This window comes from Bos grunniens, chromosome 5, assembly GCF_055505025.1.
Source record: "Bos grunniens cultivar Pamir isolate PY7600 chromosome 5, Bosgru_T2T1.0, whole genome shotgun sequence".
In the NCBI taxonomy this organism is placed as follows: Eukaryota; Metazoa; Chordata; class Mammalia; order Artiodactyla; family Bovidae; genus Bos; species Bos grunniens.
This window is the reverse complement of record NC_141169.1, coordinates 33,060,490-33,193,251: the sequence shown is the minus strand read 5'-3', so window position 1 is coordinate 33,193,251 and position 132,762 is coordinate 33,060,490. Positions and strand designations below refer to the sequence as shown.

General features: G+C 48.8%; 1 protein-coding gene and 1 pseudogene across 4 annotated transcripts; both read right to left on the bottom strand.

Moving 5' to 3' along the window:
* Nucleotides 1-20,853: 20,853 nt before the first annotated feature.
* VDR (vitamin D receptor) lies at nt 20,854-113,334 on the bottom strand. Of its 4 annotated transcripts, XM_086399753.1 has the most exons (11): nt 113,168-113,334; nt 85,412-85,597; nt 57,614-57,695; nt 54,076-54,223; nt 44,602-44,732; nt 37,180-37,364; nt 36,894-37,008; nt 33,954-34,125; nt 25,935-26,086; nt 25,631-25,747; nt 20,854-24,137 (listed from the first exon to the last, which is right to left on the bottom strand). In XM_086399753.1, exons 4-11 carry the CDS (start codon nt 54,219-54,221, stop codon nt 23,878-23,880), a joined length of 1,278 nt encoding a protein of 425 aa, XP_086255879.1. In that variant the 5' UTR covers nt 54,222-54,223; nt 57,614-57,695; nt 85,412-85,597; nt 113,168-113,334; the 3' UTR covers nt 20,854-23,877. The 4 variants fall into 4 exon arrangements, with proteins under 4 accessions (XP_086255879.1, XP_086255878.1, XP_086255881.1 ...); XM_086399752.1 differs by lacking the exons at nt 85,412-85,597; nt 113,168-113,334 and adding an exon at nt 79,415-79,509; XM_086399755.1 differs by lacking the exons at nt 54,076-54,223; nt 57,614-57,695; nt 85,412-85,597; nt 113,168-113,334 and adding an exon at nt 46,907-47,043.
* On the bottom strand, nt 100,017-100,558 carry LOC147371735 (ribosomal protein eL22-like pseudogene; annotated as a pseudogene).
* Nucleotides 113,335-132,762: the final 19,428 nt, after the last annotated feature.

Sequence of the window (132,762 nt, the reverse complement as noted above, 5' to 3'; positions counted from 1 at the left end):
TCCCAGTGCATTACAGCGGATCATAGAAATGTTCCAGTCTGTGAGTCGGAATGTAGCCGCCTCCAGCCCTCCCTCAGCTAATAAACTCAGCTCCGGGCTGGCTTTGCACAGCAGCCCTCCCTGCCGGGCTCCCTGTTTGCAAGACTAGAAGGTCAGGGTCAGGGGTCAGGGGCTGAGGACCTCCCCATTGTGCTTCCCGGCCTGGTCTGTCAGCCCTGTGCCTCTGGCAGTCTGCTGGGTCAGAGACACACCGGCTCCGTCGAAGTGGAGAAGTCTACAGGAAGCGCTGGTCTCTCCCTGATGGTGGGGGGCTCACCCCTGGAAGGCAGAGGGCAGCTTCCCTTTGACTCCATCCTGCTTCCCTCAATCCTGGGAAGCCTGGAGTCCCACGATGCTACAGAAAAAGAAGAAATTGACTCTGAGCCAGAGACATGTCAGATTAGAAGCAAGAGTCCCAGTGGCCTAGGAGAACTTGGCCATGCTGAGGTCCAACATCTGACCATAGCTACCCTGTTCCTGCAAACCTGGCTCAGGTCCCACCACCTGTTGCTCCTGCTTCCTACCTCAGGCCGTTTTGTGGTCCCAGCGCTCACAAAGCAGACAGATCTAACCGCTTTGCACTTGTTCACTTATCCTCACAGACCCCTTTCCCAGCATGAAGGCCTCCTACAGCATGGCGCCACACACACCTCTCTCTCTTCCCTCCCCTTCCGCTGTTCTGCTCAGGGCCTGGAGGTACTTAGTGCTCAGTACTTAGATGTTAGTTGCTGTTATTACTATTATTATTTAAGCCAAACCGGGCAACTGGCTGTCCCCCTCATGTCCTTGTGCTGTCCCATTCCCCTACTTTGGCTCATGCCATTCCCTCCAAAAATGAATGTCCTCCCCCTCCGCCCCTGCTAAGATCTGTCTAATCCTCAAGGTCTATCCCACTTCTCCAGGAGGCTTTCCCTGATTCCCATAGCCAGAGGGATTCTTTCTTCTCCTTGAAGGACTCCACTCCAGCATCTTGTCAGTCTTCCTCTGTACTTTGACCTTCACCCACTTGTATACTTGTCTCAGCTCTCTCCTGCTTCGCAAGAATGTTCCAGAGTGGACGTCCCCTGAGCCCAGCTACTGCCTTAGTCAGGGGTGCATTCCTTGTAGTGTCTTGCTGAGCGCCTTCCACAGAATTCAGACTCCCTCTGGGTCATTTTTGGAATTGAAACAGATTCATGGACTTCAAGGACCATCCCCCAGTGGAACAACATCAATTATACCTTTTTTCTCATGACTCTTAAAGACACATGTTCTTCCGCCTCAGGTGTGTTTTTCCCAGTCCTTGCTTCCAAACCAAATCCCTCTCTGTGCCCACGGCCTCCATATCCACAGCCTCCAGAAAAATCGCTTGGTTGCTTCAGACGCTCAGCCTCTCCCCTGGTGTCTGTCTCCTTTAGCCTCACAATGCTCCCTCCTGATACCCCCCCAGGACTCCTGTAGCTATTTCTGGACTGAAATCAGGCATTTGTTTGCTCATTTCTACCATGTGCATCATTCATGTATTTGTTTGTGAGTTTTCTTGTTCTTTTTGATCTAATCACTGAGTTCTAAGAGATTTGTGCACAAAGTTTATCTCCTCTCAACCCCTACCTGTCCCCTCGGTACTCCACACATGGCTTTCTACACACACCAGAATTCCCTACCTGAAGTCAAGGCAGAGAGAAAGAGAGCAGGTGAGTCCTACATCCAGAAGCTGGACTGTGCCCCTTCTTATCTTGCCCCTTTACTTACCACCACCCCACCTGCATCTCATGGTCCAATCTTAATCCAGTTTCTAAGTCACACCTCCCTTGCTGAGGTGTGTTAGGGAGTCTCCAGAAAAGAGACCTGAGGCAGAAAAGTGCAGGCTACCTTTTTCTTCTCTACCCTGGTTACCATGTGGAGAGCTTTGTTTTGTTTTGTTTTTGCATAGACCGCTCAGTTAAGCGCTCTGCAGAAGAGATGAGTCTCATAGAACCTGCCTTGGCTCCTTGGTATCTTCCTTGAGGCTCTGGCCATACAAAGGCTGAGGGCACTGCCTTCTGCTTTCTTTGGGGCTCTGGGGCTACCTGACATTCTCTTTCCCTTCTTTCCTTCCCTCGCTTAGCTACCTTTTACTGTTTACCGTGTAGCAGCCCTATGCCATCCCCCTGGCAAATATTAGATCATTTTATTCATAACAGTAATCCTTGTTATGCTTGTGATTACGTACGGATGACGGCTCATAAAGGCTGAGAAACCTGACCAAAGTTACACAACTGGAAATTGAGGAGGGTATTCATCTATTCAACAAATGTTATTGGGTGCCCACCTTGTGCCAGGGTTTAAAGCTCCATCCGGAGTCATCTGGTCTAAACCTCAGGCCTCTGAGACCACTCTTGACCCAGCTTTCTAGATGTGGTAGCTGAAGCCACAATCCCTCCCCTAACCCACACTTCCCCCACACTCTCCACAAGGCCAATCAGAAAGTGTTCATCCCTGGCTTGGGTAGATCTCAGAGGGACAGCCACTTCCTTGGGTGGGTTGGGCCTTGGATTCCAGTTTCTCAACCTGGAATCAGATGCCAATGCCTAGGGTTTGGACTAGAAATATAAATAAGGGAGATAGATCCCCATCTTCAAATAAAGTGTTTCATGGAGCCAGATATAACAAGTGGAAGGAAGGAGAGGGAGGGTAATTAGGATTTATCGAGAGGCTCCTTTGTATCACATGCTGTTCAAGGCCCTTTCACTTATACCTCAGTATTATCCCCACTGTTTTAGTTAACGAACTAAAGCTCAGTAAGACAAAGTGTTTTGTCCAAGGTCAGAGCTTCCCACATGGCTCAGTGGTAAAGAATCTGCCTACAATGCGGAAGACCTGGGTTCGATCCCTGGGTTGGGAAGATCCCCTGGAGAAAGGAAAGGCTACCCACTCCAGTATTCTGACCTAGATAATTCCATGGACTGAATAGGCCATGGGGTGACAAAGAGTCAGACACAACTTAGCGACTGGGCACGCACGCAGGCATAGAACCAGTAAGTGATTCAATTGCAAATGTGCCTGATTCAGAGCCTGTGCAGTTTCTTCTAACAGATCAAAACAATGCAGAAGTTGTGGCCAGGTCTCCTTCTCTGGTGCAGCCTGGTTACTAGAGATCCCCGCTGATCAAGGAATGCCATTCTAGATGCCAAGTTTCCTTCATCACCAACCCCAGTCATATTGTCTCATCCCCGGTCCCCACCTTTGTCTGTTGCGTTGCTCTGGAGGGATCAGAGGAGCTATGTAAGTATTCTGGCTAGGATGGAGGGGTACGACTTTGGGGTGCAGCTAGGCAGACTCCCACTCAGGATTTTAGGATCTGAGAGAAGAAGCCATACATCCTCCTGGATCAGAGTTAAATTAAGAAGAGGCTGGGTCATGGCCACCAGTTCAGATAGCCCGAGCTGGGAGGTGAAATGACTGTGGGGACAGAGGCAGGTGGAGCAAACTCAGCAAGTTCCTTCCTGGTCCTCCTACCTCCCTCATCCCCCTACCTCCCTCCATTGTCAACAAAGGTGATGTGGTTTCCCCTGTGGTCTGTTGCCCTAGACACCTGCAGTTCTGGGTATGTATGTGTATGTGTGTATGTGCCAACCATGCCCTAGGGGGACACAGGGAGAAAGCAGTGGGACAGGAAGCCAAAGATGAAGCCCCCTCACCCCAAGGTGAGGAAGGCACAATGACTGGGGAGGATGGCAGAGGCCACCCCCTTGGCCACTCCAGGTCCCAGCCAGAAGCCCAGGAGAGCATCGTGGCTGTCAGGACCCCGGGCTACGCTGGGAGCCACGGAACTTGAGTTCTAGGCCCAGTTCTGCCATTAACTTCCTGGGTCACACCTTCCTAAGTCTCAGTTTCCTGCTTTGTAAAATAGTAAGGCCTTGGTTATCTACCTCACAGGACTAGTCTGAGATTGTACGAATAATATATGCAGAAGTCTGTACCACTGTGAGATTTAGAAATGTTATAGTTGCCCCCTCCACACACACACACACACACACACACACACACACACACCCCATAGTGCAGATAAAGAACAAAAATAAAAGCAAAAGCACAGTTTCTGCCCTCATTTTGCTCACACTGTGTTGAGGAAATAAACACATAAAATACTTGAAAGCCTCTTGTGCAGCCAACTATTTTAAAAATCTCACCACTGTGTGATCTTGGCTAAATCAAGACCTCTCTGGGCCTCAGGCTGGTTTCTCATCTATTAAACGTGAGAGCGGGTCTAAGTCATCTCTACTTTTCTGAGTCTGAGGCAGTTTTCTGATTCTGTTATTTCAAATGCTCATGGCAAAGAGGAAAGACCTGAGCAGATCATAGCCTAAATGAAGTCAGTGAGCTTTAAACTGGATTTTGAAGGAGCCCAGAAATGCGAATCGGTGTGGGGGAAGGGGGTGACATTCCAGGTAGAGAGAATGGCATGTGCAAGGGCGAGGCAAGGAAGCAGAGGGTGGCAAACAGATTAGTGAGGCTCAGGAATGAGGTTGGTGAGGACTGAGGTGGGAGGAAGTGGGACCGGAGGAGGAGAAGGGTCAGTCCCCAGGGGTGAGGCTGCTGAGACTGAAAGTGGGGCAGGAATATGGATGGGAAGACACTCTCCCAGCTCCTGAGGCTGGTGCCAAAGCCCATCCAGCCAAACTCCACCCAGGAGGGAGAGAAAGAAAGGTCCCCTGGCTAAGAGGCCCCACCTACAGGGACGGCCCATTCCTCCCTTCCTTTCTCTCCCAATTCTGCTCCAGCTGGGAGGTAAGTGAGCCCTGCCACCTCCCCCAAGCCAGAGCCCTGTTAGTGACACAAACAGAAGAGGGCACTGCCATGTCCCTCCCTAACAATAATGCCAGCCATGAAGTAATAGAAAGAGTAATGATGATGATCAAAATACTGAAATACCAGTCACTGTGTTTTGTAACAGAAACCAACAGAATGTCGGAGGTCAATTATGCTTCAAAACAAACACACAAACAAGTTCCTCAAGAAAGAGATGAGATTTGTGGTCACCAGAGGCTTAGAGGCAGGGAGAATTGGAGAAAGGTAGTCAAACAGCAACCCACTCCAGTATTCTTGCTAGAGAAATCCCATGGACAGAGGAGACTGGCGGGTTACAGTCCTAGGGGTCACAAAGAGTCGGCACAACTGAGTCAAAAGGTACAAACTTCCAGTAATAAGATAAATAAGCACCAGGGATATAATGATAATGTACAACATGATAAATATAATTAGTACTGCTTTATATCTAGGAAATTGTTAAGAGAGTAAATCCTGAGTTCTCATCACAGGAAAACATCTTTTTTTCTGTCTTTGGTTTTGTGTCTATATGAGTTGATGCGTGTTCACTAAGCTTATTATAATACACATGATGTATACGAATCAAATCATTATGCAGTATACCTTATACAGTGCTATAGTGTCAATTATATCTCAACAAGACTGAAAAAAATAGTAATTGATGATGATGATGATGATGAAATAAACTACCCATCACATGCCCTCTGATAAAACCCCACAGCACCAAAACCTCTTGTTATGGCTGTTCCATTTACTAGAATCTTTGCTCCTAAGAGCTGCAAGCGGTGTGTAAAACTATCCAATCTGTAGGATCCCCCAAACTGGACATTATATCAAAATCACGCAGAAGAACCTGTGAATAGCAGATTCCTGAGCCCTCTCACAGTCTCTACCTTTTGGGGTGCTGGGGGTGTGGGGTACCTAGTAATCTGCAGCTCCCCAGGTAATTCTAAGGTGTGGTTAGGTTTGGGATGCTCTGATCTATTCAAATCACTCCTTTCTAGTTGAGGAGGCCGAGGACCCAGTCTCCTTGCTGGAGGTGTCACGGTTAATCAGTGGTGGGGAGCAGGCAGAGAAGTCAGGCGTCCCAGCTTCTAGGTCAGCGCTCCTTCCTCAGCCTGCACCGCCCAGCCCCGGAGATGCCTGTGCCAGCAGAGATTATGGTCAGGGAGGCAGCCACTGGGCCATACCCTAATCATGGGCGAGAAGAAATTCGTCTGAGTTGCAAAATACCTCTCTGCAGCCAGCTCACAATTACTCGCTCCAGTGGCCCCTGCAGGGATGCTGCAGTCCACCCACTGGTGGGCTTGGGAGTTCGGCTTTGCTACGTGGCCCAGCAGGGCCCTCTCTAGCCCCCGTGACTCTATCGACTGGAGGGCAGGATTCCACCTTGTTACCTATCCTAATGGTCCCTCTTGAGAGGCACTTACCTCTGACCCTGGAATCTCCAGCAAAGACCTTGAGGAGGTCTTGGCCTAAGAACACTCACCTCTCTTCCCCAGGAATGTCTTTAGGGTGGGTTTGAACTAGGCTCCTGTGTGCAGTAGAAGAGCTTCAACATAAGGTGCGGGTGAAAGGGGCTGAGGGTAACTACACAGTGGGGTGAGTGGGAGTGTCCTTGCTACGACCTTGAAGTATCTGCCCACATGTGACCACCACTACTATTCTTTTTCAATAAGTATGATTTCTTATTTTTTGAGCATCTCCTCTGGCTCAGGTTCTTGGGCCCAGAGGCAAAGGGAGCCACAGTCCTTATCCTTGGTGAATTCATCATCTCCAGGAGCAGGATACGGCCAAAGAAAAGAAACTGAAATGGAGAAAACTGTCAGATGAGGGACCACAACACCAGCGCTGCAAAGGATGCTGGGTTCCCGAGTCACCGGAGCTCCACACTGGAGGGCACTGGTGGGTCATCAGGTCCTTGTGGGTGAGGGCAGTGGCTCTGCTCTGTCCTGCCCGCTCTGTGCCTGGAATGGTGATGCTAGAGGTCCCCGTCCTGCTCTCACGGCCCTCATTCTAGCTTGGCCTGAGTGGCTGGGGCAGGAGGGCACAGGAGGCATCGAGACAGCCACTCTCCCCCTGGGCAGACCCTGAGGCTGGGCTCCAGGCTTCTCTGCGTGCAGCTTTCAATGAACCATTTAAATAAAACCCATGGGGACCGGCTGAGGGAGCCCGTGTTGTTTTGTTGTTAAAACTGAGACTCTGGAGTCCGGCTGCTTGGGTGGAATATTTTGGTTTTCTCACCTGCAAACTGGGGCATGAAGTGCCTGCCATATTCGGGTTGCTGTGAAGACTGACGGGACCAGGACGTGAAGTGCTCAGTGTGGAGCCTGCCGTCCACTGAGTGTTAGGGATGAAGCCCGAGCTGACGTTAGTAATAGGAGACAGCGTCCTGTCCCTTCCGTCCCTCTCTGTTGAACTTTTCCCCTACACAGTCAGTCTCAAAATGAGCACTGACCTAATTTATGCAAAGACATCCAAATGGGTCTTTCCTTAGCTGTCCATTCTCCGATCTGGAATGTGGAAGTGGAGAACATGTTGGGGGACCTTCCCCCCCACACCCCCCACCCCTTCTCAGGTGTTGTTGACTCGGAGCTGAGGAGGGGACAGACCCCAAACCAGGCTGCAGGGAATGCCCGCACCACCTGAAGAGAGGCCCTCGCCTGCCCTCCCCCTTGTCCTGGCACTGCGCATCTGCGGTGGGCTGAGCATCTGGCTGCATCCCTGGGGCAATGGCCACAGCTGCTGACATTTGCGGGAGGCGAGATCCAGCTCCTCATTCGGGGCCTGGGGGCTATAAATAACCAGCTGAGAGGGCCAGGGGGACGAGGTTGACCTTTGTGGGGGGGTGGGAGGTGCGGGAGCGGCTGGCGAATGACTTCCCCCACCTCCTTGGGTCCAGAGCCAGAGTTTTAGCAAAACAGGAAGAGGCAGCAGCAGCTGCTGGGAAAGCAGGAGTGGCTCCCCATCCCCCACTCGCCTGGGGCCTGCGGATCCCAGCCAGGACCTAGGAGAGGTGGAGTCCTCTCGGCTGGTCGGGCGGGAGCTGCTGGTGCCCTCCTATGGCAAGGCTGGGGCCCGGGCAATGGGAGGATGAGCCAGAGCAGGGCAGCCCAGTGAGTTGTGCCTGGCTCCCACCCCCACAACCCCAGCCACCTCCTGTTCCCTTTCTGTTCTTCTGTCACTGGGACAAGAGGAAGGATAGGCATTAGAAATGGAACATAAACCATGTCTGCGGCCCAGCTGGTGTATCTAGAGGCCCACCTTCCTCTCTCATCCCCTCCCAGCCCACACGTGGGCTGAGCCAAAGCCCGAGTGGGTGGGAGGATGCTTCTGGCTCCTGCAGAAGGGTCTGGCCCCAGTGGAATGATGGAGAACTTCCTCAAGAACTCTTGATGGGGGGAGAGATCCAAAACTCTGGGGGACCATTCTGTTAGAGTAACTTGTCCACAGGAACAAGCTCTGTAGAATCGCGCGCCAGCTCAGAGGCTTCGTGAAGTCCAGGAGGAAAGTCGTTGTCCAGGAAATGTTGCTTTGCTCTGCCTTGCCTGGGGGAGATGCGCCACTGCCTGGTTAGTGACATCTGGTTGGACTTCAGCTGGCCTGCATCTCCAGTGGGTCTCTATCTGCATCTGTCGTGATCCCTCAATGGAGCCGCTCAGCCTAGGGCCTGGTGTTCTGCCTGCTGGGAGGGGCTAGACCAGCACCGCCCAGTAGTAACAGAATGGGAACCGTATTTGTAACTTGGTCTTAAAAAAAGTAAAAATACATTGGTGACGTCCATTTTAATAGTATATTTATTTAACCTAATATATGTAAAAACATCATCCCAGCATGCAATCAAAGCACAAAATTGTTAAAGAGACCATAATACATGCTTTTTTTCATACTAAATCCTTGAAATCCAGTGTGTATTTTAGTTGCAGTACATTGTAGCCATGTTTTAGGTGCTCAGTAGCACTGGTGCCTAGTGGCTACTGTATCGAACTGCACAGGTTTAGAAGAGATGGCAGCTTAACCTCTTCTTCAGCCCTTCTAGTCCTTTGCTCGGAGAAGGCAATGGCACCCCACTCCAGTACTCTTGCCTGGCAAATCCCATGGATGGAGGAGCCTGATAGGCTGCAGTCCGTGGGGTCACTAAGAGTCGGACACGACTGAGCGACTTCGCTTTCACTTTTCACTTTCATGCACTGGAGAAGGAAATGGCAACCCACTCCAGTGTTCTTGCCTGGAGAATCCCAGGGACGGGGAGCCTGGTGGGCTGCCGTCTGTGGGGTCGCACAGAGTCGGACACGACTGAAGTGACTTAGCAGCAGCAGCAGCAGCAGCAGCAGTCCCTTGCTGGGGTAGAGGCTCAAGAAGTGAAAGAGAAGGCCAGTGAGGTCAATGTCCAGGGTTGATTTGCTGTAGAAGGACGGTATCCCACTTTGGCTTTCAAGCACCCATCGCTAGACCTCGGTCCAGTCCTGGTCTACAGGGAAGCAGGGAGACTGAGTCGCAGTGGGCCATCTTCCTAGACAATAGTCGCCTCCTCCTCTTCCCAGTCCTGGTCCTAAGCTGAAGACAGAATCTCATTGGTAGAATCTCCTTTCCTCTTCAGGTGTGTTAGCCTCTGTGCTCCTCTTTCTCCTTCCAAACATCACCCGAAGGCCTTCAGGCAGCACAGTTAGGGGATATGGAGTGAGAATCAAATTTGGAGTGAAAAGCAGAGTCAAGCTATGGACATGTGGACTGAGGTGCTGGTGGGGCAGTCCAGGGGAAGTTGAGTAAACAGTTGGTCTCTGGAATGCAGAAGAGCAGGGAAGGACCAATAAAGACCTGGGATCACTGGTGGGAGTGGAGAGGGAACGGTCAGAGATTTAAAAGAACAAGAGGAAGTGCCATGTCAGAGTCCAAAAGAGAAGGTCACAAATGAGAGGTGTCCACTCAGTTGCTGTGGACGATGCTTTAAAATCCTTACAGAGAGAAGCTCACACAAGTTGGTAATAAACACTGAAACGGGTGGACTAAAACTCAAAGCACAGAAAGGATTTTTCAAGGAAAGGTGAAACAGCCAGTAAGCAAATGCGGGGGAACATGCAACCTGCTTGTTGTCTAAGTGATGCCAATTAAAACAAGTTGAAGGCAGGCACCCTTTTCAAGCATTAGTGAGAATGTGGTGAAATGTACATGTTGGTGGTGGTGGTGTAACTGCTTTTTGAAATTAATTTGGCAATATATAGTAAGAGCTAGAAGATGTTTTTACCGTTTGGCTCAATAACCCCACCCAAAATACCCTAAAACCAAAATTCAAGGTGGGGCGAGTGGAATACGTGCATAGTAATGTTCATCACCACATTCTTTACCATATGGAAAATGAGAAACAATCTGAACACCTACAGTTGGAAAATTGCGAAGCAAATTATATTTCCACTTAATAGAAAATTACGAAGCTACTAAAAAGATGTTTTGAATGTGACATAGCATGGCAACAGAATGCAGATTTCCCCAAGCCCAGTGATGGTTGCTGTGTTTAAAGAAACCCGGTGTAAGCACAGGGGAAAAGATTGAGAGGAAATATGAGTGGCAGGGAATGATTGTGTGGCGTGGTATGAAGGCACACGTTTTTCTAGTCTTTTTCTTTTTGGTTGTGCCACACGGTATGTGGGATCTTAGTTCCCCAAGCAGGCTCAAACCTGTGTCCCCTGCATTAAGAGCAAGAGATCTTAACCGCTGGACCTCCAAGGAAGTCCTTCTAGTTGTTTAAGAACTGTCAATGTCGTGAAACGCTGTGGAGATTGGGATTGAGGGTTGACCACCAGCTTCCACTGGGCTACAGGGAGGGCCCTGAGGACCAGAGGGAGGTCCTCAATTCATTCCTCCAGCAGATATGTTAACTGGACCATCCATCTGCCGGACCATCACTTCGGGCGCTGTCCACTGAAGGCTCCTGGAGCTCGATTGGCTCTCGAGTCCATGCTGGGGGCAAGACCTTGTGCTGGGGCTGGAAAAGTGTTAGTCGTTCAGTCATGTCTGACTCTTTGTGACCCCATGGACTGTAGCCCTCCAGGCTCCTCTGTCCATGGGATTCTCCAGGCAAGAATACTGGGGTGGGTTGCCATTCCTTTTTCCAGGCGATCTTCCTGACTCAGGGATCGAACGTGGGTCTCCCACATTGTAGGCAGATTCTTTACCATCTGAGCCCCTGGAAGTGTTAGTTGCTCAATTGTGTCCAACTGTTTGCAATTCCCTGGACTGTAGCCCGCCGGACTCTTCTGTCTATGGGATTCTCCAGGCAAGAATACTGGGGTGGGTTGCCATTTCTTTCTCCAGGGGGATCTTCCTGACCCAGGAATCAAACCGGGGTCTCCTGCATGGCAGGCAGATTTTTTACCCTCTGAGCTACCAGGGAAGCCCCTGAGCCCCTGGAGGGACGGCCCAAAGAGGACAGACACTGGGGAAGGGAGCAGTGTGTGGGGGTAGTGGCCCCAGGGAGGTTAGGGGAGGGCTGGGGGATCACCAAGGAGCTTAGGGTGTGTGAAGGCTGCTCTGTCCTGGGGGAGGGGTTGGCAGGCTGTGGTCGGCCACCTGCTGTTTCACAGCACGAAGAAGGTGACAAGAGACGTGAGTGGGCCATCACCTCCACCACCCCCCCACAGGAACTCTACCTGGGCCCCCACCTACAAGCACCATCCGGCCTGGGCAGCCTCCTGCTCCTCCCCCCTCAGCTCTCTTCCGACAATGCACACTGGGGCCTTGAAATAACATATCTTTATTTATGCCATCATTTCCACATAATTTGCCTATGATTCATCTGTTGTTAAGAGGCATTAAAACCTCCAGCCTCAGCTCCCAGGCACCCACCAGTCCCCATCCCACTCTCTCCTGGGACCCACCCTGCCCCTTCCCACAATTTCTTGTCCAGCTCTCACCCAACCCCAGCAGCCCACTTCGCAGTGCCTCTTCCTCCACAAGCGTCCCCACCCCAAGCTCCTCCCCAATGGGCTTTGTTGGGGGAGTGGGAGGCAGGGGCTGGGACTCTCCATCCTCTCCCCCAGCCCAGACCCTGGCCTGAGGCAGGCCCTGCTGAGACTCCAGATGAACTAACACACACAGGGAAAGGGAAGAAACTTCTCCGGGCCCAGAAGCAGAGAGCTGTGGAACCCCTTCTGGGACCCCCACCCTCTACTTCCTCAGGCTGGATTTTCCTGGTACCTCAAGGCTGGTCCCTGAGTCCCTCCTTCCCCTTTATTCTGCTCTGACAGGGCACGGGGGTGTAGAGTTTCCAGTGTGCACGCTCGCGTGTGTGTGCATGTGTGTTGGGGGGTAGGAATAGGAAGGGTCGTCTCACACCCTCATTAATTACCTAGTAAGGCTTTAAGGCTTTGGGGACCCCTCCCTAACCCTCCCTGGGGAAATGTGAGCGAGTCAGGGAGCCGCAAGGTGGGGGAGGCAGGGGAGGAAGAGGATGGGGGCGAGGAGGGGGCTCTAGAAGGCGGCGGGGGCGAGGGGCGCTGTGGTTGTGTTATCTGATGTGAGGAGCCAGGTGTGCTCTGGGGGTGGGGGGAAGAGCAGCCTGAGAAAGAGAGGCAGAAACTGCAGACTCGGCCTGGAGAAGCAGAGAGGCCGAAACAAGAAAGACAGCAGGCCTGGGAGGCCCGTCGAGGTCTCTCCTCATCAGAGACCAGCTTCCCTCTCGTGCTCCGGAGGCAACCCGGGGTGGGGGCAGTGTCTTCCTGGCAGCCCCCAGCCTGGCCCCCCCAGCTCCCAGAGCAGCAGGCAGCCTCTCTCCACTGCAGGACAGAGCTGGGGTGGCCAGGCCGGTGTGGGGTGGGCAAGGGTCCAGCCTCGTCCCGAATCAGGGCAGTTGGAGACGGTTGAGGGTCTGTAATCTCGGTTGGGGGTTGACGGGTGGAGGAGGCTTTGCAGAAGGAGATAATGGGGAGGAGCCGAGCCCTGGCCTGGAGCAGGGAGCCGGGGGCCAGCCTTCCCCCTCCTCGGTGGCTTGGGCAGGCCTGTGAGCACCGTTGGGGCACCGGCGGGGTCCTCCACAAGTGAACCCACCAGGTGTGAGTCCCACCTGCGCCAGTCCTGACTTAGGTGTGTGTACGATGAGGGGGGATGACTGAAGAGAGGAGTGGATCCCCCGGGAGGTGATGAATACTCTAAGAACGAAGTCTAATAGTCACCAAGCACTTACTGCGTGCGCACCAGGCATAAGTCTCAACGCTGTGTGTTCACGTGTCTACTTTTCACAACATCTCCCGAGTGAGGATCACCAGTGTCTTCGCTCTGTGGGAGAGAGGCAGACCCCGTCCATCTGCCAGCGGTCCTGGCAGCAGCTACTCCAGTCTGGCCGCTCCCCTAGCGGAGGCCCTGCAGGAGCGGCAAACTCCCTCCTGTTAGCTTCACAAAGACCCTGCATTGCCCTTCATGCAGGGGAAACCAAGGCCCCCAGAGCTCCAGTCACTGCCCCCAGGTTACACAGCTGGTGAGAGGTGGCAACAGGCTTCAGGACCACCTGCTGTCTAGTCCCTCTCTCCTTCACCACTGCGGCTGCTTTCCTCAAGGCCAGGAGTGGCGTGGGGTGGAGGGGCAGGGGACCCTCTTGTGTCCCTCTGCCTCTGCACCCACAGCCCAGCCCCTGCTGGCCTGCAGTGGGGACAGCTGTGGGGAGCACCCAAGAGAACCAACACCCACTGAACCGTCCACTGCCAAGGCCGCTGACATGCTGCCCACCGACAGCACTCCCTCTGCTCCCGCCCATCCACTCCTCCACCACCTCAGGGCCTTCCTGTGAACAGGCAGAAGGCAGGAGCCCCTTGGGGCGGGGTCCCTATCAGAGAGGAAGTAAAGCTGGCTTCTTTCCCATCCCCTTTATCACCTCTCCCCATCCCTACTTTATCACCCAGGGCTGTTCCCCACCCCCCACCCTGTTGCTCCCCTGGGGCTCCAGGGTGGGAGAGGGGAAGAAATTTAAATCAGTGGAAGTGGGGGTGGGGCTGGAGGGAAACAGAAGGGACAGCGGGAAGGGGTTTCCCTGGCTCTCTGAACCCAGTTGCTCATTGGTCCTCCGCGCTTGGCTGGGCTGGCCTTGGTTGCGGAGCCTTTTCTGGTGGGCTGCTTGCTCTACCTGGCCCTCCTGGGAGGCAAAGGGAGAAACAGAAACCAGGGACAGACACAGTTGGGGCCCCTGCTCTACCCTCGCCTTGTCCTTGCCCCATGCTGGCTGCCACAGGTGTTCACAGAATTTCTCATGAGATGGGATTGGGTCTGGGTGGCACGGACCTTTCCAAATGCCCTGAAGGATTCTGAGTGCAAGTGACGAGGACTGTGGGAGGCCCCACGGAGCTAAATAAGGGCTGCCAGGCTGTGCTGCATGTGGCTTCTCCATTTCTCACCACGGCATCTCACAGTGGGTGCCTCAGGAGAGTTCTGCCCGCTGCCCACTGTCTTCCCCTCTCAGTAACTAGGATCTAAGAGACTATGCCTTTCTTCCCCCAGTCTAGCTCAGACAGTATTTGCAGAACAATCCAGCTTGGAATCTGATACTTGATCCACCCCTTCCTGCACCCTCTGTATCAGATATCCTTGGATCCCCGAGCCTTGGCTCAGATCTGGTCTAATTCTGTAAGAATCTGTTCAGACTTGGGGTGAGGTGGTTGGGTCCTGGAGAGGGAGGGGCTATAGAAGCATTGCCAAGTTCCCCAAATTCTTGTGGATGCCTGGGGTTTTGCAAGGCATCCATTCACCTCCTCAAAACTCAGTCTCATTACCCACCCCTTCTCTTGTTCCCAGGAAAGTCTTGAACAACCAAACCAAAGGGCTCTGGTCAGGGCCCTAGTGTCAACCTGCAAAAAGGCATTGTCTTAGCTCTGTCTTAGCCAACTCTGGACTTGATTTGCAGACCTAAGTTTTGGGAGATGCAAGGCCAGCATGGATAGTCAGAATGTTAGATGACAAAGTGAGGATTCCAAAGATTTGAACAGACTAAAATGTGGGCAAAATCAAATCAGATAGATACAAATAGGGATAAATGCCATGCTAAATTCTGCCTTTTGGTCCCCAAACCCAATCATTCACATACAGAGTAAGGGAGATATGGCAGCTGCTGTAGAGAGAGGCAGTTAACATATGGGTTCTGAAGCTAAAGGGACTTAACTTCTCAGTTTCCAAAGTTCAAGGGAAGGTGTTTAAATTTGCATAAGTCTGTTTGCATTTCATCTTCCATCAGGGACCCACGCAGAATTTTTTTTTTTTTTAAACTTGACATCTATTGTGAAGATCAGATCTTTGAGACACGGACAGAAGTGGGTGGCACACTGCCTCATTTTCATTCATTCATTCATGTATTTATTCAGCTACGTTCATGGAATCCCTCCTTTGTTCCAGGCTGGTAGGGAGCCCCAAAGGCCAACCAGAAATGTAAAACACACTACAGTGTACACTTCATTCTGCCAGAGAGTGGGTGCACCATTCTATCTGAGTGGGGCAAGGGAAGGCACAGTGTGGTGAAGTTCAGGGAAAAATTTGTGCAAGACACGAAGCCTGAGCTGGAAGTTGAAGCAGCAGGAAGAGTCTGACAGGCTGAGAAAACTAGGAGATGGAGAACAGGGTGGGGCAAAATCAGGCCAAAGAAACCAACCTTAGAAGGATGTGCAGTGTAGAGCTCAGAGTGTAGGCTGGGACTCCTGTGGATTCCTGAGCCCCTTCTAGGAGCTCTGCGAGGTTGAAACTACTTTCATGATAACACCAATACGTTAAGTGCCTTTTAAACTCTCATTCTCTAGTTGTGTACACAGAAGTCTCCCAAAGTTTTCATGATGTGGGGTACTCTAGCTGATGGGCTGCAGAACCAGTTATGAGAATCTAGCTGCCTTCTATGAAGCCAGACATCAAACAGATTTGCAACACTGTCAAACAATCCCTTCTTGTCACTAAACTTGTTTATTACTTTTAGTAAAAATTGTGTTATTTATGTTATAATAGATTCATTACTATTTTTTAATTCAATGAGTATTTAATATTTTTCTCAATTTAAATTTCTAATAAAAATGGCATAGATGATCTTATTTGCAAGGCAGAAATACAGACATAGATGTGGAAAACAAACGTATGAACACCAAGGGGGAAATAGGAAGGGGGACAATTGGGATGAATTGGGAGACTGGGATTGACATATATACACTAGTGATACTATGTATAAAATAGATGAGCAATGAGCACCTACTGTGTAGCTCAGAGAACTCTACCCAGTGCTCTGTGTGATCTTCATAAAAAACAAACAAAACAGAGATATAGGTATATGTATAGCTGATTCACTTTGCTGTACAGTAGAAACTAACACAACTGTAAAGTAACTATATTCCAATAGAAATGAATTTAAAATGTTAAGAAATAAATCTCTAACTTGGCAAATATTGTTGGCTATAACCCACATAAACGAAAGCTATTTGGGGGTGGGGGGTAGGCATTTTCTGGGCTTCCCAGATGGCTCAGTGGGTAAAGAATCCACCTGCAATATTGGAGATGGGGGCTCAATCCCTGGCTTGGGAAGATCCCCTGGAGGAGGGCATGGCAACCCACTCCAGTATTCTTGCCTGGAGAATCCCATGGACAGAAGAGCCTGGCGGGCTACAGTCCATAGAGTTGCAGAGTCAGACACGACTAAAGCGACTGAGCACTCACGCAGGCGTTCTTTACTTTTAATGGCCCAAAGACCAAAATATTTGAAAAGAGCTGATGTGGAAGCAGCCTGTCGAGCCATGGTCACAGCTGCAAGTGGTTGAATGTGACCTTAGCTAGTCTCACAGTCTGGACAGCGACATGTGCTCCTGGATCACTGTGGGCTGTGCACTCCACCAAGGGAGCATGGGTCCAGTGAACACCAAGGTGAGTGAGTAGAGACTGTGACACAACAAATACACGGAGCAAACCTGATTCTTGCGGCTCATTGGGATTCCCCTCTGGACAGGATCCACTTAGGTCCAGAGAATACTGACTTTAGTTATGCGGTGGATAATATGTGTATCGGAGAAGGCAATGGCACCCCACTCCAGTACTCTTGCCTGGAAAATCCCATGGACAGAGGAGCCTGGTAGGCTGCAGTCCATGGGGTCGCTAAGAGTTGGACAGGACTGAGCGACTTCACTTTCACTTTTCACTTTCATGCATTGGAGAAGGAAATGGCAACCCCCTCCAGTGTTCTTGCCTGGAGAATCCCAGGGACGGGGGAGCCTCGTGGGCTGCCGTCTATGGTGTCGCACAGAGTCGGACACGACTGAAGCGACTTAGCGACTTAGCAATATGTGTATAGTGAGGTCACTGGGGAAACGAAGCTGGTAAAGAAAGACCATAATTGAAAGAAGCTGGGAACAGTATTAACTAGAGTTCCCAGTTTTTCGAATTTCTGTGCCTACCTTCCCATCTCTTTCCCACAATTTTCTCTCCAGCGGAGCGGTTTCAATTCAGGCCTATTTGGCTTATTAAGTTGCACACCTGCCCCCTGGTGGCCGAATGGAGCAATGACGCCTTCTCCCCTCGCCGGTAGATTTTCATGGAGCAGGAACTACGGCTTCCAGAGGCTGAGATCAGCATGGCGGAGTCAGCCAGATCCCTCCGGAGCTACTCCAGAGAGCGTAGCAGGGATCAATCGTTAGAGGGCTGGAGCGGTGTCAACGTCCAGTGAAAACTTGTTTGACCATCCCTTCACTCTGCAAGTTAATAATGATGCTGGCAGCATTTATGATAAGAGCTTTTCACAGATTGTATCACAACAATGAACTATGAGTGGGTACTATTATTGTTGCATTGTATTGATGCAATTGAAGATTCTGAGACTCAAAAACATTAACTCACTTGCCCAAGGTCACACAGATAGCCATTGGCAGAGCCAAGACAAAGACCCATCAGTTTATGCCATTAAGTGTTTGGCTTCTGCTTGTGCTCCTGACGATGGCCTGTTTGCAGGTCTGTCTTCTTCCAGTGGATTGTGCCTTTCTTGGGGTGCAGCAGCTGTCCTATTCATTGCTGTATCCCCAGCACTGAGGCCAGGACTGGGTTTGTGCTGAGAGACACTGCAAGGACTGCACAACCAAGCTGGACCTTAGGGGGAACCGGGGGCCAGCAGGGAAGGTGCTCAGAGGCTCCAGACAATAGGGGTCAGGCACCTTCACAGAGATAAAAGGCGAGAGCAGGATATAGGGGGAGAGAAGGGAGTGGGGAGAGTGGCCAGGCAAATAGCCCAAACCTGTCCCTGTAGGGCAGTAGCACCACCTAGTGGTGGAACTCAACGTGACTTCGGGGCGGGGAAAACACTAGCCAGTCCAAAGCTCAGAAGAAGCTGGGAACAGTCCCCCCTGGAGGGAGCCCCGGGAACTGTTGCTGCCCACTCCCTAGAGCCAAAAAGAAGGGCCTGGAAGCGTTGCTGGTCTTTCCGCAAGGCTTCAGGTTGTACAAAATGTGAAGAAACAACCCCCAATCCTTACCTAGTCTTGGCTGAAAAGAGGACACATGAAGTTCACACTCTTTTCTGGAGAGAAGCCTGCATCCAGTGACCAGGAATGTAAAAGCCAGCTCCCTCACCTCAGCTTGGGGCAATCTGAAGGGCCATCCCCATCTCTCAGAGCCTCCGTGAGGGCTGGTGGAGACCTCTGTGGAGACTGCACCGCAGCCCAGTTTCTCCCTCCACCCGATTCCACTTTCTTCCCTGCCACCCACAATGATGATCTTGTGACTACCCCGCGGTGAGCTCCCTGCACTTTAATCTACATTTGAGTTGGCTTCCCCAGAACCCAACGTGCAGCAGCACTGTCTCCTGAGTCACACACGGTGTGTCTCAGTGTATAAATTCCAAGCAGCTGTCTGGACCAGTGACCACCCCCATCCCTACCCCCAGTCTCTGCTCCACATCCTGCTATGCTTGCTGGTCAGCTGGAGCACACACCGCCCTCCAGGAGCCTCACAGACATCATGCCTACAGTGAGTGCCAGTTGGCATGAAGAGGCCTTCCCTTGGTCACACTGGGATGTCACACATCACCCTTGTCCCCTGCAGGGCCACGGGGCAGGCAGACAGACCCGAAGTGCATAGACAGCCTCCAGGAAACCTCAGTAGCAGCCAGAGACCCTGATCACCCCAGGCAAGCCCTCCCTGTCTGCTGGTCCCCAGAACTGAGGTAATCTGTATGTCCTGGCACAGTGCTGACCCATTTATGCCACATGAAGCTCTGAGCCTATCAGCTTTGTGATCTGTGAGATGCTTCTTACTAACATTTCTTCTGAGGAGCGGATGTATTCACAGCAGTCCCATTACAACGTTGCTTGATGTAAAGGGAGGATGTTCCCTAAGTGGTGGTGGTGGTTTAGTCGCTAAGCTGTGTCCAACTCTTGTGTCCATGGGATTTTCCAGGCAAGAATACTGGAGTGGGCTGCCATTTCCTTCTCCAGGGAGTATCTTCCTGATCTGGGGATTGAACCCATGTCTCCTCCATTGCAGGCAGATTTTTACCACTTAGCTACCAGGGAAGCATTTGACACCTCTATATGGTGTCAAATACTTAGTGGCCATCTGACTGACAGATGGACAGAAACGTACCATCCATGAACAGGATGCATTGTGTAGACCAACCCTGTCCAACAGAACTTCCTGCAAAGAGGGAAATGGTCTGTCCATTCCCATAGGCCTGAGGCTACTGGGCACTAAGAATATGGTGAGTGCAGCTGAAGAGCTAAATGTTTACTTTTATTTAATTTTAATTTAAATAGTCACTTGCAGTTACCTTATTGAACAACACAGATGCGGACCCAAGGCCTGGAACATGAAAACTAAAAATCACTTTCTCCCAACTGGATGCATTCCTCTCTGTTTACCTGCAAAAGTTGATTGTAACACAAAGCCTTGGAGATCTTGTGTTCCTCTGGATTGTCTATAAAAATGCTAAATAAGAGCCTCCTAACAGTTTCTGGGGACTCGTCTCCACATTCCTCCTGCCAGAGATGTACCCTGGGATGGTATTTCTCTAAACTCAGTCACTTTTCTTAACAAAACAGCCCTCAAGCCCCATCCCCGATTCTTCTACTCCCATCCCATCCCCCACTGACATATTTGATTTGAAATCAAATTTTTCAGATGCTCCTGAAAAATTAAATCACATCCAGAGGTTCTCTGACCAGTTTATCCTAAATAAATACATTGGTTACGTTTTTCCCGCATGGTTTCCCCTGAGACGACCGTTCTGTGTCTTGCTAGTTATTTGTGCTTGTGTGTTTAGCAAAGCTGCCCTTTATTATGTGTGTTGTGCTAAGTCGCTTCAGTCACGTCTGACTCTTGTGACCCCGTGGACTATAGCCCATCAGGCTTCTCTGTCCCTGGGATTCTCCAGGCAAGAGTATTGGAGTAGGTTACCGTTCCCTCCTCCAGGGGAATCTTCCTGGCCCAGGGATCAAACCAGTTACTCTTAGATCTACTGCTTTGGCTGGGGGCAGGGGGCTCTTTACCACTAGTCACTTGAGAAGCCCCATCCTTTATCATAAACCCCACTTTTTTTGGAAATGGAGGGGGTGCATTGGCTCCTCGGGGTCTTTTGAAGTCCTGTATATTCACAAGAGTCATTTGCAGTTTGCCAAGTCATGTAAAAAACAGGCACGGTTTAGTCCACAGGTGCCTGGTTTCTATTCTGGAGGTTTTAGGTAAGGGCCACACAGAAATGGACACAACGCGTGCTACTGAATGCTTCCTGAGAGTAGAGCCCTGCTGGTCCGGCACCTCCAATTTCTCTTTCCCAGGGTCTACTTTAGGAATGGGAGCCTCCCTCACACCCCCTTTCATAGACAGCTGGCATGACTGGCTGTCATTTGTCAGCCCCTTCGGCTCAGCAGGAATCAGTGGAGTGTAGCAGGTAATCAACGGCTTCTGGAGCCAGCTGCCAAGGTTCGAGCCCCGTCTCTCACTTAGCACCAGTGCCGCTTTGGGCACGTTATCCGCTCTGTGAAATGAGTGTAGTAGTCGTCCATTTCCCCAAAGGGTCCTTAAAAGGATAAAGCAAGCTGGTTTGCATAAAGCATTTATTTACAGCAGTACTTGACATAAAGTAAGCGCTATGTAAGTATCCGCCATCTTTATTACCGTATGGGAAGCTTTCTTCATTGGTTTTATTTGACAGATTTTTGGCAAATGTTTTTTCTCTTTGGAAATCACCAGGAGCCATTCTTCAAAGCCCTCTTTGCCGTTTTATTTCCAGATTTAACCAGATCTGCTGCGTGTTCCAAGCTTCCCTGTTGACCTCATTCAGATTCTCCTACTTCTTCCAGTCAGCCAGAGAAGGCTTTTCCTATCTCCCAGAATCTTGTTTATTTGGTATTTTTGGTGTACACTTCCTGGCTTCCCTGGTGGCTCAAAAGGTAAATAATTTGCCTGCAATGTAGGAGACGTGGGTTCAATCCCTGGGTTGGGAAGAACCCCTGGAGAAGGAAATGGCAACCCACTCCAGTATTGTCTGGAAAATCCCACGGACAGAGGAAGCTGGTGGGCTATAGTCCATGGGGTGGCAAAGAATCGGATATGACTGAGTGACTGACACTTCCTGGCTTTCCCATAATATACTTTAAAAGGTTGAGATTTATGACTGTCTGCCTTCACATTCTCTCATTCTAAAACAGAAGTGACAATATTTTCTTTCAATCGAGGGAGCCTCACTTTTCTCTCCCTTCCAGCTGCTAGACTGGACTTGGGACTGCACGGGGCTGTCAGGGGCGCCGAGGCTGAGGAACAGCGTCCTCCGTGTGTCCTGCCATGCTCCTGGGGGAGGTGGGGCTGGGGAGCACTGGGAGGGTGAAGGCAGTACAAAGACAAATTCGCTTTATTGATAAGGCAACAGCATTAAACCAAGCTGAGGCCGAAACCCCACCCGACCAGGGCCACAGTGGGGTGGGGTGTGAGTCACACTGAGATGCAGGCTGAGGCGTCCCTTTTCCAGGTCCTGAGGGCTCAGTGGGGTGACAGCCCAGGAAAGAGAGGCAGGGCTCTGGACTTGCTCCGTCTAAAACCCAGGGCTTCCCCCAGGGCACAGGTCGGCCACCAGGGGAATGGGACGAAGCGTCTGAGCTCTAGCACAGTGTAGGAAAAACAGCACGGGACCCCATGGCCAACATCCAGGTCCAGACCTGGGGCTGCTCCAAACTAGTTACACGAGCTTGGGTGAGTCACACCTTCTCCTCAGCATTGGTTTTCTCTAACAAGGGGGTTGAACTGGGTTAGCGATTTTCAAGCCTTTTCTACAATCGGGTCCCAAGGGTCTCTCCTTAATTTGTAAAATAACAACACCAATAGTGTGCGGAACTTCCCCAACATAAGCCCACACCTCCCATAAGCATCTCTTCATTAGTGGTGCCTGCTATCCGCTTTATCAGGATGTGGTCCCAAAGGCGTCTGATTCTAAAGACAGCTTCCGTCTGTCAGACGTCAGCTCTGGATATGGGAAGAACACCGACTTTGAAGTTTGGTGCCCCCGCCCCACCTGCCTCACTGGCCCTTTCTGACATTAGTGGGTGGGGTGGGAACAAGGAGGAACCAGCTTTACCCAACTCCACCAGAAGTGCTCTCACAGACCTGCTGCTCCCCACTCACACTTGAGATGCTGGAGCAGTGCTGGAAGCAGATCCAGGCAGCCAGGGTGGGCTGGGGCTGTTGGGATCTGGAAATTCCTCTCCCTCATCCCCCCCTCCCACGGACAAAGGAGCCTGATGGGCTACAGTCCATGGGGTTGCAAAGAGTTGGACACTACTGAGCGACTGACACTTTCACACTTCATCCTACCCTGCCAGGAAGGAAAGACAAGGCCCTACTGGTAAGTGGCTTCTCCAGACTGCTGGGGGCAGGGATAGTGGACCAATCTCTGGGTCATCACCCTTGGCCATCCACCCTATGGTGAGGCCCATCCAGCCCCACGGCCGCTGTGCAAGGGCTCTGGAGCCTGTGGCCAGTCCTGTCTGGGGTGGGTTGTAGGACCCGCAGGGTGTGAATGAGGACAGTGGGCTGCAATCCTCTGAAGCCTGGGGGCCGTTCAGTCCTGCCACGTGGACTGGGGGAGGGAGAAGAGCTCCCGCCTCGCCAGCCCCTTAGATCCAGGCTGAGGAGCCGTGGGCTCGGTGGCAGGATGGGTGGGGCCTCTGTCTACTACTCTTTTACCAGGCTGGGTTTACCTGTCCCCCCATCACCTGGGCCCTGCTCGCTTCCCTGCTTGGCCTCCAGCACTTGGGTTCTGGGCCAGTGGCCCCTACCATGGGGAGAAAGCCCATCCTACCAAAGCCACTACCGGGGAGAATGTTACCATGGTGAATGTTACCATGGTGATAGGATGAGGGTGGGCCCTACAGCATTAGGCAAGCACCCTTTGGCCGGCAGAGTGTGAATGAGAGTGGGGATTGTGATCTTGGTCACCTTGGTTTTGGGGCTTCCTTGGCAGCGAGTGTCCTAGGAGGGCCAGGATAAGAAGGCAGAGGAGGAGGGCCCATCGCAGCACACTGCCCAGGGGCAGACACACAGACAGCAGCAGAATGAGGAGGGGGTTGTGAGTCAGTATTTATCGTGGGTGGGTGGAGGAAGGGTGGTCCCAGCCGCTCTGGATGGGTGGGCCTGGAGTGCAGTGGAGGTACAGGTGTCTCTGTCCCTGAGGAATGGCTCTGTCTCTCCCACCTGCCTGTTCCCTCTGCACCAGCCAGCAGCCACTTCCGGAGTGGCGGGGACATCCTTGGGCAAGGGCCCAACTTCAGCCTCTGCCCTCTGCCCCTACTTTAGTTCCTTTGTCACATAAACGAAAAATCCTCATGACCAAGGCCTTGAGGGCAGGGGCGGGGGTGGGTTGGGGGGGGCAGCCTGTGGCCTGCAGGTGAGGGGGACCTGGTGTTAGACGGGGCAGGAGAGAGGACGGGCCAGCCGGGGAGGGGAGGCAGGAGAGGAGGGGATGAACCCCAGCAGGTGTGGGAAGGCCTGCTGGGCAGCCGCCAGCCCCAGGCCTGGGTGCCCGGCCCTGGAGAGGCCTCCCCTCCCAGGCGCCAGTGCAGGCCGCCAGAGTCAGGAGATCTCGTTGCCAAACACCTCGAACAGGAGGGGTGTGAGCTTCATGCTGGACTCAGGCTGGAAGGAGAGGCAGCGGTACTGCTTGGAGTGCTCCTCGTTCAGGCTGCGCAGGTCCGCCAGCTTCTGGATCATCTTGGCGTAGAGCAGGTGGCTGCCTGGGGGCGGGTGGCGGCAGCGGATGTAGGTCTGCAGCGTGTTGGACAGGCGGTCCTGGATGGCCTCGACCAGTGCTGCGTCCTGCACTCCAGGGCGGTCTGTGGGCAGAGAGGTGGGGGGCGGGGGGGAGCTCTGAGTCAGGTCCCTTACTGCCCAGCCCTCACCCCTCAGCCCGAAGACAGACCCCCAGCCTCAGCACCTTCCTCGGTCACTCCTGGATGGCTGCTAATCTGTGACATCAGGCCTCCCCAACCCCTTGGCCACTTCCCATTGCCTTGAGGATCAAGTCTCAGGTCCACCTGGGTCATCTGGTCCTGTCCCACCTCGTCTCTCTCCTGTCTCTATTGTCCATCTTTCATCAGGATCCAGATCCCGGCTCTCTGACCTCCAGGCTTCACATCTGTGTTCCCTTTACCAGGAACTCATCTCCTTTACTTTTGCCTGCCTCTTATCCTTCAGGTAACAGCACAAAGGACCTTCCTCAAGGTCATTCCTGATGAGCCCTTACCTTCAGATGACATCAGGCTCCCATTTTCTGCTCTACTCTCTGTAGCATCATTTACTTTATTTTTAAAACTCTCATCACACAAGGAGTTGGTTGTTAAGTTGCATGTGTTTAATGTCTCCTCCTACACCTCATGGGGAGAAGGCAATGGCACCCCACTCCAGTACTCTTGCCTGGCAAATCCCATGGACAGAGGAGCCTGGTGGGCTGCAGTCCATGGGGTCGCTAAGAGTCGGACACGACTGAGCGACTTCACTTTCACTTTTCACTTTCATGCATTGGAGAAGGAAATGGCAACCCACTCCATGTTCTTGCCTGGAGAATCCCAGGGACGGGGGAGCCTGGTGGGCTGCCGTCTATGGGGTCGCACAGAGTCGGACACAACTGAAGTGACTTAGCAGCAGCACACTTGATGCGGGGATCTGTGTCCTGTTTGCTGCTGAGTCCCTGTGCCAGGCACCATGCCTGGTGCTTGACAGAAGCCTGATAAATCAGTGTTGAGTCGATGAATGAATGAGTGAATGCTGGGCAGCGGGAGGGGTGCCCACGTCCTCTCCTTGGGCGCCTGCCCAGGAAAGCATCCCTTTATAGAGGCCACTGGCTTGTTCCCTGAACACCATCTAGGTGGAGCCTCACCAGCCATCCAGCATCCTCAGGACTGCAAGATCTCCTCCTCCTCGACCTCTCTCTCTCTTCCCACCCCAAACAGGCAGGAGAGCTTGAGGGTCACAGCACTCTGCCTCCAACATCTGTCAGCTAAACTATCAGGCCAGTAGAGCCATCTAGGGTTTTGCGCCCTGTCCCCAGGGGACCTCAAGTGTCAGCAGAGGTCAATCCAGTTCACACAAGAGCAGAGCCTGAGTCTGATTCTTCAGAATCCCACCCATGAACCAGCAATGGTCTCACTAGCTCAAGGGCAGTGAGGAAACCCTCAACAAACCCATACCATGCAGCCTGGGCAAACCCAGCAAAGTGGGTCTTTCCTGGTCGGTCTTTCCTTTTGCTCACTTCTCCTCCCGAACTTCTCTGCTGGCCCTCAGCGGGGCTCACCCTTCATGCCTGCCCCCCAGCCATGCCACTAGGTACCTGGGGAGACAATGCAGATGGCCATGAGCAGGACATGTTCCTCTTCGTGCAAATTCAGCTTCTTCAGCCCCACCTGGAACTTGATGAGGGGCTCGATGAGCTCCAGGCTGTGTCCGGCTACAAGAGAGAACGGCCCGCTGCTGTGAGCATCAGCAGGGGCCAACCACCCCACTCTACCCATCCTCTGGCCTGACCCTCGCCCTTCTCTCCCAGTTGCTAACTCCCTCCCTCTGAAGTGCCTGGTGGGGCACATGACCCCAGGAGGGGTGGAGCTTAGGCAGGTGGAGGCAGAACCCAGCCGCACCTCTGGTCACGTCGCTGACTTGGTACTTGTAGTCCGGGCTGCCACAGGTCCAGGACATGTCGTCCAGGGTGAAGGACTGGTTGGAGCGAAGCATGATGACTTCAATGGCACTCGACTTCAGCAGCACGATCTGGTCCTCAGGGGTGAGGTCTCTGCCAGGGAGGGTAGAGGGGGAGGTCAGTTACTCATCAAGACCTTCATGTCATGCCGATAAGTGCGATGCTTTGACAGGCATACCCTGCCAGGTGACCAGCATGTGCTCTGGGTCCTCCACCAAGGAACTTGCAGCCTGGGTGGAAAGATCAAGACTGTTTCTTGAAGGAGAACAACTCAAAGGTGTGATCAAATGCCAGCTGGTGTAGCTCAGCCACTAAGACAGGGAAAATCCAGTGACTTTCTAGGGTCTCCCAAGTCTAAGCAGTCATGGCTCTTCTAGGGTCAGGAAGATGGAGCCTGAGGAGGCTCCCAGGGCTATGGCATGAGTATGTGTAAGCTAAGACGCTTCAGTCATGTCCGACTCTTGGGACCTCTTGAACTGTAGCCTGCCAGGTTCCTCTGTCCATGGGATTCTCCAGGCAATAATACTGGAGCGGGTTGCTGTTCCCTTCTCCAGGGGATCATCCTGGCCCAGTGATCAAACCCATGCACGACTCCTATGTCTCCTGCATTGGCAGGTAGGTTCTTTACCACTAGCACAAGCTGGGAAGCCTATGGCATGAATATGGAGGTCTGCAAAAGCATGGCCAGGACCATTCTCAATGGCTCCTATTCTTTGGTCCTTCCAGTAGTGAAGTCAATTCTGTCTCTAGGACATCTCAGGCCCCACTCCCTCCAGACTGTTTTGATTCCGAATTCCATCATCTTTTTCAGTAGCCTCTTATTAGAATCCTGGAGTCAAGTCTCTAGTTTACCTTTCTTACTGTTGCTACAGAAAAGTGTCATTCCTGTGCTCAGAAATCCCCAGTGACCATCCAACACCCTAGGGTCAAGCCCATACTCCATAACTTGGCTCCAACATGTCTTTCCAGCCCTGCTTCCCATCACAGACTCCACCAACCCTCCGTTCTAACAACATAAAACTACTCCATGTTTGGATGCCAGGCATTCTTACACTGCCACACCTTCGAACATAGGACAGCTCCAGCTTAGAGAATGCATCTTCTTCTGGTCCTGAGTCCAGTTAGGCCTCCCTTGGATCCCTCCACCCTCTGATTCTCTTCACTGAATTAGAGCCATTCTTTTAAGATCTGCTGCACATTGCTTGTACTCCTATTTTGCCTTTCCCCCTTCACTCCTGTCCTTTATTTTTATTTTTTAAATTAATTAATTTATTTTAATTGGAGGCTAATTACTTTACAATATTGTAGTGGTTTTTGCCATACATTGACATGAATCAGCGACAGGTGTACATGTGTTCCCCATCCTGATCCTCCCTCCCACCTCCCTCCCCATCCCATCCCTCAGGGTCATCCCAGTGCACCAGCCCTGAGCACCCTGTCTCATGCATTGAACCTGGACTGGCGATCTGTTTCACATATGATAATATACATGTTTCAGTACTATTCTCTCAAATCATCCAACCCTCTCCCTCTCCCACAGAGTCTAAAAGACTGTTCTTTACATCTGTATCTCTTTTGCTGTCTTGCATACAGGGTTATCATTACCATCCTTCTAAATTCCATATATATGCGTTAGTATACTTTATTGGTGTTTTTCTTTCTGACTTACTTCACTCTGTATAATAGGCTCCAGTTACTCCTGTCCTTTAGATGCTTGTCTCTGGCTCTTCATCGTAAGCTGCTTGAAGGCCAGCACCACACTCAAACTGATCACTGAGCCCTGAGCTTGACGAGAGGGTCAATAACTCTGTGTTGATGACTCAAGAGACTCATGACTAGTTCCACTATTCTGAGTCACGAGCTCAGCTTATCTGAACAAAGACAAGGAAAGAATCAGGGCCCACAGATCAAACTGCTTCCACTTCTCCTTCCCTTTCTCTTTCTGATTCCGTCTGTACTTCCTCTTGGATATCCTGTTGAGGGGCTGTCACCCCCTGTGGCTGCACTTTGGAATGTAAAAAGGTGGGAAACAGATGTTAACGGATAAGAGTCCGATGTCAACAGGTGATGGGTGAGGAGGTGTGGAAAGGCTTGCATGATTAGATGGGCACCAAAGGGCCTGTGCTGAAGGCAAATCACAAAGTGTTGGAGTTGGAAGGCCCCTTCTAGAGACTGTAGTCCAGTTCCTTCCTCAGCATCTCTCACAGATGGCTCTCACACAACCACTGCAGGATTCCCCCGGGGCCAGGGAGCTCCCAACCTCTGGCCACAGTCACGAGGTGCTTGGCTCTAGGGCTAACAACATCTTCTCCTGTTGAGCAATAACCCACAAGATGACACACTCATCCATGGCTTGTAGTTCTGTCCTCTCAAGGAAGACAGAACCTGAGTTCTGCATTAGCCGTGGGCATGGTGGTGGTTTAGTTGATAAGCTGTGTCCGATTCTTTGTGACGCCATGGACTGTAGCCTGCCAGGCTCCTCCGTCCATGGGATTTTCCAGGCAAGAATACTAGAGTGGTTTGCCATTTACTTCTCCAGGGGATCTTCCCCACCCAGAGATCAAACCTGGGTCTCCTGGGTTGCAGGCAGATTCTTTACTAACTGAGCCACCAGTGGAGCCCAATCCATGGAACATCCCTTTAACCATTTAAGGAAAGCCACCATGTCCCCCTCCCCTTGCCTGTTCTCTGGAATAAACAACCCTGATGCCACAGTGTCTGAATGTCTCACTATCCTTGGCACCCCTCAATCCATATTGAAAAAGTGAAAACTAACATCACCCTCATTTGGGTTTTAATTCATGATGCAAGTAAAATATGTTCATTATTAAATCTTGGGAAAATACAGACAAAATATAAAGGCAAATAAAAATGGCTCATAACCACAAGAAACGTTTTGATTTATTTTCTTCCTATTTGTTTTCCATGCAAATATCTCTTTTTCAAATGTGCACCAGGTCATAGTAATCCTGTGTCCCACTTTCTATGTCAGTTCATAGTATGTGGCATCATGTTACATCAATGTATTATAGATTATTTAATCAGTCTCCCACCCACCTATGTTTGGGCACTTTGGTCACTTCTAAGTTTTGCTGTTTGGGGCTTCCCTGGTGGCTAGTGGTAAAAAATCCACCTGCCAATGCCCAGAAATGTGGGTTTGATCCCTGGGTTGGGACGATCCCCTGGAGAAGGAAATGGCAACCCATTCCCATATTCTTGCCTGGGAAATCCCATGGACAGAGAAGCCTGGTGGGCTACAGCTCATGGGTTGCAAAGAGTCGGACATGACTTAGCGGCTGAACAACAACAGCAACGAGTTTTGCTGTTATAAGTAGTTCCATGAGGGACATCTTTGTACGTAACATTTTGTTTAATGGCCCACTCAGAATGGATGGCCGGAAGTGAACAAACATCCCATGGGTGCCTGGCTACCGAGATTTCAGCAGGACCACTGCCTACTGTGATCCAGACATACTACTTGTAAGAAAGCAAATCTAGAATGACCTCGAATTACCACCCACAGCCTGGAAATACAGGGACTTTCTAAGTGCAGCTTGCAGCCAGAACTGGTAATGGTGGTAGGTGGGGGTAGCGGTGGAAGTGAAGGGGAAGTCAGGAAGAGACCTAGGTCCTCCTGGTTCCTGCATCAGCTCTGGCTCTGGGCTTCTCTCTGGACCTGACTAATATTTACACCCAGATCAGTTTTCACCTCTGAGGCTGCTTCTGGGCACCTGAGAGATGCTCTGGGTATGTGTTGCTTGTCTTTCCCATTCCCACCAGGCGGTGTCCAGACCCTCCCTGCTTGTATTCCCTCAGCTGCATCCACTGCAGCTGCTCACATATTTATCTCTTCCATCAGACACCAACCCTCTGGAGGCCAGTCATCTTTGATCTCTCTTGGTATATGTAAGAAAGCTGAGTTCTGGACAGATGCATAAGTGAATATAGAGGAAAGGCGTAGGAGGAGGGAAGCTGTGACCCCAGGCCTTTGATCCAGGAAGGAGTCCCTAGGGATAAAAATAGTGGTGAGGTTGAAGGCATGTAACCTTCTGGGGTTGACTGGGTCTAGTCCCTCATGCACACCTCTGGGCAGTGAAACCTGGGGTCCTTGGTTCTCAGATCCAAGACCACCCGTAGTCATTAAGTTGCTGCTCCTGATGCCATGTTCCCCTGTGTTTCTCTTGCAGGGCTAAGGGAGGGAGATTTGTGGGGTGCAGACTAAGAGGCTGAGGGAGAGGAGGTGGGAGGCAGGAGCAGAGCCAAGGTCACACTGCAGGGCAGTTCACACCCAGCACAGCCCATCCAATCCTGCCCCACTTTGGCCCCACACCTGCACTGGAGTCGAATCCTGTATTCTCGCCTCCACTCATCCACACAGAAGTCTCATCCTGCCCTCCCCACACTTTCCACCCCTGCCTCCAGGCAGCAAGATCAAAGCTACCAGGGATGCAGCCACTGTTCTTTCACTTCTTGGAAGAACAGAACCTCTAACTGCAGAAACCGGCAGAACCAGAGAGCAGATGGGCTGGCCCCGCCTGGGTCCCGGGAGCCTGGGCTCTGGTCCAGGCCTGGTGCAGCATCTGCTTCATCCAGTCCAGGGAACATCCACATCACTGACCCTTCCGGAGCCCTTGCTAAGGCCTGCTCCAGGTTTATTGGAAAACATTCCTCTTTGCAACTTCTCAAGCCATGCCGAAGCCAGAAAAGTCAACTCAAGCATGTTTGGGACTGACTTAATCCATTTGGCCTCAATAGTCGGGTGGTTGCAGTACCTGTTCGCATACACCTCACTTCGGCCAGGACTGCAGGGCTAGACCAGGGAACTCCGGAGAATGAGACTTAAAAGGGAAGGAAAGGGGGAGATTTTAGCTCATCCTTGGGGAGAGGAGGGCTTCCCAGGTGGCGCTAGTGGTAAAGAATCTGCCTGCAATGCAGGAGATGCAAGTTTGATCACTGGGTTGGGAAGATCCCCTGGAGGAGGGTATGGTAACTCCAGTATTCTTGCCTGGAGAATCGCATGGACAGAGGAGCCTGGTGGGCTACAGTCTATGGGGTTGCAAAGAGTCAGACATGACTTCCACTTGGGGAGAGGAATTGAGGGGCTAGTGATGCTATTTTGTATGAGGGTGTGTGCAGTAAGGGTAAGGGATGGGGGCCAAGAGAAAGACTGGGGCCCAGGTTACTTAGTGGAGGGGGTGCACTGGGGTAGTCTGGTTAAACAAGTCACTTTCTTTCTAGGATGATTTTCGCAGGTGGAAAATCACCCAGCCACCACTGAAAATCACCAAACCTCAGCCTCTGGACAAGGCTCCGGGTGCTCTCTGGTCCACTGGGCAAGGAAGGAGGAACCCTGTGCAGAGGAGGTCTGCTGCTCCTGGAATTCAGCCGGGAGCTGCCTGCTACAGTGTATCCATCAACAACCTGAAGTGTTTTTTTTCTCTAGCTATTTACACAAAACAAGACTTTGGAACAAGTACAGTTTGCCAACAGTAACATGAAGGGAGGAGGAGGGAGTTGGAACTTGTACTGAGCAGAATGTGTCATCAGTTCCAAGGAAGGGCTCTGGAGGGTGAATCTCGGGCCTCACAGACAACACCCATTCTGCCTGCCGGAGTGGCCTTTACTCCTTTTAATGTGATTAAGGTGCGCGATATGGTAAGAATGTCTCAACACCATTCGATGTTTTCGCTTCTTTGCAATTTTCATATTAATTCCAGGAAAGAGCATTGGTGAATACCTGGTATTTGAATTGGTGTGAGGCATAAAGTAACAGACAGCAAGTTGTCTCAGGATAGAAACAAACTGGGAAGTGTTGGGTTTGCTGCCGCTGCTGCTGCTGCTGCTAAGTCGCTTCAGTCGTGTCCGACTCTGTGCAACCCCATAGACGGCAGCTCACCAGGCTCCCCCGTCCCTGGGATTCTCCAGGCAAGAACTCTGGAGTGGGTTGCCATTGCCTTCTCTGAGTGCTGGGTTTAGCTGCACAAATTACTAACATTTAGCTGGTTGTGTGGTAGCGTGGCAATTTTGTCAGCAGCTGATGGCTTCCCTACACAGCAGAGATTCCCCAAACAATAAATGCACCCCCTGTTAGCTTCCATCCAGAGCTGGCCAACATACAGTCATTTTCTAGTTCCCAATGTTCTAGCCCTGAATCTGAGCATTAGTGTTGAGGAAGCACGCTGCCCCTTTCTGGTATGACTTCAACTATTGCTATTAGTTGAAATGATGAGAATCCTGCTTGATATTCATTAATGTACTTCATGTCTCAACCACATTGTCTATGTATTTGATGACAATGTCCCAAATGAACTTTTAGAAAGAAGGAGGCTATAAACATTCATAAATGTATATTCGACTGCTTCCCAGCATATCTACTAAAAGTGTCAACTTTTACACACTTTCAAGAATATTTAATGCTGCACGACCATTTAAATGAGGAGGGCATGACAACCCACTGCAGTATTCTTGCCTGGATGATCCCATGGACAGAGGAGCCTGGCAGGCTATAGTCCATAGGGTCGCACAGAGTCAGACACGACTGAAGTGACTGAGCACACACGACCATTTAAATATAAGTATTATATACCATTATTACCAAAACAATAGAACATTTAATTAGAACATTTAAACATGTATAAATGAATCCATAAGGGAGGGTCTCTACTTCAGTGGAGGGCTTCCTGGGTGGCTCAGAAGTAAGAACCTGCCTGCTAATGCAGGAGACGAAAGAGATGCAGGTTCGATCCCTGGGTTGGGAAGATCCCCTGGAGGAGGAAACGGCAACCCGCTCCAGCATTCTTGCCTGGAGAATCCCAACGACAGAGGAGCCTGGAGAATCCCATGGGCAGAGGAGCCTGGCAGGCTCCAGTACACAGGGTCACAAAGAGTCGGACACAACTGAGTGACTAAGCATGCCTTGCTGCTGCTGCTGCTAAGTCGCTTCAGGACCCCAAAGATAGCAGCCCACCAGGCTCCGCCGTCCCTGGGATTCTCCAGGCAAGAACACTGGAGTGGGTTGCCATTTCCTCCTCCAATGCATGAAAGTGAAAAGTGAAAGTGAAGTCACTCAGTCATGTTTGACTCTTCGAGACCCCATGGGCTGCAGCCTACCATGCTCCTCCGTGCATGGGATTTTCCAGGTGAGAGAAGCATGCACTACTTTAGTCGAACTCCTTATACTTACCTACTTTGGCAAAAAATATCTCAGTACTATTAGGAAACGGCCTTGGGTGATACATAAATTGGGTGAAAGATACCCAGGTTATAGATGCAAGTCCCTCTCCCTCTAGGATTTCTAAATTACTTTACAAACTCAGCCCTTTCTCCACTCTATCACTTCATCCTGATTTCAGAATTGGGAGTGAAGGATTAATGTAGGTTTAATTTAAAAGGTTAACATGAGGGACTTCCCTGGTAGTCCAGCGGCTAAGACTCCACGCACACTCCAATGCAGGGGGCCCGGGTTTGATCGATACGTTGCAACTTAGAGTCTGCATGCCTCGATGAAGCTCAAAGATCCTACGTGCCACAACTAAGACCCAGCTCAGCCAAATAAATAAATAAAATATTTTAAAAATAAAAAGATAATATGAGAATTAGATTCAAGGCAGCTGGAGTGGACACAGCAGCAAACTCAGAGTTCTCAACCCAGTTCTGGTTGAGAACTGGGCTCCAACACTGGAATTCCTGGTGCTGAACTTCACTGGGCAGTGTCTGTTCTCTCACATCGACACTGTGAAGGATCCATGGCTTTCCACTGTTGGCCTGCCCTATAATGTTGGAGAGGCTGTACTTCTCAAATACAGATTTCTGGACCTCGCCTAGAGATTCTGATTTAGGAGGTCTGGGATAGGACCTGAAGGTGTATTTTGGGAAGCAGTAGGTTGAGAATTTCCAAGACTTCTTTGGGCTCAGGATAGGATTCTGACTTTGTCTTCTGGATGTCCCAGAAGCTCCTTACCTGAACCCTGGGATCATCTTGGCAAAGCCGATGACCTTCTGGATGCTGTAACTGACCAGGTCAGCCAGGTGGGGCAGCATGGAGAGCTGGGACAGGTCCAGGGTCACAGAAGGGTCATCGGAGTCTTCTTCATTCAGATTCTGGTTGGAGAAGCTGGTTGGCTCCATTGTGTCTGGGGAAGGAATAGGGAAGAAAAGGAATTACTTGAGCCAGCCTTCCTCCTGTGAGGCCCTCCTGTTCTCTGGCAGCAGCGCCAGTTGGGAATTCAGCATGACTGCCTCTCTCCAAAGTCACTTCTGCCCAGGCGTCCCCCTGGGGTTTCCCGCGTCTTTCTTCAACAGAGTGATGAAGCATGAAAATCAAAGAGCAGAGACATTCTGAGATATGAGACTTCTTTAAGAGTGATTTTATATGTCATTCCTAATGATCTCGAGTCAAAGATGAATTTGGAACCAATAAACTTGTGGAAAACAATGTTCAGCCTCACTAGTGATCAAAGAACAGCCAAGAACATCCACTTTTCACCTCTAAACTAGAAGCAAATATGTTTAAGGGTTGATACCAGTATTTGTAAAGGTGCAGGAGACAGGCAATCCTTGTGCAGTGTTGGGGTGCTAAAGGAAGCACACATTTGTGCAAGTAATCTAGAACGCAATTTGACCACGAGGGTCAAAAGCCTACAGTCACGTACATTCTGGGATCAGCAATCCTACGTCCATGAATTCAGCATAAGGAAAAATTCAGAATGAGTGCAAATATTTAGCCACAAGCACACTGTTATCTTCATCAAGAGCTGGGGGGAATATCTAGATATCCAGTAATAGGGGGTTTAGATGTGTTATTGCACATTATACCCCAGAATACTATGCAGCTTCACAAATGACATTCTAGGTATGTACTGAATGGCGTGAAAATATAATATAGGTGCTAGGGGTAAATGCAGGTACCCTGCCGGGGTAACCTGCCTGCCAATGCAGGAGACGTAGAGAGATGCGGGTTTGATCCCGGGATCAGGAAGATCCCCTGGAGGAGGGCATGGCAACCCACTCCAGTATTCTTGCCTGGAGAATCCCATGGACAGAGGAGCCTGGTGGGCTACAGTCCATAGGGTTGCAAAGAGTCAGACACGACTGAGCACACACACACACACACATACATACCAAACATACCATGTGGGTAGGTGAGCACCTCAGATTAATTAACCTGTAAGGGGAAATCGAAACTTCTAAATAAGACAAAGCTGTTATTAAAAGTTGAAGTACAAGATAAACCTATTTGCAAGGCAAGAACAGAGATGCAGACATAAAGAACGGTAATGGGGACAGAGCGCAGGTATGGAGAGGGTGGGAGGAACTGGGAGATTAGGGTGAACATATATACACCACCATGTGTAAGCAGATAGCTAGTGGGAACCTGCTGCGTAGCACAGCGAGCTCATCTCAGGGCTCTGTGATGGCCTAACGGGGTAGAACGGGCTTGGGTGGGAGCGAGGTCCCAGAGGGAGGGGATGTGTGTACACGTATAGCGGATCCACTATGCTCTGCAGCAGAAACAGTATAGCATCGTGCAGTTGCCTTACAACCTTGTAAAGCAATTATACTCCAAAAAAAGTTGAAGTACAAACCAATGTATAACATACAGGTTGACCTTCATTGATAAAAGTGATTATACCATAAAGTAAAAAGAGTAGGAAGGTGGATAGAGAAAATTAACACAGGAGAGGGGTTACTACAAGGTTAACTACAAGGTGAGGGGCTCAGGGATCAGTTATCTGTGCAGCGGTCACAGCAGATGGGTAGACACAGGACGTGTTCCGCTGTTATCTCTGTCTAGTTGGCACAGAGACCCCTCCTACCTACTCTGGATCTGGGCACAGGTCCATCAGTGAGTCTGGAAGCACCATGTCTGAGGGTTCCAGCTCCCCAGATGGGAGGGAGCTTTTCCATCCCTGCCCTCCTATCCAGCAGATGGCAGCTGGATTGGGTGAGAGGTAGAGGGATGAAGACAAGGATAGGAGAGGATGAGGCAGGAAGATGCAGAGGATGGTAGAGAAGGACAATAAGAAAGCAAGGATGAGTTGGAAGGGAAAGGTCCTCCAGGACCTTAGCGGAAGGTGGCTTGAGTGGAAGGTGGGCTTCCATGCTGAATTTCACCTTCCAAAGGCTCAGGCTCTGGTGACTAGTTAACAACACTGTTTGCTATATTTAAAAGCTGCTAAGAGAGTACATCTTAAATGTTATCACGGAGGGTGGGGAACTCTTTGTAACTCCATGAGGTTAACTAACTTATTGTGGTAATCATTTCCCAATATATACATATATCAAATCATTATGCTATACACCTTAAATTTATACAGTGCTGTATATCAATTGCATGCGTGCATGCTAAGTTGCTTCAGTTGTGTCCGACTCTTTGCAACTCCATGGACTGTAGCCCACCAGGCTCCTCCTCTGTCCAAGGGGACCCTCCAGGCAAAAATACTGGATTGGGGTGCCATACCCTCCTCCAGGGGATCTTCCTGACCCAAGGATCGACCCCACATCTCTTGCATCTCCTGCATTGGCAGGTGGATTCTTTACCACTAGTGTCATCTTATATTTTTATAAAGTTGGAAAAAACAAAAACCAAACCAACAAACAACCCACCCGGCAGCAAGGGCCCAGGCTCAAAGGACCACTGAAAGGAATCAGGTCACTCCCAGGGAGGGAGCCCGGGGTAGAAGCCTGGCTTAGAGGAAAGAACAGAGGCTCTGCAGGCAACAGCTTGGCCTCTTCCTCAGAGTCCTCAGCACGGGCCCTTGGGCAAGTCACACCTCTTCTCTAAAAAGGGGTTGTTCTGGGCAGCGCACAGTAGTAAGTGTTGTCCTTCTGGCTGCAGCCAAGGGTAGGTGGACTGGGAAAGCTCTAGGTCCTTGGGGAGGGAGCGTGCTGTCCCTCTCACCTGGAAAGGAGGTACAGTGATCCGAACAGGAGGAGGATGAGTTTCCAGAGAAGCTGGGCGTGAGTATCGACCTCAAAGGACGGTTCCCCTCGTCCTCACTGTTGCGAACTGGAGGCTGGAAGGGAAAGGTGGAATGTCAGAAGCCCACATTGGAGGTCACCTTCCTCCCCCAGCCCTGGTCTTTTGTTTACAGGAGGGGCAGTCCTCCCCAGGGTCAGAGGGCAGACCAGCTTCCAGCCCTCCCCAGGTGCTGTGCCCAGATCCCCTCGCCCTCCAGCCCATATACCCGGAACTGGCTGAAGTCGGAGTAGGTGTCGTCGTAGGTCTTGTGGTGGGCTTCCAGCAGGGTGGTGATGATGCGCTGCTGCTCCTCTGACAGCTTCGGCCGCAGGCTGTCCTTCAAGGCCTCCTCCTCCTTCCGCTTGAGGATCATCTCCCGCTTCCGCTGCACTTCTTCATCAGTCAGGATGACTGCAGGGGTGCCGGAGGGGGGTGTCAGGAGAGTGGGGCCTGCAGCACCTCCTAGGAACGTTCCTCCAGGTATAAAGGCCCCAGATGGGAGGGGCTGTGCCCTGACACTCAGAGCTCACCAGGCCATCCTGCCAGGGGACCCAAAGCCCATGATATGGATGGAAGAGTGGGTGCTGTATGTTGAAAAGGCATGAGCATGAGAGAGGAGGAAACAGAGGATTTGGGAGGCAGGATGCTTGGGCATCATTAAGGAGACCAGGATCCCAAGAACAAGATGTCTGACTCTGAACAGATTGAACTCTCCAGGCTTCTGTTTGCTCATTTCTAAAATGAGGAGTTTGGACCATAGGATCTCTTCTAAGATCCTTTTTTGTTCTTTCTTCCAGGAAGCACGTGGTGTGGGGATCCTACCTCAAAGGACCAACTGCTTTGAGACCTGAATGCAGCCCAGCACAGAGCAGATGCTCACTCAGGGGGAGGGAGGGTACAGGGTCCCAGCGTCAGAAGCTAGGAGATGCTGAGAAGACCGCTCTACGTGGTCATCTCCATGTAACTTTCCAGGCATGTGATCTACTCTGACCAAAGTAGAAAGACTTTGCCTCTTAGGTTCCCTGCAAAACAACCCCTCTTTCAGTCCTTCCAGTCTTAAAATTTCTGCCCAAGGAAGTTTTCCAGTCCTTCAGAAGTCCCCGAGGATAGATAGCAGCTCACAGCTCTATCTGGGAAGCTCTCTCCAGTGGCTAGCCAGGGTGTCTGACTGCAGGGGCTCCAAGCCTCCCTGTGCTGGGTGACTGCCGGGAGGGTGGGGCTGGGAGCAAGCCCGGCACACAGACCTCCCGGCCGGGCTTGCAGAGCGCTGACGGCAGGAGTGGGCACTGGGGCCCTCGGCCTGTAGCTGCTTGCTCTGTGCTAGTCTTGCCAGGGCATCTGCCCACAGAACCAAGCGTTTCACAAGAGCAGGAAAAAGAACCAGAATGCCAGAGTGGGTGGCTTCAGGGCTTCAGGAAAGGCCCATGGGCCTTGGCTTCTTGGGTGGGGTAGGACGAGAGAAGTGGGGGTGGGGGAAGGAGAGCCTGTGGTGGGTGTGAGTGGGCAGGGCAGGAAAGGGAAGCCGGTGGCGGAAGATGGAGCGTTCCCTCCAGAGCTGAGGTAAACCGTACCTAGAGGAAGACTGGGCGGAGGCCACGCCCAGGTTACTGACTCACATACCCAAAGAGCTGCCCGCCCTCCTCCCACAGAGGGTGTCAGTTCAGACCCCAAGAGATACAGCCAGATGAGAGCCGGGAGGAGCAGGGAGCACCCCATTCAAGGCAGGGTGTGAGATGCTAGCCTGGGAATGCCAAGATTAGGGACAGAGTCCTTCCTGTTCACCTGAAGGGCAGGCACAGGACGCAATGAGGCTGGGGTTGGGGGGACGGCTCTGGCTGCCCACAGGGGTGCTTTTCAGCCCCACAGGGCTCTCATAACCCTCTGTGATTCTATGACATCACTGTCCTGCTCAGAAACTTCTTCTGAATTCTTTCTGCTTACCATGCCCCACCTGAAGCCAAGATTCTTTGTGATTTCCCTTCTTCCTAACTTTCCAACTGTACTCTTGCCTGGAAAGTCCAAGGATGGAGGAGCCTAGTAGGCTGCAGTCCACGGGGTCGCTAGGAGTCAGACACGACTGAGCGACTTCACCTTCACTTTTCTCTTTCATGCATTGGAGAAGGAAATGGCAACCCACTCCAGTGTTCTTGCCTGGAGAATCCCAGGGACAGCGGAGCCCGGTGGGCTGCCGTCTATGGGGTCACACAGAGTCGGACACGGCTGAAGTGACTTAGCAGCAGCAGCAGCTGGGGTCTTGACACAGCAGCTGGTCTAGTTGCACTGGGATTGCTGGCCTGTGAACATGATCTGCTTACTACTGCCATGGCCATTTCCCGTGTGCTGGATGCCTGTCCAGATGGGTCTTCTCTCCCCAGTAGCCATGCAGATTTTATCAGTTCCCCAGCACTCTGCTCACACCCTCTTGTACCACAAAGGCTTCTGTATTGCCCTGATCGGCAAGGAGCAATTTTTCCCACACACATTGGCACCCGATCTTTTTTCACTCTGTCACATTTATGGTTATAGGTTCCAATAAATACTTGCAATAGAGAGAGCCTAAGTTCAAGGTCTTCTTCACTGGAACTGCAGGGTATCTAAGGATGGGGGCTGCATCTTACAATGCCTATATCTCTCATGCCAAGGCTAGCCCAGTGGGGCATCCTCAGTGGTCTGATGCGCTGGAAACCCAACATATCAGCACTGACTGTACCTACAGTGTGCTGGTTGTCCTCCTGGCTCTGGACATGCACCAACGATGCCCATCCCCTACAATTTCAGAATGGCACACTCCACCTGCCAGTCCACCAGATCGCTGAGCAAAGTTTACATTTTCAAATACTTGTGACAAGTATTTTCAAGACAGAACCCATTGTAACGGAGCACCTGTAACATCATGTAACCTTTGCTTGATGATTCAGAGGCATCGTTCTGAATAATGATTGGACTTTGCAGGAACAATGTTATGACCTCAGAACCATATGGGTCTGTTTTTCTGCACTGTGTGACTCAGCCTGCTATGATTTTGAGTTCCTATGTTAACTCTTCCAACCAGTCTATCCTGCTGTCTTAAGCTATATGTTGTCTCTTCTTACTGGAGTGTACCTTTATCCTCCTTAAGAGTTACTTCTAATCTGCTGGGAGCCAGAAACTCTGGTGATCAAGCGGTATGTCATAAAAAATACCGTTAATAAATATATTGTTAATAAAAATAAAGTTTTTTTTTTTAATGTACCAAGCCCTACTCCAAGTACTTCTTACATATTAACTCATATTATTTGGTCCTTTTAATAACCCTTAAGGCAGATGCTGTTATCCTCATTTTACAGGTGAGGGGACCTGAGAACCAGAGAGGCTATCAAGCTTGCTCAAAGTCATGGAGCAGACAAACAAGTGGTAGGGCTGGAGTCGGGTCTGAGCAGTCTGGCTCTAGAATCCAGGGTCCTGACCACTACTCCACACTGCCTATGACTATCATCAGCTGTGAATGCTCAGCCAGACCCTGGTCTTCAGCTGTGGAGTCATGACACACAAGGTGTTCTGATCCACCCGAAGAGTGCGAAAATAATGATTACATAAAGTAGCAAAGCTTGTAAGTGACTTACTTATAACGTTAAGAGATTTGAGGTTAACCTTATGGCATTTCTCCTCTCCATCATTTCTAGCAAATAGCAACCATCACCCTGTTTGCAGCACTAGAGGAAGAAACACTAAGATCTGCTGGTTTCAGATGAAGGCTGCCAATCCATGGACCTCCCTGCAGGCAACGTTGGCAGGGGACTAGGTAAGCTATAAGCCTCTCACATATGCAGATATTGTTGTGACTTCTAAAATAGTTCATTTGCTTAAAGGGGTTGTTAATTTCATAGAATCCTTAAAAAATCATTTTCTCAATAAATTGCTACTAAAAACACCATTACTGTCATGTAGGAGAACACTTTTTTGTTGTTTGTTTTTGTGTTTTTTCAGCTTAAACAGTAGAAATTTATTTTTCACTAGGAGGCACATTTTGAAGTTAAAAGCCCATTGATGGGTTTGTCAGTGAATAAAGGGCATGAGTTGTGTACATGGACTTTGTGAAACCCATATGGCTGCTTAGTAGCTTCTCAATTACTGTCTGACTGGGCAAAGGGCTTTGCTGAAGTTAACCCCATGCAAGATGTTCCCTATTCCATGAAGTCAATGATCAAGTTAGGGAGTCAAGATCTGAAAGCACAGGCATCTTAAAAGCATTTCAAGTTGCCAAAGGTGGCCTAAGGACAACATTAGGTAAACAGACAAAATTTTTCCAAATGAATGACATTGACAATATCAGATGTGGGTGATCTTCTTGATCTGTAAATCAGTAGGGGATGCAGAGATACAAAGAAGCACAATGGGGAGCGAATATTCAATCATTCAACACATATTTATGGAGCACCTACTATCAGAGGCTGTGCTCATGATGGGCAGAAAAGATGTCCAAGTATAAGAATATTAAACAAGTTCACATGTGCAGGCCAGGTCTACAAGAGGCCAGAACTCAGCTGTGAAATGTCTTGGCTCCAAGGACATCAAGTCAACCTGGACTTGAAGAGACAGAGAGAGTCTTTAGTGAGAACAAATTCTCTTCAGTCCATCCCTTAGGGCCCCAGGCCTGGAAATGCAGAGTGGAGGAGCTCTGGCCCACTGAGGAGGGTAGGGGAGAGTGGAAAGGGGGACCAATGGGTTATGCTGGGTGGAGCCCACAGGCCTGGCCTTTGGAAGCACATAGACCTAGATTATTAGCTTTGGAGGCATGATATTTTAGTGTCTCTGAGATTGCCCATCTATTACAAAAAATAAAAATAAAAACAGAAGTAATTACATATTCAGGGATTGTTGTCAAATTTTAAGAAGAAGGTGCTAGTGCTTGACACTCATATAGTAAGTGGCCAACAAATGTTTGTTCCCACTTGCATCCCTGCTCCCTTCCCATGCCTCCTGTAGGGACAAGCCACCTGTTCATCCCCACCAGAAAGGAGCCTGGGTTTCCAGCTTCCTTCAACAGGAGCCCTGGGGTGTGCTGTGGTTTTACTAATGTTGACACTCAGTTGTCTCCAGGAGGCTAGGCTTTGGGGATGACAGCCAGCCCGGATAGTCAATAAGCAGATCCCCTAGGGATTGATTGGAGCTGGAGAATTCCAGGCCAGACATATTGACAGGTCTCCCAAAGTTTGGCTAAACAGAGGCAGGAAATAGAGCTCTTCCCAGAGGACCTTCCTTTTGGGGCAGTGGAAAGAGTATGTTCAGTGTTGCCCCAACATTTCCATCTTACCTGGAGCTCTGGGGCATAGACCCCAAGAGCTCAGCGCTACTAGCCCATCCTGAGCTCAGCATCCTTGCATTAGAATGGTGAGAGGGGTGGGCACTGGGCTGCCCTGAGCATAGAGCAGCGTGGGAGCATGGGGTTCTGTCACAGGGACTGAAGCTGAGGTGGGGGTGGCTGAGGCACAAAGCTGATTGGAGGTTGGGGGTGAGCATCCATTTCTGGGTTGCTGGACCCCCTACCATATGGCATTCCTGGGGCCAGGGCACCCTGGAACACTTGAGACCTGCTCATCATGGTGGATGCGGTGCTCTCCATGGGGACCAGGAGGGATCTAGGAGGCGACAAGGAGTTGGGTTCTAGTCCCAACTTGCTTTCTGACCCCAACCCTGGTGCTTTTGCTTTTCTGGGTTTCATATGATTTCTAAGTGTGCTTTCTGTTCTAAGCTGATGAACATCTCTTTTCTTCCAAGATACCAGGAGACGCACCTCTGGGACATCACTGAGGCTGGCCCTGACCAGAACTCCTGTGGCAGAGCCTTACTGGATCCCAGGTATAAGTCTGGGCCATTCTTGGCTGGCTGGGGCCTTAGAATCATGGCTGTCTGCCCTGTGGGGGCTGTGTGCTTGGAGTGGGCAGGGACTTCACTTTCTGCATCCTGTGTCCAGCCCAGCACCTTAAACAGAGCAGGCTGCACGGAACCGGCATGTGAGAAGCCCCATGAGGCACCCAGGCCTTGAACCTCCACGGCTCCAGGATAAACAGGAGAGGGGTGGGGCAGGGGACCAGGCAAGGAGTGATCCGCCTGCCCAGGCCTGCCTGCTCCTGTGGGGCTGAGGAGGAATGACGGCTTGGAAACTCCTTCCAGTACTGCCAGTGTTGACTGGGGAGTTGGGATCAGGAGAGGGGCCGTGGCCCACCAGAAGAGAGCCTGTCAAAGCCTGAGGAGGCTTCTGTTTTCCCCAAAACAAAGAATTTCTTTCTCACCAAGGAGGAAATTTCCCATCCCCTCAGCCCCGTCCTGTGGCTTTTCCCTTGTTCGAGACACATCTCGCCTGTACCCACCCACCTACACACACCCAGAATGGGCCCCATAGCCAAGATGACCTCCAGGTCTGGATGCATCTGAGTGCCTCTCTTGAGCTTCCTCAGCCCACAGTTCATCAGGACACCCACACAATCACAGATTCTGGAGAGGATCAGGGTACAGAGCACAGACAGGGGTGAGCCAAGGGACAGGGCAGGGCAGAGTGTGCAGAGAGGGTACCCATGCTCAGGGCAGCTTAGTGCCCTTGCTTCCAGTCCAGGGAGGGCCTGGCCAGCGCTTCCCCAGGTCCACTGGATTTAATGGCATCTCTGGTTACCAAGTAACTCATACTAGAGCTCAGATGCAAACTCCAGGAGTTGTTTTTAACAGTGAATCAGAATATGTCAACCTGTCCCATTGGTCCTCTCCTGCAACCCCAGAGCTAGACAGGAAGTCCTAGAAGATTGCTCATCCTTCTTCATCTGGATCTAGAGGGTCCTGCTAGAGTTTGGTGTTTCCCCTTGCAGGATCTATCCACCTAGCCCTGGCTATGTGCTAAATCGCTTCAGTTGTGTCCGACTCTTTGCCACCTGGTGGACCATAGCCCACCAGGCCTCTCTGTCCATGGGATTCTCCAGGCAAGAATACTGGAGTGGGTTGCCGTGCCCTCCTCCAGGGGATCATCCCATCCCGGGGACTGAACCCACATCTCTTACATCTACCAGCATTGGCAGGTGGGTTCTTTACCACTAGTGCCACCTGGGAAGCCCTAGCTCTGGGTACCAGCCCTCAGATTTGCTCACTGGGCCAGACTGACTGGAAGGCTAGGGTGGAGCAGAACCCCCCCGACAACCAGGCTCTGAATATTTCTTCTCCCCATCAATCCTGCCTCTTTCCACCCACAGCAGCCCTATCCCCCAAAGCCCAAAGAACCCTGGGGTCCTTGAGCCTCATCCTTTCCCCAAAGGGCTTAAGAAAAGGTTGCTGTGAGAATAGCGATGAAGTCTCAGAGGAAGATTAACCTAATGGTGGGGACTCATGAAGGCAGTGTCCCCGTCTGTCCCTCCTCACAGGCCTCGCACCGGAGAGGCACTTTCCAGGCCTCTGGGATACACACACAGATCCCAGAGAGGCTCACAGGGCCCCTTGGACCTTGGAGTTTCAGCCACCCTGCCTCAGGCTGCGGGTCCCACTCACGCCGCAACTCGGGGCCCCAAATCATGGCAACTACAGAGGAAGAGCAAGCGGACCTCTCTGGCCAAACGCCCAAAAGGCGGTGCCTTCCCCTGACCTCGCCCCCGCCCCGCCCCTCCTCGGCCTCGCCGCGGAAACTCACATTCCTTCATCATGCCGATGTCAATACAGCGCTTCAGCCGGCAGGCCTGGCAGTGGCGGCGGTTGTCTTTGGTGATGCGGCAGTCTCCATTGAAGGGACAGGTGAACAGCGCCTTCCGCTTCATGCTCCGCCTGCCAAGAGAGAGCAGGGGCCCTCCGCTGGGTCACCCACCTCGCAGCCCCTCAGCCCTGCCTGCATGAGAGAGCCTGTGACCGTGAGACGGGCTGGCCAAGCCCCTGGCTCCAAGACTCCTAGGGAGAATGGGCACCCAGCCAAGCCCCTGGCCCCTCTCAGGGGCCACCCCTGCCCAACCCTCTGACTTGCCATGTGTGCCAACATGCCCTCCTCCTGTTTACTGCTGATTCTTCCCCCATCCTTGCTTTTATTTACCTTTAAAGTCCTCTACTCCTCCTTCTCTTTTTTTATTACACAGGAAATACAAGTGAATTAACCTAACAAAATTTTTTTAATAAATACTGAAATCTGCAGAGCAGCTTTCATTGCCTTTAGCTTTGTGTGTGTTTATGCAAGCCCAAAGGTTCATTTTCCTAATTCTGGCTTTCTCCCCTGCTGCCAGCTACAGCACATGGGACTTTTATGAGGCTGCATAGAGGCCATCTTGGCACCCAACTCCAGTACTCTTGCCTGGAGAATCCCATGGACAGAGGAGCCTGGTGGGCTGCAGTCCATGGGGTTGCACAGAGTCGGACACAACTGAGCGACTTCACTTTCACTTTTCACTTTCATGCATTGGAGAAGGAAATGGCAACCCACTCCAGTGTTCTTGCCTGGAGAATCCCAGGGACGGGGAAGCCTGGTGGACTGCCGTCTATGGGGTCGCACAGAGTCGGACACGACTGAAGTGACTTAGCAGTAGCAGCAGAGGCTATCTTCCTAGAGGTTCCTCTTACAGTGAAGCAATTTAGCAAAGAATAAAGACTCCCAAGTTGGGGTCTTAGGAGTGTGAAAGTGTTAGTCACTCAGTCACGTCTAACACTTTGTGACCCCATGGAACTGTAGCCCACCAGGCTCCTCTGTCCGTGGGATTCTTCAGATAAGAATACTGGAGTAGGTAGCCATTCCCTTTTCCAGGGACTTTTCCCGACCCAGGGATAGAACCTGAGTCTCCCACATTGCAGACTGATTCTTTACTGTCTGAGTCACCAGGAAGCCCAAGAATACTGGAGTGGGTAGCCATTCCCTTCTCCAAGGGATCTTCCCAGCCCAGAGATGGAACGTGGATCTCCCACATTACTGGCTGATTCTTCACCATCTGAGCCACCAGGGAAGGCCTTAGGAATGTGAGTTCTTAGCTTCTTGGATACTGTTTCATCCCCAGAAATTCAAGGAGCTTGATGAAGCTGAGCCCACAGGCAGAAGGTTCCAGGCAGCTGGCCCTTGAGAACAGCTCAAGGCAAAGGACACGCAGTCACCTGGGAAATAGCCGCTGTTGGCTTTGGACCTCAGCCCCTGGTACCCTCCCATCACAGCCCTCATACGCAAGGGGCCACCAGCAGACTGGGCAACACGGGGAGGTGGGGGTGTTCGCTATTTGGTGGTTTACCCCCAGCCAGCCCCTGCAGCGACCCCCCAGGGAAAGACTGCATCTTGCAAGTCTTTCCAAGATCTTGCCTATGGAAAGAGAAACCCTTTCTCCTTGTGCCTGCATACATTTACCGCAGCTTCCCAGAGGAACAGAGGAACATGGAAGCACCTCAGTTAGCCTGAAATGAGACCCATCTGTGTGTTCCAGGACCAGATCCCCCTTCACTCCTTTCTCTCTTTCTCACCTGGTAGTTCCTGAGGTGCCACCTGTTACCATAAATGCTCAGGCCCCAGAATGCCCATGATCCTCTAAACCTACTTAAGGACCAGAAGTTTCTAATTAGAGCAAACTCTCATTTCCTTTTTTTTTTTTAACAGCTGGGCATTTTGCCTGGGGTAGCTAGCTGAGAGGCAGCTGAGAGGCTTCCCTGTCCTCCCACCCACTGTCTGGTCTGGTTCACAGTCACCCTGTTCTTTTTCGAGAGCCATGGGCACCAAAAAGAACACACATCATGGTACCTCTAGACATGCGAGCCGAAGCCTCTCACAGCCCTGCACTGGGGGCCGAGAGCTTCTCAAGGCCCCAGAGGAAGGGGGCCCCAGTGTCCTGTCGAGGCCTCTCCTTCCTCAAGCTCTGCGGGCCCCACCTCTGACCCTCCTTGGTGGGCACTTCCCTCAACTGCAAATTTGCTTGGAAAGAGAGTTTGAAACGTCATCCTTTTCCTTTCATCTTTCTCATGCTGCAAAGCTGAGGCCTCACCCGGGAAAGGTGGAGACGGCCGCTCAGCCCGACTTTGCCCGACAACAGGAGTGGACTCCACAGAGGCTGGGATAGGACTCCGAGGGGTGCAGAGCTGGGTTAAAAGATGCTGGGGGCGGGGGCCCGTGTCCTTGCTTTCAACCGTGTACTCGGAGTATGAAGCCCAAGAGAACTGAGATAGAGACAGAAGGAGGAAGAGGACCAAGACCATGACGAGGAGAGAGAAGTGGAGAGACAGGAGGAGGTGGAGCGGGAGAGGAAAGGAGGGGCAGAGGAAGGGAGGGAGAAGGATGTGGTCAAGCACACGACCTCACAGCAGGGCTCAGGCCAGGGTACGAATGCAGCCTGGGCTTCTCATCCTTTGCCACCCCTTGTCCTGGAACCCACCAACCTTGAATTATGTCTCCACATTGTTTGAGCAAAGCAGAAAGCAGCCTATGAATGCATGGAGCTCTAAAATTATTATTATGAAAACATGCAGTAACCAGCCCTCCCTCAGCTCCTCTACAGACAGAATCAGAGGCAAGGAGCTGGATAGTGGCTGGGGAGACAGAGGCTGTGCCTCGTGAAGAACATCATCACGCTCTGGGCTGTGGGGTTCAGCGTCCGGGGCAGGGGGTGGGGGCAGAAACCACCTTCACCAACTCCAACAGCAGACCCAGGCCCTTCCCGGAGCCCGGGTTCTGCAGCCAGCCCTCAGGCACATCGGTTGTTTGCCAGGACCATTTCCCTGGGCTCCGAGTCCTAGTTCGTCCTGTTCTGCCGCCTTCTAAGGTGCAAGCCACTTGTACACGTGTGGCTGTCATCTGGTCTCTGCCCATGAGGAGTCAGGGCAGCCAGACTGGCCAGCTCTGGCTCTGCACTTTGTCCTCAAGATCCAGACCCCGCCCTGCCTTCCTCCCAAAGCTAATTGCCTGTGAGTTGGTTTGGTTTTGAGAAACAAGAGCCTCAGGTTTCCATGGGAGCCCATTTCCTCAGAAGCGCTCTCAGCCTCATCCTCTGGGTGGTTGGCAATTACATCCTAGCTCAGGAAAGGGGGGTAGTGGTGGTGCAACCAGGCTAAATATAGATGCAGTTTCTAGAAAGCTGGGGTGAGAGAGGACATTGACCGATTCTTCTGCCAGAGACCAATTCATCAAAACATGAGACAGGCAGCTCACAAAAGCATCAGGTGCCTGGGCCAGGGTCTCAGGCCTGGGACGGGAGGGTCCTTCTTTTTTATTTTTATTTTTCGGGAGGGTCCTTCTTGAGTAGGTGATCCCTGCCAGCAGAGACACACCGTGTAATGTACAAGACCAAGTGCTAGCTCTGAGCTGTGTCTCTACTGCAGCTCCAGTGTCAGAGAAATTCCAGAGCCTGGTCCAGGTGCAGGCTCCTGCTAGAGCTCCTGATACCAAAGGTCTGTGTGGTCTGATAGTGAGACCTACGGGGCTCACTTTGTGTGGTGACCACCAGGGCTTCTCAGCAGATGAGTTAAAAAAGAAAAGCCAACTTTAAGGAAAGGAAGGTTGATGGTAAGGAGCACAGGCCTCTTTTCTGGAGAGCACTTCAGCAAGACAGGTATATATTGCCACATGGCAGTTTTGTTCCAGACCACCATGATAAAGCCAATATAGCAATAAAGTGAGTCACACAAATGTCTGGTTTCCCAGTGCACGTAAAACTTATGTTTATGCTGTATTGTGCTCTGTTAAGTGTTCAGTTGCACTCCATCTATAAAAACAATGTACACACCTTAATTAAGAAATACTTTCTCACTAAAAACTATTAATTATCATCTGACAATGCAGAATTGCCACAAGCCTTCAATTTGTAAAAAAACACAACATTTGTAAAGTGCAATAAAGCAAAACACAATAAAATAAGATCTGCCTGTGTCTACCAGTATGTAAAGTGGATGGAGCCTTTACTCATACAGTAAAGCCATTATCCTGGAAATGGGTACACCAGTCTCATGTAGGGACCTGAGAACTGGATTGGGAAGATTTATTTTTCACTTATGTCCCCTTTTGAACTGTCTACATCTAAAAAGAAAAAAAAAAAAAAACATTCACAGGAGTTATTCATAAGACCAAATACAGCAACAAATAAACACCACCCTTTATAACTATTTTAAAAATTTAAAGGACACACAGGCTTTGGTCACATGGATCTATTTGGGCTTACATTCTAACTCACAACCTTGGGCAAGTCACTTAATCTCCCCATGTCTTAGTTTCCACATCTGTAAAACGGAAACAACCCTACAGAGAGGGTGTTGTAAGGATTATGTAAAGGAAGCAGGACCTTTACTGCACCTTTGGTGCTTAAGCACTAAATAAAGGGAAGGGAGAGGAACTGGCAGGCAGGGGCAGTGGGAGGGAGTGCTGACGGGTGCCTGAAGACAGCAGTGTGTGACTTTCCCATACGAATCTGAGACCCTGGAAGCAGTCAGCACGTCTCCACTGACTCTCAGCGTGGCTGGTGTGGGGCTCCATAGGTAGAGAGGCTCGAAACATATCTTCGCTTCATGTGTTGTTGCTTCTGATATCTAGACCCACAGCCCTCTGTGACTTACAGCGACCAATGTCCAGTTTCTCTGAGTGCCAATCAGGTCCCACAGAGTTCTTGACTGACACGAGGGTCTCTAGAGCTCCCTGGACAAGCCCTTGCTTTCTCATATCTGATATTTAACTCCTGTTTGGGGACCTTTTACCAGAGACCCTTGCTGACACATCACAGTTACATATGTTCCAGGTCCCACAAGAGAGGATAGGAGAGGACTATCTGTTCTCAGAAACTGCAAAGGAACAGTGATTAAAAGCACCGTTTATCAAGAGCCTTCTCTTCCAGCACTTTACATATTCTCTCTGAGGCTCTCAACAGCCTAGTGGGATAGGTATCCTCCCAATTTTATAGGTGATACAAAAAGGCAATGGAAAGTAAAATAATTTGTTTAATGTCACACAGCTAAAAAGTGTGAAAACTGACATTAGAATCAAGATTGGTTGGATTCCAAAGTCTCTGGGATTCTTATGTAATATGGTCTTTAACATGAATCTACCATATCTCAATTCCAGCTGAAGCAGGTGTCAAAAGTCTGTCCCTCTAGAGTCCACAGGCAGGAAGCAGGTGCTATTTGAAGGACTCATGTAGGACAGAGAAGGACAGAGGCAGGACCCGAGATGGGCAGGTTGGAAGTGGGGGTGACCTCTGCCCATCCTCTCCATGGGCACCTCTATTGCCAGGACACAGAGAGGATTCCCAAGTAGCACGGAGAGGGAATTCACACCAGTGAGCCCTGAGGAGAGCTGGGTTCTTAAAGAAATAAAACTGACCAGAAAGAAATGTACGACCTTCCTCATGTCCAGGGAGCTGCCTTTCTTGACACCTCCAGTGGCGTCCCCTCTCCAAATATCTGGCTTCTCCATCCAAACTTCCAAACATCACTCTTGGCTGCTCTGAACATGACCCTCCTCATTCTCTTCCATTCACATCCTTGAGCAGCTGCCAAGCTGACCTGGACAAAGTTCTCTCTAGCAACACTGACCTCTTGGTGACTGATTCACTTGTCCAAGGAACAACCTGAGCGGCCACTTCTCGCCTCTTGGTTTACTCTACTGCCTTTAAGCACTTTGAGTCGCTGGACACCTGCCCCATTTCTCTGCCTCCCTTCACATCACAGCTCCTGCAAATATCATTTGGGTGAACTTCCTGAGAGCCAGAACATTCCTCATGTTCCTGGATCCTCACAAGCCTACACTTCCCCAAACCCGTCATAAATGAGGTCCCTGAGCACCTCGGGGCTCACAAATAAGGAGGCATTGCTCCACATCGTCTTTGTCAGCTTGGTGCTTACTGCAAATATCAGCTTCATGGAGTCCTGATGAGGAGGAAGGCGACAACACAGAGAGGCAAACGGCGATCTGTTTCTCAGGCTTGCCTTTCAGGCAAGGATTTTAAACTTCACCATATTCTTCATTCTCTTCATCAAAGGGGTCTTTCTGATTTTCTTCTCATCCTTTGCACCTTCCCTTATATTAGAATTTGGACAAAGCCATTCATGACCAGAGATTCATCCACAGATCATCACTCACTCTCTCTATATATATCTTTATCTATCTATCTATCTATCTATGCTTTATAGTAGATCTGCATATTTTCCCCCTGTGGCTCTTGCTTATGATTTGGTTGTTAACATTGTTCAGTCATCTAGGTGTGTCCTACTCTTTGCAACCCCATGGACTGCAGCACACCAGGCCTCTCTGTCCCTCACCATCTCCCAGAGTTTGCCCAAGTTCATGCCCATTGCCATAGGTGATGCCATCCAGCCATCTCATCCTCTGTCACCCTCTTCTCCTTCTGCCTCCAATCTTTCCCAGCATAAGGGTCTTTTCCAATGAGTTGGCTTTTTGCATCAGGTTGCCAAAATATTGGAGCTTCAGCATCACTCCTTCCAATGAGTATTCAGAGTCTTCTCCAGCAACACAGTTTGAAAGCATCAATTCTTCGGAGCTCTGCCTTCTTTATGGTCCAGCTCTCAAAACCATACATGACCACTGGAAAGACAGTAGCCTTGACTATACGGATTTTTGTTGGCAAAGTGATGTCTTCACCTTTTAACATATTAGGCTAACATGCTACCAAGACATATAACCATCTAGAAGCCTGTCCATGCCAACCTTCTATTCTCACTGGAAATAGCATCTTTCTCTATGGATTGCATGTATTCCAGAGGAGCAGGAAGTAGAAACAACATGAAGTGGCTTGCAGGAGTAACTGGCTGGCAATAGTCTCTAATTCTTGACCATAGGTCAATAGAACCAACCAACCCCCATAATCACACTTTGGTTTGATTATGAGTCTTAGACTTGCTGAAATGACCACAACTCACTTCTAGAGCAATTTAGTTTGATTTAGAAGTCAATCAAACACTCAATAGTCAAATGGGCTTATATCCCAGGGGTTAGAATATGGTCAGTGGCTCAACCCTAAGGTAATGCTTTTTCCTTGAGAACTGCTTTTGCAGGGCCTAGAGAGCTTCTGGAGAGCAAGGACTTGTGCTATCTTTGTGTTCTCAAGGATGCGGTACCCAACACAGAGAAGGACCTCCTTCTGACAGAGGCCTTCCTACCCAGGAAGAGGATTCTGCAGACAGATACAACTGACAATGGAATTCTCAAACAGCTATTTGAAATAGACTAAAGCGGAAGATTATCAAATAGTATATGGATGAAGCAGAGGAGGAGAAGTATGTGGAGGGGAGAGAGGAGGAGAAATTACGTGCAGACAGTCTATTCTTGTTCTTTATGGTAGTTACATTCATAAAGCCACCATGGATGCTGAACCAGCAAATATTGAATCATCGCTCCTAGGAGAATGTGGATTAGGTTCCTGTGAGCCTCTGGTCACAATGCTTTCATCAATCCATCAGTAAATAACTTTGCTTCATGTGTGGCATCTATTTAAACGTACCTCATTTAATACATGTTGTTGACTCATTAACATTGAACTCACAGCCAACAGCTCTACAGCCCACATCTAAACAGAGCTTGTCTAGCATGTCTTTTCTCTGTAAGGCACCTTCCAGCTTTAACATGCTTAGGAGAACCTGAAAGAATTTCAGCACCATGCTTGGTTGCCACCTTACACATTGAAATCACTATCAGATGGTACAAAGATGCAAAAAGGATGGCACTAAACAGACCAAGAACAGGACACTTATTCACAGGGTGAGAGTTGAAACAGAAGGCAGAATGTCTGGTTCAACCTTGGCTGGGAACGTGTGCAATGAGAAGAGGAATTTTTCTCCACTCAGCACGTGTCCAGAAACACCAGTGCTGCAAGTATTGACCCGGGGATGACAAGTAAAGTTTACCAGGTTGTCAGATTTGCAGATGTGGACTCCACAAACAATGAGGACCAACTGTGTGTGTTTTATAAAACAGAATTCAAGCCAAACAACGACAGAGATGCTGGCTCTTCAAAAAGTGCAGCCTGGGCTGTCATCAAGGCAGAGGCAGTAAAGTTATAAGGTAGACGGAGGACAGGGAAGCAAGATAAAAGCAGCTTGCTGACCATAATGCCAGGCCTTGCAGGAGGGAGTAGTGGCCGTCAGTCAGCTCAGACTCAAGGGGCCTCAGAACAGTGGCTCAAGGCAATCAAACTCCAGGCCTGCCAGTTTCTGCTGTAGAGGGCAGGTGAGTCAGGAGCCTGTCTTTATAGAGCCCAGGGGTCCCTGAGTTGTGGGGGGACCACCACACAAGTCCTGAGGCCTCTGATTCACACTGCCCTCAGTGCCAGTTCAGGGAAATGGATTCCTTGTTCTGGACTTGATTTGCTCTTTCCTCTCTTTGATGGAAAGCCCTGCCATTAGCTTTACTCACCCCCAGCAAGACTATTATATAGAAGCTCATTTTTGGCTGCCTTCTTCCAGGCTCCATTCTGTTTCTCTCTCCAAAATATGCAAAATGCTAACTTCTCCTGGTTTTGAATCCTACCCTGCCATTCCTCACTTCTCTCTCCTCCCTCCCTGGCTCCAGGTGGGAATAGCCTTTGTCCAGCTCTTCCAGGACTTTTCCATACAATTTGCACTGGTAATGCTGGGCCTACATTAAAAGAGAAGAGGCTGCTCGCAGAAAAACTAGCCCTGACCAAACCAGAATGCGTGTGCTTTCCTCCACACTCTGAGGTTAGCTTTCCAACTTTGATAAGCAAGTCGTGGTGCACAGATCAAGTAGGGAGGTCCAACTAGGGATGTCATTTCCCTTGTTCCAGGGGATGGTTTGATTTGGATGGTGGCCGGAGGGGAGAGGGTGGGGGTGCGTGCTCTGAGGCCGAGTTCCTGGGCCTCCTGGAGGCCATGCCGGTCTCTTGGACTAGGAAGCTCTGATCATCAATGGTAGGAGGTTCACTCTGGAAGGACATGGGTGGGTGCAGGGGGCTGTATGTCAAGGGGTAATGGAAGGATGGGGGTTCACATGAACTGCTTCCACCTAGGAAGCAGTTGGGCCAGAGGACCAGCTACAGCTGACGGCAGAGGAGGAAGAAACAGACCCTGTTGCCCCGGGGGGCTGTGAGAACGGGAGTGTTTCTGGGCCTGGCGAGGAAGGAGACACAGAACACGCAGGGTCTCTTTGCGGGAAACCTTGTTCCTCACCCTCTACTCCTCGCTCTTGCAGGGGACTCACCTGAAGAAGCCTTTGCAGCCTTCGCAGGTCATAGCGTTGAAATGGAAGCCGGTGGCTCGGTCCCCGCACACCCCACAGATCCGGGGCACGTTCCGGTCAAAGTCGCCGGGGTCAGGTAAGGAAGTGCTGGCCGCAGTCGCCTCCATGGCTGCAAGAACAGCAGGCAGGCATGAGGCCGCTGGTAGCCCTTCTGCCGGAAGCTCAGCAAAGTCGAGCTGCTCCCCAGGGCCCAGTCCTCAGTGGGATCCTCAGCACCCTCCCTTCGTGGCTCTGGGTACCACCAGCTCACCCTCCTGAGGCTGCCGGCCATGAGCAGAAGCGGGTCTCCCCAGACAGGCTGGAGCACGTCTGCAGGGGGCGCTGTGGCGATGCTCATGGCGTGGCCTGGCGTCAAAGCCCGGAGGACCAGAGGCCCTGTCTGGCACCTATGGGCAGGGCTCCTTTGGGTGAGGGGTCCCGCCTCTCTGCGTCCCACTGTCCTCATCTGAAGAATGCGTTTTACTTCACTGGGTGTGAGGAAGGTTCTTGTGAATGATACGCACACCACTGGCCTCAGCTGTACCTCAGCAGTGGACCTGCTGCAGATCAGAGGCCTCTTTGCCCAGGGTCCCCTCCAAAAGTGGGGGGGGGGGCTCCAACAGCCTTGTACACAGAGGGACACCCTTAGCCCCTCTATCCTTGAGGGCGAGGGGAAGAGGACAGATTACCTGCCTACAGCAGACCCTGTCATGCCAGCTCCAAGCAGCCCCACGGCTCAGGATGGACAGCCTGGTGACCTGGCTGTCCTGGTACCAAGGTCATCAAAGCCTTCCCCCTCCCCCTTCTCCCTTACAATTTATTGAATGTAAATTCAACACATTGTTCTGAACGTCCTTCTGAGTAATGTGAGTCGTATACCAGGAACTAATTTTGTTTTCAGAGGCTGCTTTTATAAATAGGCATTATCATCTAGAAATGGATTTCACACTTGAAGAAGGAGGGGAAAGAGACAGAGGGGACAAGATGTAATAGCTCTGGGAGAGTCTTCTGAGGAAGCAGCTGACAAGCCTTCCCTTGGGCAAGCCGGGACCTCGGCTTCACCTGCTGCCTGCAATCCTGCTGGCTGCTAGCTCAGGGCTGTCTGGGGTCCCTCCTGCCTGGTGAAAGCTTTCAGACAGGGCTGCCTCCCAGTTTTATCTGAGTCCTCACAAGGGTCACTACAGGTTTAAGTGCCTTGGCCTCAGGACAGAAGGAAATCGAGTGAGAAAGTCGGTGGCGAGGGGCCAAGCACCCTACCCCCTCCCATACCGCAGTGCCACGTCATCCCACTGAGAGAGGTGGCTTCCAGGGGCCCTTGGGGACTCCGAGCTTCTTTCCAATGACTAGGCCCTTGACCTGAGCCAAGGTACATCAAAGACCAGGAGGGTCTTTTTTCAGTCCATCTTCAACTCACTCCAATGAGGCAAGTACTATTATCATTATTATTGTTATTATCGTTGTTGTTACGGCTTGCGGCATCCCAGTTCCCTGACCAAGGTTTGAACCTGTGACCCCTGCAGTAGAAGCACGGAGTTCCAACCACTGGACCTCCAGGGAAGTCCCTTGCAAGTACTACTATTATTACTTGTTACAGATGAGGCCCAGAGAAGTCCAAACATTGAGGTTCTCTAGCAACTAAGAGTCAGACACAACTGAGAAACTTCACTTTCTCTTTTCACTTTCATGAATTGGAGAAGGAAATGGCAACCCACTCCAGTGTTCTTGCCTGGAGAATCCCAGGGACGGGGGAGCCTGGTGGGCTGCCGTCTATGGGGTCGCACAGAGTAGGACATGACTGAAGCGACTTAGCAGCAGCAGTTACCAAATGTACAAAACAAAGATTTAATATTGCAACAAATAATCCATGAAGACTTTTAAGCTAAAGGAAGGAAGTGGGTCTGTTAAGGACAGGTACTGTCAGTCCTGAAGGGGTAGAGGGTCCCTGATCCCAGACAGACCTAGCAGATCCTCCAACTTTCTCCTTCAGCTTTTCTTTTCCTGGGAACTTTAATAACAGTGACCCTGTTGCCCAGCCCAATCATAGCAAAGTTGATACTTGTTAAGCTATAATGTTTTTATATACACACATGCACAGAGACAGAGAGAGAAACACTTAAAAAAAAAAAGAACAAAGAAATGATTAACAGAAACTTTTGATGCAGTGAGATTGGGGAGGACTTGCAGAGGCATTACATACTAGCCATATTCAATTTCTTTGAGTGGTAGGTATTATGGTGTGTGTGTGTGTGTGTGTGTGTTTAGTCACTAAGTCTTGCCTGACTCTTTGCAACTCCAAAGACTGTAGCCCACCAGGCTCCCTGTTCATGGGATTTCCCAGTTAAGAAAACTGGAGTGGGTTGCCATTTCCTTCTCCAGATCCAGGAATTGAACCCATGCTTCCTGCATTGGCAGGTGGATTCTTTACCACTGAGCCATCTGGGAAGCCCCATTACTACTACTACTAAGATACTATTATCTGTTTTATATGCTCATCTGTATATATAAAACATTGCCTAGTTGTTAAAACAAAAATAAAAGAGAGAGTGTCCTTAGTTTTTCAGCCTTGTCCCCACAACCCTTAGGAAGTCTATGCTGACTCCAGGCTTCTGGAGCATGACATACATATCCAGAGAGTGGGCAGGGACCCCAGAGGCCCCAGGAGGAGAAACTGTCTAGGATGCCTGTGGCTTAACCCTAGGTCAGCTGAGATGTTGCAACTCCCCGTCATGGTGATATTGCTATAGACTGTGTCATTCAGAGGCCAACATCTGGGGGATTTGGTGGAAAAAAGAGAAATTAAGTGTGGGGGTGGGAGGAAATTGGTCAAATCAGCCTAACAAGTATTCAGCATCATCTGGGCTCACAGAAGATGTGATGACGCAAGAGAGTTGGCAGAATGTGACAACACAGCACCGCAACTGTGCCTTCCTGTAACAGGGTGATGTCAGGAAGGTTGCTGGCCCCCGGAGTGGGGCCCCAGGCACTGGGTTAGGCCCAACAGAAGGCTGGACCCAGCAGCCAGAGGCCCACAGTGAGCAGGACAATTTCAGGTGAACTAAGAGACAACTCAGCCCGAACTAGGGTTACATGCTGCTACCAAGAAGCCAGGACCCAGGACCAGAGTCCAGAGGTGGAGAAGAGGTCTAGGCATCTATGGCCTGAGAGCTGGTAGTGTTAGGAGTGAAGGGCAGAGACTGCGGAGGGCAGGAGAGACAAAGGAGATGGGAGTTGGGCTGGCAATACCGCCTTGCTGATGACCTCCTGGGGTCCTGGCCAGGGTGTCTGCAAGCCCCTCCCTCTGAGCCCCCACCCCGACCTGGGCCCAGCTCTGGGTCTCAGCTTCAGGCTGCTGTGGTCTCTGCTGACACAGGATGCACCCAGCCACATCTGCCAAAGGCAGGGAGTATCTCTTCCTCCCTCTGACCACCGCCTTCTGATTTGCTCCCATTCAACATCCCTGCCCACCTCACCCCTCGAAAACAAGAAGCCCAGAGGTTGTGGCTGAGGAGGAAACACCCACCTGTAGGAGCAGGGGGACAGGGAAGTCAGGCCAAGGGGTGCCCTTCTGTGAGGGTTCGCAGATGCTTCCAACCAAAAGGACTCTGAAATGAAAAAAAGGGAAATAAATACTTTATGTACAGCCCTGTGTTGATCTCACCACTGGAGCTCTAGAGGGCCCACCAGGGAGGATGTGAGCCTCTTTCCAGGAACTTTGGTCCTCCAAATGGAGACTGAAAACAGAAGTGATCTGTTGGGGGCAGACGTGCCATGTCATCACTGGCAGGGCTGAAGGGGCAGGAGTCCAGCTGGCAGCCAGGAACCACCCTGTCTTGGTGGGGGGCATGAGCAGCATCCAGCGGGAGGGCAGATGGAAGCAGCTTCCTTGCTGCAGAGGGTGTCGGGAGCTTGACTGCTCCCGTGGCCCCCACTCCAGGTTTTAGGGATGCTTGGAGGAGCAGGGCCAGAGGGTGGTCTGGCAGGCTCTGGAGGGTGGGAAGGAGACCGGCGCCTGGGCGCTGGGGACAGTGCAGTTGGACCTGGCCTCTTGGGATGGCTTTAAAGACAGGTGTCTGGGGTGTATGGTCTGTGGAGCCCGGGTGTAGGTGGAGCAGGTGCTGCAGGGGTTAAATACAGCAATGCATGGCTTTCAAACAGGATGTTTTCTGCCACTTTTAGCTCTTTCCCAGACATGCTCAACACCCCCGGCCTTGGCGAAGGCTGAAGGTGGGCTGACTCTGGTGTCCAGACTCTGGGTCTTAGTGGTATGATGGGTCACCAAGCTGGGGCTGGTCGAATTTCACCCTTCCCACCTTCACCCACACCCAGTGCTACTTGTCTACCCAGACATACACACACACACACACACACACACACACACTCTTCCCCCCTTTGCTGACACCAATAGGAAGTAGCTTGGGAGATAACAGATACACAGGTGTCTGACCCTGAGCCCTGGAAAGGCCTTTAAGGCAAACCCCCCAATGGGGAAGGTTCAGACCCTCAGCTTTTGTTTCTCTGCCTCCTAGTGGTCTGCCTAGGCAGGGGGAGGGACAGCCCAAGAAGCATCCAGACCTGGGCTCAGTCCTAGGACTGCCAGCCCCCTAACCTGTGTGCCCCCAAGGAACATGTGAGGAGAGTGTCAGTGGACCCTACTGAGATAACGTGGACATGGCTGACCCTCTCCCAAGGACCATGGGTGGAGGAGGGATACCTGCAGGGCACAGATATGTTGCCACTGCCCCCAGGCTCTCCTCTGCTCCCTCTGCTTGTACTGCCCAAGGGTCCCAGCCAACCAGGCTCTTCAGGATCCTACCCCACAGCCTTGGCAATCTCCCAGACTCCTGGCTTGCTCTGCAGGAAGTCTGAGGTGAGGGCCAACTGGGTATAGAAAGGACCACTGCCCTCAGCCCCTAAGACACTCAGAAGTCAGGTCTGAGATCCAAGTAGCTCGCCATCCCTGAACTTACAGAGAAAAGTGTGTGCGTATCTACCATGCGCCAGACTGCTAAGCTTCCCACCTGGGATCTCATGTAACCTCCTAACCGTCCCGCAAGATGCAGAGCAGTCCCATTTTACAGATGGAAAAACCAAACTCCAGGTAGGGCACTTTGAGACTTGCCCAGGGTCCCACGGCCAGACCAGCAGTGAAGCCAGGGGCCAGGCAAGGATGGGCTGCCTGCAATGGCCGATAAAGGGCGGCCCTCTTCTCCTGGGCGCTAGTATTCACTCCCGCCCTGCTCCAGATTCCTCCTGTGCACTCACTCATTTAATCCTCACAACAACCTCTAGGCATGGAGAAACTGAGGCACAGAGAAGATGATTATCTTTGGAGCCCAGATTTGAACTGAGGCAGCTGAGCCCCGCATCTCCACTCTGCCACCTTTCCTAAGGGACATAGCTCAGTGGTTTCCTCCCCCTAAGCCCTGGACTCCCCTCACCTCCACAAAGTCAGGGAGGAACAGACAGGACCATCCCCAGGTCACCACGGAAGAATGTCATGGCTCTTTTTTTCCCAAGGCTCCCAAATCAGCCAGGATCTCTCTTCATCCTGGCAACCCTTTTCATCCAGGAAAACCCCCATCAAAAGGTGGAGCTCTCCTCCCCAGGCAACTTTGCACTGCTGGGTGGTCCTTATAGGAAAGATGGTCCTGTAGGTCCAAGTTCACGGAAAGTGGGGCGAAGACACAGGGTAAAAAAAGGACAAGTGGAAAAAAACAACTTAATACTACCCCCTTTGCCACATCATACAACCCCCACCCCAATTCATGTTCTGAGTGTGAGAACATCCCACTGCCTTTGCTGGGACTGTCCCCAGAGCCACCCCCTCCTGCCCCTGCCTTAGAAATACCCATGCCCCTAGCACTGAGCCTCAGAGAAGCAGAGGGGGAGTGGTTCAGCTCTGCAGAAAGCCCCTGGCTTCCACTCCTCCAGGCTCTGCATCCCACATCAAAACCCCTGCCTGAGTCTGACCCCAGGTCTGACCCTGCCTTAGCAAGAAATGAGGAGATAACATATTTCCTTCCAGTCATCGAAGCCACAACCACCGCCTCTCCCACACGTCTGCCCGGCAGCTCACATAGCAGGCACCCCATCTTCCAGTGGCTTCTGCTGAATGGACGACCCCATGCAGAGTTTCGCTTAGGACAGTCTCCTGGGGTTGGGGCTGCAGGGTATCTGGAGCAGAGCCCTCATAAGACAAGGATCGATTTGCCGCTGGGCCAGGTTTAACTCTGTTGCCGTCACTGAACCTCCTCGGACTCCTGAGGGCGGCAAAGCTGTGACTCTGGGAGGACCAAGCAGTGGACAGAGGTCTGACCTCTAAGGTCTTTTCCAGGTCTGAAAGTGTGCAACTCCCAGGCCAAATTCCCACCATGATGAGGCCTTAAGATCAGTCAGGAATGAAACTCCCTCACTGTGTTCTCTCCCCGACCCTCCAAGGAACAGGTGAGGCCCCTTCACCCTCAGATGCTAAGGCCCAGGAAGAACAGGAGGGATGTGGCCCCTTGCAAGGGTCCTGTGGGGACTGGGAGCCTAGGAGCGGGCTTCCCGCTTAGCTGTGCTGGGAATGGACTGATCAGAATGGGCTTTCTAACTGTGAACATTAGCTCAAAGCTCCCTCTCCTTCTGGAAAGAAATGGAAAGCTATGTGATTTCCCAGCAGAGGGGGAGAAAATTCCTTCTCTTCCTAAAATTGGCACACATGGAGTCAACCACACATCGGGCTGTCTCTGGAGGGGGTGAGCCTGTGCACACGCCAGCCACGATTGCACATGTGCTTATGTGTGCACGCCCTTTTCTTGTTGCTTTCATTTCATCATCCTTGCAACTCTGCCCATAGAGTGCCGAACACTGTATGACCTACCCAAGTTTTTACCTGTCATCTCTTCATTCTGGTATAATTTAGGCTCAGCTTAGTCTCATGGCCAGTTGGGGTCATGCCCTTTCTTCCTTCTCTCCCATCCCCAACATATACCCACATTGTTTTTCCAGAACAATCTCAGCATTGCCTTCCGGAAGAAGCTGAGAGGAACAGAGTGGACATGAGAGCAATGGGAGAGGAAAGTGCACTGCAGAGTTAGAACTCGGCCTAACACTTTCTTCCCCCACCATCCCCTCATTTCCTACACACACACACACACACACACACACACACACGGTGAGAGCATTTGGAAATTATATTCTGCAGACTACAATGTCCAAAGTAAAACCCAATGGATACCAGTCATCTCAGAATATCTCAAGATTGAAAGGAAACTTAACATCTCCTAGTCCAACCATTTTAAATCCCTTCTATAATATTCTAGCCTGTATTTAAATATCTTTTCTGTTGGAGAACTATCTCCCAGGCCAACCCATTCTCTTTGGATGGCTCTAGAAAGTTTTTCATTATGCACAGATGAAAGAGCCCCAGGAGTTTTCAACTACTGGTCCTAGACCAGCTCTTCACAGCCATCTAAGATGAATCTATCAGGCCACTCCCACACGGTCTCTTGAGGAGGGGTCGACAGGGCCACCGTATGATGCTACCACACACAGCAGAAAAAGTAACCCATTCCTCACCTGCTGGAAAATTGTCATGAAAAAAATAGAAAAACTCTGCAAAGTTTATGATGCAATGAGGTTTCAGGGGAGAAGCAGAGGAAGCTAGCCTGGCTACATTTCATTTTGATTTAGGCTTCATACACATCCCAGGTATGGTCATGATTCCCACCAGGGCAGTGAATAAGGTGGTCATGCAGACAGTGTCTGCCTCCTTGGCCTTCACCTGGAAAGAAGCTTCCAGCCTAAGAAAAGGGCCTATGGAAGAGTGTGAGTAGCTACATAACCTCTTCCAAGCTTTTCTGCCACCTCCATCTCAGGCTTAGCTATTTCCAGGGGAGGCTGACCCCCAGCACTGTGGCTCTAGGAACAGGGTTGAGGTGGATCAAACTGTTTAATTGCTGACTGAAGCATGGTAAATGAAGTGGCTAATGACCCAGCGGTTTCAGGAATAACTTTTCTTCTGAAAGTGCTTCTTAATTAACTTTTTGGGGACTATACCTCACTCTCGAGAACCTGATAAAGGTCATGGACTGACTGACTGCTAGTGTCAAGAGGTAGTGGGTCACTGCACAGAAGCCATGCCACAGGCTCCCACTCTACTGGACATTCACCAAGACTGTTCCTCAGCCGACTGTCCTGTCATCCTTGGGAGAGCTGGCAGCTTCTTGGAGCTGAGCAGAACCCACAGGCAGGAGTCCACGAGGTTCTAGGCAGTGGAACAGGAGATTCATAGTTTACTTAGATATGTTTCCACTTCTTATCAACAATTATTCCTGCAAGCTGCTTTTTTTTCCAGTGGAAACTCAGCCCTCAGCTTTGTCAACAAGATCTCTGGGTTGATTAGTGCTCTCCAGGTAACTTCCGGAAAGTGTGGGCAGTGACGGTGACTGGTGAAGCATAGGGAACCAGCCCGTGCGTAGCTGCAGCCCAGCGTCTCTGGTTTCCTAGCAGAAGAAAACTGAGACCCCCACAGGGGAAGCAAGTGGTCCTCCTTGCTTTTCTTCTGGGATCAATGTGATCTTTATATCACTCAGCCTCTTCCTGCACTGTAGGAAAGGTAGTACCCAAGCCCCAGGTCCTGCCAGCTCCAACCAAGATACTCCGGATCCTTGGTATCACAGCCCTTGCTCAGCTCCACAGTCACTTGGCCAGCCTGACACCTTGGCCACCTGACTACCGTCCCGCTTCCCCCAGAACCCCTCCCCATGTCCTGATCTACAAATAGAGACGTGAGCGCTCCCAGGTCTCAGGCGGTCACGGGGACCAAGTTCTCCACGCAGCACTCAGCACGGTGCCCAGGACACCAGAGATTTATATGTTTGCTCTCATTATTACAGCAGTTACTGTTAGTACAGCCACGAAGAGTTCAGGACCCAGAGAGGTCAGGAAGTCTGCTCTCGATCCCAAAAGCCCCACCCCAAACAAACATTGCCCAGAAAGCCACATTTCTTAACTGGGAAAAAACCGACCACCCCACCCATTGGCTGTGGCTCCCAAAAATCTGGCTGCTAGGGGCGGGGAGAATGGGTTGCTCTCTTCTCTCCCCAACAAGCAGAGAAGCTGAGCTACACATTTGGACTTTTCCTCCACAGGGAAGATGACACCGTGGCTACCAAAGTGTCACCAATTACTAATCACTTCTGCTCATCGCCGGTCCTTTTCCTCTCTCACCCCAAGTCTCTCTCCTACCTCCTTCATCGTCCAGGGCTTATCAAGCATCTGTTCTCTCCGCAGTGGGACACTGGCTCAGCATACCATGGCATCCCTGTCTGTTCTCAGGGCAGTGGCATTTCCTCGCCCCACTCCTGCCCCTCTGCAGGCAGCAGAAGGCTTCAGAAGCTAGTGGTTCGGTCATGGCCCCAAACCTAGGCACTGGGCTGGTTCTGATTTAGTGGGCCTGGACTCCTGACTGCTCCCCACTCTTGGCAGCCCTGGAAAGCCATTCATGGATCCCAGGACAGATTCTGAGGCCTGTGTCAGAAATCTACGAGGGTCCCCAGGTTCTCTGAGATAGGCAGGGCTAGGTAACTCTCCACGAGTCCCATGTCGAGTCCCATGTTAGTGTGTGTTAGTCGCTCAGTTGTGTCTGCTTCTTTGCAACCCCACGGACTGTAGCCTTCCAGGTTTCTCTGTCCATGGAATTCTCCAGGCAAGAATACTGGAGTGGGTAGCCATTCCCTTTTTCAGGGGATCTTTCCCACCCAGGAGTCGAACCTGGGTCTCCCGCATTGGCAGGTGGATTCTTTACCATTTGAGCCATGAGGGAAGCCTCATTTACCCAAAGACATCCTGTCTGTCTTCAGCATTATTTGCGAGGAGGTGAACATTCCTCCTGTATTCCTGAGGCTTCTCAGGAAGAGGCCAAGCTGGGAGGTTCCCATTTACTTTCAAGGGCAGGCCTAGTCACCCCCAACTTGCTCCTCAGTTCCCGTGTAGAATGATGTCCTCCAGAGAGCTTTTCCAGAGTTTCAGTCTGGTCAGAATTCCAGCCATCCTGCTGTGTAGACTTCTTCTTGGGGACCCTACTGGAGGAGCAGGGAGGCCACGGCATTTCTTCTTGGCCTTTCACTGTGATGGCCATTGGTTCTGGTCTCTGATGCCTTATCTCTGATGGTGACCCTTGCCTGGTTTTAAGCACTGACTATACAGCAAGCCCTACACAAGGAGTCAGAGACACCATGGTAAGCCACACAGAGGCCCAACCTTGTGAAGCTTACTGTCTACAGAGAGAAAAAGACAGGAATCTTCAACTCAGATCTGGGCTGCAAAGCAGGTAAGCACAGGTGTGACGGGAGCAGGGGGGGGAGCACCTGGCCTGGTCTTGGAGAGGCAGAGACGCTCTTCAGAGGATGTCACTTCTCTGTCTCCCAGCTGAGACAGGAAGGACCATAGTTCTAACAAGATAGTGGTGAGAGGGTAGAGAGAGGTCAGGCAGGTGATACCGAATGAGCAAAGTCTTAGAGGCAAAAGGGAAAGAGCATGCTGGAGGCAGAGAAACTAGTTCTATATGGCTGGCTGGCTGGGTGGGGGGCAACCAGGAAGAAAGAAACCAACCAACCACACTCATTTCAGTCGGAAGGAAATTCCATTCTTTCCACTACTGAGTACTTCTACTAGTAAACCCGCTGACTCTCAAATACCAGGAATTTTAAATTGTTGCAGTGGTATTTTGCAACCAAAGACTTTCAGACTCCATTCAGATTCCCGTTCCAACCTGAATCAACCTTGAGTTTTGTGAAGGAAGTAAAAACAGGCCTCCTACTCTATGGCTCATGGAGAATGGACCCTTGGGTCAGCTGGGCAGCGGGCCTCTCTGCACTGACTCTTTGCCCTGGGAAGAAGACCATCAGTAATTTTGTGGGAAAGGCAAGGTGGAGGGGAGAATTCTGGAAAATCCAGCCCAGTTAAATAAGAAAATGTGAGAGAAAGCCGAAAGAGAGAAGAAAAGGTTCAACAAGGGCAGACGGAAGCTGTGAACAACTCAGCGGCATGTCACCAGCCAATCCTTATTTAATGCATCAATCTGTCTAGGGCAGCCAGGTACGGTTGCCAGGCACAGGGAGAGCTGACTTACCACACACCCGACCGGTCCCCAGACCTGTGTCCACCAGCCAGCTTGGCTCACTCCTGTCTCCCAGTCCACAAGGTCACTTCCTTGTTCCCAGGAATCCCTCACACACGACGGTCACAAACAGCTGGCACCGGGGACACGTGCAGGAAGTCCCCTGCACCTGCCAGCCCGTACCCCAAGTCCAGAAGTCCACACTCGCTGCTGATAGCCCTTAGAGCTATCACTGAAGATAACCCTCTTGCTTCGCTGTTTCAGGCCAAACCACTGGAGGATTCTTCCCTGGGGCCACAAAGTGGTAGGAAATAGCAACTTTTGTCTTAACCCTTGAACTCTCTCCAAACTAAAACTCTCTCCCCCGCCCCTACCCCTTGGCCATCTTCCTCTTCCTTGTTTTTCTTTGGTACCTGGGGCAAAGATGGAACTGATTTGCTGCACAGAATGCCATTCATTGCTGCCCAGATAATCATAATGGTGTGATCACTCACCTAGAGCTGGACATGCTGGAATGCTAAGTCAAGTGGGCCCTAGGAAGTATCACTATGAACAAAGCTAGTGGAGGTGATGGAATTCCAGTTGAGCGATTTCAAATCCTAGAAGATGATGCTGTGAAAGTGCTGCACTCAAAATGGCAGCAAATTTGGAAAACTCAGCAGTGGCCACAGGACTGGAAAAGGTCAGTTTTCATTGCAATCCCAAAGAAAGGCAATGCCAAAGAATGCTCACACTACCACACAATTGCACTCATCTCACACTAGCAAAGTATTACTACTAGCTAACAAAGTATTACTCAAAATTCTCCAAGCCAGGCTTCAACAGTACATGAACCATGAAATTCCAGATGTTCAAACTGGATTTAGAAAAAGCAGAGGAACCAGAGATCAAATTGCCAACATCCGTTGGATCATTGAAAAAAGCAAGAGAGTTCCAGAAAAATATCTTCTGCTTTATTGACTATGCTAAAGCCTTTGACTGTGTGGATCACAACAAACTGGAAAATTCTGAAAGAGATGGGAATACCAGACCACCTGACCTGCCTCCTGAGAAATCTGTATGCAGGTCAAGAAGCAACAGTTAGAACTGGACATGGAACAACAGACTGGTTCCATATTGGGAAAGGAGTACATCAAGACTATATATCATCACCCTGCTTATTTAACTTCTATGCAGAGTACATCATGAGAAACGCTGGGCTGGATGAAGCATAAGCTGGAATCAAGATTGCCGGGAGAAATATCAATAACCTCAGATATGCAGATGACACCACCCTTATGGCAGAAAGTGAAGAAGAACTAAAGAGTGTCTTGATGAAAGTGAAAGAGGAGAGTGAAAAAGTTGGCTTAAAGCTCAACATTCAGACAACTAAGAGAATGGCATCCAGTCCGATTACTTCACGGCAAATAGATGGGGAAACAGTAGAAATAGTGACAGACTTTATATTTGGGGGCTCCAAAATCACTGCAGATGGTGACTGCAGCCATGAAATTAAAAGATGCTTGCTCCTTGGAAGAAAAGTTATGACCAACCTAGACAGCATATTAAAAAGCAGAGACATTACTTTGCCAACAAAGGTCAGTCTAGTCAAAGCTATGGTTTTTCCAGTGGTCATGTATGGATGTGATAGTTGGACTATCAAGAAAGCTGAGCACTGAAGAATTGATGTTTTTGAACTGTGGTGTTGGAGAAGACTCTTGAGAGTCCCTTGGACTGCAAGGAGATCCAACCAGTCCATCCTAAAGGAAATCAGTCCTGAATATTCATTGGAAGGACTGATGCTGAAGCTGAAACTCCAATATTTTGGTCACCTGATGTGAATAACTGATTAATTTGAAAAGACCCTGATGCTGGGAAAGATTGAAGGCAGGAAGAGAAGGGGACGACAGAGGATGAGCTGGGTTAGATGGCATCACCGACTCAGTGGACATGAGTTTGAGTAAACTCCGGGAGTTGGTGATGGACAGGGAGGCCTGGCGTGCTGCAGTCCATGGGGTCGCAATGAGTTGGACATGACTGAGCGACTGAACTGAACTGTGCCATTTGGTGCTGCCTCAGGGCACGGGAGGAGCTGAGCCCGGCTCTCCAATGCAAAAACCTCTTTCCCTCCTTGGCAGTCAGCCGTCTGCAGCCCCCCAGCTGCCCACCTGGACCTCCACGCCATGTAACAGAGTTTCCACTACCTTCAGTCAACACTCTGGGCAGAGGCAAACAGCCCTGGACCTGCTCAGGGCCTGCACTTGGTGAAAGGAGCCCTGAGTGAAACAGCATCCAGCTGGCTGGGCAGGCTGCACACTGTTGGCCACTAGTCAGGCCGCCCACTGGCAGCGTCCTAGGGAAGAGGGCCGGTGCTTGTGGTCATCATGGTCCTTTGGGGGAGAGGTGGCACCCCTCTAACCACTGCTTCCCCTTTATGCCCTGACCCCTCACTTTCCCCAGAACTCCCCCTGGCCTGAAAAACAATTCTGCAGCCAGGCTCATCAGGAGCCTAGGATTGAAGTTTAACAGAGACAAAAATAATTCTCTTGAGTGAGCTATTTTCTGCCCAGCTTGGGGAACAATGGCTCAAGGTAACAGGCAGTGGAGGGAGGTGTGGAGAGGAGGCTGGCCTCCAGCTATCCATTGATTTAGGGCCTTCTCCATGCCCATGCCATGGAGTGGGAGTTTCAGGGAGGTGGAGACCTTAGTCAGGGGCTCTGGACTTACTGGCTGTCCCCCTTACCGCACACCCTTACCTGTGGATATCAGGTGAGAAGTGAGAGCGGCAAGTAAGGGAAGGCCTGGGGGAGCCAGGGGTTCCTGCACTCTGAGTTGCAGGCCTTCATGGCTACTGCTCTCTTATGGAATGGAAGGAAAAAATATCAAACACTGCTACTTAACCAAGCCTCAAAAAGGGGTTTCTATATCTGTTCACCATCTTACAGGAGTGCTGTATCAGCTGAGATTCAAACATATGTTACAAAAACCGTTATATTTCATACCAACGCTGGCTATTAGTTTACAATTTTCTCCCAGGTGTTTAAGAGGGGGAGGAAGCCTACATTCAGGGGCACAGTGGAAGGCTGTGAAAACATTCTGAAGTGTAACATGTGGAGAGTGAGCCCTTCTCCGTGAGGTCACAAGACAGCAAGTAGCATGACATCCTCATAGCCCAGGAGAGCCCGCAGTGCTGGTAGGGTTTCAGACCAGGCTTGATAAGCATCATTCATTGACTGCCAAGCCCAACCCCAAAATGCCGCTTTTTTTTTTGGCCTCAAGATCTTTTCTTTGACCATTAAGAAAAGGAAACTTTTGTTTTCTCTACACTGAACTTTCCTTCTAATATCTATAGGAAAAATATCTGACTGGGAAGACAGAGTAAGGGAGGAAGGAGGGGAAAAGGAAGGAGAGAGGGAGAAAGATAAGGAGGAAAGGGGAGGATTCATTCAAGGCCTATCAGATGGAAAGATTTCATTATTACTCTCCAGGAAGAAGCACTCTGCATTGTGAAGTATCATGCAATGGGACTGTACCCATGGAGAGGGATCACTCATGGCATTAGTAACGAATTCTGTGCACACTAGGGCTTTCCTAGTCCCCCTCCAGGTAACAGTCATCTGTTAAAAGAAACTACCAGAGGATACACAGGAAGCTAAACCTGACCATGAATGAGTTCGGTTTGTCACCCCCCTCCCCATCACCACCAGTGAGTATACATTTTTAAGTCACTTGTCAGTGTCTAAAAAAATAGAGAGATTTCACTTTTGAAAAAAACCTGGGTGTCCAGCTTCCTATTAAAAAAAGGGACATTTTGGCCACACTGTTCTGCAATTCTAGGCAACCTGCTGGCCTGAAGTGGGGTTGCCTCTCTAGAACAGGCTTGTGCCCTCCACTCCATCCCACCAGGGTTTGCACTCGCTGTTACCCACCTGGCCCTCATCCCTGGAACCAGCCCCCAGTGACAGCTGAGCTCTGTGGTCAGGGAGACAGTTGAGCAAAGAGGTTCTGGGAGGCAGCCTGTGTGTTAGTCTCTCTGCTGCTGCTGCTGCTAAGTCCCTTCAGTCGTGTCCGACTCTGTGCGACCCCACAGACGGCAGCCCACCAGGCTCCCCCGTCCCTGGGATTCTCCAGGCAAGAACACTGGAGTGGGTTGCCATTTCCTTCTCCAATGCATGAAAGTGAAAAGTGAAGGTGAAGTCACTCAGTCGTGTCCGACTCTTCATGACCCCATGGACTGCAGCCCACCAGGCTCCTCCGTCCATGGGATTTTCCAGGCAAGAGTACTGGAGTGGGGTGCCATTGCCTTCTCTGGTTAGTCTCTCAGTTGTGTCCAACTCTTTGTGACACTATGGACTGTAGCCCACCAAGTTCCTCTGTCCATGGAGTTCTCCAGACAAGAATACTGGAGAGGGTAGCCAATCTCTTCTCCAGGCAGACCCAGGGGTCAAACCCCAGGTCTCCTGCATTGCAGGCAGATTCTTTACCATCTGAGCCACCAGGGAAGCCCAGGCAGCCTGCCTGGGTACAAACCCTGCCTTCCCTCCTTGCCAGCCATGTGACTACAGCCAATGACCTGGGCTCTCTAAGCTTCTGTTCCCTCACCTATCCAGTGAGAAAAATAACAATGCCTACCTCATTTGTCTATGAGGATTAAATGAGACGATGTGTGTAAAGTGCTCAGCACAGCACCTGGTGCATGGCTCCTTCTCAGTAAGTGCTGGTGTTTGTTATTATGAAAACGGTTCAATAACTGGAAGGATTCATCTCATGTTTTAGTCACATGAAGCAATTGTCCTTCAACTGTCCTTTTTAGCTTAAGGGACCCAATAAACTATTGAGTGTATCTGTGATGAGTTAGGTATCTTAGGTGTCGCGTGGAGTGATGACACCTTGGACATGGGATTCAGTTCTGTTCTTGAGGGCTCACAGCACAATGCGGGGAATGGACAACGAACAGCCATAGACTCGTCCCCTCCCAGCCCTGCCCTGCTACTGGAGAGCATGGGTTTCAAAGGAGAGCAGGAATGCATCTGACTCTTCTCTGTCTAGGTTCTACGCCCTCCCAGAGCCTTACTGAGAGACACTGAGGGGGAAATTAACTCCATTTCACCTCCAGTTTCTCATTTATGAGTTCTTCCCTACACCCAGGTTAGCACAATTCCATTTCAACAAAGCCATTCAGATCTCAGATGGCGATCATTACAATGGAATTTTACCTGAGGCAGCCCATCCCCCACTTCTTAACAGGGCACCCAAGAAGTTGGCGCGCTTGCCAAAGAGGCTGGGCAGAAGTAACTTCCCACCTCTGGCAGAAGTCCGGAAATTCAGAGTCTTTTGGAACAAAGAACTCTGCCCTGAAGGTGTTTTGCAGCATCACCCTGGCCAGTCTGGAACTGTCCCATTCACCCTCCACTGGCACCCCCTGCTGCCTCTTTCCAGCCCTCTTCAGATGGGAAGGGGAGGGAAGGGGAGGAGACAGAGGAGCCTGAGCTCCCTCTGGCTTGGGGAGACAGGACCCTGTGCAGGAAAGGCGGTGGGCAGGGGAAGAATGACCACACGTCGGGTCTTAGAAAGACCTGAATTTAAGTTCTAGCTCTCACTTGGAAGTTTGGTGGTTTGGGGCAAGAAATTTAGCCCTTTAACTTCCTGGAACTCAGTTTCTTCATCTGTATGGTGGGGATAACAATATTACCTACCTCACAGGATTATTGAGATGCATACATGAGAAGATGCATGAAAGACATTTAACCCAGTGCCTGGACCATATAAAATTATAGTAACCTTTTGGTTTATTATAATTATCAGCTATTATATAATATGTTAGACTCAAAAGGGTCAAAGGTTGGCGTAGAGAGAGACATTCAGGGAGAGTTGGGGGTGGGGGTGGCTGAGGATAGGTGGGGCCCTGCCACAGAGCCCAGCCTGGGCCTGGTGACCAAGATGAGGCCCAAGGCACAGGCGCCCGCCTGCTCTTGGAGCTGACAGGCACAGACTAGATGGGTAATTACAGGATTGTGGGCTGGGGTGGCCCATGCAACTGCCCAACCAGCCACATTCTTTTGTTTCGTGGGTGGCTGGGTGGGTGGGCAGCTGGCTGTTTATATAGCTGCCAGGACACTGAATACATCTAATACCGTTTAAACCAGCACCCATCCTCCCCCAGGCAAAATATTCAACCCTTGGAAGGGGAAGGGGTTCTCTGTGGGCATTCTTCACCTTTCCACACGGCACTGCCTCTGTTCTCTTCAATTCATCTTCCAGATACTCCCTGCTCTCTAATCGGACAAGTTAGAGAGTCAAAGAACAAGGCCAGACTCTGAACAGTTGGTCAGTGGAGACTATTAACTTCAATTCACTTCACTTGGAGTCTTTAAATGATCAAGAAGCCTGAGACACTCGTAAATCCCACCACTGTTCCCAGCCCCATGTGCTCTGCTTAGCCAGCACACACACGATTCTGACACTTCCACGTCTTGTTCTTAAAATCAGTGCTCAGGGAAAATATCCATCCCTCCCAATCCACTTGGCAGGAAGGCAATTCAGGAAGTATTAACTGAGCATCTGGTATGTTCTCAGCCCCGATATCAGCCTTTGGTTGAAGTGAACAAAACCCCAAGTGGTGGGGAGGATGTGGAGCCGCTGGATCCATCCCCCACTGTTGGTGGAAGCCCAGTGAGGAAGGGCTTCAGCTGCACCTGGGGACCCTGCATGGGGCTCTCAGAGTCAGGCTGTGGCATTTACAGGACCACCTGTGCACAACACATCAGACAAGCACATGCATAAAGCCAGAAACCAGGTCCTTAGGTTGAAAATTATACAATTACTATAGCCGAAAGGGACTTTGGAAGCTCACCTAGTGTAACTTCTTCCTTTTAGAAATGAAGATTATATCAAGTGTTAAAAAGGATGGAGAACAATAAGAACTTTTATCTGCTACTTAAAGGAGTGTTTTTGGTACAACCATTGTGGAAGACAGCTGGTGCTATAGAGTAGTGCCAGACATGGAATGCCATGTGCCCAGAGAAATGCCTACACACGCACCAGAAGACAACCATAGCATATTCCCGGCAGTATTAGCTGATCATAATAGCCCCAAACTGGAAAGAGCCCAAATGTTCATCAACAAGAGGAAAGATACAAATTGCAGCATATTCTTAACAGAATACAACGCTGTGGTGAAAACAAATCAACATATCTGTGTGCTTCGACATGGATGAATCTCAGAAACATGAGACTGAGTGAAAAAAGCGCATCACAGATAACACACATGTATGTAAACTCAAAAGACACATTGTTTGTAAAACAGAGATGGTAACTTGCGAAGGAAACCAAGGACCCATTAAGTAAAATTCATATTAGTTTCGCTGGTGGGTAGAGTGAGGAAGGGGATGTAAAAGGGAAGAGGAAAGTGGGTTTTAAAAGGTTTTGAAATTGTTCCACTTCAAACCTGGGTGGTAGGTACCACATACATTACACTATTTTTTAATCTGTACATAGGACTACTTGTACTCTTGTGTATATGATACATTTAGTTTAAAAAAATAAGACTCTGAGCCCCAGAGAAGCTAAACAACTTTTCTAAGCTCATCAATGACAGAGAAATCAAGTTACTCAGTCTGAGTTTAGCCATTCCTGGATTCTAAAACGCCCTCTCACAATGATGAGTTTCTGGTCTAGTAAATTTAAAACAATTGCAAGAGTCTTTTTGTACTGTTAAATTGCCAGTGTCTTGCATAGTGCCTGGCACATGGTACGTAAACCTCAGCAAATATCTACTGAGTGTCTGCACACACTCTCTCTTCCAGGGCTTACTTCGAGCCAAGTGCTTGGCTTGTATCATCTGTAATCCTCACACGACTCTGCAAGGGAGTTACTCTCCTTCCAGTTTACAGAAAAGGAAACTGAGATTCTGAGAGACCAAGAAACATGCCCAAGGTCACAAGCTACAAAGTGACAAAGCCAGAATTTAAACCCAAGTGTGTCTGACTCAAATCCAGTGTTTCTCCTGTCCTACGAGGTTGCTAATAACACTACCTGAGATTTCATTCATTCACCAAGAAACTCTGAGAATCCCACTGAAGGACAGGTTGAGTGCTTCCTACTGTCTCCAGGCTCTGGTGCCTGGAGTGGTTTGCACAGCCAGGCCCAACACCGGCACTCGCTGTAGAGCAGTGCCTGCATGCGTGCTAAGTCGTTTCAGTCGTGTCTGAGTCTTTGCAACCCTATGGACTGTAGCCTTCCAGGTTCCTCTGTCCATGGGATTCTCCAAACAATACTGGAGCGGGTTGCCATGCCCTCCTCCAGGGGATCTTCCCTGCCCAGGGATTGAACCTGAGGTTCTAACATCTCCTGCATTGATAGGAGGGTTCTTTACCACTAGAGCCACCTGGGAAGCCCATAGAACGGTAATCACAGGTAAACTTTACAGTATGGGGCAGGTTACTGCATCTTTACTTTAAAGCTTGGTTTTCCATATACATGCTGGAGAGAATACAGTAAGTCCCCTACATATGAACCTTCAAGTTGTGAACTTTCGAAGATTAGAATGTGTATTTGCATATCCAGTCATATGTGAATGGAGTTGTAGCTTGCCCTCCATCTCCTATTGTTGATGATCCCTCAGCTCTACCGTCTCCCACCTCCTCTCCCTCCTCTAGTTGGTAACTCTTCTTGCCTGTTCACTCGATGCCAGTCCCTGTATGCCAGCAAGCCATTGTACCGGACTACTGTACTTTTCAAGGTATTGCACTGTAAGATTAAAAAGGTTTTCTTTATATTTTGTATTTGTTTTTTATATATTATTTGTGTGAAAAGTATTATAAACCTATTACAGTACAGTGCAATATAGCTGATTGTTGTTAGTTGGGTACCTAGGCAAACTTTGTTGGGCTTACAAACAAATTGGACTTAATGTGCTCTCAGAACAGAATTCACTAGCATGTAGGGGGCTTACTGTACTAGTAACTTAATTCAAAGAAAAGCTAGAAAAGCTGGGAAGATGAAAGGAGACAAAGGAGAGTAATCAGCACAGTATCTGGCAGAGGCTGTCAGGTGAGGCTGGAATCCAATTCTCTTTCCATGTGTGTAGGTCCAGGAGTGTCCTTAAGGGACAGCCAGGAGAGGAAGAGGTAAACAAAGTGAGACTAGCTCCCAGTTGACCTATGGGACAATGGTCTCTTCTTCCTTGGTAGACTTAGCATTTAGATGCTCACCAATAAAGTGACTTGTTTGAAATTGAGTTTATTTGCCTTCCAGGCCATCTAAGTCTTGTTTTATCCATGCAATCTCTCCACACGGGTTCTTGTCTGCTGTTTTTACCCAAGTAAGGAACCCAAGAAAGTGGGACAGGCACCAAGGTCTGAGGCTCTAGCAGAAGGGGACTTCTCCTGAGAGACCACTGTCCCCAGAGTAACCTTTGGGCAGACTGAACTCACTCCCAGGTCACCTCCTTCAGATTGGTGTGTAAGTCCAAATTTGCCACTCAGGAACATTTCTGCAGGCCCACGTATGACGTGCAAGGCAGGCCCCGCGTGCCTGTGGCCGCCTGCTGAGAACAGAGGTGTCAGGTTGCCCGGAGGCTAAGACAGACCCAGTGTGGGTCCTGACTCTCCCACTCACCAGCTGTGTCACCTTGGCTCAACCTCCCTGAGTCTTGGTCTCCCATCTGTAAATGGAACCTGGTTGTGGTTCCCATGTCACAGGCTCTGGCAGGTCTGGGAGGCCGTGCTCCACCTGGTACCATGGAGCCAAGCATGAGGTGAGTCGCTGTTCCTGGAGCTACAGCCTCAGTGCCAGCAGGTGGCACACACTGAGCGTCTCACTAGCAGAGCTCTGGGCCTTGTGGGTGCTCCACAGGGCCTGGAAAGTCACACCTGTCCTCAGAAGGCCAGTGAGAGGAGCAGCTTTCCAGGGTGCTGCCCACGCTACACTTTCCCGCCAGTGTGGCTGCCAACGCCCTGCTCAGGACCAGGTCTCTCCCCTGTGCAGAATGGGGACTTTGTGTGGCATCTGGTTCTGGGAACACTGCTCAGTCTATTCCTCGGCACGGGACCTGCCCAGCAGGTTTGCAAAGGCATGACACATGCTCAGACTCCTCGAGAGTCTGCTATTTTTGCCTCTGGCTCCTGCCATGTACCCACCAGCCTGTCACCCCTGCCACCCCAGGAGGTCTCTCCTCTCCCCTCCCCACAAGTTGTTTCAAAGGGTAGGACTTCCCAAGAGGTCTTCACCTGCCCTTTTCATTTGCCAATGATGAGAACGACTTCCTTCCTGCCACAGGAGACAGTGTTTGCACACAGTCATCAAGGAGGCTCCACCCCCACGTCCCCGTCACTCTCAGAATGAACCTCTGGGGATTCTCCAGGGAACCCACCCTGAACATCTGGGCCACCAAGACACAGGACTCAGACGGCAAGGCGGTTTCTCTTCCACATGTCACCATTTCAGGATGCAGCGGCTGCCACCAACGCCTTTTAGTTTGGGTTGAGCAACAACAGTCTGTCCCCACCCTGGACCATTTCCCCAATAGTCAGACCTGCTAAGAGTCAAACTCCAGTGTCCAGGGGACCCGACTCCATCGCCTGCTCTGCAGCTTCTCTCGGCTCCTACCTCCACTTCACTTACTATATCCTGGGAACCTGATTACAAGTGACCCGTGCCCTGTATCCACATGGCAAGGTTTGACTACCCTTCCGTTTCTGGTTGTCTACCCACGTGAATCCTGAGCTTTCCTGCCAGACGGCATGGCCCCTGGAGGTCTGGGAAGATGCATGGACAGAATGAAGAGGCTGTAGACTTGGGTGAAAAGGGAAAAGGAAGCGTGAGGCTGGGTCTTGTCTCCAGGATAAATCCCGGTTCCCCCAGGGGCACCTGAAGGGGAGTTGGCAGGCCTTCCTGTCCCTGTCTGAGGTAGGGGTGGAGCAGGAAAACCAAAGGTGAGGCCGGTCACAAGTCAAGGGTGTAGGAAAGTCATGGGGAAGGGAAAGGGAGTGAATGGTAGGCTGGTCCTGAGAGAGGGGAGTGAGGAACAGCACCGTCCTCAGGGTGAGACTGCACTTGGCGTAATGCCGCATTACAGGTTACCCCCGACTTCCCTTCATCATTAAGCCCCACCCCCATCTTCTCCTCATTAAGCCCACACTCAGCTGTCTTTCCTTCCACACCAGGGCCTCCATGGGGTCTGTGGTGGGGTTCGTTAGAAGCCTTAATGTTCCAATTTGTCCTGAACAACTTGGGTTTCTGTCTATTGTCCCGACAGAACTATTCATCTCACCTCTTTCGGTCCCAGTTCGGGCAATAAATTATACAATCACTCTCTCTAGCACATCCAAGAGGGGACTGACACAGAAAGTCAATGGGGAATCAGAGCAAAGTGTAACTAGAAGTATCAAGACCATACCGGTCCCAAGCGACAGCCTGGCCGGCTTCTGCCCAGCTGGATCTCCTAAGAACAGGACAGTAGTGGAGGGAGGGCCCAGGACCCACTGCCAAGCCTGGGCTCAGACCGTCTAGCGAGAGGAGGCCCAATCTGGTGCATTCTGCTCCCTGTCATCCCTCAAAGGACCTAGTACCATGCTGGGCACACAAGAAGCTCTGAAGCAAATGTTATCATTTGCTTACTTGTCTTTTCCTGCAGCCAAAACACACATGAAAGAAAAGTGAAAGTGTTAGTCACTCAGTCATGTCTGACTCTTTGCAATCTCATGGACTGTAGCTTGCCAGGTTCCTCTGTCCATGGGATTTCCCAGACAAGAATATTGGAGTGGGTAGTCATTTCCTCCTCCAGAGGACCTTCCCAACCCAGGGATCGAAGCTGGGTCTCCTGCGTTGCAGGTGGTTTCTTTATCATCTGAGCCACCAGGGAAGCCCACATAAACAGTGACAAATGGAAAGCTGGAGCTCCTATAGCTCATCCTGTTAGCAACACACTGAAGAGCCATCCCAGCTCAGACCTCCAGGTGCTCATGACTCTGGCTCTCTGGCCCCTGGAACCCACATGCTGGATGTAGGCACCAGCCGGTTTCTAGTAGAGAAACTCTGGTTCTCAGGCAGGACGGCTGCTGCCTTCTCAGGATGTGGGGTAAAGAAATGAACAACTGCAAGTCCTTCTCCTGTCTTGGTCTGGCCCATGAGGCCCCAGGCTTTCCTCCAAATGTGGAAGGCACTGGCATTGGCCCTGGCTATTTGCTCTGGGAGTAGAGGGTGGGAGTCCAAGAAGACCTCTTGGTGTTTCCCCTGGGACTCAGTCTCCAAAGGAGATTAATTCTGAGGTCAAATAGGGAAAGAAGACTGAGAACTCACAAACACAAGTAATCAGGGCACCTCACACAGCATCAGACTCTCTACAATATTTATTTGAATAAAGTGACAGCCTTGGCTGAAGATCTGTGAGGAATCAGAAAAACTTCCTAGCCCTCTTCTTCCCCTTCTTCCTTTTCCCGCTCTCTTCTTTTCTTATGCCTTTTCTCTTTCCTCCTTTCTTATCCATTACCCTGGAAAGGGTCCAAGTCGTGGTTGACCAGGGACAGCCAAACTGAAGCCATGGGACCTAGCCAGAGCACATACTGTGAATTCCCCAGCTTTCTGCAGTTTGAGTCAGCCCCATGGCCTGGCTGTGTGTTCTCCTCAAATGGGTCCAGAGAGGCTACTGACATGGTGGTGGTGCGGGACGGGAAGAGTTCTGGGGCTCCTACTTTTGCCCAAGGATCGGAAGCACCCAAAACAAAAGTCAGACAGAAATGTGAAGTCTTAGTAACAACCTCCTGGTCTGACACCATTTCAGAAGGACCTACAATCTCCTCCAGCACTTTGACAAGGATGCGATGGGGAAGGTCTCCCCCAAACATGACACTCTTGGTTTACAGAGTTGAGGCTCCAGTGTCCAGATAATCCATTTCCACCTCAGCAAACCTATTTCCCAGCCCAACTTAAAACCTTTGCCAACACCATGGCTTCTCTCTTCCCAGAATCTTCCCTGATTTCTTGTGCATAGCCATCCCACTAAGACACTGGCAGCTAACAAGATATCTAGGCAAACATGGAATGAGGGACTGGAAAAGTCTGCAGTGCTGGGATGCACCTCCTGATCCGAGGAGAATAAGATGTAGATTTACCACAAAGCCACAGTCCCTTCACTGTCAACCCATCCTGGAGTCATACCATAGCCATCCCATAATCACTGCTGTGCTGTGTCCCCTTCAGGAGTGGCCACCACCGGCTTCCAGCAGGGAGCTGGCGCAGAGCTGAACTCTGCCCAGGAGAGCTTTTGCAATGCTCAGAAAATGCCTGCCCAACTGCTTGCCTGGGCTCTGGCCCCTCTGGCTGCAACTGAGCCCAGACAGGAGGCTGGCTGACTCACTCACCACACGGAGGAGGAAGAGAAGGAGGACAAGATGCGGGAAGGGCCTGGGCTCACAGACCCAGGGATCCCCCAGCCCAGGCAGCCTGGGTCTCCATCTCAGTGGTCCATGGTGGGGAGGGGACAGTGTCCACCTGCTCCCTGGAGACCATATGATGTTTCCTCCTACATACTTCCCCTGAAACCCTCTCCACCCACCACCCACAGATGTGGGGCTCCTCATTCCTCCAGTAGAAACTACTCCTTGAGCCCCCTCCTCAGTTAGATGCTTGTCTCCCAGGTTCATCTGGACATCTATGAAAGGGCTTTCTTGAAAAAGTAAGTCCAGTGCGCTAGGGTCAACCAGGTCTAAAATAATCGGTAAGTTGTTTTTTGTTTTGTTTTTTTTTTAAGTCAAGGAAAAAAGAAAAAACTCCACTTAAAAGATCCAACTCCATCCTCGCAGGTGACCATACATGGGCCCTACAAGATAACAAGGCTACACACACCCCACCCCCAGAAGACCTCAGCACCTCCGAGAGCCAATCCTTCTCTGTCTTATTCCTCCCGCGCCCAGACTGGGGAAGGACGCAAAAGCTTCTGATTGCTCAAATGCGGAGCACCCTGCCGGGGCAGCATTTCTGCGTTCAGCTGTTTGAGCCCCGAGGAGCTCGCCGCTCCCCGTGCCAGCCTGGCACGAACTTCAGGTCTTTCTCAGACCTCAGGATCCCCTTAGTGCCCCAGCCTTAGGGCACGAAAGCCCAGTTCTCAGTCGCCAAGTTTGCCCAGACTCTAGTGCTTGTTCCGGGGCACTGAGGTCCGGAATTCCCAAAGCCCCCAACCCTACGCCGCCTAATCTCGATCCTGGGACCCCCCTCGCCCCGCCACTCCCGGGTGCGCACCTGGTCCTGCGGGTGGGCACGCTGCTCCGCGCTCCCGGCGCCCGGGGCTCCGCGGCTGCCTTTTGACAGGCGGAGACAACCCAGCACCTGGCCCCGCCCCCCGCATGCCCCGCCCCCGAGCCAGCTCCGCCCCGGCCCCACCCACAGGTCCAGTCTTCACTTGCCAAGCGCTCCAACCTCGCTGCAACCATCCTGACTTGGAATCAACCACCGCACTCTCTCCTGGGAGACTGCCCAGTATAGACTGTCCAGGACTGCCGTCCATGGGCCCAGGCAAGCTCTGCCTTCCGTGAGCGAGAGCTTTCGATGGTTATACGTGTGCAGATCCACGTGTCTGCCTGCGATAATCCGTGATGCTTCCCCTCTCCTCCAGTTGTCGTGGTTCTATCCAACTCTCTGCGGACGCCTCCTCCAGGTGCGTCACCCCCACCTGGGATGACCCGGCCAGGACATCTCTGTCGTCTACTGGTCTCGGAAAGAGGGGCGGAGGCGCCTGCAGCCGGCACGAGCGGTTCTCCCAACGCTCTAGGGAGACTGGGGGCCAGCCGCCTTCGCGCTACTCCCCCGAGCGCCGGGGAACTCAGCCCGATCCCACACACTAAAAGAGCGAAGGAAAACGGGGCCGAAGTCGAGTCTGGAGTTGCACTGTCATCCCTACTCAATGTCCTCACAGGCGCGACCACGGCTGACCACGTACTTGGCCTGTCGCGAAAGTCATCCAGGCAAGCTGAGTCTCAGCTTCCCTGGGCCCTGGTCCCCAACACTACCCACCCAACCATGCCATGCGACCTTGGTGTGAAGAGATGGAAGGAGGTGCGAAGTACATCTGAGACCTGGAATTGTAGGTGGATGCGGAAAATTCGCCGTAGAAAATGCGAATGGCCATGTGCTAGGCACCGCTGTAGATGCTAGAGGAGAGCCCAAATCCCTCCTTAGAGCTCACTGTCCAGTGGGAGAATGTATAAGTAGTAATTACAACCTAATGTTCTATAATAGAGATGCCCAGGAAGTCACCCACCAGACGGTACCCCTGTTTAGGCAGGGAAGAGGTTGCCATTCACCTTTTATAGAGGTGGAAACCACGGCTCAGAGGGACAAGCTGAACAGGTGGGACATTGAGGTACAGAGAGGTTAAGTGATTTGCCCAACATTACACAGCTATGCAATGAGGGGCAGTTCTAACGCTCAATAAGTCTGTCGCTGCAGTGGCCTCATCCATTTCTGAAACAGTTATGCTAGGTTGTAGGATAACCCAGCCCTCTCAAACTCTCAATAACTGGCTCAAGAGAAAGGGACCAAGGCTAAAAAGAAAGAAGAAACTTTAAATAGTCAAGTTTATTAAGCACTGAAACAATTCATTAAGAGAATATCATTGACACTTTCTCTCTGGAAAGGTTTTAAAATACAGAAGAAACACAGATTGATTGACCTTGGGAATGGGCTATCCATTCTGAGAAAACAGATGAAAGGAAGTGCCCCTTAGAAGATTCTGCCAGCCTGATGGATGGATTCCCTGCTTGTAATGAAAGCAAAAGAAAGGATCCCCTTGGGCAGAGCACCATGGGAAAGCTAGCAGCTATTTTCATGGGCAAGAGAGTTTAAGAGGAAACCTCTAACAACCAACACCTTGAAACACCCTCAGGAAGTTCCATGAACCTCTGGAAGAAGTTGATCACTCAGAAGTCACTTTGTAGTGCTTATTTGGCCAGACAGGTGAACCTGGCATCTTGGAAATAAACCTTATCAAAAAGTGGTAGAAATGAATACTAAGTGTTCCATAGTAATTGATAGTGTCTTTTCACAGCTCTTCATTTGGTCTTCATCATGACATTTTGAGTCAGGCAGGCTGGAAAATACTCTCCCCATGGTATAACTGCTGTGCAGAGTCATCCGAGCTCTTACAGCTAAGGAGCGACAGAACCACTTGAACTCAAATCTCTCTGTACTTTCTATGGTTCCATGCTGCCTCTCAAAAAAAAAAAAAAAGTCCATAGGCTTTTCATCTATTGGATCACAAACTAGATAACCCAGCCTTGGAGAACTCAGAGGTTCTGAGTATGGCAGAATTAGCCATGTGATCACACTCCCCAGCACATGTACTCATTAGTCTGTGTGTATGCACACTTGTGTTAGACTCTTTGTGACCCTATCAACTGTAGCCCACCAGGCTTCTCTGTCCATGGAATTTTCCAGGCAAGAATACTGGAATGGGTTACCATTTCCTACCCCAGAGGATCTTCCCAACTCAGGGGTTGAACCCATATCTCTTGCGTCTTCTTCACTGGCAGGCAGATTCTTTACCACTGCACTACCTGGGGAAGTGGCACTCATTAGCCCCATCCCTAACCAATTTCCTTTTATCGTCCCCCATTGGTGATGGACAGGGAGGCCTGGCGTGCTGCAATTCATGGGGTTGCAAAGAGTCAGACACGACTGAGCAACTGATCTGAATACTGTAACTGCTCCCTCTCATCTATCCCTCCAGGCCCTACCCTCTTCCAGGCTGCTCTCCAGGTAAAAATGTGCCCTTTGAGCCCTCTCTGGAGCACTCCAATCTAGCTGTTTGCTTTTCCCTTTTTTAGGGCCCTTTCCTCTTCTTAAAATTTTTTATGGTTTTGGGTATGGTGGGAATGAAGGGAAGACACTCACTCAGAAAACTCTGGGGCTTCCCTGATGGCTCAGATGGTAAAGAATCTGCCTGCAATGCAGGAGACCTGGGTTCTATCCCTGGGTCAGGAAGATCCCCTGGAGAAGGGAATGGCTGCCTACTGCAGTATTCTTGCCTGGAGAATTCCATGGACAGAGGAGCCTGGCGGTCTACAGTCCATGGGGTTGCAAAGGGTCGGACACAACTGAGCGACTAACACTTTTCACTTTCAGCAAACTCCCTAACATCAGAGAGACACAGAGTTATGGATTCATAAAAACAAAAGCTACCAGGTCATCCCAGTTAGTTCTCTTGTTTTATAGATTAAAAAAAAAAAAAGTCCAGAAAGGTGAACTGATTAATTTTTTCTAAGCTATGTTAGGGTTGTTCTCTCTGTTTATGTTCCAGATGGTGAAAATGGAATGAATAAATGGAAGAAACTGTAAGCAGTAAAAGCAACCCAAACAAAAGGGTCTTCCTGGGATAGTTTTATCAAATTTTAAACTGCAACTCATAGTAAGAAGTGATTTTTGTCATGGCTCAGTATACCCATGCAGATACACATTTTATAAAACAAGAGATGCCCTGCAATGTTTACATTATTTTTCTCTTCCTTCCTTCCTCCCTCCCTTTCTTCCTTTTGTCTTTATTTTTGGGATCCACCAAATTGATTTCACAATCCACAGTGGGTTGTGACCTAAAGTTTGAAAACTCCATTTTATTGCGAGATCCCTTTATTTAGAACCCTCAACATGAGATTACCAGAAAGGCCTTTGAGAGCCTAGCCTGGCTTGCACAGGGCACTCTCAGAATCCCATGAAGGGTCTATGGCTTTGGAGAATTTTACATCCAAGGCCACATTGCCATGGTTAAGTCATTGAGGAAGCATGTATCCACCCAATGTTTGCCTTTGTGGCCTTAACTCAGCTGTTATTCTACCAAGATCCTGCATTTTCCAGCTTTGGGGGGGGTTCTTTCAGCCTCATGAACTTTTATGGCATGTCAGGAATCCTGACTTCCCCAGAACAGGATAGTGGTGGAGGTGTTACATGCAAGGCCACACAAAGTGAGTGTCCACAGACTTGGCTTGCCCTAGACAGAGTAGCTCATCACCGTTGATTCAATCCAAATCCGTCTGGCCCCAGGGCTCCATTCCCAGTAGCCCAGCTCATGTCTCCATCCTTGGGGCTTTTGGCACTTGTCTTTCCCACCTGCCCCCATATCCTTGAGCCCTAGGCTGCCAGCCTGCTGGCCCGCACATGGCGTCTGCTGGCACAGTGAAGTGGAGCCTGGGGGCCGGATGGAGGAAGGTGGAGACTCCCACCTGCATCTCCCAGCAGAGGCAGCTCCAGAGCTCTCCTAGGCTCCCAGGTATTTGCTGGGCTCCCATCCAAACCCCAGCAGACAATGATGACTCTTCAAGCCCCCATCCCAACTGTGGAGACCAGTGGAATAAACAAGAGGCTCAAGTCCTTTCCCACCTACAAGGGCCTGTGGCTGTCAGTTTTGCAGCAACTACTATCACTCTAGCAGGAAATGAAGTGACCCTATCCCTTAGCCCTTGGGGAAATTCTTATTTCGCTCCTCCAGGGAGGTGTATTTTGGAGAGCCTGGTGAGGCCAGTGGGTGGAAGGGCTCTACAGCATGGGAGTAGATGTCCCGGGAGCAGATAAGAATGCCCTTAGTGTCACATCACTGCTGAAGAGGTCAGTAGGGAAAGGCTGACTGTTTTCAAAAGAAGCCCCCTCTACCCAAAGGAAAGTCTCCACAGAAAGTGATTATGCAATGATCTCCTTTTCTTCATACCAGTGAGCAGAAGCCTCACAAGCCCCATCCTGGGCATGCCTGCTTCTTTCTCCAGAAGAACAGGAAGGACATTCCGTAAGTCACCCAGGAATGCATTAAACAACTCTTCCCTGGGGCCTCAACTCCAGAAAGATGTGGCTGTTGACAGCTCTTTTCCTTTTCCTTTGGCCTCTGGCCTGGGACAAACACTACAGAAAATGGACACCCCTCTCTTTGTATTTGCCTCATTGCCCTATGTCATTAAAGATGTTGACGTTGTTAAGACTGGTGTTGCTGATGTTCGTCTCCACTTCCACCAGGGATCACTCTGGACTAAATGGTAGTGATGTTGTGCTGCTTTGTACCATTTACATATCCGATAGCCAGAAAGTGATCTCTAAACATTTCTGATTGTGAAACCTTCTTGAGAGTCCCTTGGACAGCAAGGTGATCAAACCAGTCAGTCCTAAAGGAAATCAAACCTGAATATTCATTGGAAGGACTGATGCTGAAGCTCCGTTACTTTGGCCACCTGATTCAAAGAGCTGACTCACTAGAAAAGACCCTGATGCTGGGAAAGACTGAGGGCAAGAGGAGAAAGGGAGCAGCAGAAGATGAGATGGTTGGGTAACATTACTGATTCAGTGGACATGAGTTTGAGCAAACCCTGGGAGATAGTGAAGAACAAAGAAGCCTGGGGTGCTGCAGCTTATGAGGTCAACTGAACAACAACAATTGGCAAAAAATATGAATATATGAATATGAGGCTTCCCAATATGACTTTAAAAGTTTAATCATTAGCTCATATTTCAAGTCAAACTATACAGTTGGGGTGAGATTCATCATCAACATTAATGAATGTAAATTCATATTGCAAATGATGGTCTTGATACTTTTTATTGACTTTTCTAACACTCCTTTGCACACAGATGCCTCACCCAACATACCTGACATGGGACCATCTGATAAGAGGACCAACTAAGGATGCAGTGTCAATCTGTATATTAAACATACCAACAGTTAATTTTTTTTCTTCTTGTTTTTGGCCACACAGCATGTGGGATCTTATTTCCCAGATCACACCCTCTGCAGAAGAACCTTGGAGTCTTAACCATTGGACTACCAGGGTAGTCCCACTAATACTTAGTTTTTAAAAAATAAAAAAGTAAATGAGAGGCTTCCCTGGTGGCTCAGTGGTAAAGAATCTGCCTGCCAATGCAGGAGACATGAGTTTGATCCTTGATCTGGAAAGATCCCACATGCCACAGAACAAATAAGCCTGTGTGCCCAACTCTTGAGCCTGTGCTCTAGAGCCCAAGAGCCACAGCTACTGAAGTCTGAGTGCCCTGGAGCTTGTGCTCTGCAACAAGAGAAGCCACCGCAAAGAGAAGCCCACACGCCACGACTAGAGAGCAGCCCCCACTCGCCATAACTAGAGAAAGCCCTTGCAGGAATGAAGACCCAGCTCAGCCAAAAATAAATAAGTAAATAAAGTTAAAACGAAAAAAATGAAAAAGGAAGGCTTTGCTATCATCCTCCTGTACCCAGTGGGTCATGTACCATACCTTCCCTTGGAGACTTGTGCTCTAGAGGACACAGAAGCAGGATTTAGATCCAGAGAGTTCAGCAAGTTAGATGACCCATTCAAATTTACAACTGGTGAATTGCAGAGCAGGGACTAGAGGCCAAGTCTACTTCCTTGAAATCCAGGTCTTGCTCTTTCCACCACCATTTGGCTCCTCTTCCCTCTGCTTTGTGGAGAAATGGAAGCACATTGTGTGTGTGAGAATCTCTTGAAGGGTAGAAACGAAATACTTTGATCTGATTGGCTTATTTAAGCAGCGCCTGAGGCAGGATCCAGGTGGAATTCTCTGTGGTGTGTTTGGGACCACAGCTGTTAGTAGTCTGATGCCACAGGTCTTCAACCAGATTAAACCAGAGAGGCAAACAGGACAGGTTCTCCCGGCAGTGGCTACCAGCAGGAAAGGGTGTGGTGGCCACTTGTGGGTAACAAGGAGTAGGAGGGTAACCCTTAAATTCCTAGCTTGGCCACCACTGACGGCCTTCCTTCAACCCACATTCTCTAGAAGTGTCCCTCAGCTGGGGTTTCTGGGAGGGAGGAATTGCCTGACCTCTGAGCGCCAGCTGCTGAGCTCAGAAAGAATGTGCTGAAGAGAATCAAACCATCAGGGATTTCTATCTCTTTAGCCTTTAACCCTCCTCCTCCCCACTCATCTTCTCTGTCCAGACAAGTCAGTTACTCCTGTCCAGGTCTTTCTTTTCTGCCCTCCCTCTGCTCCCCAGTTTACTTCACACACCTCTGCACCATCTTCACCACCAGGCTCCTCATCTGTCAAGTGATGGAGAATCTGAGGGCCATCAAGGGCTGATGGTCAATGAATCTATGACTTAGACCTGCCTAGAAAGGAGAATAACATCCCAGTTGCCAACACTCCCCCACATTCTCCCTGCCTTTCCTTCCAGTGAAACCTAAAACATGGGTCAGCATAGGTCAAGAGAGAACATCTAGGCAAGTAGTTCAGGTGCCCAGGCATGAAAACACCAGCTGTTGTCTCCTCACAAGGTTGGGATGGAGATGCTGAGCAGGCTGCTGGACACAGAAAAATAAATTACAGCAACTGAGTCTTTGTTCTGTGTCCTTAAAGTAATATTAGCACCCCAGTTCCCTGTTCTCTTCTCTTCTCAAGAAACTTATGCTTGGTCTTGACAAGAATTAGAAATGAATTCCAAAAGCAAAATGTCAAAATCTCCACCATTACTTCCCAGAGATGATTGAAGTAATTCAACCATTTCCTCTATGTTGGAAGCTGGAACTCTAGAGAAATACTTATTTCTACATTATTTTCACCCCCTCATCTTCTCCCCTATTTCATGAGGCTTAAACTTATACCCTGTCGGTTGTAACAATGCAATCTAGCCTGATAGAGAGGCTGATTTGGTGCCTACAGCTGCTTTATTTCCTTGACAAAGCCCTGAATGTGAGGAGATACAATTCCTGCTTTGTGATTAATAATAGTCTCCCCTCTAATCACTTGTTATCTTACTGCATTAGACTATACGTTTACATTTGATCTGTAGCAATTAAAGATTTATTGCCATGTTTCTCTCTGCCACCCTTTAAGTAGAGAGCATTTGAGGACAAGTGGTGTTGGAACCAGAACAATTGACAAAGAATTGTGTGTGTCAAGGTTGCATTACTTTCGTCTCAACCTCAGTCTAAAAAAGATGTTCATTTCTAACAGTACAATGGATTAGATGCCTTGAATCACCCTTTCAGATGAAATAACAATTTTAATTAAGCAACATTTAATCTTAAATATATCACCAAGCTGGCACAAAAGAAAGAAATCTGCAGAATTCAAGATCAATTGAAAATAGGAACACAGGTTGGAAAGCAAGGACCAAAACTGGTCTTCATCCTGAGAAAGTGTCTTTAAAACCTTGGGAAACTTGACCTTCACTTGGATGGCTTTCCCTCTTGCATGGGACGAGAGGTATGGCCAAGGGGTTATCCTGATAGAGTTGGCTTCTCAAAGGTATACCCCAGAACACTCTGCGTAAGGAGAATGAGAAATAAACCTCCATATAGCAAGGAATCTGACCTGTGTCATTCTGGATGGTAGGAAAAATAATAAATAACTCCTCAGAATTCATAACCACAGCCAGTGCTCAGCTGGGTCTGCATTCCACCTGCCCTCCGCCCCGCACTGCCCCGAATACTCAAACAGAAAATTTTAAGTGATCTCAAGTTGGTACTACTCAGGTAACTGGTTGAATCAATTGTAATCCTCTCTGTAGGAACTTAACCACATCTTAGTAAGCAAAGACTTACCACAGGTGAAATCTCAGGTAAAATTACAGCTTATGGTCCAAGTCACAAAACACATATGCAAATAATGCACACTGAGTGAGGAATCAGCTGAACTAGACCGATAAAGGCATTACATATTTAAAATTTTAGACCCAGAATATAAGGTTTTTGTTTGTTTGTTCTAAAAAGAAAAAAGAGAAACTCAAAAAAGTACAGGAAATAAGTTATTTATTAATTATAAATAACTAATTAAACTTGGAAAATAATCAAAAAGAATTTCTGGAAGTAAAAAGTAAAGGTGTTGAATCTTAAAACTCAGTGGATAGATTTAGTAGCTGATTAGATATGGCTGAGGAAAAAATTAGTAAGCTGGAAGCTAGAGCTGAAAAAATGATCTAGAATGTAATCCAGAAAGACAAGACAAGAACAGTATGAGATTAAAAGATATAAAGGAGAGAAAAATCGAATTATGCCAAATTGAGGCTCTAGAATGATACAGATAGATAGGAAAGAGGTAATATTCAAAGAGACAATAGCTGAGATGTTTCTAGAACTGTAGAGAACTTCTGGAAACCCAGTGAATACCAAGAAGATAAATAAGAAGAAACTCACATCTAGGAACATTGTGTTGTTCAGTTATTCAGTTGTGTCTGACTGTTTGCGAGCCCAAGGACTGCAGCAGGCCAGGCTTCCCTGTCCTTCACTCTTTCCCAGAGTTTGCTCAAACTCGTGTCCATGGATGATGCCATCCAACCATCTCATCCTCTGTCACCCCCTTCTCCTCCTGCCCTCAATCTTTCCCAGCATCAGGGTCTTTAGTAATGAGTCAGCTCTTCACATCAGGTGGTCAACGTATTGGAGAGGAAACTAAACACCAAAAAAAGAGAGAAAAGATTGTGAACATTGGCAAGGAGAATGATTACCTACAAAGGAATGGTGATTAGACTTAAGGCTGACTTTTCAACAGCAAAAAATGGAGGCCAGAAGATAGGGGTATAGCAGTATCTTCAAGGTGCTGAGGGGCTTCCCTGACAGCTCAGTTGGTAAAGAATTTGCCTGCAATGCAAAAGACCCCGGTTCGACTCCTGGGTCGGGAGAAGGGATAGGCTACCCACTCTAGTATTCTTGGGCTTCCCTTGTGGCTCAGCTGGTAAAGAATCCACCTGCAATGTGGGAGACCTGGGTTCAATCCCTGGGTTAGGAAGATCCCCTGGAGGAGGAAAAAGCTACCCACTCGAGTATTCTGATCTGGAGAATTCCATGGACTGTACAGCCCATGGACTCACAAAGAGTCAGACGCGACTGAGCAACTTTGTTTTCAAGGTGCTGAAAGATAATTACTGTTGACCTAGAAAAAGTCCTAAATAAACACCTAAAGTGTTTTTGTATTATTCAATACAAAACACAAATAATACAAAACAATACATGATTTTTGTATTGTTCAAGAGGGAGACACAGAAATGGATTCATTGCACACTTTATTAAGGTAAGAATGGATATAAAAAATAGCTAGGCTAATAATTAAAAAGCAGATATTGAGGAGATAGTTTCAAGGACCAGATGAACAGATGAGGTCAAGAAAAAGTAGAAAGAAATGAATACAAAAATCAAGACAAAGCACTTACTTAGATGGTAGCAATAAATCAAAATGTCAATAACCCCCAAATTGTAATTAAATAAATGTTCCAGTGAAAAACAAAGTTAGGTCAGATTTTTAAAATTCCAGATGTAAGCTGTTAAGAGTTAATTAATCAAGAAGATAAAATAATACTAAGTTTGTGTATGTTAATAGCACAGCCTCAAAAATATAGGGAAAAAAGATGATGAGAAAATGATAAATACACTATCATAATGGGATATTTTAACATATCTTTGTCAGGAATTGATAGATTATGGAAACAAAAAATCAGTGAGGATGGAGAAGATGGTTAACAAGCTTGCTCTAATATTCCTTGAAGGAACATTGCACACACAATTGGAGAATAAATATCCTTTTCAAACACTACATGGAATGTTTATGGAAACTGGACATATGGTATGCCATAAAGCTAGCCTCAACAACTTTAAAGGATGTCTTAAAATTTCAAACAGATTGTATTCTTGGACCATAATTCAATTAAAACACAAATAATATCAAATAGGATAGTCTAGATTATAGTGTGGGCTTCCCTGGTGGCTCAGATGGTAAAGAATCTGCCTGCAATACAAGAGGCCTGGGTTCCATCCCCAGGCCGGGAAGATCCCCTGGAAAAGGGAATGGCAACCCACTCCAGTATCCTTGCTTGGAGAATTCCATGGACAGAGAAGCCTGGTGGGCTACAGTCCATGGGATTGCAAAGAGTCAGACACGACTGAGTGACTATCAATTTCACTTTTCAACAATATCAAAACGTGTGTAGCTTGACACCATGATGCATATATTTTGTTCAAGGTGTTGAGAGCCCTCCAAGGCAGCTGCCCACTATGTATGGCTCTGTGTTCCAGACTGCTCTCACCTAGTGACACCTACATCTTGACATGTATTTCCCCAATCCCTGCAGAAAAAAGAATGAGCATGGGAAATTGCATACTACTTTCTTAAACTCTTCTATTCACATTTCATGGACTAAAGCAAGTCCCTTGGCTGTGACAAACTCCATGGAATCTATGAAGGATAATCTCACAGGTCCAGGAAGGGACAAAAACTGGAAATACTGATGATTAGAATTTTAAAAACACACTTCTGAAGAATAAATTATAATGGATATTCTCATAAGTTCAGGAAGGGAGGAAAAATTGGAAATACTGACTAGAAGTTTAAAAACTAGAAGTTTAAAAATAAATTATAATGTAAAAGAGAAGATACTAAGAATTTAATATTAACAATACTATATATTCAAACTTATGGAAATAGCTAAAATAGAATGCTTGTGTATGGATGCATGTGTGTGCGTGTGCTCAGTCATGTTCGACTCTGTGATCCCATGCATTGTAGCCCACCAGGCTCCTCTGTCCATGGAATTTTCCAGATAAGAATACTGGAGTGTTGCCATTTCCTGCTCCAGGGGATCTTCCTGACCCAGGGATTGAACCTCCATCTCTTGTGTCTCCTGCATTGGCAGGTGGATTCTTTACCTTTGAGCCACATGGGAAGCCCCAGCTAAAATAGTACTTAAAGGAAAATATATAATACTAATATTTACTTAGGATTTATTATATGGCAGGCATTGGTTTATGAACTCTGCATATTTTACTCATTTAATTTTCATAACAACCCTTGAGGCAAGTGTAAATGACAAAACCAAAGCACAGAAAAGTGAACTGAAGCTACACAGCTAGCAAGTGGCAGAGCCAGGATTTGGACTTAGCCAGCATGGCTTCCAAGTCCCAGTGTTATATTTGCAAATGTTTACATTAGAAAAATTTCAAAGCTGAGAATTAATGTGCTAAGAACTTTGTTTAGAAAGTTAGAGAGGACCAAATGCAAAATGGCCCCAGAAAAGCCTAAGAACACAAAAAGACTGTTAGAGCTTAAAGTAAGATGAAAAAGATTTAGGGAAAATCAACAAAGTTAAACATTGGTTCTTCAAAACAACTCATAATATAGACAAACCTATCACAAGATTAATTAAGACAAAAAGAAGATGAAAAGAAATATTAGCAATTGAAAGGGGGCTTTAACTAGAGATGCTGTTGAAATTAAATAGTTGAGAAAATATTATAAACAACTTTATGCCAATACAGTTGAAATTTCAAGGAAGTGGATAAATTCCTAGAAAACTACAATTTGCTAAAACTGACTAAAGAAGAAATAGAAACCTGAATAGCTTATAAGCCTTAGAGAAAAAGAATTGAACTGTCAGTTAAAATTGTTTCCTCAGAGAAAACACCAGACCACACAACTTAATTATAGGTGGCTGTTGTAGCCTGGGTTCCTCAAGAAAGTAAAGTCAAAGTCAAGGGTTTGGGCAGAGACGGCTTATTTTGGAAAGTGAAGTGTTTTATTTTGGAAATGGAGAACCAGGAAAAATGAAACAGGGAAGAAGGAACAGCCAATACAGTCTCAATCTTGCTGGATGGAATGCACTTTAGAAGTGTTTGCCTGAGGGATGGAAGAGGAAAGCCACCAATTTCCATCCTCCATTGGTCAAGAGTTGCCCCATGTGGGTATTAACTTTCTTGAACTTCCAGATTTGTTAACCCTCAAGCACTAAGGGTTTTTCCAGGCTCCCCTCACATCCATAGTGGAGAAGCCCCAGGATAAGAAGTGTGAGGTTGGTGGGGCCGCTGATGTAAGATGTTATCAGGTTATACTTGTGTCAAGCTGGTTGTCACTGCCATAGCTGGAATGCAAAAGGGGTGCGTTGTGGGCACAAGAGGTGATACATATAGGAAGTTCTGGCAAGCAATCCTCAGACTTCCCTGGTGGTCCAGTGGTTAAGACTCTGTGCTTCCAGTGCAGGGGGCACGGGTTCAATCCCTGGTCAGAGAACTAAGATCCCTCATGTCACAAGGTGTGGTCAAGCAAAGAAAAGACACTTCTTAACTCATTTTAAGAGACTAGAATAACTTTGACTCGAGAATAAGGACAGTATAAGGAAAATTACAAGCTAATCTCACCCATAAACACAGACATAGAAATCTTAGACAAAATATCAGCAAACCAAAATCCAGCAATGTGTGAAATACTAACCTATTAAAAAGGGTAAAGAGCCACATGCGTGTGTGTGTACTGAACTGCTTCAGTGGTATCCGATTCTTTGTGACCCTATGAACTGTGGCCCTCCAGGCTCTTCTGTCCTATGGAGTCTCCAGGCAGGAACACTGGAGTGGGCTGCTGTGCCCTCCTCCAGGTGATCTTCCCAACCCAGGGGTTGAATCTATGTCTCTTTATGACTTTTTCATTGGCAGGCAGGTTCTTTACCACCAGTACCACCTGGAAAGCCCAGAAGAGCTGCACAACTATCTAAATAGATACCCGCCCCCACAAAGTGTTCAATAACATGTAATATTCATTCTTGATTTTTTTAAAAAAAATTTTGCAAACTTGGTATAGTTTGGAACTTCCTAAACCTGATAAAACATACATAAAACAATATACTTAACAATGACACTTTGAAATATTTCTATTAAGATCTAAAAGAAGATGAGAATGCCCATTATTGTTAGATTGAACGACAATGAAACATACATTCTTCTCGAGATCACATGAAATGTTCACCAACCTATACCACACCCAGGCCTTAAAACATACCTTAAGACATTAAAAAGAATTTAAATAATGCAAGGAATGCCTTCAGACCTCAATGGAATTAAACTAGAAAACAACAAAACATGGTTGTAAAATTCCCTATTCAGCATTATAATGGAAGTCCTAGACAGTTGATATAAGTCAAGAAATATAAATGAAAGCTATGAAGATTAGAAAGGCAGAAATTAACTGTCTTATCTGATGGGAAAATTAAAAGGATGAAAAGAAGCAACTTACAATAATAGCAAAAATATAAAGTTTCTAGGACTAAATCTAACAAAAGGTGTTCAAGTTCTTCAAGGAGAAAAATATAAAATTCTATGGAAATATATTAGAGAAGATCAAATAAATGGATAAAGACACCATGTTCTTGGCTAGGGTGACTCAATACAATGAAGATGTCAATTATTTATAAATTGAATTATGAATTCAAAGCAATTCCAATAAAAACCCCAACAGAGTTTTTCTTGGAACTGGGTAAGCTAGTTCTAATATTTATTTGGAAAATCAAGTGCCAAATGCAGACAAAATAGTCCTGATAAAAAAAGAACAAGGTGGGATACTCACTCTACACAACATTATCATAATATAAAACTCTAATAATTAATATTATGAGATATCAGAGCAGAGAAAGATAGATAGATCAGTGACTCAGAAATAAAACATACATATATGGAGGCTTATTTGTAACAAAATAAGTATTGCATATAAGTGAGGAAAAGACAGACTATTGAATAAGCTGGAACAAATGAGTATCCATTTAGAAAAAGATTAAATTGGATCGCTACCTCAAACAGTACACTCAAACCCATTACAAGTTGATTTAAGCCTTAAATGGAAAAGCAAACCTAGAAAACTCTTAGTAGATAATATAGACGACTACTAATAGGCCTTTGACGTTAAAAATGAATTTATTTTATACTTTGGGTAATAATCCAGTACTACATCATTTATTTTGTTGTTAAAAGTATTCCAGTTTTAGCATGGGGAGCTCTGAAGTCTGCTGTGTCCCTCAGGAAAACTACCATCATTGTGGGGGGTTTTGAGTACTTCCTTACTTTCTGGCACTATAAGATGTTCCAGGCTCATCTGGTATATTTCCTACCTAGTCCTAGAATCAGCTATTTCTCTAAAAATTCATGGTTCTTCAGACTTTTGGACTATGTGGGAGAAAGCGAGGGAGGGATGATTTGAGAGAATAGCACTGAAACATGTGTATTACCATATGTAAAATAGATGACCAGTGCAGGTTTGATGCATGAAGCAGGGCACTCAAAGCACATGCTCGGGGGCAACCCAGAGGGATGGGTTGGGGAGGGAGGTGGGAGGGGGATTCAGGATGGGGGGAGACATGTGCAGCCATGGCTGATTCATGTCAATGTATGGCAAAAACCACCACGATATTGCAAAGTAATTAGCCTCCAATTAAAATAAATTAATTAATTTTAAAAATTCCTGGTTCTTTTAATTAATTTATTTTGAGAGTTATGTTTTATTCTGTGGAAATTTTTAAGGCTTCAAGCCCAGGAGATAGCATCTCAAGTAACCCGGAGAGAACTGCACCAAGGAAGTGAGGGGAGGAACCAGGTAATATAGAAGTTTTGCAACAAAGGGCATGTAGTCTGAACATCAAAAGACTATTGCTAATTGAAGGAAGCCAGATATCTCAAGTTAAGGAATTTAGTGTTTTTCTTATATGGGAAGATGCAAAGAATCTGGGCTCACTGAAATCATTCCTTTCATCATACATCTCAGCTATGCGGGGCCAGTATCTTGTGTTGTTCACATCCTGAGCTTCCTTGAGGCTCACCGTAGGGAGTGGCTGCATCTGATGGCTGCCAGATGACAGGTATTCTTCTCTTTCCTAAGTGCCCCTGGGGCTCAGGAACTAACTCACATTGGGCTGCAATGGTTTATGACTGTCACATTTTTGTTAACTGGTATGGCAGGAAATATTCCATTTCTCAGTCCCTCCCCATGGTATGAAATTCAACCAATATTTGGGAGACATTTTAAGACCAATTTTTGTCCCATGGTGCTGGGAGACTCCTCCCAGACTGGGCAAAAGTTCTTGTTAATATGCCACTCAAGGTGTTAATTTTCAGATTAGGCCCATTAGTAGATGATTAAAGATTCTCTGGACCCTCTATCTTGTAAACTATTATGATCCAGAAGATATTTTCCTTGTTGTTTCTTCCCATACATAGAATCACACTATTATAATTATTTTCACATACAAAACTATATATCTGATCAATTGTTTTAAGTCACCTAGTCATCATTACATTCATTGGGGGCCTGGTTACACACTATAAGAAACAACAATCTTATAAAATAGACAAGATATAAATAATGTAGCTAGTAACACTGACAAAGTCATAGTGTAGCAGAGAGACGAGGCATAAACACCTGATTCTTTTTATTAGAGAATGGTATTAGAAATTAAAACCTTGGCACTAGGTCTACTCATAGTTACTGGGGTACTGTAGACCCTCTCTGCAGATAGAATTAGGAAATATGTGTATGTGTCCTATACATGTGTATACATATTGATACATCTATAATTATTTCTATTATCTCTATTAAGTAAAACATGTGTTCATATTAATAGCTCCAACTCTCATCCAGAATTCCATGGTTTGTTCCAGCCTTGTCCCCTTGCTTATATTGACCTTCTCTCCAATAGCTGGAAACTAGGCTTCTACTATTCATGTTCCATAAATAAATATTCATGATAAATAAACAACTATCAATTAGTGATTGAATAAGTAAATAGAAGAAGATAAACAACTTCCATACAGAAGAATTCTAAATACTTTAGATCTTCCCCAGTAAAGAAAATGAAACATAACTTCCTACTTATTAAATGTGGTATGTGCATTATGACTTTCTTTGAAAGAACACAGAATGGAAAAGGATGGCAAATATAACTTTACAGCGGAGAAACCTAACAAACACTACCTCAGTGAGGGGATCAAAGTTACTGTCATCAGTGGTAGATAATATTAATAGCATATACTTTTCATATGATATGATGAAAATGGCATTTTATCCCTGTGGTCTTCTTCCTGAAAATCCATAATTCTGTCTAACCATTCTTTTCTGTGTGAAAAGAAATCAAACCCAAATTGAAGGGCATTCTGCAAATAGTTGATCAGTCCTCAAAACAGTGAAGATCCTCAAAAACAAGGAAAGTTTGAGAAACTATCATAGTCTAGAGGAGTCTAAGGAGACATGATGACTAAATGTGGTGTAGTATCATCCTAAATGGAATCTAAGAACAGAAAAATTAAGAAAATCTGAGTAAGATATGGACTTTTTTTTTCAATTTTACTTATTCATTTTTGGCTGTGCTGTCTTCACTGCTGCACGTGGGCTTTCTCTTGTGGTGAGCAGGGGCTACTCTCTAGCTGCAGTGCATGGGCTTCTCGTTGCTGTGGCTTCTCTTGTTGCAGAGCATGGGCTCCAAGGCATGAAGGCTTCAGTACTTTCAGCTCACGGGCTTAGTTGCCCTGTGACATGTGGAATCTTCCTAGACCAGGAATGGAACCCATATCCCCTGCATTGGCAGGCAGATTCTTAACCACTAGACCATCAGGGAAGTTCAAATAAAGACTGTGGATAACGATGATGTATCAATATTGGTTTATTAGTTGTGACAAATGCACTGTAGTAATAAAGGTGTTAACAATAGAGGAAACAGTGTGAGGTATATAAGAACTGTCTATAAGACCCTTGCAACTTTTCTATAAGTCTAAGACTGTGCTAAAATTAAAAGTTCATTGGATGTTTAAAAGAAGGACTCCTTAACCAAAAAAGGAAAGGAGCAAGTGAAAAGAAAAAGACTCTCTACTCAATATTCTGCAATGACCTATATGGAAAAGAATCTTAAAAAAGAGTGTATATATGCATATGTATAACTGATTCACTTTGTCATACAGCAGAAACTAACGCAACATTGTAAATTCACTACACTCCAATAAAATTTTTTAATAAATAAAAGAGAAAGACTAACAAAGCTGACTGTATTAGAATGGAGAACTTCAACTTACGAAAAGACCCCACCAAAGAACAGAAAGACAAGCCAAAGAGTGGAACAAGATATTTGCCATACTGATAACCCACAAGGGGTCAGTTTCAAGGATACGTAAAGAACAACTTCGAGTCCATAAGAAAAATACAAATTTTCGCATAAAATGATAAGCAGAAGACATGAATAGGCATTTCACTGTAGAAGAAACACAGATAAACATGGTGTGTGTGGGGATGCAAGCAAGGTGTCTAATTTCATCATTAATCAGGGAAAGACAAATATATGATACTGGTTATATGTGGAACCTAAAAAATATGGTACAAAGGAACTTATTTACAAAACAGATATAGAGTCACAGATGTAGAAAAGAAACTTATGGCTACCAAGAGAGAAAGGGTGTGGGGATAAACTGGGAGACTGGGATTGATATATATACACTACTATTATATATAAAATAGATAACTAATAAGGACCTACCGTAGAGTGGGTTTCCCTGGTGGAACAGCAGTAAAGAATCTGCTTTCAATGTGGGAGACCGAGGTTCTAGCCCTGTGCCAGGAAGACCTCCTGGAGGAGGAAATGGCAACCCACTCCAGTATTCTTGCTTGGGAAATCCCATGGACAGAGGAGCCTGGTGGGCTACAATGCTCGGGGGTCACAAAGAGTTGGACACAACTTAGCGACTGAACAACAGCAAGTGACAAAATTATAAAGACAAGGAAATGAGTAACACAAAGTTTAGGATAATAGTAAAATATATGAGGAGAAACATACGGGAGCTTCTGATGTACAGATATTCTTCTCTTTCCAAATCTAGATATATGAGTATTCATTGTAATATTAGCCTTAGTATTTAACTATGCATGTAATAATATGTTCTTTTGTGTATTATATGTGTGTCCATTAGTCAGTAATGACTATCTCAAGGAAAGATGTGCTGATGACAAAACCATGATGACATATTTATTTATTATTTCTTTTTATGTAGCATGTGTGTACATATTTTTGATGATATGAGTGAGCTGGAAGCATTTAGTAGGTAGAATCCGTTGCTCACTTCTCCTCTCTGAGGTTGACTTTGTTATCCAGTCCATCCAATTTCTCATTTTAAATTTGTGTTTAGAAGTCTTCCTTTTCTTTCCAGTCATTGCAGGTAATCGTCATCATGGTCTTCTTCCAGAGTGCCCCCTGACTGAGGGCATTGTCATTCCTGAGCGCATGCTTCCTCCTGACGTGGCGCAGTCAGATCTGCTGGACTCCATTCTCACTGGAACTGGATCTGTTAACAACTGGATCTCACTCCAAGTTCCCCGGCCCAATCTGTCCTTTCAACCGAGGCTGAAGATCACCACTTTCATGAGAATGTCTTATCACCATCTTTGGGGGAATCTTGCCCACTCACAGCATCCCATTCTTCCCCTTATTGTTCTGCTGTTTATGTTCTGCCCATTTCAAGGCAAGAAAAATATTCTGCTTAGAAATCTGCATCCAGACCTAGGATAAAAAGATTCCTTTTCCCATCTTACCTTCAAATTCAACAAGATCATGATCAATGTTTTGCCTCCACGTTCTGTCAGAATAGAGCAGTGATTAAGTATTGTGGTTCTGGACTCAGGCTGATCTAAGTTTAAATCTTAGTCCTGCTATTTAACAACTGCATGACCTTAAGCTAGTTATTTAACCACTCAGATCCCCATCTTCTTCATGCATATAATAGGAATTTCTTTATTCCAGGTTCTTTTGTCGCAAGCGTCTTTGCCATAGACATCTTTGCCATTAGCATTTTGGACGCAAACATTTTCACAGCATAACTAATAGGCCGTAACCCAATTAAAAGATAAAATAACCTGTTGGCAGTTTGGTTTTAAATCTGTGGCACTGGCACAGTACCCTCATTTTTATATTATATAAATCTTAGCATTCACAATGGTCTGTACAGTGAGGAGATCTGGCAGGCTTAAAAAAGTGGATGATAACAACTGTGGATGGATATGGATTTGGTGGAAAATATAGTGATAAGACTCACTGAACGTGTGAATTAACAAAAGTTGCATATTATACTAGAAAATGATAACATATCACTGTGCAAATCCTTCAGTGATTTGAAGTTGCAGAGTTGAGCCCACATTTCCCATAGAACTTTGGAACGTCTATCAACAGATACTGTAACATGCCAAGAACAACCGACAGTAGAGAGGCTCTCACAGGGCAATATAAAGCTCAGTTACAAATACACGTTCTATGATTTGGAAATGGATATCTCTTTCGATGAAGGAAGAAATTTTATGGAAAAAGAAGAAGTGCAATGCTGAATGAGGAAACAAATCAACAAGCCCCCAACATGCATAAAATAAAATACTAAAAACAAATGACCTGGAAGTCATGTGCTATGCACACCATGACTACGCACACATTTTATTTTTTTTATTATTATTTTTTCAAATCTATAGATTTTATTATATAGTTACACCCAATTGTGTTTTTGCTATATACTTTTAACTTGAGGCATCTGTAAAACCAGTACACTAGATAAATCCTGAAATTCCACCAGCTATAAGCTATTTAAATATTGCTTATACAAAGTATTTGGGGTGGGGGGGAGGTGGACAAAGGCTTATTTACAAAATGGAAGTCAGATGCAGCAAACTTATGATTACCAGAGGATACAGGGGAGAAGGATACATTGGGAGATTGACACTGGCATGTACACACTACTATACATAAAACAGGTAAGAGTAGGAAATGGCAACCCACTCCAGTGTTCTTGCCTGGAGAATCCCATGGACAGAGGAGACTGGTGGGCTACAGTCCGTGGGTTTGCAGATCGTTAGACACAACTGAAGCAACTTAGCATATAACTAAAAAACTGTATAGCACAGGGAACTCTACTCAATACTCTGTAATGGTCTATATGACAAAAGAAACAGTGGATATCTATGTATAACTCATTCACTTTGCTATATACCTGAAACTAACACAACATTGTAAATCAACTACACTCCAATAAAAACATAAAAAAGTCTTAAAGGAAAGCCAGCACTATATAAACAGCATACACTTAAATAAAGATCAATGTTTAACATACAAAGTAATGTTTTTTATTCACTGATAAGCTAAAGGTCCATTTCAAGATGTTTCTTTTGTATGCTTAATAAGTTTTATTAGCAAGCAAAGCCCTGTGAAGGATGGCATCATCTAGTCCTCAGACTCAGATTCATCTTCATCTTGACTAATCTGGAAGTAACGAAGCTCGTAAGTCTCCTTGTCAGATGCAACCACACGAAGCCAATCACGAAGATTGTTTTTTTTTTAAGGTATTTCTTGGTAAGGTACTTCAAATACCTTTTAGAGAACTGTTTCTCAGAAACGACTATGATTTTATTCTTGAAGCGTTCAATGTGAACGACATTCCCAAGATTTCCAGTTTTTCCATTCACTTTAACCTTCTCCCGCAGAAACTGTTCAAAATTTCCCGAATCAAAAATTCCATCTTCTACTGGATGAGTAAGATCCAAATTAAACTTCCAGGTTGACTTCTTAGGCTTCTTGTCTTTCTTCGGCGCCATCTTGAAGGCTTGCCCCGCGATGAGAGAGTACGCACACATTTTAAATGTATTCAAATATTTTGTATTCCACGACAGTTTTTGTAATTTTGTTATTTCATGTTTCATGCTTTATTCAGTTCAGTTCAGTTCAGTTCAGTCGCTCAGTCGTGTCCAACTCTTTGCAACCCCATGGACTGAAGCATGCCAGGCTTCCCTGTCCATCACCAATTCCCAGAGCTTACTCAGACTCATGCCCATCGACTCAGACTCATGTTTTATTATGTCCTTTTTAATGTCTTTTATTTTTCTCTCATTTTATTTTTTTATGGCAAAACTGCCTTATAGTCAATTAGTTATGCAGTGAAAATGTTTGTGGTGAAAACCCTTGTGGCAAACATACTTACTAGCAAAATACCAGACATGATATTTCTTCCTACTTCACCGAGGTGTCACAAGCATTGAATTAAATAAAGCACTCAGTCTGAAACGCAGCGAGCACTCAATAAATGTCAGACATTATTCCCTTGTTTTTTGTCTTAATATTATTTTTTTTGGAAGCTGAGTTCTTCCTTGGGGTGAAATTATTTCTTGTTAACTTTCTTAGTGTGGTGGCATTTAGTCGCTCAGTTGTGTCTGACTCTTTGTGACCCTATGACTATAACCTACCAGGCTCCTCTGTCCATGAGATTTCCCAGGCAAGAATATTGGAGTGGGTTGCCATTTCCTTCTCCAGGGGATCTTCCCAACCCAGGGATCGAACCCATGTCTCCTGCTTTGGCATGTGGGTTCTTTACTCCTGAGCCACCAGGGAAGTCCTAACTCTGAAATAGTCATTTCTTGTACTTAGCCCCTTGCTGTCCCTTGGCATCAAAATGGGTTTCCAGGAAATTAACCTAAAATCTCACCAGGCAGATGGGAAGCCTGTCGACGTCCTTCTAGGCCCTTGAGCAGCCAGAACATTCTATACAATTTCTCAGTAATTCCTTATACTACCACATTCTTCTGTTCATCTTGAGTCTTTTCCTGATTTCAGCTCCTTTTACTGGGCTCATGACCATTTACTCATTCATTCTTCAATGAGGCTTTTATCTTTAACTCCATGATAATAGCTGAAAACTTTTCATCCCTCTTCTTATTCACACAGAAGAATCTTAATTGGTTTGTCCCTCCCTTCTCTCTGTCATTCATACTCATTTCAAAATTTTTTAGGCTATAATAAAAAAAATCCAATGTTCAAGAAGTATCGATATTAAAATATTTAAAACTTACAAAAAGCATTATATTACAAAAACAACATTTTATAAACTTTTAAAATAACTTCTGACAACCAGGGCATGTTTTATTGTTCAAAACAAAAATCAAAAGAAAAGAAAAAAGAAAATAGTCTGCTAGTTGAAGTCTGCAACTCTACTTTAGAGCTTTATTCTGTCAGAAGAAACCCCCGTTAGAATGCGATTCCTCCAGGAAGATGCATTCTGAGAGGGATAGCACCTTTAGACCAGGAATTTACAAACTGTGATCGACAGCAGACTAATTATATGGGATGCTAACAGATTTTTAAAATACATTTATTTATTTGGCTGTGCTGGACCTTAGCTGCAGCGCTTGGGATCTTTAGTTGTGACATGCAAACCCTTAGCTGTGGTATATGGGATCTAGTTCCCTGCTGCTGCTGCTGCTGCTGCTGCTGCTAAGTCGCGTCAGTCGTGTCTGACTCTGTGTGACCCCATAGACGGCAGCCCACCAGGCTTCCCCATTCCCGGGATTCTCCAAGCAAGAACACTGGAGTGGGTTACCATTTCCTTCTCCAATGCATGAAAGTGAAAAGTGAAAGTGAAGTCGCTCAGTTGTGTCCGACTCTAGCGACCCCATGGACTGCAGCCTACCAGGCTCCTCCGTCCATGGGATTTTCCAGGCAAAAGTACTGGAGTGGGGTGCCATTGCCTTCTCCCGACCAGGGATCAAATCCAAGCCCCCCCTGTATTAGGAACATGGAGTCTTAGCCACTGGACCACCAGGGAAGTTCCAACAGATATTTTTATACCAGTTACAAAAATGTTCTGTGATCCAATACGGTTAGGAAATGCTGGGTGAGTAGCTCACTGTAGATGGCAAGAGAGTGAATGTTCTGGACCCTTCTTGCCTCTCAGATCTCACCTGGTACCACTTGTCTTCTCTCTGGTCTAGGCACTTGCCTTCATCTTTCAGACCCAAACATACAAAAGTTCACCCTAGCCTCAGCACCTGTGCATTTGCTAGTCCCTCTGCCAGAGATGCTCTTCCCAGATTCTCACATAGCTGGCGTCTTCTGATTATTCATTCAAGTCTTGGTTCAGATGTCACAAATGACCACACCCTTTAACACTTTGTAATAATCTTTAACACTTTTTTTTAACTTGTGTATCTGTTCCACTGATTAAAATGAAAAACCATCTATCCTATTCATGGCCATGGCTCTGGTGGCTAGAAAAACATGTGGGACACTGTAGAAACTCAATAAATATGGAATGAGTGAATGAATCAACATTAAACAGGTTTCTTCCACACAAGACTTCTCAGGGCCTGCATGAATCTGTACTGGAACTCTCAAAGCAGGAAATGTAGTATTCAGGCTTTTCCAAACCTAAGTGCTCCCTGGAGCACTGATTGGAAACTTTTTTATTGCTTATACTTTTGTAGATACTGCTTCAGGTTGTATAAATGAGTTTATACTTAATGAATTTTTGGTTGTCTGAAGGCTGGTTTAGAGGATTAAGAGAGTCAAGATGACCCATGAAGCTATAGGTAGGAAAAAGATGTATAGAAAATGGGAATGGGGATGGAAAAGATCTCAGAAGTGGTAGATGCAAACCTTTTCCCAAAGTTGAGTCCCAGTGTTTAGATCATTAGATCTCTCTTAGGATATGTCTTTAAATTAAGAACTTGCTCAGCCCAGTTGTACTCAGGGTTGGCTGTTACTTGCTTCTACTGAAGCTTTACTTATAAACAGAAAGATTACCATCCTAAGTAAAAAGAAAGTTAAACACATACACGCAAACACACATCTTCAATAAATGCTCCAAATTACATCCTAACAGGTAAATTAGAATGTAACTAGCAAGGCTGTTGTTTTGAAACTAGCAAGCGTCCTTGTCCCTCCACCATTAGGACATTCCTTATCTAAATGTCTCAGTCATTGCCTTCTGTTGCATCTGTGAAGGGCCTAAGTCAAGGCAGATGGGAAAGTACCAAGGAGATGGTTTTGTCCACTTTCTATCTTCTGGAGAAAAAAAAATATTGAAATATCCTTGAAAATGTCTTTCTGAACTTCTTAACTGCTTTCATCTGGGCAACAGACGGATGAACTGAGAGATGGGGAGGGCACAGTGGTAGGAAGGAGGAGAGGAAGCTGTTATCCCGGAGATTAAAATGACACCTCATCTTCATCTTGGGACGAACTGTAAACAGGTTCAATAATTTGCTTGAAAAGTGGTTTTGTTAACTGCTTCTAAATTGGCTTAATAGTTCAGAGAAGAGAAAATGGTCTTTATGGAAATCAGGTCCCAATTAAACTGTGTGCTGGCAGCAGAGTATCATTACTGAGCTTAAAATGCAAGTACCATGAAATGTTTTCTCTGGAAGGAGTTTTAAGAAACCGTTAACAGTGACAACTTTGGAGAGAGATTGCTCTTTGAACTTAGGGCCTGGAACTTAGGGTGGGTAAGAGAAGTGTACAGGAGATTTTGACTTTTTTGTCTAATTTTTCTGTTCAGCGTGGGTATTTACTATATGTATGCTGCTGCTGCTGCTGCTGCTAAGTCGATTCAGTCGTGTTCGACTCTGTGCGACCCCATAGACTGCAGCCACCAGGCTCCCCCATCCCTGGGAATCTCCAGATAAGAACACTGGAGTGGGTTGCCATTGCCTTCTCCAATGCATGAAAGTGAAAAGTGAAAGTGAAGTTGCTCAGTCGTGTCCGACTCTTCTTGACCCCATGGACTGCAGCCCACCAGGCTCCTTCATCCATGGGATTTTCCAGGCAAGAGTACTAGAGTGGGGTGCCATTGCCTTCTCCGGTTACTATATGTATATGTTACATTTATTAGTTTCCTCTTTAAGGTCAATGTATCAAAAGAATGCATTTCCTTAATTGAGTAGCCTCTCTCCATTTTGGTACCTGAGGCCAGGGTAGGAAGAAGAGGAAACAGAAAACATGTGAGAAGAATCAGTGGCCAACCGAGAACTCAACACATGAAGAGCTGGGACCCCTTCACCGCTCTGTCCTCTGTGGTCTGTCTTCTTGATCCTGGCTTTTTGAGAGAGGGTATAACCACTGGGCTTACATAATTTAGGACAGATTGCTTTCTTTCTTCTTCAAAAAATTATTTATTTATTTGGCTGCACCAAGTTTTAGTTGTGGCACGTGGGATCTTTCACTGAGGCGTGTAGGATGTAGTTCCCTGACCAGGGATTAAAACCAGCCTTCTTGCAATGGGAGTACAGAGTCTTAGCCACTGGACCACCAGGGAAATCCCAGGACAAATTTCTTGAATTGGTTCTTTTGATGAACATACTACGCACTTTGCTAAGAAACAAAGGTATGAAACGTTAGTTCTTGCCCCCTTGGTGTAGCAAATGAGTGCTGAGTCTGAAACTTTTCCAAATCAAGTTTGAGGAAGAAGGAGTAGAAAGAGAAACAGAAGGAGAAAATAGGAATAGGGGGAGGAGGAGGGGAAACTTTTTTAAAAAAAGTGAAGTGGTCCTGTTATCCTCAATATCTTTCTAGAGATATAACCCTTCAGACTCAGGTCTTCCCAAGTGGCGAGAGTGGTAAAGAACCTCCCTGCCAGTGCAGAAGATGTAAGAGACAGGGGTTCGATCCCTAGGTTGGAAAGATCCCCCTGGAGGAGGCCATGGCAACTCACTCCAGTATTCTTGCCTGGAGAATCCCATGGACAGAGGAGCCTGGCAGGCTACAGTCCACAGCGTTGCAAAGAGTCAGACGTGACCAAAGTCACTTAGCACAGCACAGCACAGCCCTTCAGATAAGGTGACCTTTCAGATGCTTGTCATTTTGTCCTTGTAGTCTCTACCTCTTCCTTCCTTTCTTTCCCTTCCTTTCTACTTTCCCCCTCCCTTCCCTCCTTTCCTCCTGTCTTTCAGTAAATGTTTATTGAGCACCCTCTAAGTGGGAGGCACTGGTGCAACAGAAGATGCAAAGATGAGTAAGACATGGTTCCTATTCTCAAATTGCTCATTAATACAATGAGGTAAGAGGTTGAATGAAGAGCCAGTGACGTGCTAGGAGAGCAGTTAATTCTGAGTAAACTGACCAGGAAGGGTCTACAGTGGTGGTAGCATTTGAACTAAGGATAGAAGGTGTGAGAAGAACTTTCAGATGGATGATGTTACGCCTATAATAATATGGCAAAAGGGAAGTTGTCCATATAGGTCTAATCACATGAGCCCTTTAAAAGTAAAGGATTTTATCTAGCTGGTGTCAGAAAGGTACTGCGAGAGATCTGAAGCACAAGGAGGGCCCAACATGCCATTGCTGCTTTGCAGAAGGAAGGACAGGAGAAAAGATGAGCGTGGATTAAAGGAGCTGAAAGAGACCCCTGGCTGACAGCCAGCCAGGACACCAGGACCTCAGTCCTGCAGCCCTGAGGTAATATATTCCACCAAAAGCCTGAATGAGCCTGAAGGTTGATTCTTCCCCAGAAGGACACCTTGACTTTGGCCTTGTGAGAACCTAAGTAGAGACCTCAGTGGAGCCCGCCTGGACTTCTGACCTATAAAACAGTGAGATCATAAACAGGTGTTGTTTTAAGCTATTACCTATGTGATACTCATAACAAAGCAATCAAAAGCTCAACAAGAAACATTTTCTACTCAGAGGGGGAAACCTGAGTGCTCAGGGATTTCAGGGGAGAATAAGTAGCTGGGAAACATGAGGTCCACGTGTACACAGGCACAAGCCCAGATGTCTACCAAGCTGAGTTTGAGCCAGATCAGGAAAGTCACTGGATGTCATGCATGTTGAGCAGTTTGGGCCTTATCTTGAGCACCACATTCTACCTCCCTTCTCCGTCCTAGAAGTGTTAGTCACTCAGTCATATCCAACTCTTTGCAACCCCAGGGACTGTGGCCCACCAGGCTCCTCTGTACATGGGATTCTCCAGGCAAGAATACTGGACTGGGTTACCATTCCCTTCTCCAGGGGGTCTTCCAACCCAGGGACTGAACCCAGGTCTCCAGCATTGTAGGCAGATTCATTCCCTCCTAGAAGCTCTGTCATCTCCTGTCCAACATGGAAATACTTCTCTTACTTGACTAATGTCTGAGATGTCCATACAGTTTTTTATGCATCTGTCTCTTTTCTTTCCTGTTTAACATCCTCCTGCATCGTTCCTGATTTTCACTCTGGTACTGTTTCTCTTCATGTAGGGTGATCTCCCAGGAGTCCTGCCTGAGGATGGTCAGAAGAGGACATAGCTGTAGGGTCAGAGCCTTGACAATGTCCACCAACATCCACCACCCGGCCCTTGTGAAGGGATTGGCTGATGCTCACTGGGAGTAGAATCGACTTTTCCAAATGGAAGGAATAGAGTGGATCAGAGCCCAGGTGTCTCGTATAAGAAGGTAATGGAAGAAGTGTTGGCAGCAGGGCTCTGAAACTGATCCAAGGATCCTATCAGAGAAGTGCTGTCAGTTTAGGAAATGGACAAGGTGAGATGTGTCAGAGCCCCAGCAGAAAAAGCAGTTTTCCCCAGAGGGCTCAAATGAAGAGACTTTGAAGAAATGTCTTTGACATATGTATGGCAAGGTTAAGGGAATAAAATCAGAGTGTAGGGATGACTCTACATTACCACCTCAAGAAAGAAATCATTACCACCTCAACCTCAGTGATCTAAGGAATAAGGAATGTGATAGTAACCAGGGCCTGGTGAGAGCTGGAGCCATGCAGAACAGGCCCCCTGGATGACAGTGGTAGTCATGGAGGCAAGCAACTATTGGCAAAGAATGAGTTCTGAAGCAAGGAGGAGCAGAGAGAAATACCTGATCTCTCTTTCCTCCCTCATCCCCTAAAGGGCCTCCCCTAGCTGACTCATCAGATGCCAGTCAGCAAGGGAGCCCAGGAAGATGTGGTCTAGATGTGTCATCCTCCTGCAGCCCAGAACAGGGCAGAGAAAGGTGGATGGTGGATCTGGGGGAAAGGTGGGAAAGAAGAACAGAAAACAACACGTTAGGGAAGCAAGTGGCTCATGGGCCTTCCCGTGATGTTGACTTTGCCATGACCAAGATCGTCTATGGGCTCAACCATGATGGCTCTCAACCCTGGGACTCTCGTTATGGCTCTACTCTTGCTGGTGGGATCCAGAGGAGGAGTGATCTGAAAGGAGAAAAGATCCCATGAGAGCCAAGCCCACGTGTTGTCCCCCCAGTTCAGGGACGCTCTATGAGTGCAGTCACCTCCCATAAGAAAGGGTTTGGGGGAATGAACACAGGGGTATCATATGTTCATTGTGGGAGCTTCTAGCCCAAGGACATTAGGGGCTTCCCAGAGATTGCAGCCTGAACTATTTGGGGTCTACATATTCAGAGTGGTGGGAAACTGTGCTTAGAGTTGTGGGCTGGTCTGACCACTTGTGCCAGGGCTGTAAGGTTGTGTTTTGGAGGGAGAGGGGCAGCACAGAGATGGCCCAGGGGAAGGATGTGGTTGAGTCCTTCTTTAAGAGCACAGCTTGTTATCTTTCGGGTCAAGAAAATTATAGGGGATTGATAAATTTACTAGAACAGCAAGAATCACACTGGGTTTGTTTGTTTTTTTTTCAGCTTTAAATAAGGACATTCTTTTCCCAAAATATCTTCCTTGGGCTGAGAATGATCCTAGGAAAGTTTCTGACCATCCGCAGACTTTAAAATTAATTCTGGGGAAGAGCCACAGTCAGTACTATTAGTTCAGATGAAGCCCTTAAGTGACCCAAATCCCACTACACTCACTCCAGGCTGCCTGGTCCAGTTTGGACAACACCCTGCTCCCTCTCAACATTTGGCTCAGAAAGGCTAAGTATTATCTCTCACTTCTAGTCTGATCCCATGGCTGAGCCAGCCCCAGACAAGCTTCAGGGCAAACTTCTCCAGCCCTGAGGAAATGTAAGGACCAGGTCAGCGACTGCAAACAAAGATAAGGCAGGTTGCCGCACCACGTGACGATCCAGGGAAGGCAGGAGGCTCAAGAGAGGACGCTGTCCCCTGGCTGAGTCCAGTCTCCCCACCGTCCAGATGATCCGGTGTGGCCTGGGCCCCTAGCTCTGGGTCTGAACACCAGGCCTTCTCCCTCAACCTCAAGCAGCTGGTCAGGACAGTTCTTCCCAGGAACACGGCCTGTTTATTCTACCCCTTGGCCCAAGTTTCCTCTTGAGCCCAGAGAAAGCCCCCACAGCGGAGGTCTGGACCCAAACTTGCACAATCAGGCCCTCTTCCCTGGGTCCCCAGGCCAACATGGGGATGGGAGGCCTGGGTCAGCGTGGCCAGCGGGGAGGGTGGAAGCTGAGCCCAAGACCACACAGCCCTGAGCTATCTGCCGCCTGCCTGAGACCACAGGCGAGACGCGTTTGGAGGCGTCACAGCCCCTGCCATCCAGGCCCTCTATGGCTCCCCAGGGACTCCTGGAGCCCATGAGCTTGGCATGAAGCCCTCAGCAAGACTTTGGGCCCATTAAGTGCAGGCTGGAAAGATGGGTGAGGGGACCGGAGCTGGGCGGAGTTGGCAGCCACCACCAGGCCCTCCCTGGGTTGATGTCCAAAGACGAACTAAGGGTCAGATGTGACTGACCCTTACCCACTGTAAGCAAGCAGCCCAGAGTTGGGGATCTCTGGGTGCCATCAGCACCTCCATCCTCACCCTGACTGCTGACTCCAGGCCCCAAGGCCCCCCAGGGCAGAGCACCAGGAGCGGGGGTGCTCTCCCAGTTAACAAGCCAGCTTTCAGTATCCTAAACTTGCTTTGTTAGGTTCCGGTCCCCACCACACACACACACACACACACACACACACACCCCAGCCCAATTACACACCCCACCCACCATGTTGGTAATCAGTAATCTGGCCAATTACTCTAACTGCCGTTCACTGGGGAGGAAGGGACCCACCCACACACCCGCTGCTGAGAAACTTTCTTCCAGAGCTGTTTTCCTCTGAGTGGGGCTGACACCTGGGTGCTCTCCGGGAACTCAGTGTCCCCTCTGCTCCTGATGACTCCCCCCCCCACCCCCTCCACAGGAAACAGGACTCACGGCACGTTGAGGCGGGGGCAGGCAGAGAGCACTTTCAAGATGCTACAGAGAAGCCTTGAGTCTGTCTCAGCTGAGCGAGGGGTGATGTCTGCACAGAGTCCATTAGAGTACATGCCCTGTGCTATGGGTCACTGTCCTCAACCCTGTGTTCTTGCTGCCCTGCTGTGGGGCCCAGGATGCCATCTTCATCTAGATCTGTCCATCCAAGTCAGTCTCAACCAGCTGGTGCCAGATGGCTTGCTGATACCTGGGTGTGTTTGGGGACAACCCAAGTGAGAAGATGTCCCCATTGCTGGGGTGATGAGAGGGCCAGTGAACTTGCTGGGGATCAGCACACAGTGAAGCTTTGATCTCAGCTTAATCAGCAGAATATGTTGTACAATGTGTCCACTCACGTGGCTGCTCCCTTTTGTCCCATCCTTGAGCCCTGAAAACTCAGATATTTGGCCATAGGACATTGTTTAGGATTTGTTACGATGTATCATCTTGGGTAATTGATTTGTGTATTTGTGTGAACATATATTTTTAATTGGGTTGCTTGGTCCCTAACCTGGGTTATAGTTTCTGAGAACCCTCTTGTTACCAAGGAAACCTGGCTCCTTCCGTTTTTTTCCTCCCAGCAGGAAGGCTTTCAAGCAGTGGAACTCAACCCCTGCCCGTAGCCCCTGGTAGGATCTCTGATGAGCTGGTCTTCAGATCCTGCCACTTCAGTGAAGGCTGGATGGTAGCCATGACCCTGATGATACTTACAAAGTCCCCTTCAGTACTCACACCCACAGGGTCTGCCACCTCTGTCTCCCTGGGTCCCTGCAAGTCACCTGGCCCCTGGTTAGCCCCAAGAGAACCCTGCTTCTGGGAAGAAGGGAGCGTAGGCTGTTAAAGACTAGGTGCTCTTTTGCTCACAGTTCTCTTGCGGCCTCCTCTGACGTGCCCACATGTGTCCCACAGACTCCTGCTGTGCTGTGTGCATCTCAGGGCCCCTTGTCTCCTGCCTTGCAGGGCTTTCCCCAGGCCACAGACACTCACACAGCCTCCACAGTTTCCAGCCTCTAAACCACTGGGATGGGACTTTCAGAAACAACATCTCCACACCCCCATCTCCCCCCAGCTCAAGCTCAGCTTGAGGTCTGACCTCAGGTTGGGTGGGGAGAGACCCTGGACACTCCAAGCCCAACCCTGCTGTGGGAGCCACAACTGAGTAAATATGAGTGCTTCTTATGTCTCGCCTTCCACCAACACCATTTGGTTCTGGGTCAGTGTCCCTACCTGTGCTTCCCCTCCCCAAACAAAAATATCTGCTTTGCTGACTTCAAAGAAAAGCAGAGACATTCCTGACAGTGATACTTATTAGAGCAAAATCTCCCTCACCAAGTCTATACTGGAACCAGCAGAGGAATCTGTGGGCAGATGTGCGTGTGCACATGTGTGCGCCCCTGTGCGTGCAAGGAATGAGGTTTGTGAAGGGACCTATGAGATAGGAGAAACCACAGTGATGCGTGGAGGGGGCGACAGAGGAAGATCCAGGTGGACAGAGCCTGGGAGAGCAGAGCGCCTGGCTCGGACGTGTAGATGCTGTGGGTCACTGTGCATGGAACTGAGTCAGCCCATTCATACAGCCCTCATACGTGCCGAAGGAAGAGGACCACCCAAGGAGAACGTCTTCCTGTGGACTGCGAGAGCCAAGCAGTGGGAGACAGAGCCACAAAGGACAGATCCAGGGCTCATAGGTGCAGGTGGCCGTGGAGATGACTGCACTTTAGATGGAGGGTAACGGTAAAACAAGTGCAGGATAAGGGACCTCCCGGGCCATGCTCAGGGGAATTGCAAGAGAATAATCACATTCATTTTTCTGGGGATAGCCATGTCATCCTCAGCGCCTCTGGACACCTCCTATTTAAAGTCCAGGGATACAACAAAGTAAATGTGTATAATGCTAATTGATATACGTACATACATGTCTCTAAATGATAGAGAGTCTCTCAGCTTGGACTTTTAAAATTCAGTCTATCTTTTGTTCATAATTAGTAGTAACACAAAAATATTGAAAGCAAAATGTAAAAAAAATTAAGTTGGCATAGCAATATTAATGTCAGCAATAATGTTATTAATTAACAGTTATTATCAAATAGACTTTTTGTTGTTGTTCAGTCGCCAAGTCACGTCTGACTCTTTCTGACCCTAGGGACATCAGGCTTCCCTATCCCTCACCATCTCCTGGAGTTTGCCAAAGTTCATGTCCATTGAATTAGTGATGCCATCCAACCATCTCATTCTCTGACTTTCAAGAAACAAACAAACAAAATACAAAATAACTGAATCTGCATCCCCTTAGCAACATAGTTTTGAAATCCATGATGCAAAATTGACAGAATTACAAGGAAAAATTAATAAAACTACAATTAGAATGGGAGATTTCCATTTACCTGTTTCAGAAACTCAAAGCTCAAGAAGTCAAAAATTGAATAAAAACATAAGTCAGAAATTGTTACAATAGAACTTATTATTAAGTCTTGATCAGAAGGTTATGTATAAAATCTTGAACCCCAAACTGGAGAATACACATTCTTTTCAAGAACACTTGACAAAATATTCACAACAGTAGACCATAACCCAAATCTCAAAAAAAGACCAACTATTTTTTTTTCATGTTCTCTGACCACAATGAAGTAAAACAAAACTCCTAACAAAAAGGTCCTAATGTATCACATAGGGAATGACATTCAATATCCTGTGATAAACTATAATGGAAAAGAATATTGAAAAAGAATAGAGGCGTATAACTGAATCACTTTGCTGTACAGCAGAGATTGGCACAATATCGTAAATCAACTATATCTCAGTTAAAAAAAAGAAATAAAACAAAACTTCAATTTCAAAAAGATAAATAAAATCTTTATTTGGCAAACTTCAAATGCTCTCTGAAATAATTTATAGGCTGAAGAAAAATAATTTATGGTTAGGAAAATAATAGCTAATAATTAACACATGTGAAAACTTGTGGATGCAGTGAAACCTCTCTGTTGGAAAATATATAACTTAAAATATCCTGATAATAATGTAAGACTGGACGTTAGTGAGATACATATTCAATTTTAAAAAGCAAGAGAACAGAGAAAGTAGAAACATAAAAATAAAAGCAAAAATTAATAGCCTAGAGGATAACAATAATGGAAAAATTCCAAAGCTGGTTTCTAAGAAGATTACTGAACCTGAGAAACTTTAAGGAAAGGAAAAGAGCAAGATTCATTGAGGAAGGAAAAGTGGGGGAAAAGGTGGCAGAAACAGCCTTAATGGCAACTAGAGACAGTGTAGACGCAACAAAAGCCTGAAAGAACAGCACATCTTCAGGGAAGACGGCTCTCCCTCCCCTCTCCAGCCGGCTACAGGGCTCATGTCTTATTTACCTTTGTATCTTCAAAGGCCGGCAGCCTGGTACAAAATAGATATTCAGTGGGTTTGTTATATATAATCACGTCCTCTTCCGGAGTAGGCAGTCCGTGGCCCCAGTACTGGAGCAAACAGTCCGTGGACAGAATTCCCAACAGCTGTGCAATGTCACTGTTTGTTCTTACTGTTAAATAAAGCACCACAGTTTAGAAACTCCATACTTAAAAATAACAATAATCGGAGTAAATTCAAGCTATCCTTATAATAATATTCATCTTCCTTACTTGGATGAGATTGGTCTGAATAACAGTGAGAAGGGGCAAGGATGCTAGGGGTGGTATTCATCACTCAGAACACCTGGAGGAGATCATGTCCCATAGTGACCCCAAGGCTGCCCCACACGTAACAGCAAGGCTGTTAAGGGGGGAAGCGGGTTGGAAACCCATAGCTCATCGTGACATCTGTGTCCAAGCTTCTGTGTGGCCAAGAAAGCTGGACTGGCCAGGTGTTCGTATCAGTTTCTGAAATCAAAGGAATTGGTCTCAGCTTTCACAAAGACCATGCGGGCCGGGAGCAGGAACACTGCCAGGCTGGAATGCTTGTGGCTGAAAATGGAGCCCTGCAAGGCTGACATATGCAGGACACCAAAGTTTAGGCTCTCAGAAGTTGTAGAGGGGCCTCCTAAGCCCTTCCAAAAATGCCCTTTCTGGGCACTGAGGCCTGAACTGTTCCTTTGTGGTTCTAAGCGCATCTTGGCTTTGTCCCCTAAGGAGTGTATGTGTGTGTGCTCAGTCGCCAAGTTGTGTCCGAATTTTTTGTGACCCCATGGAGTTGTAGCCCAGCAGGCTCCTCTGTCCATGGGATTTTCCAGGCAAGAATACTGGAGTGCATTGCCATTCCCTTCTCCAAGGGATCTTCTTGAGCCAGGGACCAAACTCCATGTCTCTTGCATTGGCAGGCGGGTTCTTTATCATGGAGCCACCAGGAAGCCCCCCTAAAGAGAGGTCACCCTAAGGTTATCAGCCATTGCTAACCCTGAATTCAAGAATCAGATGCTTTCCTGACATGAAGATTACTAGGGGCGGGTTGGGTGGAGTGAGCTGAAGGCAGGAGGACACGAGGGCACTGGCTGCCTGAGGGAAAAACAGGGAGTTAAAACTGCCTAGTGCCGAGTTCTGCCCGGGCCAGCCCTGAGCACGTAGGAGCTGAGGGAGAGTTCACGAGGGGAATGGGGGTGGAGGAGGAGGAATGTGTTCCGGAAGCCCCAGCACAGCTGGAAGCCATGTGGCCTCTCTGGATCCTGGGCCAGGAGAACAAGCGGACCAGCAATCATGGGGCAGAAGGAGAAACAGAGCATCTGGCTTTGCAAATAACAGCTTCCAGGGAAACGGCTTCACGTGAGCGCACTGTGGAACTGATGTGAGGATGTAGGAATGCTCCCTACTATCACCCCATCAGTCCACCCGCCATGTCAGCTCCACTCCAAAGTCTTTGAAGGTAAAGCCAGGCAACCCCGAAACAATAATAACCATTTGTAAGACACTTTACCATGTAGAGCGATCGTTCAGATACGTTATCTCCTATGAGCCTTACAACATCCTCTGGGAGGGTGTATTTAATACTGCTTTTATTTTGCAAAAGAGGAAACTGAGGCTCAGCAAAGATAAGAAACTAGGGACAGAGCTGGGACTTCTCACTCCAGACCCTGGAGGTTTAATGCCTTTTCTTCTCAAAGTGTGGTCCGTGGACCAGCAGCATCAGCCTACTCAGGAAGCTTGTTAGAAATAAGAAATTTCAAACCCAGACTTGGTGAATCAGAATCAGCATTTGAACAAGATCCTTAAGTGATTCACATTTTAATATTCACATTAAAGTTTGAGGCATACTATGTTTACCAATGAGCTTCCTAGGTGGCATTAGCAGTAAAGAACACCCCTGCTGATGCAGGAGATGTAAGAGACGTGGGTTCCATCCCTGGGTGGGGAAGAGCCCCTAGAGGAGGAAATGGCAACCCATTCCAGTATTCTTGCCTGGAGAATCCCGTGGACAGAGGAGCCTGGTGGGCTGCAGTCCATGGGGTTGGACACGACTAAAGTGACTTAGCACACATGTCCACCATATCAGCCCATTCTTGTAAACACCAGACAACCCGCTTGAGTACTAAGGCTCCCACTCTGGGGGAGTTTCAGTATTTTAGAGCCGGAAGGGCTTCTCTAAAGCACCTATACCTACTTCGTCGTGGTACAGATGATGCTGACACATTCTGAAAGCAAGTCTCTAACAAAACTAAGGTGAAAATGCAAAAAAAATCTCTTTTGACTCAAAAGGCTTCCATTAAACCTGCCATCTTCCTATTTCTTTCTTTCTTTCTTTTCTTAATATTAATTTGGCTGGACCAAGTCTCAGTTGTAGTATGCAGGATGTCAGTATCCTGACCAGGGATTGATTCCAGGCCCCCTGCATCGGGATTGTGGAATCTTAGCCACTGGACTACTAGGGAAGCCCCCTATTTCTTTACTTTAAATTTGTTTCCTATTTGGTGCTTATTACTCAGGGTTCTGTTAAAAGAAAAGCAGGTTTTCTTCGCCAATTTATGTGCAATTTAGGCTAATAGTAAATGTCATCCCAATGACAAGAACAGAGGCAATCATGGCTTTTTCTTTGTTTGGCATGTCCAATTTTTTCAGTGTTTTCTACCTATGGTTTAGCTGCATGCTAGGCAGCTGTAGAAAACCAGCCTGCTAAGAAAGTTTGGTTTTGGATAATCTGGGACAATCACTGAGTCGGTTACAAATATAAATTAGATGTAATAACATGTGGAGAGATGTTAATAATGATGTGTGGAGAGATATCTATGTATCTACAAGGATGCAGGCCATGCTAAAAGAGTGTGTGTCCAGCACAAGTTCAGGGCTTTGGCAATTTCCTGGTTAATTTGCTAAGTCAGGAAGGCCAAACCAGATCCTTCAGGCCAGTGGTAGATTTTTGAACCTAAATATTCTGGTTTGGCTGTCTTCATTATAAAGTTAACCTGTTACTTGCCAAATCGCTGCTTCATTCATGCTCTATTAAGGGGAAAGAAATTCTCATGTGAGTGGGAGCACACACGTTTTAACATGTGATTTACATGAAGCTCGGCTTGGGTCATTTGTTCTTTGAGATATAAATTCAAACATTCATCCCATAGGAGGCAGGAAATCCAGGGTCCCTCCCAGTATGTCTAGGAGTGGACATTGGCCTTAGGTCCCCCTACCCTGACCCCAGCCACTTCGCTCACTTCTGGCTCTAAGTTTGTGCTTCTGTGGGATTTTCTCTCTCATGTCTTGCCTCCTGTGGACATTTCCACTCTGTACTTGCATGGATTAGAGTATCAGATTCACTCCATTTTGCTTGATTTCTCCAAAACGTCACTCACCAAGGTCAGTGGATGTAGCTAACTTGCCCTGTGAATGGAAAAAAAACAGAAGGGCTGTTCTTTGCCGCACAACAGAATAGCTCTTAATGCTGATCACTAGCATCTGTATCCTTAAAAGTCTTCCAGTATTCTCTTTCCCTACATTCCTGCCATGGGGAGTTGTCTTCTACTTGGGCTCAAGCCTCCTATCATGTTGTGGCTCCTTCTTTATCCAACTGCCCTCTAAGCTAAACAGCCCTCACCCACAAACAAACCTGTCTCTCCCTGGTGTCCAATATGCTACAAAGGTCCGATGGTCAAAGCTATGGTTTTTCTAGTAGTCGTGTATGGATGTGAGAGTTGGACCATAAAGAAGGCTGAGCATTGAAGAAGTGATGCTTTTGAACTGTGATGTTGTAGAAGACTCTTGAGAGTCCCTTGGACTGCAAGGAAATCAAACCAGTCAATCCTAAAAGAAATCAACCCTGAATATTCTTTGGAAGGACCAATGCTGAAGTTGAAGTGCCAATACTTTGGCCACTTGATGCAAAGAGCCAACTCATTGGAAAAGACCCTGATGCTGGGAAAGACTGAAGACAAGAGGAGATGGGGGCGACAGAGGATGAGATGGTTGGATGGCATCACTGACTCAATGGACAAGAGTTTGAGCAAACTGGGGGAGACAGTGAAGGACAGGGAAGCCTGGTGTGCTGCAAAGAGTCAGACATGGCTGAGTGACTGAACAACAGCAATAAGCCATCTCGTGCAAGGAGTGCCTTCTAAGACTCAAACAGCACATCGTGAGGTTTGTTCAACAAAGGGCCAGAGGATGAATTCTCCCGTGGATATCAGCAACAGCGGGCCCCTTCCTGACACACACACCAATGCCTTCTGTTACAGGATAGATAGATGGATGGCATCCAGGTGCTGTGTACGTGTGTCAATGTATATGCAAGCACGGCTGAGAGAATATATATATGCAAGTGTGCATACATGTGACTATGTGTGTGTTTGCACAGGTAGAGAGCAGCCCTAGGAATCAGATCGAATGTGACGAGGGAAATGTGTAAAGCATGTGTCTAGACTCATTCTTTAGGTGCTGGACCCGATGCTGGGAAATCCCACGTGTCAGTCCCACGAGGACTCAAGGAAGGGATTCCCCATACCCAAGCTACATCTCCTTGAAAATTATCAATTAATTGGGAAGCAACAGAGAGACACAGGGCTTCCCTGGTAGCTCAGCTGGTAAAGAATCTGCCTGCAATGCGGGAGATCTTGGGTTTGATCCCTGGGTGAGGAAGATTCCCTGTTGGAGGGCATGGCAACCCACTCCAGTATTCTTGTATGGAGAATCCCCATGGACAGGGAAGCCTGGTGGGCTACAGTCCACAGGGCTCACAAAGAGTCAGACATGACTGAGCAACTAAAGACAGCACACACAGAGAGACACAAAGGAAATAGACAGAGCCATGGGGAATTGGAAAGACAGAAAAAGAGTTAGCTAAAACAAGATCATCTTGGTTCTCAGAGACCTGGGCTCCATATACCACAAATGCCACTGGAAGAGACAAAGCCAGGAAGACGCTTCTAATTCTTAGGCATAGAAGACCCTGGGGAGGGTGAGCTGCACAGATCTCTGATGCCACAGGAGCCTAAGTGGGGGAGGGCCTGGCTCTTCTGGAGGAGGAGGAGGAGGGCAAGGATACCTTCTCAGAGCCCAACCTGACTGGGGCTGAGACCTGGGGTTTCCAAGCAAAGCAATGTGAGCCTGCCTATAGCCCCAGAGTTGGAAGGATCTGAGACCCTTGGGATGGAAGGGGATCAGGGTAGGGCTCGCATTTCACCAGCCTCTTCTCCCATACTGCTCATATTCCCCAGACCTTGGAATCCTCTGAGGGACTGAGGACAATATGTTTAATGTCACTGGGAGAGGCTGGTGAGGCCAGGACACCCCTGGACATATGCTGGTGGCTGGTTCCATCCTGTGTCCCAGCAGATCCCCTAGGCTTGGGTGTAAAGAAACTGCTGGAAGTTTGTGCTCCACCGCTTGTGGCAGGCAGCATTGTCCCAGGGAGTGCCCCCTCCTCCCGTCTCCTCCAGCCCCACAGGCTAACTTGGCTTTGCCAGCTGAGACCTAGAGGAGTAGTGTGAACAGGGCAGTGTGGAAAGCCTCTCTGAGGAGATAACACTCAGGCCAACAGACAGGATGAGAGTGGGGCTGGCTGTTGGAGAGGGAGGGGCAGGCAGGGGGAGTGGAAGTTCTAGGCCCTGAGGCAGAAAAAGAACTTCAACCTTTAGGAACTGAAAGAGCCAAGTGCCTGGTCAGTAAGGAGGGCAGAACATGAAGCTGGGGACATGGGGAAGTCCAGAATTACTCAGGACCTGCCTTACAGTCTACAGTAGCATTCTGAGCGTGTGCGCGCGCACACACACACACACACACACGCACACACACACACACACACACACACACACACAGACACTCTGAACGGTTTGCGGGGAAACGCTACTATGGTCTGAATGATGATTCTTAATGCTCATGGGGACTGAAATGGAGGAGTCCCAAGCTGAGAGCAGGCGACTGGTCACGAGGGTAGAGTCCAGGTGAGGAGAGGAGGATAATTTGAAGACGTTGGCATGGTCATGGCAATTGAGAGAAATGGTGGGATTAGCAGTACACTTTGGAGGCAGGGTTTGCTGGACCTGATGATAATACAGATGTGGAAGGTGAGGAGGAATCAAGGACCACAGTCCTTAGCAATGAGGAAGGCGGAGGTGACATAGGCAAGCCCGGGGGAGTAGGTAGCGGGTGAGAATCCCGAGTTCGTTTCAAGACAGGTTAAGCTCAAAATGACCGGGCACCTCAGGTAGAAATGTCACGTGGGACTTGCCTCTGGAAATTGGGCCTCAAAGGGGAGGAAAGGGCCAGTCAGAAATGTGGACTTGCCATCTTGTGGGTGGTGTGTACAGCCATGGAAACGTATAGAGAGGAGCCCCAGACCAAGTCCAAGGGCACTGGCTTTAGAGTCGCTTTGAAGTCACCACCGGGGCAGGAAGAAAACCAGGAGAGCGCCTGTGGGGAAGCCCGGAGAGGGAAGGGTTTCAGGGTGCGGTCAGCTAAGTTAAAGCAGCAGAGAGAGAGGAAGCCTGTGAGGTGAGAGTCTGGTGGATTTATTATGAATGGTGGCAGGCAGAAGTCAGGCTGGAGGGCATGGTGAAGAGGGGATGGCTGAGGAGGAAGTAGAGGCAAGTGTCATGTCCCCTCAACTTATGGCTCTAGGGGAGGCGGTGTGGATCTGGTAGAGGGATTTTTAAAAGACCTGTTCTGCATTCTGGGTGGAAGCCAGAGAATGAAAGTGTGAACGAGACGGGGTTAGGCCTCCCTCAGGTGCCCCTACCTCTTCCAATAGAGTTGAGGAAATCTCTACCCCCAAACAGGGCTTCTCTCGTAGCTCAGTTGATAAAGAATCTGCCTGCAATGCAGGAGACCCCAGTTTGAGGCCTGGGTCGGAAAGATCCCCTGGAAAAGGAAATGTCAACCCACTTCAGTATTCTTGCCTATAGAATCTCATGGACAGAGGAGCCTGGCAGGCCCCAGTCAATGGGGTCGCAAGAGTCAGACACGATTTAGTGACTATCACCACCTACCCTTGAACCTGGACCTCAGCCTCTCGGGCCCCATTTTGGGCTGCATGGAGAGGAAGTGCCAGGACCCGGGTGAACGCAGCTGGGAGGGGAGGGCGTGCCTCGCTCTGGAAATAGAAAACCAATGCTGGTAACTAAGTAACTCCTGGAGATGGGGCAAAGGCCCTGGCAGAGCCTGAAGGAGCAAAAATAATCTGTGCCGCTTGGGCGGTGAGGCACATCGGACGTGGGGGCCGGAGAGACCTGGCCTGCGGTCCCTCAGCCCCCAGCAGCCCTCCCTGGCCTGCAGGGGTGGGCTCTGCTCTTCAGTCTTGCTCCGGCCCGGCCAGAAGCAATGGGTCCTGGCAGGCAGAGCCTCCTCAGTTAATGGCCATGCACCAGTGCCCAGGCCAGCAAGCTCGGTCCCCTCTGCCTCACAGCACTGCCTGTTCTGGACCCCAGATGAGAACATCACCCAGACAGACAAGCAGGCAGAGCCCCGCTGAGGCCCAGCCAGGCAGCTGTGGCCTGGGCAGCCCCAGTTGCCTGTGGTCAGGGAGGGGTGGCCTCCCACCCTACTTCAGGAGGCAGGCCTCGACCACCCCAGCCTCCCTCAGATCTCCTTGCCCAAGGTCCAAAAGGTTATGCACACACTGCCCCTAACACACGCTCGCACACACAGCAGATGACAAGGTCCTCAGAGGGAAGGCTGATCTAACAGCATCTATGACTTGCTGGGTGATGGGTGGGTTTTGGGTGCAGAACCTGCTGAATAAGGATCTGGTCCTTCTCCCTCTTTCAGCACCCCTGTCCTCGCTCACCTTAGGAACAAGGACGCCTCCATCTCTCTGCTTCACTTCCTATTGCCAGGCTCACTTCTAAGATCGCAGGAAGCAAGAGACACAACTTCTCATCGAGCAGATGGTGCCGGAAGATGGAGTGAGGCCCCCAGGCCTGCCCCTCTTCCTTCATAGCACACCATCCCCACGAAAGCAGGGCTTTGAGGAGCGGAAGGTGCTAGACTCCAGAGCACAAGGGTTGAGCCCCTCTCTCCCAGGGAAGGAAAGGAAGGTGAGAATCACTGACCTGAGAAGTTTCCATGAACTCTGGCCATGCTGGAGAAGGGGGAGAGGCCCGCACAAGCGGGCAAGGCACAGGGGAAGGCAGTAACCTCTCCTCGTGGTTTCCTTACCATAAATTTCTAATTGGATCTGGATCCAGGGGTACAAACAGACACACAGGACCTGCCTGAGGAATGAGCAGGGCTGGGAGCCACGTGCCACCAGGACTTTAGAGGAATTTGGGGTGCTGGTAGCAAGGGACTCAGGCCCTGGTCCCCTGGGGGATTGGTCTCAGCAAGGGAAGACGGTTTACCCAAGAAGGAACCCAAGGCCAGGCCCATCCCCTCTCCTTCTGCCTCCCAGCACAGCAGTGCCCTCTGGTTACAGACAAACTATGAGTGTGGGTGAGAGAGAGAAGGGGTCGTGGTTGATCCCCAGAAGCAGCAGGCTCTGTACCCCACTCTGCTGATTCAGCCACCGCCCCCACCCCCCTCACACACCTCCCTCCCAAGCTGATGGGAACAAAGAGGCTGCAAGTTTCCAGTTGTAAAAGTTGGGGAGGAGCGATCAAGAACAAAGATCAAGGCTTCGGATTTTCCATGACACTCGTGCAGGGGCGGGGGCACCAAGCTTGCTGAACTGTCTGGCTCAGTTCCCATCACCGTGCCCTCTGGGAAGCTGGAAGCTGCCACCTGGGCCTAGGGCAGTGCCAGGCTCACCACCAGCATGGCGCCCTCTGCTGGGGCCGTCTGGGTAGGAGGCACACTCACTGCTCTGCAGGGTGGGGCAGAGCCTCCTGACCTCTGGGTCCTCAATCCCAAGTCCTCCCAGCTCTCTAAGATCAGACCGCCTCAGAGCTCAGGAGCTCACCGCACCTAGCGGCCCCCTAAACCTGCGCCCCTGTGCAGAGGCCAATGACAGAGCATAGGAGGTGTGGACTTTGGGTGGGTGGCCTCATTGGTAGGAGGCTAAAGGGCAGTTGGGCTTCCCTGGTGGCTCAGCTGGTAAAGAATCCGCCCACACTGCGGGAGACCTGGGTTCAGTCCCTGGGTTGGGGAGATCCCCTGGAGGAGGGCATGGCAACCTACTCCAGTATTCTTGTCTGGAGAATCCCATGGACAGAGGGGCCTGGCAGGCAACAGTCCATGGGGTTGCAGAGAGTCAGACACGGCTGAAGCGACTAAGCACACAGAGTGCAGTTGGAACTGGGCCGCCTCCCTTGGTGGGGCCCGTCTCTGTGGCCCCCGCCTCCACTGATACCTGACTCTCAGCTTATGAGCAATCTGGGACTGGGAGAAGCCCACCCAGTTAAACACATGATGGTATGTCATGGAGCCCTCTTCAACTTTTTAAAAATGTCAGACAAACCCATGTATCCAGACAGGGAGCATCCTCCCTGTACCAAAGTACAGTAAGTGGGAAAACAATAAGTAGATTATGAAACCATTTTACAAAAAATAATTAGACTTCAAACCACTGTACTTGGATATCTGTATTTAAATAACTATAGTGACTCAGACGGTAAAGCATCTGCCTGCAATGCAGGAGACCCACTTTCAATCCCTAGGTCCGGAAGATCCCCTGGAGAAGGAAATGGCAACCCACTCAAGTACTCTTGCCTGGAAAATCCCATGGATGGAGGAGCCTGGCAGGCTATAATCCACGGGGTTGCAAAGAGTTGGACACAACTGAACGACTTCACTTTCACTTTGAATGTGCTTAGAAGGAAGCATAGAAAAATAAATGTCCAAACTTAAGCCCGGGGTCATTTGGATTAGAATTAAAGGAAAGAATTTCTTATTTGAATTTTTATACTAAGCAAGTGCGTGCGTGCTTAGTTGCTCAGACGTGTCTGACACTTTCTGACCCCATGGACTGTAGCCTGAGAGCCTCCTCTGTCCTTGGGATTCTCCAGGCAAGAACACTGGAGTGGGTTGCCATGCCCTCCTCCAGGGGATCTTCCCAACCCAGGGATCAAACCCGGGTCTCCTGCATTGCAGGCAGACACTTAACCCACCCGAGCCACCAGGGAAGCCCCCAAGCGTGTATAATTTTATAATTAAAAAAAAGATGAGGGTTGGGGAGGTGGTTTAGAGCAGTCTAAGTATGTAGATAGAGTTGGGCACACGCATAGACATGCCAGGTGTGTGCACGCACTCACACACACACACTCCTGTGCGCATGCTCACACCAAGCACATCTAGCCCACCAAGGAGGGCACATCTGGTAAATCTGGCAAAAACCTGGGTGCACACCTGGCTCAGGCACATCCCCACAGACCTGGGCTCCCCTGGCTTGTGTCTGGCAGGGCCCGAAGCTCTCTCTAGGCACGGATCCCATCCTCTTGCTTCCCCAGCCTCCATTTACTCCGCCTCCCCTCCCCTCCCCTCCCAAGCCCCCCAGGCCTCCAGCATTTCCTGCCAGGTATTCACACAGCAGGACCCTGCCCAGTCAAGGGAGTCAACAAATCCAGGAGAGGAGTGCTTGGCCTGGTCATGAAGATGGCCTCCCCCTCCTCTGGGGCACTGGGGCACCCATCTCCAAAACCGGGGTTGTCCCAGGGTTTCCTTTGGATCCCGGTTTGATTAAGAAATCACCTGGGCCTCAGCCAGTCCAAATGTGATCCTGATTCTGCCTCTTACATGTTGGGTGATCTTGGACTAAGGTTATTAAAACCATCTGAGCCTCAGTTTCCTCATCTGTAACATGGGATTAATAAAGTTATTGTGAAACTCAAAGATGATAATATCTATGAGACGAAATGCTTCGGAAGACAAACAAGGAAATGACAATCAGGTGTCAGGATCTGGCTCCCTCCAGGGCAGAGAATAGGGCTGTGATCAGGGCAGGACACAAGGACCTCTGAGGTCCTGGCAGGGTTCTAATTCTGGGCTATGGGAACAAGGATGTTTAATTTATAATTATTTATTAAACTGTTCATATACGTATATATTTAACAGATGTATGAGATGTTTCATAAAAAATGTTTTGAAAAGTTTCATATTCAGCATAAATGTAAAATAATATGAGCAAGTATAAGTTCCCATTCTCATTCATACTCTCTGAGGTCAGGGTTAGCTGTGCAGCAAGGGTGACCTAACAAGTAGAGATTTCATTTATAAACCTAGACCAGTGTTGTTTTCTTTGCTAGGGGAGGCCTGGGAGGGTAGAGGTGCCTAAGAGGTGTGGGTTGCTGTAGGTCCACTCAAAACTAGCCTGTTCTTCCCCACAGCTCCTCCCCACCACAGGGGGCTGAGAGCTATGCGCACAGCTGCCCATCCAACTTCCGGGCTGGCATTATTCTCACCCCTGCAAAGTTCCCTGAACCCCAGACAGCCTCCTTTCTGCACCCAGCTGCCACTCCGCATTCTTCAGCAGCATGGCCCCGTTCTTGGTCCCCACTTCCTGCTTCACTGGGGTCCTTCCTCATGCCTGGAATGTCTGGCCCCCCGACTTCCCAGCCTTTCCTGGCCCTGCTCCTAGCTCTCCTAGACAGTGAGGCATTCTCTGCCACCCCACAGCACCCCAGGGCTCCAAGGCCCAGTCTGCACAACAGTGTCCCCCCTGTGCTGGCTCTGACTCCAGTGGAGGGCTCCCTTGGGAGAACTGGGCATGGAGGCAGGGCCCCCGCTGCCATCCCAGGCCAGAGACACCATGCTGGGCCACAGTACCCCAATGGTCCTCAGGCCTGAGCCCACCCTGCCATCAGAGGCCACAGGAATTTCTGTGGGGCCTGGCCAGGCTTCTGCCTGGTGACCGTCAGCTCCCTACCCCCCATCTGACTTGCTCCCTGACTCTTCCTGACTCGGCTTCTGTTCGACTCTGTGATTTAGTCTGTCTCGCCTCCCTGATTTTCTGTGGGCCTCAGTCTCCTCCATCCTGCCCAGACAGCACAGGGGCAGCAGGAACCTTCTAACTGCATTGCAGGGTGGGGCAGCCCCTGGGCTTCTGACCCTTGCCCCCAGCCTGAGCCTTTGCCGGCTCCTCTGGGAGGTCTCCCCACCTCACCGCACCCCCCCAGGTGAAAAGAGCCTGAGGGCCTCAGTGGTAGAGCCAAGCTGAAAGGGAAGAGGAAGCTGATGAAACTGGGGTGCAGGCAGATGGAACTTCTGTTGTTAGGGGAATGAAGAGCAACGGGGTGGGAGGCTGTCTGAAGTTTTGTGTAATAAGAGCTAAGAAGGAAGTTGAGTTCTGGAGGAAAACAGAGCCTTGAGTGACGTAAGAGTGGGTTTCTGGGATAAATTCTGATACTACGTTCTTCTCGGGATCTAACCTCAAGCCTGCCTGCTGCAGAACTAGCTCTTCCCTATCTGTTCCTTTCTTGCACCGTCAGAACCTGTACAGGGAGTAAAGTGAAAGCAGGAACAAGAAGTGCTTGCGAAGTAGAGAGAGTCTTTCTCGTCAGCCTGTAAAGCCACCAGGATGTCCCCTCCCCACCCCCAATCACCTGAAGCTCCCCAGTCCTTGGCACAGTCCAGAGACCATGCTGGAGGCAGAGGCCACTCCAAGCCATGTAGACAATCTTCCTTTCATGATCCTATTTATTATTCTTTTCCCACCTCTCCACCCCTTCCCCACCAGCTGCTTAAAATATTTTTCAAACAGAAAAATCCAACCACAGCTGGAAACCAACCCTAAAGTTAGTCCAGAACGTGGGAGCTGCCAGGGAAAATTGCCGGAGCTCAGGCAGGGCTGTGGGAGGCAGGGCCTCAGCCACGGAGGCAGCCCGGCTCTCTGGGGGCCCCAGAGGGACAGGAGGCCAGGCAAGAGGGCCCTCGGGTCCCATCACCATTCCACACAAGGTCAGTGAAGACTCGTGGTGGCCAGGCCTTGGGCTGGGGCCCTGAAGGGACACAAATCAGTTAAGTAAAGAGACCTCTCCTCAAGGAGTGACAGGCTTCAGGAGAGGGTAAGGCACAGGCCCTCCAGTGACAACAAGAACATACACTTAGAGAGTGTTTCGAGGTCCAGGCCTAAGTACTTTTACAAATGTGGTTCAAAGCCCTATCAGGGCTTCCCTGGTGGTCCAGTGACTGAGAATCCACCTGCCAACGCAGGGGACATGGGTTCGATTCCTGGTCTTGGAAGATTCCACATGCCACTAGGCAGCAAAGCCGTGCGCCCCAGCTACTGAGCCTGCGAGCAGCAACTGCTGAACCCTGCCCACCCTAGTGCCCACGAGCCACAACTACTGAGCCCGAGTGCTGCAACCACTGAAGGCCTGCTCCACAACGAGAGAACCCACCACAAGGAGAAGCCTGCTCACCGCAACTAGAGAAAACCCAAGTGTAGGTACCAAGACCCAACACAGCCAGATATTTAAATAAAATTTTAAAATCCTATCAGCCCTGTACAGAAAGTACTGCTGTTCTTCTCATCTTGTAGAGGAGAAAACCAAGGCACACAGAAGTTAGGAAACTTTCACCCCACCATACAACTGTAAAGGCTAGAGGCAGAATCTTGGCCCAGGGAGCCCAGAATCCATGCTCTTAGTGCTGTACTCTGCTACCTCTGTACGTGCAAAGGCAAGGCAAGAACCCCATGAGACAGTATAAGCAAGTTCACATGAAAGTTCAGAGATGGTGCCTGGCAGAGGGTCAGAATCAAGGAGGGCTTCGTGGAGGAAGCAGCACAAGCACCACTTCTGGAAGGAGAGTGGGGACTTTGGGCCTATCTCAGTGGCAGGGGCAGAAGGTATAGAGCAGAGAAAGCTGAGGCAGGAGCAGACAAAACCAGGACCCAGGGGACCCAACTCCCAGCATGTGACCCCCACCACTCAAGAGGCCACCCCCACCCCTGCCCAGTGCTCAGAGAGAAAGAATGCATAGCTGAACCCAGGCCTGGCCACAGCGACCACGGTCCAGATTCACCCTCCATCTCTCCAGCATCCCAGGCTGCTTTCTCACCTCCCTCTGACACCTCCCATCCAATCCTCTCACCCTTCCTGTTTGTACTGGTCCCCTTGCACACCTGTTCACAGGGGTGGGTTAGAGGCCAAAACTACTAAAAATTCTCTATAATACAAATGTTTGGTGGCATTTAACTTAGACCAAAGTCACCAAGCTGTCTTGTGCCCATGCAGCCATGTGGCCTAAAGACCCCAAGAGATAGGGTGGCAGGTCCCTGGGCTGGACACTTCTCTCTGTCTTGCGTCCACTTGTCTCTGAGGCCTCTTCCAGTCACGGGGTCTGAGCCTCAGTTTTCTCTCTGGATCTGTTTGGTGTGTTCCGTTTCAGGTCTGAAGTCCTCCTGAGCACAGAGTATTCATTTTTCTTCTCCATCCCTAAGGCTTGCCATGGAAAGACCAGCTGGGTGGATGCTCAAGGCTAATTCAAAGCTGGTGGCATTGGCCAGTCTCCTGTGGGCCTTCCATGCAAGCTTCTAAGAGCTTGTTGATACTGAATCACCATCACCATAATATCTGATAATAGCTGCCGTTTATTGAATGCTTATTGCCTGATGGGCAGTATTCTAGAAATTTCTCATGAATTAGCTCATTTCATCATTTTAACAATGCTACATATGGTTGGATGGCATCACTGACTCAGTGGACATGAGTCTGAGCAAACTCCAGGGGTGGTGAAGGACAGGGAAGCCTGGCGTGCTGCAGCTAGACACGACTTAGTGACTGAACAACAATATATGAGGAAGCTGAGGCCCAGAAAGGGTTAAAGGTGGTGCCCAAGGTCACACTCAGGTGCACAGCTTCCACAGGGAGGGAGGGAGCACCCGGAGGGCAATGACTGTGTTTTGTTCGTCATTGTCTCTCTGCCCCAAGTCCCTGCAAGGCTGGCCTTTACTAGCGCAGGAGAAGTGGGAAGACAAAGCTGTGAATTCGAAACAACTGCCTCCTGTCCAGGAAATCTGTGAAAACCACCTGCCCCAGGCCCATGACGTGGAGGGCTCTGAGTTCTTTCTCAGCTCTGGGCCAGCTCGACTCCAGTTGCAAGGACCTACCTGTCCCAAGGTGGGCCTCGCCTGGGTGCATGGAGATCCCAGGACAGGTAGCTGGCTGCTTCTGGTCCCACCAGGCAGGACAGGCCAGGTCAGTGCCAGGTCTGCTGCTGTGGTACCTCAGCTTTGGGTGGGTTCCTTTCCTGGGATCTTGGCTCCTCCTGAATCCTTCTGTGGAAGCTGCTGCTGCTGCTGCTGCTAAGTCGCTTCAGTAGTGTCTGACTCTGTGTGACCCCGTAGACCGCAGCCCACCAGGCTCCCCCGCCCCTGGGATTCTCCAGGCAAGAACGCTGGAGTGGGTTGCCATTTCCTTCTCCAATGCATGAAAGTGAAAAGTGAAAGTGAAGTCGCTCAGTCGTGTCCGACTCCTAGCGACCCCATGGACTGCAGCCTACCAGGCTCCGCCGTCCATGGGATTTTCCAGGCAAGAGTACTGGAGTGGGGTGCCATTGCCTTCTCCTTCTTCTGGAGTGGGTTGCCATTGCCTTCTTCTTCTGTGGAAGCAAACAACCCCAAACCTCTGCCGGTGTTAAGGCTGAGCCTCAAGAACTGAGGGCCAGGCTGCTGGGCCTCTTGCGCCCCCTGGTGGAAGGAACAAAGTAGTGCACATGCTGCAACTGCTTTGTGAATCCAACCTTCCCTTTTCTCTCCCCCCTCCATCCTCTCTCCTCTTCTCACCTTCATTCACTCACCCTTGACTGCACGTCCACCAGGGGCTGGGCACCTGCCATGAGATGGGGATGCAGACCGTGTCCTGTGACTGTGACACTGTCCTTGTGCTGAGGTGCTCATCTTGTACTCACTTAACTCATTCCCTCATCCTACACACAGCTGTGGAGCTTCTACTCTCTGCCAGGCTATCCTCTAGGCTCCAGAGACACCATCTCTGCCCACACGGAATGGACAGTCTAACAGGACATTCAGCCTGGTTAACAGAGGATTATAATGGAGAAAGCACAGGCGCTAGAGAAGAGACAGATAGATGTGAAGACAGCAGGGCTGATGCCAGGCAGCGTGTGCTCAGGGGCGGCAGGAGAAGATTCCAGAGTGACATCTGGTCTGGGCTTGGGTGGCTGTGTAGGATCTCTCTGGGAGTAGGACAAAGGGTGTGGATTGGGTGGGGCAGGGAGGAAAGAATATCCCACACAAAGAGGGCAGAACTAGCGAGCACATAGAGTCCCGGCATGTTTAGGGAGCTACAAATAGTCTGCTGTGGTCAGAGCGTGTGGTTAGAGGGAAGAGGGCAGCAGGAGACTGGAAGGTCCTTGCAAGCTGTGGGGTTTGGGTCTTTTCCTGCAGCCTGTGAGGAGCCACCGAAGGTTTTAAGAGACAAGATGATACCACCACGTTTGCATTTTATGTATTGTAATTAATTAATTAGGCTGTGCCAGGTCTTGGTTGTGGCAGGGTAGGAACTTTGATCTTAGTTGCACCATGTGGGATTTTTAGTTGCAGCATGCAAATTCTTAGTTGCTACATGTGGAATCTAGTTCCCTGGCTAGGGATTGAACCCACGCCCCTTGCATTGGGAGTACAGTCTTAGTCACCCCAGAGAAGTCCCTGCATTTTATTTAGGAAAGGACCAGTAGACCAATGGAATGTGGGCTATAAGAGCAAGCAGCAGGGGCTCGTGGAGCCCTTGTACTCCTCTGGGTGACATGGATTCACTTCTCCAAGCTGCAGACTCCTCATCCATTAAAGGCGGTAACGATGCCCCATGGGCAGAGTTGTTGAGCGGACCAGGTAGTGCCTACCCCAGTGCCTGGCACATAATAGACACTCAGTAAACGATCATTTTTTTTGAAGTCAGAAAGCCTACTAGGCAGGCTATTACAATTGCTTAGGCAACAGATGTGGAGGACTGCATCCAACCACTGACTATAGAGGGATGAGGAGTGAGAAATGGAGCGCTTCCTGCTGTATCAGTAAACAAGGATGTCACAGCCATCAGCAATCGCAGCCCTCCAATGTGACTGGCGAGCCCTAAGGGCACTCAGGAAAGAGGAGAATACCTGTGATCCAGCAGCCATCAGGACTGCAGACACTCCCTATGGTGAGCCCCAAGGGAGCTCAGGATGGGGAAAAAACTGAGGATACTGGCCCAGGATAGCTGGGATGCGTATGAAATGAATTTCAGTGAGCCCAGACGCTTGCATCTTCCCATACTTAGAAAAGCACTAATTTCCTTAACTTGGGATATCTGATTTTCTTCAATTAACAATAATCTTTTGAAGTCCAAACTACCTGTCCTTAGCAAAACTTCTATATGATCTGTCTCCTCCCCTTGCCTCCTTGGAGCAGTTCTCTCAGGGTTACTTGAGATGCTGTCTCCTGGGTTTGAAGTCCTAAAAATCCCCATCAAATAAAGCATATAATAAAGTCATAACTTTTAGGTTGTGACTATTTTTTAAGTCGACAGGAGGGAAGACACCAGAGCTTCTTCAGACAGTTGGCTTTCAGGATGGGGTTGGATGTGGATTTTGTTTCTCTAAGAACCTCTTGGAGTCCATCACTGTCTCCTGCCCTCAGGCTCTCTCTGGGGCTCCCTTACTCCTCTCACCTTCTTAGGGGGGTGGCATTGCTTAGGGGTGTCAATTCCCAGAGGGGAGGGAGGGCCGTGGAGTTTACATTACGTGTGGCTAGCACACACATCAATGTGACTTAGAGTGTGCTCATCTCAGATCATCATCAGTGGAGGGACTTTGGCAGTTATAAGGATCAAGGCCCCCAGAGCCATTACATAGACCCTGGGGACAGTTGTTAATAGGCTTCAGGGGCAGGCATTTATCTCCTTCATCTGCAAGTCCCCCTACCAGAGAATCTAGTTTGGTGTGCCTTTTAAGATGTCAGTTTGTGTTTTGCTTTTCCCTGTATTTCTGTCCCCTGTTCCATTTAGATATCAGCCCTTTGGGGCTCTTTGATTTCTGTGGGGTAGAGGCTTTCTTAAAAGGCTGCTTTAAGACTATTCCTTAATCAGTCTTTCATCAATGGCTCAGCTATTGAGCTGAGAGAGAGAATACTAGATGTCCCTGAGGTGCTGTTGAAGAGAGAAAGGAAAAACAAGGGGAGGGCAGGGAGAGCTGGAGCCTGCATCAAGTGGGGAGAGTGATGGGGCAGAATGAAGAGACAAAAGAAGTAATTAGTTAATCCCACTGCCTGGCTGCGTGTGTGCTCAGTCGTCTCTGACTCTGCCACCCCATGGACTGTAGCTCACTGGGCTCCTTTATCCGTGGGATTTCCCAGGCAAGAATACTGGAGTGGGTTGCCGTTTCCTTCTCCAGGGGATTGTCCCGACTCAGGGATCAAACTCGCGCCTCCTGCGTCTCCTGCACTGGCAGGAGGATTTTTTTTTTTTAACCACTGTGCCACCTGGGAAGTCCGTTAATCCCATTAGGGGATTGTAAGTAGAAAAATATGGGAGACACTGATAAGTTAATGATTACTCAAAAAAGCAGGTTTGCTTAACCACAAAACCAAGCAGCTTGCTTAGCAACAAAACCATACAACAGAAGCATGGGACATGCCCCCAAACAATAAAACAAAGGTGGCGAGAGACCCACATCCTGCCCACTGAGCTCAATAAGTTAATGATCCCTAGGACAGGTTCTGTGCACACAAAAAGCAATCATTTATGGAAAGGTGACTTTTCAAAATAAAAAACCCTCATTGTACTGAAACCTGAAAATATTTTTCCAAAGTGCTATATGATAGTCCTGGCCTGACTGTACGGGGACAAGTAAACTTCCCTGCCCAACCTGGGGGAGGAACTGATGATGGAAACGTGACATCTACTCAAGAAAGACAAAGAAGGCCCTTCTCCACCCTGCCGCCCACCACCACTTTTCCTTTGATTATAAAACTGTAGCCCAGTGAGTGTTCTTGGGACACAGCATTTCTCACCTGCCTGCTTGTAAGCCTGACAAACACCCTATTCTAATAAATCACTTCTTGCCTACCACACTGCTCTAGCCGAATTCTTTCCTGCACCGAGGCATAAAGGACTACGGTACCAGAGCTCTTCAGGGCCCCCGAAGTGACAGCAATAGGTTTTGAAAGGACCACCTGCAGGCAAGCCCATTGGCAAGGCTGTGAGGCTCTGAGACCCCTGCCCTGGGTCTGCCCTGTGCACTGGGCATGCTGAACCCTGGGCATCAGCCGTGCCAGCCAGAGCAAAGATTCCCAGACCCCGAGAAAGCACTAACAGCCCCCAAATCAGAGGCCTGTGGAGTGCTGGATGAGGAGGAGAGAGCATGACATGGTGGGCCGAGTGTGAGACGCCCTTCCTGCCCTTGCTTCCTGACTCTCAGAAGCAAGTCTGTGGGGCTCTTGAGACATCTTGGGGAAGAGAAGAAGCCTTGATGACCAAGGAGATTAAATTCCGCACCAGTCTGGGACTCTGAGTTAGATTTAGGTTGGTTCCCCCCACCCTTTTTTTAAATAGTGATCTTGGAGAAGCAGCAGCAGTGAGCAGTAGCTTGAAGCGAGATCTTAGTTCCCTACCCAGGAATTGAACCTGGGCAGCCTGGATGAAAACCAGGAATCCTAGCCACTAGTATAGCAGGGGATAGAGACTAGACGC

What these genes read in the sequence shown, in the direction of transcription:
- VDR (XM_086399753.1), bottom strand. Translation starts at nt 54,221, where the DNA reads ATGGAGGCGACTGCGGCCAGCACTTCCTTACCTGACCCCGGCGACTTT. An exon ending in AAGATGATCCCAGGGTTCAG is followed by an intron (nt 26,087 to 33,953) that starts GTAAGGAGCTTC and finishes CCTCCCTGGCAG; the next exon opens with AGACCTCACCCCTGAGGACC. An exon ending in CATCTGCATTGTCTCCCCAG is followed by an intron (nt 24,138 to 25,630) that starts GTACCTAGTGGC and finishes CTCTGCCCACAG; the next exon opens with ACCGCCCTGGAGTGCAGGAC.